The sequence below is a fragment of the Podarcis melisellensis genome, assembly GCF_964234715.1.
Source record: "Podarcis melisellensis genome assembly, chromosome: 9".
Classification (NCBI taxonomy): domain Eukaryota; kingdom Metazoa; phylum Chordata; class Lepidosauria; order Squamata; family Lacertidae; genus Podarcis; species Podarcis melisellensis.
Window position 1 is genome coordinate 43,423,401 of NC_138541.1, and position 125,731 is coordinate 43,549,131.

The window sequence follows — 125,731 nt, forward strand, 5'->3', positions numbered from 1 at the left end:
CCAAACATGAGAAACAATAAATGCAAATACATTTTAATCATGAAGATAAGCATATTGTGCTCAAACACAGCTGGAGAAATTATTCTGACATTTATTGCAAAAGATCTTGACACCTGGTGAGTGGTAATGAAGACGCTATGAATTTGAAGCTCGTTAGTCATTGTACTTAACTCTACTAATTTCCCCATTTTGAAGCAAAGCCAGAAAATGCAGCCATACTCCTGTCATGCAGCTGTATAGTAGACTCTGTGTCTAATGCTAGTGCAGATGTTACATCCTGTTGAACCTCAAAATGGGTTTCTAGTCTAACTTATAACATGTGTATATAATATATTCTTTTCATGTTGAAGTAATGAAACATAACTGTCTTATAAATTGTCTCTTTGGTTTTCCTTTGGTACTAACTGCACCAAAAGATTTTTAAATGGCAGACGTCTTTGCTATGAGAATCCATGGAGACAAAGAGGCAATAACTCAAGGCTAAACAACTTTCTTTCCACGGAGTGGGTTCCAATTTCATTCCCTGTCGCCTCCTGTTATAGTATATCACCTAGCAAGGTGACCTCTTCCTGTGAACCTGGAGGGCCACTGTGAGTCATTGTCCCAGTTTGCTCAACTTCTTAAGCATGGTGACTTGGACAAAACATAGTTTCACTTTCCACAAAATGTGCCTTGTCATTATATATACAGAACATCATGGTTTAAAGCAAACAACAGTTAAGCATGCCAGCTTCATAAACCCTGGTTTGAATTCTGATGAAAGTTTCCTTTAGAAACACAAGAACAGCTTGCTGGATGAGGCCAGTGGTCCACCTATTCCAGCCCTGTTCTCACTGTTGCCAACCAGATGCTTATGGGAAACCTGGAAGCAGGATCCATGTTCAACAACCATCTCCCCTCCTGCACTTTCTAGCAGCCGGTATTCAGAATCTTATTGCCTCCAATAGTGAAGACAGTTTTAAACAATGACCTCTCATTTATACCTAATGCTGCTCCAGAATTCATTGAAAGAAAAATTGAACTGAAAAGTTCTCTCCCAGCTGCATGGGAGGAGATGGGGTTAGGGAGTGCATAAAGTCAAGATTCAGTGGCTCATTCCTGCTTGTTTACATGGTACTAAACCATTGGTTGTGCATCATGTGGTGTGAATTTGGCCAGGGTGGACAGCACTGGTCTAGATGTGCCACTGGCCTTTGAGCCCTTCCAGAAAGCCTTTTTATTATTGCGCATTCATGATGATTTGTGTTCATGATGGCATAGGGCTGGTTATACACAACCCCACTTTCAATGCTCTTTGCGCCCGCAAATGTTTCAGGACAGATGTACTTCTTCGTTTCCTATCAGTGTGCAGCCCATAGCTTCCTGCTTAAATCTTGTGACTTTTCATAGCACAAGAGTTCAGGTGAGTGGGTGTTGTCCCACTTTTGTTTATTTATTTATAAAAGCATTTCTTTATTGCCATATGAGAGAAAAGAAATATCAGGGCTGTGTACAATGGCAAAACATAAAACACCATCAAAACAACGCAAATGGTTCTGCTAAAGCTGGAGAGTGCCCTTCCAGATGGCAATAATGCCATACCATTGGGGAGGCACTGCAGAACAATCCATAATGCAGAATGATGTGTGAATGGTTCAGTATAAATCCTCCACTGATACACTATTATTGCATCAATGAAATGTTGCAGAATACACTACAAAAACAAAAAACAAAAAACTAGAACCCACACCAGTGTATAGGGAGTCCATCCTTCTGCTTCCAGTCCTTGCTCTCTTTTCAACAAGGATGCCAAGGTAACAGGAGGAAGAGCCGAGCTGCTGCCATCATACAGTGTGCTTGGGAGATGGTATCTCAAGAGTCCACAAGCAGCTGGGCTGATATGTGCAGGTCCCTGAAATATTTAGGGCATTTCTACATGGTGACCATTTCTAACAGGAGCAAAAACCACAATGAGCATATATAACACTACAAATATTGGATTGAATGATCCACTGCAATCTCTTGGAATTCTGGTTCAGTGCATTTCTTCCATGGTCTATTCAGGATAATGCCACCGTTCCTCGTAACCCTACCTGCTTCTGAAGACCGGAGTGGGAATGAAGACAGCTGAAACAATAGTGGCCACATCAATGCCTGGCACCAGTACAGGCAGCATTTGCGACCCTTCCCTGCCCTTCTCCTCTGATGCTTAGCGTAGCCTGAGGCTTATAGTGAGTGAGCCACTATGTATTTCCTGAATGGCATCAGCTACAAACACAAGTTCCTTAATTCACAAAAAGTCCTTTGCTAAAAGTTATGAAAAAGAAAGTTATGAAAAACAAAATAAAATGCAGAATTGGAGTGAAGGCCTTTGATCAGGCTTATTTTTCATTTCTCTAGTATAGAGATGGGGAACCTGTGATCCTCCAGATACTGCTGGCCTATAACTCCCATGCTGGCCATGCTGGTTGAGGCTGATGGCAGCTGGAGTCTCAACAACATCTAGAAGACCACAAGTTCCACACTTGAGAAATGCAGAAGCAATGGAAAATAAGCCTCTTCAAATGCTTGAACTCCAACTTTAGTGGCTAGAAACACAAGCAATGAAAAACAAGTCTCATCCAAGGCTAGCAGTAAAAAATAGAGCCTGTCATGTTGTCTTTTGCATTGCCTAAGTAAAGCTTAGGCAATGAATATCCATAGGATAGTTTATAATACACTATCTTATTTTAGGACACCAGACATTTGCATAATGTTCTGATCAGTATTTATTTGTGCTTTTTGTTTTTAAAACCCACTAGATGTAGCTTGAAATATTTTTTTCTGAGCTAAGGGAAAATAGAAATGTGGAAGGCATCTTGAACTAGGTCACTAGCTGTTTGTTTACTAGTGAGGTGGGTACTGTTAAAAGGTGCCAATGCAAATCCAAATTCACAAGGAAAGTATTCATTGCTTCATATTATCTAAATTCCTGGAACTGCACACTGCCAAATAGCTAGGTCTAGACAGAGAAATCCACGTACACACTAAGACTGGCCAGTCTGGATATAAGCAGAATTTGATCTGACCAAGGAAGTACGTATGCAAGAAAATATGGGCATTTAGACATCTGAAATGAATTGGCACCAGAAAGTTGTACCAATGCAATCGAGATAGGAAATGAAAAGCCTGTGCTTTGAACAACACCATTTCCCCACTAGCAGATATATACTCATATTTGCTGTGCGGCAAGACTCTTCCTCATGGTGAGTTAGATCCGTTGCCAGTGCAGCAAGCATCTGAAAATGGGGACCATGGGACAGGGCCAAGTGTACGAGCCCTTCTTTTTTGGCTGGGTGACAACTGGGGAAGACAGAGAGGCAGACTTAGAATGTAACTCTGTATACCTTTATTAGGGTTTAGAAAGTTGGGGCTTGGTTAATGCTTAGAAATAAATGTGAGAGCACTGGGCTGCACCCAGTTATGTTCTACTCAGAGTAGAGCGATTGAAATTAATGGATCCAAGTTAGTCATGTCCATAAGTTTTAATGGGTCTGTTAGCATGACGCAACTCACAGTTTGGCATTAATAACAACAGGTGGTTGAAATTAATGGACTTAACTTAGTCATGTTCATTAATTTCAGTCGGTCTACTATGAGTAAAGCCTAGTTGACTATCACCCAATAAGGTTATTGCTTACTAGCCTATCAGGCCATTCACATACATAAGACAACAATAACGACAAAACAGGAACATACGGAATGCATTAAGTCATGTTAAAATGTGATTAAAAATTATATCATTACAAATAGTTGGCATGTATTAGCATATATTATCATCCAAGATGGTAAGCATCTTCTCCTTTCCTAAAGCCAATTTTACAAATTTCAGTGTCCTTGATGTCAGGCGGTAATCTGTTCTGGCAAACAGGAATAAGAATTTTGCTTAACAGAGAGTTATTACTAATCCTAACAATAAGGGGTTCAAGGCAACAGATCCAAATACAAAGCGCATTCTAATAAAAAGTGTATCAGAACCTTTAGGGCATCCGGCAGGACAACGTTTAGCCACCCCATACTGAGCAGTTTCATGTCCCATAACCTCCATCAACTGTAAAGAATTCAATCTGTATTTGTTTAAAAATTAGGGGTGAATATTTCGGTTCCTCTCTGTTTCTCATTTTACTTATCCTAAGTTTGGTTCTCCACATTTCCACACCAGTTTCCAATTTTCTTTTTTAAAGTCCCCATGAAACTTCAACCAGATCTCTGGATGCTTGCAAAATACTCAGCTTCCTATCTTTTTCTTAACTTTTAAAAATGTCATCTGTTTCCTCCTTAGTACTCCTTTTCAGTGATGCATTTCCTCTTCCCTGACATTTAACTCATAGGTACAGTACTAGATTTTTGTTTAGAGGCTTGCTTTATTCTTAGTGATCACTAGGTGGAGACATATGTCTGCATACAAACATATTGCAAGAGAAACCTACTGTAATTTCTTCTTTTGATAAACTTGTTGAATATATTAAGGCAGATTTACTAAGAGTATGCACTGGGTACAATATCCATCTCATATTTGTATCTGTAGCAGTGGGAAGCAAACTGATCTGTTTTGGATCCACTCTGTGTCTTCCCCATTTCCCATTCCTAAAACAGATCTGCTAGATTGAATGCTCTGTCTCTTCCCTATTGACTATAATAGTGAATCTAAAAAAATGTATCTAACCTTTTTCCTTTGCACAGAAGTGTATGAAATTTGCAGGTTAAGGAGCCCCTAAGTCTGCCAAACTGCAGGAAGACCCACCCAGGAGTTTTCATACAGGGAACCTTTTAGGTCTTTATGTGTGTTTTAAGAAAACTACATATAACTTTTAAATTTTATCTCAGAATTGGATGCAATTTGCAGGCATGGTTGCCCCTTCTGAATGGATGAAATCTGCTAGCTTTAAGAATGATAAGTGCTGTAGTTCCTCTTTACTCTTTGCAGGAAGAGCATTAGATCACTTAACTTTCCCCACTAGTGTTTTGCTGGCAATCAGTCTGAAACTAGTGAAATGAGAGAGGAACCCCATGTAAATGGGTAATAATATGCTGTCAATGAGCAAATTAACTGGGAGCTAAGTTAAGGGACAAGCAAGTTTAGATGGTGGGGAAAGTACCAGGCCTAGAGAGCAAACCTTTCTCTATATTTACTCATAATGATCCACTGTCATGCTGTGATGAGATTCTGAGCCACTAGAGGGAATAAGAGGCACGTGGACCGAGCCAAGAACTGGAAGCTGGTCCTTGCAGAAATCAACTCCAGAGCCTTAATAGGTCACCCTGGGAGGAAGAGGAGGGCAGGACAGGAAGGTGTCACCATGACATGCTGGTGGGACTCGCCTCTCTTTCTCACTGGCACCGAGGGAGACAGGTGAGGGGAGAAAGAAAGAAATCAAAATCAGGATGGGGGAGAGAGGAGATTTTTTTCTCCTTTTGATGGGAAGCTGGTTGTGGGGAGATGCTTGTCTGGAGTGGCTGGGTGCAGAAGATATTGTGACCCTTTTGTAGGTTTGGAAGCTGAGGAATAAAGAACACACTGTGGTCCTGTGAAAGGAAACAGAGGCATTGGGAGGGAATATGTTGTGGTCCTGGAGAAGGAAACAGAAGAGGGAAACTGATACAGGGAGATGGGGGTTGGTGACTGGAGTAATCGGGGAGCGGGAAACAGGGCATGAAATTTCAAACCAGCAAACTGGGAGAAAAAAATAAATGGAAATGTGTAATAAGCAACAAATAAGCAAATATGTGCAGTAGGAGAAGATGGGTGGGAACGGCTGGAAGAGAAGTCTGCACAAACCTAATGAAAAATAAATTGAATATAAGAATAATCAAAGCAGATATTGTTTGTTGGAAAACAAAAAAAAGATTAGAATAATAATTTTAAAAATCATACAAAAAGCCCTAGAACTGAACTGAGGGAGATGGAAAGTGGAATGGCTCTATAATGAGCTCTACTAAAAACCTGCAAACTTCTCTATTCAAATCAGTGTAGCTGGAGTGCCCTGGAAAATAATCTACTGTGATCAAAACCTAGATCTGTCCATCAAATTGAATAATCCACCCCTCCACCTGCTAACCTCTCAAGCTCAGGGCATTTCCCTACTCAGATTGGTTTTACCTTTGCAAATGAAATGAAGTGGCCAGTTTATTTTAAATGCTGAAATGCAGCTATTGGGGGGCACTTGAGTCCACAGAGCAGCTCAGGATTTTGAGAGTCTCTGATCCAACTCAGAATACTTTATTGACAGTGTGATTCAGCTTTAATATGTGAAAACCTCACCTGAACCATCCCTGTTTGCCTCATATTTTGGGCTGCAAACAGAGTTGATGCACATGTCTAATATCTTAGAGTGCTCAGGACCACACAAACCTAAGGTGACCTTGATACTGTATGGCACATGTTTATTCATTACACCGGAAAGGTCAGTATTGTCCTCTCACCACCGGCTACCCATGGCTCACTCTAGGACAATTTGTTAAGATGGAGAGCACCTAACAGATGCAATCAATTCAAAACTATTTACAAATTTACTTAATATTTGGCAGTATTATTTACAGTGAAATGTTTCTGGTGACAGGGTATATGAGGGTTGTTTGTTATATGTATTTTTAGAAACCGAAAAAGAAAGTTAAGAAGTGAGGGGGGGGGGAGTAATTCACCACAGTCATCAGTGAAATAACACATTTCTTTGCAGGGGTTAATTTAATCCAGTTCATTTACATTTATGAATATTCAGGACTGCTTGTGTAACTATCTTGGGAAATATTTACATCCCATTCAGCAAGGGCAGAGGACAGGGCAGTCACAGACTTCCTGTGCCCTCTTCGAAATGTTCATTCGTCACCAATGTTCTCTTTTAGTTACCGTTTTTCTTCTGAACATTCATACTCTGCATCCCTCAGAACAGAATGCAGCCTGCTTACCATCACGGCCAGATACAAGTGCTTTGAAATGTTAGGCCAATCAATCATCCTGAGAGGCTTTTTATCCCAGCTATTCATTTATGGCATTGCATTCACATCTGCAAAAGGATGGCCACGAACATAGCACGTTGCGAGAAGAACAGGTGGGTGTGCTAGCAATGAAAGACGATTTAGACTTCATTATTTGATTAGCAGGCAAGCGCAAGACACTTCTCAGATAATATTCAGGTGTAGAGGTAATGAAAATTAATGGGACTAGAAATAGGTCACATCCTTCAGCCGATGCATTCACTCACATCATGCTTAACTGTCCCCGATTCATTCGCAGGGCCCTTTATTTTGGGGAATAGACGTGGATGTCTTGCCTTGAAGTTATTGGCATTGCCGTCTTCTAAATTCAGGGCTTGCTAATGTGGGAGCTTCTGGGGCCTGTGTGCCCACCAGTACTTTCTGTGGCGACTGTGAAAGGTCTAATTAAATCCCCCTTAGAAGTTCACACTGCACGAGAGACTGTTTGCTATTCCTGTTGCTGTTTGCAGTGGGTTGGCCTCCTCTACATGCTGTCACAGCAGCCATTTTGTGAATGGCACCCATGGCAACCTCTCAAATTTCCAAATGTGCTCCCTGACTCCCCCAAAATCTGGCATCTGCCTTGCCTTAAGCATCTGGTTGGCCCCTGTGAGAACAGGATTCTGAACTAGAGGGACCTTTGTTAAAATCCAGCAGGGCTCTTCTTATGTTCTTCACCTCGTAAACTCAGACGCCCGCTTGGCAAACACTACATTGGGGGCAGAGAATTCTATGGAGAAACTGCAGCCCCTTTCTTTTATTTTTTGGCTGTTATAAAACCTGGTGCATCTTAATTTCTTTTAGAACCTGCCCCTTCCTCAATAATAGAGCACTGCAGTGGGGCATAGCAGTTGGAGTGTTGGACTGAGATGAGGGAAAACAAGGTTCAAATCCCCACTTGGCTCCGAAGCTCATGGGCCAAGACCTGAGGTCTGCCAGTTATCTTCTCAGCCTAAGTTACCTCACAGGGTATTTTCTTCTTATTTTGTGAGGATAAAGTAGGGATTAAGAGAACAATGTATTGCCACCTTGAGCTCACTGGAAGAAAGATGGGATATAAATGTGGTAAACTGCTTTTTGGGGAACTGCCCCGAGGGGTTTGTTTTTGTTTTTTTCAACAATCCAGCAGTGCATAATTTTGTATTAATAATAAAAAAATGTCACAGATAAGAGTAAACTTCCACCCAGCTCGATGATGTCATCAGGAAGGGACAGCTCTGTTTGCGGTCGGTTGCAGAAGTCTGTCCCACTTCTGTCAAAAGCGGCCGATAAACCTGCTGCTAGCTCAACAGAACCAGGTCCTGCAAGTTAAAAGCAAGCCCCCAAAGGTCTCAAATCCCTCAGGTGCTCATAAAATGCCAGGAGGAGTACAGCAAGGGGAGCCTGAGGACAGTTTGAAGTAGGCGCTGTAAAAGAAACATTGCTGGAATGGAGAGAACGAACTGCGACATCACAGCCACGCTTCCCTCCCCAGGCCACACTGGAAACAGTCAAGTCTGCAGAAGCGGCGCAGTTTGATTCCCAGCCATCTGAAATGTGGATTAGGCCTTTCAACAGTCGGAGAAGCCTGCATTTTACATGCAAAACCAGAATTGCCATGTGAGTACAGGAATCTATTCTGCGAGGGGGGCTCAGGCTGATTAAATATATTGTGAATAACACAAAGCTCAGTATACTCTAAAGTGGTCAAAGCCTTCACAGACCGTTTTGTGATTTATGAAGGGGTTTAGCTGAACCTCTGCCATGAATGTTGCTTGGGACCTGTCAGTAGTGCAGCTTAGATAATTGTAGACCCCGGATTTAATTGTTTGCTCTGTGTGTGTGTTTGTGTACATTAGATGGCAATGTGAATTAAACACAAATCGACTTTTATCTTCTTTCCCCGCCTCCCTTTACAACTGCTTCTATTTTCTTGGGAAGGTAGAGAAAAACAAAACAAATTTGCCTAACTCTGATTTATATGTATCTACTCAGTTTTGTATTTTGATTGATTAAGTGTACTTATATGCCACTTTTTGCACCATGAACATCAAAATACAGAAGCAATGGAAAATACAAATATACAGAATACAGAACATGTCAGTAAATCCAGAAATGACAAAAACCTACAGTTTGGCCAGTGCAGAATAAATGTAATATTACAAACAACAACAGCAACAACCCGGGCTTAAGTAAATAAATGCAAAACCAAACAAATTTTAAACTCACTTAAATCTTAGCACTATTACGAGCACACTAAATTAAGTTTGCTTCTGCTTCCCAGATGCTGAACATATTGGGAAAAAGCACCAGTTATTGTAGAAAAGGATAATATATATTTTAAGTAAAAATAATAAAATTAGCATCTATAAAAATGTGCATTCCTGGCCAGCTACTGCTGACTATTATTTTTTGTTTTTGTTTTTTTTTAAAAAAACAATAATGGAGTGGAGAAGAATGTTGCAGCTGCCAGAGTCAGCCCCTTTGGGCCAGCCTGGCATTCCCATGCAAGCCTAAGTGCTGACGCTGGGTCTGTGGGTTGGATTACTGTAACGCTTGCTGTGTGGGGCTTCCCTTGAGGTTGAACTGGAAGCTGGTGCAGAAAGCTGCAGTGAGGTTACTCTGCGGGGTCTCCAGTTGCATACATATTACACTACTCTTCTAAACGGGCTGCAGTGGCTGCCAGTAAGCTCTGAGGCCGATGCCAAGGTTTTTGGTTTTAACCTACAAAAACACTGGATGATTTTACTTCTGAGCTAATATGCTTTGGAGATTCAAACTGCCAGTGTACTTGGGATTGCCATCTAGAATTCTGTTAAGCATTCCTTCATGGGGAATAATATCTGTATACCTGGCCAGTTTCATCAGCTGGGGCTGATGAGAGTTGGCAGTCTGACAACAGTTTGAGGACCACAGGATTTCCATTTGCTGCTCTAGTTAAGTGGATTTTCCAATGTTGCACTACCATTTTGTCTTCTTTCTTTAATCAACGTTTTTAATTTCTGAAGGGTTTTATACTGGAACATTCTATTGCTACCTATTTTTTCCCAGTCCTCTGTGTGCCTACTCAGAACACGGCCCTTTGAATATAATTATATTGGGCTGTGTCAGATAAGTAGTTTGTTATTGTTGCTATAGTGGCATGCTAATACTTTAAAATTAAAATAAATACACTTTCAAATGAACAAAAAGGGGTGGTAAAAAAGATTGTTAATAAAGATCTGTCTAAAGATGGATGCTACAGTCTCTGATTAAAAGGACTGGATCATATTACACATTTCGCAGAACCAGGAGGATTAGTTTGTAATGCAGTAGGAACTTGAGTGCTGGCTCTTGAATAGGACAGAATAAGTCAGAGTCCTTAGAAATCCATATTCCAAGGAAATGGTGTTGTAGTCACTCTTGAATGTCCAAGGGATTTTGCTTGCTGACACCAAGTTGATGTTTGTCCAGCACTAGAATTACAAATGTCTCCTGTTTTATTTAAAGGGACATTCCCTTTTCTACACATTTTCACATCTGTACTGCTCTCTTTTTCCAGCACAGGAACTTCATATTTTATGAACATTAACCCAGACTTCAGAAAACTAAAACTTCTACAGCTCCAGCATCATTTCCTCCCCTTTCTTCCTCTTTGGTCTTACTGTTAAGGTTGCTTTGGCAATTATAGCACTCTATTACAAGGCCAATCCTTTGTCAAAGGTGACTGTGGCTAACTTGGAATGGGTTTGCTTTCCAAAGTTGTCTCCATAGGTAAAAGCAGCCCTGGGTCTGCACTGCATGTAGCCAACTTGGAACCGAAATGCTGTAGTTTTCCAGATGCATATCTTCTGAAGGGAAGGACTCTTTGCATGTACTTGAAGGCACTTTGTCCATTTAAAAAGCAAAACAAGAGTTGATTCCCTTCAGAGGGGGAAGGTATTCTGTACATTCTCAGATGCACTCTGCTCTTAGTGAAAATTAAAATCAAATGTAAGGTGATTTGCTATAGAACAGCAAGGAAAGACCCCCCCAACTTTCTGTAGAAATGTGTTGGCGCAACCTCCTGCTAACACTTCTTTCCCCTGCCAGTTCTTAAAAGCAGACCAGAGAAAGAGTGTAAATAGTTTGCCTACAATCTCTAGTTTGATAAATGAGTGTTTCAGCTCATATCTGCAGTTCTCTGGCTTCCTTCCTGAGTCAGTGTCCCTTGGCTGAGCTGTAAGCGTGCTTAGAGGAAATGCCCCTCTCGACACTTGGGGAAGCTTCACACATAAAGTCCCCCCACCCCCATGCCAGGGGAAAATACTGTCCGCTATCATGTGTGAAAATTGCGTGACTCTGTTTTGCCACGTGAACACACATGTTCCAGAAGATTAAACGTGCTTAGTTGCAGTAAAATGGATGCTTACTCAGACAATTTTTACATACAGAAGTCTACAGAGATATAAGGAAGGTTTTTTCCCCTCCACTGAGGCTGTGATCCTAAGCATGGTTACTATGTTAGTTGGAGCCTGTGTCCAGGAAAGCATGCAAAAGCCTAATACTGCAATGCTAAACACACATATAGGGTAGTAAGTCCCACTGAACAGGTAAATCTTATTATTTTAAATCATTTATGAATTGCATTAAAAACCTATATATAAATCAATTACATATATCAAACAGTTAAAACTATTGCATATCTAAAAATCATTTTTAAAAGGAAAACAAAATCTCATTAAACCATTAAAAAAGACCAATGATAATTATGCATAGGAATGCTCTGCACAGATCTCTCTGTGTGGCAAAATATGTCATAACTTAAATAATGGCCTTTGTGGACTAACTATAAATTGTGAAGGAAAAAAATAGAATACCATGTTTATTCAGTAACCATGCTCATTGGGTGCTCATTAATGGCACAGTGTCTGCCTGGAGGGAGTTCTCGAGTGGTGCCATGCCCACAGGGCTCTGTCCTGTCCTGTTCAACATTCTTATAAATGACAAAGGTAGACAAAGGTACAGAGAAGATGCTTATCAAATTTGCAGATGACACAAAGCCAGGAGGGACAGGTAAACACCATAGAACACAGAATCAAGATTTGAAATGCTCTCCATTGGCCAGAACACTGGGCCAGAACTAACAAGATGAAATTCAGCAGAGGTACATGTAAAGCCTTCATTTAAGTACCAATATATCAAGGGCACAAGGATAGGATGAGGGAGACCTGGCTTGGCAGCAGCACACATTTTAAAAGGATCTAGTTGATCACAGGCTGAACGTGAGCCAGCAATGCGCTGCAAGTGCTAATAAGTGCAATCTTAAGATGCCTTAACCAAGTGTCCAGTTCACAGGAAATAATAGCTCAGATCGATTCTGCACTCGTCAGGCAGCATCTGGAGCACCTGGCCACCAAAATGTGGCCCTCCAGACTTTTCTATCAGGCCCTTGAGACTTTTCCCCCAGGCAACAAACCCTCCTGAGCCATACCTTTCACCAGTGCTGGTATGCTGTTGGGTGTTTTGGACTGGCTGCGATGTGTCCTTGAGCTCTGATAATGTTTCTTGCTTGCCTGGATGAAGGATTGAGAGCTGGCTGTGAAGATACTAGCCTACTGCACACATGTAAAAACTGCATTCATTGCCCTGACCACTTTGACCTTTGGCCTGGCCCATCACTGACATGAGGTCCCTGAAAGCAAATATGGCCAAAAAAGGCTGCCCATCCCGTCCTAGAAAAATATGAAGCAAGTCTGAGAACACACACGCTGGTCCCCTCCATCACCTTCCCCATTGTCAGTGTAGACAATACTGACCTAGATGGGCAAATGATCTGATCTGGTTTATGGCAGCTTATTGTGTTTTTTCCACCAGCTGAAGGTAGACAGAAATAAGGATGTTCTTCAGGTGCAAATCAATGAGATTTGGTTCCAAGGTTAAGTAGTAACTGGTATAATTTTTTTCTAGGAGCTCTAGTTCTGAGACTCAAAACAAGCTGCCATGTTGATGAGCCTTTGCTTTAGTTTGAAAATGACTGCTGTTGTATGTTTAAGGTTTCAGCAAGCCTTGCTGCTGTTCATTTCCCCTTCATTCAGGTTTTTATCTTGTTTTCAAGGTTTGGCAGAGAACTTGATAAAAGCTGCCATAATATTTAATCCAACACAAACAGTGATTTGCCTAAGACTGTTCAGACAATCATCTTGTTCAAATGATTGATCGTTATGGCATATTTCTTTAGGAAAAGGTGCCTTGCGAAGGCTCCGTGAGGCCCTTTGCTCTTTAGCTTTCTGTGTATATGCCTTGCTTTTGCTCAATCAACTGAAAATAGAAGGATGTCCACAGGGTTTTGTGGACATGGTTCCAGACAGAAATCACAGTGCCGGTAGCAGAGGGACATAGACCTCCTCCCACTCCCCCCTACTCAAGAACATCAGAAGTGATCTGCTGGATTAGACCCATCTAATCCAACTTCCTATTCTCACAGTGGCCAACCAGATGCATGATGGGATGACCACAAGCAGACAACAAGCACAACAACACTTTCCCCACTTGTGATTTCCAGCAACTGGAATTCAGGGGCATACTCCCTCTGACAGTAGAGGTAAGACCATAGCCATCATAACAATTTGGTAGGTGGCGCTGTGGGTTAAACCACTGAGCCTAGGGCTTGCCGATCAGAAGGTTGCGGTTCGAATCCCCGCGGCGGGGTGAGCTCCCGTTGCTCGGTCCCTGCTCCTGCCAACCTAGCAGTTCGAAAGCACGTCAAAGTGCAAGTAGATAAATAGGTACTGCTCTGGCAGGAAGGTAAACGGCGTTTCTGTGTGCTGCTCTGGTTCGCCACATGACCCGAAAGCTGTACGCCGGCTGCCTCGGCCAGTAAAGCGAGATGAGCGCTGCAACCCCAGAGTCGCCACGACTGGACCTAATGGTCAGGGGTCCCTTTCTTTACCTTTACCTTTTATCATCCATGAATGCTTCTACTTGGCCCCTCTGCTAATGGTCTCAGAGGATGCTACTTGAGGAGACCTTAGGGTGGCCAGATGCAGAAGACAAGAGGGCTCGTGCGCCCTTCATGAAGAGAGAATTTCAGAAGCTGTAGCTTTCGTGGTGAGCTGCACCTGCTACAATTCCTTCTTCTGCATGAAAGATGCCGGAACCACATCCCCTTTTGTATCTGGCCTGAAGGGAGTTCTAGTTGGTTCCTCTGCTGCCTGCCTGCCTGCCACCAGTCCAACTGGGCCAGGAAGTACCCCTGGTTAATGCGGCTAGTACAAAAGATTGAAACTTCCCAAGTGGGAGTGGTGGCCTGCCATGTTCACCTAGTGCTGCCTTTGGTAACGTTTTAAGTTCCAGGCAATATCTGTTCTGTTCTTCCTTGCTTTTAATGGAATCTGATGGATTTTATTATAATTGGCTCCCTTTCGGCTTGACTGTTTATATGGATTTGTAGTTATTGGCTCATTATTACTGGTCACACAAACGCAACCACACCCTGTTTTTAGTGTTTTATACCTTTTAATATTATAAGATTTTGTTAGCTGCCCCGATTAATATATGAAAGGTGGCATATACATTCATTGAATCAGCTTATGTCCACCTCAGTGTCTTGGACTATGGCTCTCATCAGCCCCAACCAGCATAGTTTTCCTCCACTATTTTTGCATTATTTTCTACATTTGTATCTCACCCTTTCTCCCAGGTGACAAGTACACATGGGGAGTCAATGGAGCATTTCATCCCCTTGCTACTCAGGTGCTGTCTAGGCTCACATTAGCTTAGCTTCAAGAATAGGTGTATATCAGGTGTATACCTTTAAATAAGAGGTATTGAGTGTTGCTTTAACTCCAGTCATCGTATCCTGTGAAATATAAGAAGAATTTTAAGGAGCTCCCAACAACACAATTCATTAAAACCCACTGTGTAAGATGTGGTTTTGAATGTTTCCCTGATTGTGTTAGTTTTATCTTTACTGTTCAGCTATTGTTTTAGTGTATTCTGTCTCCGATTAAGCCTTTCAATATCTTTACTAGTAGTGAAATTTCTTTCACTGTTTATTATTTCCGCCCCATCAACCCATCTGCTTATTTTAGCTACTTGTTCCTTCCTCTTTTCTGGCTTCTGCATGGAACTCACCAAGGTCAGAGATTTACATTTCAGCTTTGTTTGTACAGTATAAGAATGCAGGCAAAGGCTTTTAATTCATTTCTTCTTTATGGGTTTGCTGTAGCGTTTGAAGGCTTTAGGGGAAAGGACTGTTTCCTTCCTTGAGGTCTGTTTTGATGCAAGAGTGAGAGATACTTCCTTAAGTCAAGCATTTCACTTGACTGAACAATCAGTGTTTAATATTAATTGGAACCTTAGTTTAATTAGCACTGGGCTAATTCATTTCACTGTTCAGCATACCCCCAAAAGGCAATCACTGTTGCTGAGTCACAAACTTGAATACTTTCAACAGTGGTACTCCTCTGTCTCCATCATGCAGATGTTTCTAGCTGCCACCTTCCCAATTTTATTGTGCATTTTCTTTTATTGATGTGAAAACTTTTCATAGTCTGTTCCTCTTCTGCCCCAGCCACGCATTGTGTTAGTTGTTAGTGGTCATTATGTTTAGAACTGCTTTAATTTTCCCTCTGTCAGTCTATCAGCAATGGCCGCTCACCCATCTCAGGTGGGCCATGGTTACCGACCTTCATCCTATTTGCCATCCCCAGCAGCAGAAGCCCACATGTTTGCCAGCCATTAGCAAGTACCAAGCAGTATTCCTGCCAGAAGTAAATGGGCCAATCAGAGGCCCTGCTGGAGGGGCAGTGCCTTGCCACCTGGCTGAGCGTTGGCTGTGGGCCATGCCCAGGAAGGCCAGCAACTGACCAGGCCTTACTCTCTGTTATCATGTATTGTTCCTAGTTGTTCCTGGGAATAATTCCTCTTCTTGCCCAAATGCTTCTCCTGGGGTTGTTGGCTGGCCTGACCTTGCATTTTCTGTTCATCTCATCCATCCTATCTCGTTCCCTTCAGTCCAATTCAGTTTTCTTTTCACTTGCAACTGAGGATCCATCCACACTTCCATTCGTCCCGTGATGTCAAGTGATTTCAAGTCATGGGTCTGAGCAGTTTTTGTATTTTTCACCACTGTCCCCAGGAAAGCCCTCTGTTTACTGCTGAATTGGAAAAAAAAGTCAATCTGGTTTTCTGTGGATTGATGTTTGTTCAGATTCATAAGTAAGCAATGGGTTTTCCCGGGGAAAGTGGTGGGACCAAACACCTCTTGGATCTGTGACTTGAAATCACAGGACAAACCCAAGTGTGGTTGGGCCTTAAGTGTTTGATCTCCTGAATTTACTAGTTGTTGGATCTTCAAGTGGTGTTATCAATGAAGATTGATTTATAGGAAATGTTTATTATATGGAGGGATATAGGACAGAATTGCAGCCTATTGTTTATTGAAAATGGAGCAGTGGTCCCACTTTGGAGAACCAGGAAACTGCATTTTCTCTTATATTCATGGGAACTACTACTGAATACATGGTTAGAAACTGAATGGTTAGAAATTATTATACAAAAAAGGAAATTGAATGAAAAGCAATTTAAATGGAGTAGGTCATGACTGAGACTAGTCTAATGAGTTCCGTGGGATTAAGTCATGGGATTTGTGTGTGTAATATTTAAGTCTTCTTCAAGCATTCAGAACAAATGCCTGGAGAAGATATCAGGATCACACACACAAGCCCTGTCCCCAGCGTAACAGGAGACCATGTGTTGAGTATAAAGGCTTGAAGGGCACTTCTAAGAATTTTCAGCCGAGTGCATTAGAGGTCCCCACATGATCCAGAACATGACAGTATCAGAGTTTGCAATTGTGTGGAGACTTTTAAGCTCAGCTAAGCTATTGGGGTATGCTCAATGTGAGATCTGGGTGGCACATGGGGGCAAACTGATACTCCCACCCCACCTAATACACATTTTCTCCTCCATGTAATGCTTGAACACCTTAAGAAAATATCTGCATTTGGGGGAGGGGTGCCTTTGATTTGCATGTGTTTTTGTTGTTGTTTTGCTGAAATCCATTCTCTGGGGGCAAGTTGTGTGAAGCTAGATGTCAGGAGACTACTCTGTGCACTATGAATGGAGTCTATAGAGATTGCATGTTCAGTCTGGCATAGATTCTGACTCCTAGACAGACAGCCGATGTGGGCACACCCTTAGTGTATGGCTGAATAGCGGTAAGTGGGAGGAAGAAATTGATGTGCCAGTTATTCCTTTAGGAGGAAAAGAAACCTCCGCTCCTTCACAAAAGGGAGGAGGTGTTCTGGAATGTTATTTTATTTTAATATAATTGTTTAGCTAGGATAGAATATCGCTTTGTCATATAAATTCACTTCCACCCCTCTAATTGGTAGGTTGTCCAGAAAAATCTTTTGGTGGGGGGAGGAGGGGCGTGGAAGGGGAATAACAACAAGAGAAAAATAATAATCATTGTGTTGAACATTTTTTCAAGGATGCTGTTAAGGATAAATTATGGGCTGGAACAAAAACAAGGATATTTGCGAGGCTTCACCACCATAATCTCTTGAATATAATTCCATTTGGGCAAGGTTGAAGAGTGAAAACATCTCTTTGCTTTGGAACGTAGGCCAACTTGCTTCAATTAACAGAGCCTAAAGAAACCTCACCCATTACTCCTTTGTCCCCTATGACTTCCGTCTGAAATTCTTGTGCTCAGTACATTATTTCCAGAATCTGATGCAAAGGGAGTCACACTTTGCGCTTTGTTTCTTGTGGCCTGTTTTTCTCTTCCCGTCATGGGATGACCTTTAAAGTAAGCGTACTTACTTTTGTTGGTGTACAATGTGGTGTGTTCGGCTGCTGATTTTGCATGTAGAAAAACTGACCGCAGGTCAGGAGCATAGTTTTGCAATGACGTAAATAGCTCTTTGGTACTGAAAATGCCTTTCGAATGATGGAGAGGTGAGTCATTCTGCATCTTGGGCCATTTGTAATTGCTTTGAGTAGCTGCTGCTAGTTGCTCTCAGTTGGAAATACTGATCTACAGTGGCTGCTTCCATAGTAGGCATTTGGGAGCCATTGTAACTTCTGCCCCATCTCTGAGCCCAGCAGGACTTTATAGAGTGGTAGGGCTCCTTCTACATCCACAGTTGTGTTGTGTATGGCATTCAGGTGGAGCCCTTCTCTCTAACCTTCTTTGGCTTTGAGATTGGACCTACACATTGACATAGCCAGAACTGCTCTCGTTTAGGTAACTTCTGGATTCGTCTTCGTTCTTCACAAGCAAGGATGGAAATGTCTAGTCTGCTGCAAGGTCTGCTGTAGGTGCCTAGCTTCAAAACTCTTCAGATATGTAAATACCGTACTGGAACAGTTCATAATTTGATACATATTGTGAATAGTTTGTGCAGGACATTTTGTGTGTTTTAGGGGAGGCATATCCCTGAATATGTTTAATTCTTTTAGCAACCACAGCTGTTCATATCTGAAAAAATAGGCACGCAACATCCTCAAAGCTAAAAGAGATCCCCCTCCCCCGCAACATGCAACAATTTTGGTGATCTTGTGTTTGCAAGGTCAATGTTTCAGCAAAAAATATCTCTCAACTCAGCTATACAGTTGCAAATAAAACGTTTTAAGTGTGTTGTAAGGTGCATTATACAAATGTGACACTAGATGAGCTATGGCAAATTCAATATATTTTTTTTCAAAAAAATAATAATTAAAAAGCATTTTCACAATTTGTTTTAAATGTATCTAGATCCCAACTCCATTGTTTTCGACAGAGATCAGCCAGAAGTAGCCACAATTTCTGGCTCTTCTCCACCTTGAAATTTCTGGAGGAAATTTTCCCCTTCAATATTCTGCTTGTGCAGTTAGTGGGGGGAATGCATGTAAAGCATGGGGGAGGAAGGAGTGGTAAAAAATTTTTGGCCACTCTGATTGGCTTCCATGGCAATGAGTAAAGCCTGCATGCTCAGGTGGAAAGATTGTTTCATGATTGTAGGATTGTCACTGATCCTAAAAGCATCACGCATGAGCAAAAGCCTAACAATAGAACTCTTAAAATTAGAACACACAAACAGTGACATTGAACAGGGTGACACTTCAGCTATTTTTGGTCTTTTGCATTTTGAAAGATAAGCAGACCTGGAGCTATTATGCCTTTGGAGTCTTATAACTAGAATAAGGCCTGCCTGCTCTGTTTATTATACAGCTTTAGAGCATGAATGTTTACTGGAATGGCTATTTATTTATTTGAACTTTGAGTTGGATGTCATGCAGATAATAAAATGAAAGCAATAGACAAATAATTCACAAATTAATTCACCAACAGTTTTTCTTTTATAGTGTTTTGGAGAATAAGAGAGCTTCCTGAAAGATGTTTGAAATACTTATTATTACATTTACCAGGCTGGTCCAAATGGTTGAAAGAATAGGTACAGAATTCAATGTATTAACAAATGTTTTGATGATGAATCAATATTTGATATTGTTGACCCTGCTTTTTTAGAAACAAGACTTGCATTCTTCTTCTCTCTGCATGGTGGCTATTAATTTACAGCTGAACTATACACTTTTCTCAGATAGCTTTGTCTGCTTTTGTAGACACCTTCAATAGACACAGCTTTAATTAAAGTTGTAAAGACTGTTTAAAAAATATATCCAATGGAGAGTTTGTCATCAGAAACGAATAATAGTTGGTGTTTGTGCAGTGAAGCTTTTCTTCTTCTTCTTCTTCTTCTTCTTCTTCTTCTTCTTCTTCTTCTTCTTCTTCTTCTTCTTCTTCTTCTTCTTCTTCTTCCAGAAAGAATAGCGTGCATGTGCCTGTTTTAAAAATGCCTACCCTTATTTGTTGAGAAGCGGAAGGTCAGAGTTCAACAAATTTAATTGTCAAAGATTTAACACTCAGGTTTGAGAACAGTGAGAAATATATGCAGAGGTCATAATTCAAAGTGCATGGCCCAGTCTCAATGTAAAATGAGATCAAGATGCAAGAGAGAGAGAGAAAATGGTACCACATTCTGGGCTTCTGTTTCTGGAAGGCAGTGACATAATATTGGCAATAAAAAAGGAAAGTTAATTCACACCCCTCCTCCTAATCCAGCCATAGAAACTGGACAAACACAATTGACAACATAAGACTGATATGATAGATGGAGCACATAAATTAATAGGTGTTAGCAGAACAAGATGAGACTAAGCAATGAAACCGAGGGAGAAGCAGATGAGGTAAACAACAGGGAACAGAGGGGGTGTGAGAAGGAGTTCTTTTTGAGGAATTAGCTGCATTTGTGGGCAACTATGGCTGGTAGGCATTCGTTTTTAAGACTGTTGCTAGAAGTGTGTTACAGGTCTTGTTAACGTTGGTGTACACACACACACACACACACACCCCTTTTGTCCCACCGTCATCTATGGTGAAGAAAGGTTTTTAAGCTGTTTTTGAAACGCTACAAAGTCCTGTTAATCAAAGCTGGCAGTGGGATGAGTCAAGGTTGCCATATTTTGAAGAGCAAAAGAGAGGACACATTTGCCAACTTCTACTTTTAACTGTGGATTGCTATGACAACTCTACCCATTAAAAAGAGGACGTGTCCTGGAAAAAGAGGACATACGGCAACTGCAGGCAACAATGTCTCTATCATACCATTTCTGACAAAGGCAATTATCTGTCTCTAGCTCAAGCTGCATGATAGTCAACAGAAGAGGGATACCTTAGGATAGGCACAGAGTTGTACAGAGAAGATTGGGACGGGTGTTTGATGCATATATCTAGCAAGGCTTCTGAGTTATGTCTCTCCTTGACCAGTAGTAATAAGCTGGGAATACATGCAAGCCTTTGATATTCCTGGCATAGGGTTGTATCCAGTGGGGTCATTCAACTGATGTTAAGGCTTCTGTCACCAAATAGAGGAGGGAGTCATTTTCAGGGATTCCTCCTCCTTCCTCTCCCTGTATCTGCTCCAGATGGCTGGGAGACCATCTTCCAGAGCAGATTTAGCAGGGCACAGTGAGGGGCTGAAAGGGGAGGAGAAATCACTGACAATTGCTTCCTTCTGCAATCGGCTGGTGGAAGACTTACTGTCAGCTGAGTAGCACAGTTAGTTCAACCCCTAGTTTTCTTGATCATGCACCATGCCTCTCTTTCTTTTCAGCCAATTTAAACAGGAGACTTTTAGCTATGTCTTTTCAGCTACAGCGCTGTGCCCGCTTGAGTAAGTCTCATTGGGTCAGTGGAACTTGGTTCCGAATAAACTTGCAAAGGATTTCAATGTGAGACATCCAAATAATTAGTATCCAAAAGCAAGTTTTTGCAATCCTTGATTGCTTCATGTACTGCTTGTGGAAAAAATAAATAATTTAAAAAAAAACTTTTGATGGGAAGTATCTGACATAGGGGCTAAACTCAGTCAAGTAAATCTTCCTTGTGTAGAATAAAAATTGTCACTGTCCTTTTAATTTCACTACTGTAATCACACAGTGCCATCAGCTTTGCTGAGGTGCCTGGAAAGCTAGATGAGAATCAATGGCAGCACCATCTATCAACATGAAGTCTAAATCAATGTAGTTTTGGAGCATGGTACTCATAGTTCCAAATAGCAATGTCACTGGCTGGAAGGGTTTGCGTGGGCATTTTTGCTTGTTCTTAAATAACTGTGTAGTGACATACTTGTTTCCATCTTATTTTTCCTGGCTAAGAACTAGTTCACATGACTATTTCTGTGGTAGAAGGCACACCTCACCATGACTACGGTTCACAGAATCGTACAATTTGATTAATGTAACCTTTGGGGCTTTGGATGTGCTTCCAGAACGGCAGCTTCCCATGCTGAATAAATGCATAAATAAATAAATTCACATTGAGAAGAATTTCATATGCACTTTATTATATGGCATGGGAGGATGCCGTTCAAAGGAAAGTTGGAAGTCCCACTGGGTTCAGGCATGTCTAATGTAGCTTTCCGATTTGCTGACCACAGATTTCCCCCTCCCAACATCTACAGCAACAATGGGGCAAATCCCTCCGGTCTTTGGTTTTAAAAACTTAGCTGTGTGGCCTACAATCAACATGTATAGAGCCATTCCTAAGACTAGGAAGTATGTATAGTAGAAGATGTCTCAGAATATAAGAAAAGTAAACTTCTTTTAGAAAAATTCGCTGGTTGTTTTGTGAATCTACGCCCGTGAAGCTTCTATTATCAGTTAAAGAGAAAGTGTTTTGGGTAGAACTGGCATCAAGTACGTTCTTGCAATATATATATATACATATATATACATATTCTTACACATTGTATTTTTTGAGATTTGTGCCAGAAATGCCTATCACAGGCTTTCTGAAATATTAAAATTAGATTGCCTTTGCATTAGGCACTCAAAGGCACCTCCAAGCACCTCTCACACAATTTGTGCCATATGTGAAAGTTGTGGGTTTTTAAAACTGGATTTTATTTAATGTAAGAAATCACATAAACAAAAAATAATAACATATACGGAAATGAAATTGAGATAGTTGTTAATATTGATAGTGCACAGACGAGAAATTGAAACTGCGAGGGATATCATGCAGTTTTTACATTTGAACTAAAGGATGATTTAATGAAAAGCCAATTCCAGCCTCACATCTGAAAATGTTCTAATTCCCAGTTTGTATCATAGATTAAAAGGTCTTCATTCTTAATGGATATGTCAGAGCTTTACTCAAAGGAGAGAGATCTTGGCAGGTCATGACAATAATGTTATTATGAGTGCTGGAATATGAGACACACAGTTTGATGATATGCTGATGAAGGGTTCTAAGACATTCTTGGTAGTTAAACATAGCATGGGGTTGGAAGGAAAGAGTCCAGTTTATTAGAGTAATAACTTGCAATTGCCCCATGTTGGCACAGAAATGAGACTATCATACATTAATATATATGATCATCTTGGTCTTGTAATACTTTTCAACCAAAGAAACACTCTTTCATTTCAGCCTGGTTGATTCTAAAGGTATTTTCTCCAGATGATTGTTGGGCTTCAGCCCACATCAGTCCCAACCAGCATGGCCAATGGTTGGGGATTGGTTCATTTTTGCAATCTGGAGAAGTGCAGATTTCACAGGATGTCTGTCTGTGTTTCAGTTGACATATTGTTCTGGTAAGTACAAATTAGGTAGGTTCGCCTTTTTCTCCTTGTTGGCAGTTATACTCCAACGACATCTGGAGGGCCTGAAGTGCCTCACTCCTGTCATACAAGGTACATTTTCATACCAAGGGCTCACCCACACTTACCTTTTGCCCCACATTTTTTAGACACAGGTCCACGCTTTAAAGCTCTGTGTCTGGCTGGTTTAATTTCTTTGCTCTTCCGCTTTCCCCAGGACACCCTGCTCTTTAATGCTGAATTGGAACGCATTGCAATTTTTGTGGATTGTTGTCGGCTCTGATTCAATCGGTAGAGCCTGGGACTCTTAATCTCAGGGTCGTGGGTTTGAGCCCCACATTAGGCAAAAGATTCCTGTATTGCAGGGGGTTGGACTAGATGACCCTTGTGGTCTCTTCCAACTCTATAAGATCTATAAGTGGTAATGAGCGGGCTTTTGTGGGGAAAGTGTCAGGGCAACCCCCCCAACCCCCCCCCCAAGAAAAACAACATTATGACAGAGTGCTTTAAAGAGCAGACCTGTGCCTAGAAATGCAAAAAGAAAGAAAGAAAGAAAGAAAGAAAGAAGGAAAGAAAGAAAGAAAGAAAGAAAGAAAGAAAGAAAGAAAGAAAGAAAGAAAGAAAGAAAGTCTGGATAAGTCCTGAGAATAGTAAATCTTGCTTGCCCCTCTCTAAAGCAACTCTTTCCCTTTTTATTTTCTGAATGTCTTTTATATGCCCAAGCAGACTGTTTCCATACCGCATTTAGGCAGCTGCCTCAGCAAGCAGGTTATGAGCTAGATCTGCTTGACCCAGTTGCCATCTTCTCAATGACCCCTAACGGAATTGGAGTCTACTTATCGTGGTTCTGATCCTGCAAGGGCCTGTATCCTAGCTAGGCATGGCATTAACAGTGAACGTTGCTGCTGTTCAATCTTGTTTTTAACCAGGAAGGCCAGAGGTTCAATCATCTGTAACATGTAGCCACTGACATAAAAGACAAAAACTGAGGTTGATAAGATAAAAATGGCCAAGCTGCACGAGAAAGTGGTGACTTTTCCCAACATAAACATTTCTGTAGCCAACACAGCACTTCTGGGGTTTTCTTTGTAAAATGTTCCACATCTCCTTAATCATCCCGAGACAGAAAAGACAGGGAAGATACAGAAGGCCTTTGTTTCCATTTAACAAATTACTATTGCCCTGTAATATATTTTTTTTAAAGGACCCTCCTTCTTTATTTGCAGCATCCTCTTTCCACAGATATGTCTTGGATATACATGGCATCGTGACAGTTCCTTTCTCCGTATGCAGCTGAGGAAGAGAAATATTAAATGCTTTGCCAATGTTTACTTGATATAGGTACTTTGGACATATCCTGTGTAGATAATGAATGATAAGGTAACATCCGCCATTGTTAAGGAATTTACTTCACAATGTGCTGATGGCAACGGTGACAGCCAGTCCCATAGACTCTATGATTTTAAAAAGTCTTGCTCAGTTACTTGGACTGGGTTGCCTTTCCATTCCTAAGTATACATTCCATTTCTCCTATGTGTGCTTTAGTCTTCAATTTATTGCTCAAGCCCAGGGGCTGTCAGCTGGTGCCTGAACTGGCTGGTTTCTGGCACAGTACCTGCATGAAATGGTTCTTCTCCTATGAGTCAATCAAACTCTGAGGTAGCTTTGACCAAGAGTTGGTGAGTAGCCCAAGGACGCCCAGCAAGCAATGAGTATGAAAGGGGATTTGATGCTGAATCTTCTCTTATTCCAATGTTCTAACCAATGCACCACAGTAATTAAGGCCAGGTTATGTTAGAATCTGAAAATTCTACATTGTTAATGCCAGCCACTGCCTTTGTGGGAGGCATTTAAAAAGCCTAGAGACAGGAGTTGGTTTAAGTAGGCATTTTTGTAATCCATTCTTAGATTGAAATACGTTTAAAATAAAAATAAAAATAATGAAGTATATGTGCTGTTTTCACTCTCCATAATTTCAGTTTTTAAAAGTACATCAACATTGTATTTAAGTTCGGGGTGTGGCTGCAAATATAGGAGTGTTCCATGACAGCGGGAAAGGGATTGATAGAGCTATCACCCACTGTGGTGACAAATAGGTACATGCAAGTATATTTCTTCAATCTTGAGATACCTGGATAGAAACCAGAGAAAGTGTGTGTGTGTGTGTGTGTGTGTGTGTGTGTGTGTGTGTGTGTAAGGGATCATTGCAGGTCAGATATTTATGGGCTTTTTGTTCTTTTCTTTTTTCTGATTTAATTTAAGTCATAAGATTAAGAGATAGGGGTGGGTCCAGTAGCACTTTCTCTCCTAACCACAGTTTTTGGGGAGCCCATCAAATTCATTTCAGTGTTGTCTGTAATGTGCTATTTTCCCTCGAAGTGTTGTCACTGAGGCCAGTTTGACTGTGACAGGTTTTTAAATTTAGTAACTGTGCTTGCTTGCTAAGAAAATGTCCATTTCCGAAAATGCCAGGAAAGAAGCAGCAGAAGCCTCTTTCACACCTTTTAAAAAAACTGCACAGGTGTGACGTAGGAAACCAAGACTGGTCGCTGCGCCTCTCACTGAATTTGATGTGCCTGCATGCATATAACTTGTACATGTGTAGGTTCTGTACACACAATTAGTAACTTCAAAATGCAGACTCCCCTCCTGAATGGAGAGAACCTCTGTGCATTCCATGCATAGGTTCTGTTTTCACATTTGGATCATATGCACTGAGATTGTTAGTGGGCTGTTGTTGTTTAGTCGTTTAGTCGTGTCTGACTCTTTGTGACCCCATGGACCAGAGCATGCCAGGCACTCCTGCCTTCCTCTGCCTCCTGCAGTTTGGTCAAACTCATGCTGGTAGCTTTGAGAACACTGTCCAGTCATCTCTGTCGTCCCCTTCTCCTTGTGCCCTCAATCTTTCCCAGCATCAGGGTCTTTTCCAGGGAGTCTCCTCTTCTCATGAGGTGGCCAAAGTATTGGAGCCTCAGCTTCACGATCTGTCCTTCCAGTGAGTATTCAGGGCTGATTTCCTTCAGAATGGATAGGTTTGATCTTCTTGCAATCCATGAGACTCTCAAGAGTCTCCTCCAGCACCATAATTCAAAAGCATCAATTCTTCGGCGATCAGCCTTCTTTATGATCCAGCTCTCACTTCCAAACATCACTACTGGGAGAACCATAGTTTTAGCTATACGGACCTTTGCTGGCAAGGGCAGCAACAAAACTCCGTTCTGTCCTCTAGCCACCTGCTTTTGAAGGTGTGGGAATGGGGAAATGAAAGCACCAGGGGCCACTCTGGACATTCCCGTTTCCTGTTCATCTATAATGATTTGTGTTCACGATGGCACGATATGCAATCCTATTTTTCATACTTGTTTGCACCTGCAAAGTTTTGGGGTGGTCCTATTGCTTCGTTTCCCATCTGTATGTGTCACTCCAACAGGTGAAGCTCGTCAGGTAGGAACCTTGAGGAAGTCCTTTTCGGTAGTTGGGCTCCATTTTACGGAACTGATTTCATCACACGATAAAGCTTTCTAAAGCTTTTGAAGGCCATGCTTAGAACGTTTTTAGAGCTTTTGGTCTCCTTCCATGCCACAGAGCTGATTATACAGGGGAATCTCCAACAAGAGAATAGGCATTTTCTGTGGTGGCTCGTTGATTGTCGAATGGTCTTCCCAGAGAGGCTTGTCTGGTGCCATCATGACATGAATTTAGATGCAAGGCAAAAACATTTCTCTTTACCCAGGCCTATGGCTATTAAATACAGTGGTACCTCGGGTTACAGATGCTTCAGGTTACAGACGCTTCAGGTTAGAGACTCCGCTAACCCAGAGTGGTACCTCGGGTTAAAAACTTTGCTTCAGGATGAGAACAGAAATTGTGCGGTGCGGCAGCAGCAGGAGGCCCCATTAGCTAAAGTGGTGCTTCAGGTTAAGAACAGTTTCAGGTTAAGAATGGACCTCCAGAACGAATTAAGTTCTTAACCTGAGGTACCGCTGTAATCTGTGGCCTGTAAAAGTATGGGGGAGAGAACTGTTATTAGGACGACTATTTTATGACCAGGCTGTCTATCAGTATGCTTTTCATTATGTAGAAGATGTTTTTATTATGTTTTTATCACCGATGTTCTGTAATGTGTTTTTAATGTTGTACACTGCCCTGGGATCTTTTGATAAAGGGCCCTGTTCCACTCCTCCCCCATCCCCTTTAGGCACAAAAAATGGCTTGTGTGTCGGCAGGATCCTGCACAAGTGGGGAGGTGCCTGTAATTGTTTTATGGTTGATGTTTAATCTGTTTTATGCTTTGTGTCAATGTGGTTTGTTACATGTGGACCACTTTGAGGTCACTGATGAGACAGCGGTATGCAAAAGCTCTCAAGGAAGAAGGTATTTGTGTCTTGTCTGTATGGCTGGCCATCTTTAGCCAGGTAAGGGCAAGAAGAAACATTGTTTGAGTGGAACTTAGAAGGAACACAGAGCCGTCTTATAGTTACAGCCCAGCTGGTGATGGTGCCAATTGGTGTATTGATTGCTCTCTCTGTAACAAGAGCTTTTGCCTCCGTAGCTTGTTGTTGGTTTTTATCTTTTAATAGACTGGATGCTTTGATGCATAGATATCAATCCTTTTACTCGTTATTGGCAAGAAGAACACTTTCTGAGCCTTATGCTGGCATGTCTGTTCCTAAATATTTTCTATATATAGCCTTTCAAACATTTCTCTGTAGTAGGCAGATTTGTTCTGTGTCCTTTAAAGAGCAGACCATTATTCACACTCCCAACACATCTCTCACATCTGCCCAATTGTATGCATGCTGAACATTGCCTGCAGTGTTTCAGGCAGCATTCTGGCCATCTGTGTCCCATTGCTTCAGCAACTTTCTTCCAAGTGCTGTCATTAATAATTTCTTCTATCTGGTTTCATTTTATATCTGGAACAGACATGTTTGTGTAGCTCTTGTTTTCCACCCACATTATTTATTTATTTATTTATTTATCCATCCATCCATTCATCCATTCAATTAAAACATTTTTACTCTGTTCTTCTGCCGAAAAAGCTCCCAGGGGGCTATGCAGAAGCTCAGTACAAGCAAGACATCCTTGCCCACAGGTTTACAATCTAAAAGACACAGCACAAAAGGAAAGAGGGCTGAGGAGGGAAGAGGAAAACGAGTAATCTCAGGCACAATTCCTTAAAGCTACTTATGAGTTGTTCTTATAATGGCCAGCCAGAATGGAAACAAGACACCCCTTTCTGTTCTCCATCCAGGCCAGCAAGAGGCATTATCAGAGTTCAAGGACAAATTCTGGACAGGCAAAAACATTTGTGGAAGGTGCCAAGCAGGGAAGGGGGTGGCCAAGGGGAGGGTGTGTGTCTAGTGAGGAGTTGTGGCTTGGGGAGAATCCTGAGGACCAGGTGGAGATATTAGAGGGCTGAACTTGGTTTCTGTGCAGGGGTGGGGCAGAGACCAATAAAACAAGAAAATGACCATGGAATCCTATACTATTAGGGCAGCTAAAAAAAAGAAAAAGAAAGCAATTATAAAGTGATTTGAATTAGAGTAGACTTTTTTAAATGAAGAATTATGCAATACAGTGGTTCCTCAGGTTACAGACGCTTCAGGTTACAGAAGCTTCAGGTTACAGACTCTGCTAACCCAGAAATAGTACCTTGGGTTAAGAACTTTGCTTCAGGATGAGAACAGAAATCGTGCAGCGGCCATGGGAGGCCCCATTAGCTAAAGTGGTACCTCGGGTTAAGAACAGTTTCAGGTTAAGAATGAATTAAGTTCTTAACCTGAGGTACCACTGTATAAGGAAAATTCACACATATTTTCCGTAACATTTAAAAGAAAGGATTAGAAGAGAAAACAAACAAAACAAGTGTGTTAATGCAAAATTTTGGCAAATACACAGTAAGAGCTAGCATAATCGAAAAATAGACAGGTTGTGGCTTACTAAATACCAATGGAGTGGCCTCTGTCAAGTCTTGTGTCACATTTATTGAGTTTTAAGGCCAGCAGGTTGACCTGTGATTAACGAATAATGATTTACTGCCTTAAAGAGATCTGGGGCAGTTCAAAACATGTACCTTTATTAACATGCAAACAAATAGTGTCTGCCTATAGTCATCCGTTATCCTTGGATCGATATGAGGAACCTCTAGTATCCATGAAATGGTGGTGTGGTCCCCAAATTCTCCGAATACTGTAATGTAATTGTTGTAACTCAGCATTGTTGAAAAATGCAGCAAGGGACAGCCCCACTGTGCAGATTAGCTGATGAGCAGTGATGTACCTCACAAGGAAGACTTCTCCACTGCAAACATAAATACAACAGCATGCAAATATGCAGTCTGGGTTATGCAGCAAAGCAGGGATCTTGAATTAGGGACTCTGGTGTCATCACTGTTTTTGAGTTTTTGTGCTGACTCAAAAGTTTTGCCCCTCTCTAATCTCCAGTCAAAGAAACAAAACTCTTATTGTACCATCTTTTGGTAAAGGTAAAGGTACCCCTTACCATTAGGTCCAGTCGCGGATGACTCTGGGGTTGCGGTGTTCATCTCGCTTTACTGGCGGAGGGAGCCGGCGTACATCTTTCAGGTCATGTGGCCAGCATGACTGCTTCTGGTGAACCAGAGCAGCGCACAGAAAGGCTGTTTACCTTCCTGCCAGAACAGTACCTATTTATCTACTTGCACTTTGACGTGTTTTCGAACTGCTAGGTGGGCAGGAGCTGGGACTGAACAACGGGAGCTCACCCCGTCGCGGTGAGCTTTTGTCTCTCTGGACTTTTGGTTTAGTACAAAATCTATAGATTTAACCAATGAAAAAACATTCACAACATCTTGTGTGGCTTTTAAACCTTTCAGAAGTGCAATTTGTAACAGTGTCTATTAACCATAATTTGCAGTATGTTTTGCTAATAATAGCATCCCACTCCCGGGGGCACTTGATGACATAGTAGCCTTAAAGCCATCGATTTAATGTCCACTCTATATTGCAATAGCTCACATTAATACTGTTTAGGAACCAGCGGCCCATAATGAGTAAGTGATCCTTGAGCATTCAGAGTGTTGGCCGTCCTTGACATTCTGACAGTCCAAGACATAGTGTGAAAGTGCAGATGGAGTTGTCTGCATTGGCCCCCTTAGACTTAATTTATTTCAAATAGCAGAAAAATAACAAACAGTGCCAAAATCTGAGAGCCTCATTTCATATACAATTGGGAAAAATCGCAAATGAGAAAGGAGTGCCTTAGACACCAGCCACAATGAGGAATGTGTGAATGTATGTTCCATAAGCCACATATTTTCTTTATAACCTTTTCCCTCAAAGCAGAGCAATAGTTTTCCAGGAAATTGTGAGACTGATTTTTTTATTTATTAAAAAACCCCTTTAATTTGTCATCTTGCTTGAAATATTAGTAGGAATGGCTAAAAAGGATTGGGGACTAAAGGGGATTAGAAATAAAACATTTTGGGTGGTACCCTTCCTCTCAAAATAATTACCACAAGCCCAGTCCATCTCACCTTGAAACCAACTGGAGTTCTGCCATGGCTTTACCAGCAAAAGCATCCAGCATTATGGAAATGAAGCAAAAGTATAAACTAAACCTTTATTAGTAAAGGGAAATGCATTGAACGTAACAGTAATTAAATGCTGAAGAAATACTTAGCTACAGAGATTTTGGCATTGAAATATTTGCCAGACTTTGGACCAATGAAATAAGTTTGTAATGTATAAAATTGATCACCCAATATTTCTGCCTGTTAAAAATATTTTTATGTTTTATTTTTGCTGACTAAACTCATTAAGTGAATCCCAGCTAACATAAAATTTATAGCAACCTATTTGTATCACATTACCACGTGGGATGTATAAAGTCAACCAAAAGGAAGTATCAGAATTCCAAAAGGAGAACAAAGTTATTCAGCACAAAACATCATTCAGTATTGCTCTAGTTTCATATTTGCTTTGTTCATGTTCAGCAGGCATAATTCTCTCCACAGGCTGAGGCTCCATGTTACAGGACTGTCATGCATCTTGTATGCTTTTATTTAGTGATGACGATTGGTAAAATTTAAAACAATTTGCAGTCAGAAGAAAAGGATTGGTCCTAAAAATACCTTAGGTGAGGTGCCAACGGCCAGGGTAAAGAAGTAGGTCTTCAGCCTATGATTAAAAACAGTATAGAGAGTGCCAGACACACCTCTGTTGGGAGGGAGTTCCACAGCTTGGGGACTGCAATAAAGGATGCAATAGAGTGGGTCACCCCACTCCTCGCACTTCTGAGGGTGATGCCCCCCCTATCATCCCGTGGGCATGTCAACCGCTGCATTAAGTGGCTTCCTAGCCAGTTATTGGGTGTACATCTCCCTCTTGCTAAGCAGACCTTGCTTCCTTTTTGGAAAGTTTTAATGTTTTTATATGATTGTAAACCACTGTGATATATTTTTATGATACAGTGGTATATAAATATTTTTTTATATACAAATAAATGTAGCCCTGACATGTCCACTCTGTTTCTCCAGAATCCCTCCTATTCAACAGACACCCTCACCTCTGTTTGCTAAAGCATTTCATTACTTTTTGGCTTTGTTTGCATTCAGTATCAGACCTGCTGAAGGACAGTTTGTCTGCCAGACACTTGGAACTCCTGGCTGGATGCCCATCTTTACATCCCATCATCCTATGTTTTTGCTCAGTGAAAGCCCTATTGTTACCTGGGAATGGCTAATTCTATTACAGTGGTACCTCGGGTTAAGTACTTAATTCGTTCCGGAGGTCCATACTTAACCTGAAACTGTTCTTAACCTGAAGCACCACTTTAGCTAATGGGGCCTCCTGCTGCTGCTGCGCTGCTGGAGCACAATTTCTGTTCTCATCCTGAAGCAAAGTTCTTAACCTGAAGCACTATTTCTGGGTTAGCGGAGTCTGTAACCTGAAGCATATGTAACCTGAAGCGTATGTAACCTGAGGTACCACTGTATGTCCTTGCACTTCTTGGTGGACGTCCTACCACGTGGCCAGGGAACACCTTATATCAAAAATACCACTGAGGTTCCCCTCTGCCCAACTTTGTTTCTTTCCTCAGCAGATGAAGAAAATGAGATACCGGTAATCTAAAAGATCTCTTCTGCTCTGCTTGCTAGACAGTAAATAATACTTTTCTCTTTGGCGTGGGTATGGCATCCTGGAAAGGAGTTGAATGAGAGCATTGCCATTTAAAAAAAGCAGCCAGAAGTAGGTTTATATCAGAGGCTTTCAACATTTTTGAGTCCACCTGGGAAGCTTGTAGTCAGGGCTACTGCAACAAACAGCTGCACAAGCCTTTGGGAGGCAGAGAGCCGAGAAGGCGTCAGAGGAGGGAGGGAGGGAAAGAGCGACAGAGGCCAGTGTTGCTCACGGCACCCCTGACCATCATTCAAGGCACCAAGGGGTACCACGGCACACTGGTTGAAAACCACTGGTTTATATAATTTTATAATAAGGACAAGGTGGATGTTATTCATTTAGCTCCTCACTCAGGACCAGTGAAATGTGGAGGCCATCCAAAATGCTTTATCATGGTTGATGTTCCATGGCAGGACATACCATTTGTGTTATATTTACCACCGCATGAGTCAGCTCAATCATTTCATCAGTGATCACCACCCCATCAACAGTTTTTGCTAACTATTGAATTCTTTTGGAATGTGATATTCTCTCATTTCTCACAAGTTAAAAAACTGAATTAAAGTACTTTATTATTGGCCAGTCATTTGCTGCTCACAGGAGACCATGCAGAACAGCAGAATTAGTAAGAAAGCCATTGATTACTTTTTCTTTTTAAAAAAACGTTAAAGCCCTTCTATGATTTCTGCTGTTTTAAGTTCTCTTCCTGACTTTTTATTTATATTGGCAGGCGGGTAACTCAGCAAAATCAGTTGTTATGCAACGTAACAAAACCTTTGTCATTTAGCACTTTACTAAGCAATTCATCTTTGCTTAGGAACTTCAGGCTTCTGAATATATTCATATTTAGAGTTTGGCTAGGAAGGAACGTGATGTGGAGCAGAGCAAACTTTAATTATTCACTTGTATAGGAATCAGTGCAAGCTCATGCATTATTTAATCTTAATGACACCCTTGACAAATGACACCCTTTAGCACTGTTTGGCCTGACTTCAGAGGAGTTAAGTAGCTGAGGCTTCCATTATCTTTAGCACCTTGTATTGTATTTCCTGTTCTGTGCTAATGCCTTGTTATTCTCGGATAAAATGACCACCTGAAGCTCCAAACCAAGTAGTTTGCCTTCAGGCAAAATGCGGCACTCACGCTATATCCATATAGTGATCACATTTTCATCCTATGTCTGCTCTTTAGATTTTTCATTGCCTGCACAATTATGGCACAGGATCACTATTTTGAAAGTGCAGCATAGCTTTTGCTAATATCCTTTGAAAAAGTCGCAGGAATATCCCTTCCTCTCAATTTCTGAACCAAAGCTGTTAATGCAGGTAACCAATCAACCAATGGGACCTTGGAGGATGTAGATTAGAACCTCATAAAGCCAAGGAATCAGTGGTTTGTGTGTGTGTGTGGTGAGGATGGAATTATTTTCAAATACTGATTTGAACCAGCCAGCCCAAACTTTCCTATAGCAGGTGTGAGGAACCTTTGGCGTTCCAGATATTGCTGAACTGCAACTCATTGGCCATGCTTGGGAGGACTGATGGGAGTTGTAGTTCAGCAGCATCTAGATGGCCAAAGGTTTCCCAAAGGCTTCTAGATTGGACTGGATTTTACAGCTCACCCATGGACACAACTGGACCTGAATTTCAATATTCAGAGCCTGGCTTACACAGAAAGTCATAGAATTTACACTGAATAGCATTGTGTATTCAAATATTTTACAAATCTTCTCTGTATAAACAAGCAACTGCCTTTAGAAAACAAAACATTCTGATAGATCCTTTGGGCTTTTATTTGCAACAGTTTCTGTTTAATAAGTTGGTTCTTCTAGATGGCAAATTGAAGAGCATTTGAGCAGAACAGAATACCATCAGGGTTGTTCAGCATTAGTTTCTGCAAAATGAAACGTGTGATAGTGATCCTAGCTGTTGTATTATTTTTAGAAAGCTGCCTGTTGATAGCATATTCTGTAAAAATGACCTTTGAAGATGACTTTCCCCTCCTTAAGATAAGGTTTTAAAGAGTTTTCTCCCTTTCAAAGCAGATGCTCTTGCTTTTTTGATAGCCCTGTATGCTACTTTTCAAAGAGAAGTCTGAATGGGCACTGTCTGTTTTGTTTTTTCCCATCATTATTGAAAACATCACAGTTTTGAAAATTAAATGCTCCATTCAGTCACTCTTACAACTGCCAGATCTCTGTTTGCCTGGTAAAATCCCTGTTTCAGCTTCAGTTATGGCAGTACTGAAGCATTTTAAAGCATGTCAAAATAAGCATTTTAAATAAAATAGTAAATGAAAATGAATAATGGAGCAAACAGTTAACACCCTTCAAACAATGCATTAAATGTTTCTTCTTCTTAACCTTTACTTTTCAGTTACCCTTAAGGGGAGAAAATCAGTTGCCTTGTTCTCTGCTGTGGAAATCTCATACCCATGTACCCTCTCCCACCAAACCCCTTCCCCCCCTTTTTATTTATTCTGATTCTACTTACCTTAACTGTATGATACTGCACTACAAAGTGCTACGATGTGTTGCTAATATCCCCACTTTTATTGTTTTTTATTCATTGTATTGTGAAGCGGGGGAAAACCCAATAAAACATTGATAAAAGTTAGAGACAGGGTAAGAAATCCAAATGGATGAATCATGTGAGTTTTAAGTAATCTAGTCATTTAACTCCAATCTTTCTGCCAAGGTTGGCATGCTTCCCTTTTAACCTCATAGCAACCTGTGAGATAGTTTAGGCTTAGAGACAGCGACTAGTCTGTCAAGTGATTAAGATTTGAAGCCTGGGTTCCTTAATCCCAAACCCAGTACTCTATACACTGCATCACTTTGGATTCCAACTTAAATTACCGGTATATAGGCACCACTTTTCTCACAAATAGCCATGTGTAGTCAACCTATCTGGGCAGAACAAGTGCAGAGCATAGAGGATAGATGTAAATATGGAGTTTGGGATTAATTGAGCACCCCTTTTAATTGATCGTCAGTTTTCAGATCAAGAAATCCAAGACAATTCTTGACTAAATAATTCAGCCCTACTAATGAGCTTTCCTAGCACTGGTTCACATGTCATTCTAAGCCAAAACATGGCTCAGCATGAACACACAAATGTACAGACTCCAGGAGAGGAGATTGTGACTGTTTTGCTTCCCCCCAGTTGCTCTGCTGCTGTTCTGAGCTATGGTTTGACTTAGTGTGTAATCTGAAACTGGGCTCATAGTTCAGCTCTCTGCGTCTTGACCTGTAAGCAAGATTTGTTCTATGGTTTATGGCTTGTGGTTTGTCCAGGAGAGCTGAATCATGAGTCTGGGTTTGAACAACATGCTAAGCCAAACCAACCAGCGCAGTTCAGTTGCAGGAGGACCAAGAAAGACTCAAAGACGCCCCGGTTTTGAATTCGGATCCCCCACACTTGATCATTCATGCCAAACCATGACATGGTCTACTGTGGCATGTGAACCAGGCCATTATGTGGAATGGAAGTGCACAAGAATGATTAGTGGTTGCTGCATAAACGGTATGTATTCTGTTACTACTATGAAGTGCAGCTCCCCAGACCTCTCTGAATGGCAGTTGTGCAAAGTCTAGTGAAAGTTATAGCTAGGCTAACTGTGTATGAACTTAACTGGGAGTAAATCCTGCTGAGTAAATATGCATAGGATTGTGCTGCCAGAGCCCAGTGAACCATCAGGAATCTAACATGGCTGTTGATGCTGCAATTTGGTCCATGGCAAGAGTTAAAGATAGTCTTGGAGCCAAAGTTCATAGTCAAGCATGCAATTCCCTAACGTAATGTGTGGAACCACCCTGTGCATCATTATAATTTATGCTCTTTCTCCACCCAGCCTTCTGCAAACCATTTGGAAGATAACCAAAATGTCGGCTTTTTATATAGAAAATACTGTTGCAAGAAAACATTTACGTGATTGCACAGAATATATTTTGTTTCCACACATTGAAACATTGCTGCCGGTTAACACAAATCCGTGTCATTGTAGCTGCTGACAAATATGCTTTCCTTGGTTTAAACTACAGAACTCTCTCTATAGAGACACTTATCAATAGCAAAATTAATCACAACAAGAGATTTCAGTGCATGTTGTGGCTTGCTGTGCTAATGTAGTTTACTTGTTTCAGGCAGGTAGCTTCCTTATAGCTGTTTTTATTTTCAGATTCACATCTTAAACATGTTACCCTTGTCCAGCCTTCTGGATTTCTTCTAAAGTGTATTGGTACATTGCCAAGTGATGCTGCATGAAATTAATAAAATATGTCCAGATCTTTGTCTTAGTGAGCCAAAATCTAACTCAAACCATTTGCCCTTGTAATAATAATATACAGATGCATGATAGGATTGGGAAATGCTTCCTTGTGATAACTTTGGCCCTTGTCCTGTGAGCTACCGAGAATCTCAAGAGTCATTCAGCATCTCAGGCTCTTTACCAGACTCCTCCAAGCTGGTGCCCTCCAGATGTTTTGCACTAATCTCCTATCAGCTTTGCAGCTCGATGTATATTTGAGAGTACTCCTTATTTATGTAGTGGCCTGTCTCCTTCAAAGGATGCTGTAGCAGAAGATTCATCAGCATCACATGCCATCCCTCTGCTTCCACTCTGTTTTCCAGCCAAGACTAGGACTGGGAGAGCAGATGAAGGTGATGAATGGGCAGCAATAGTCTTGTGTCTGGTCACTTGGCCACATTCTTCCAGCTTTCTGAGCTTCTATCTTATATAGTGGCTAGGAAATCTCTGTAAATATCAAGGTCACGCTCACAAGTGCACATGCCATGCACCTGTAATGTGCAGTGACTTGGGAGCAAGGCCTCATCCACTCCCAGTTTAGGAGGTGAGCTTCCACTCAGATCATGTGCCCAGAGGATGAGAGTGAAGCCATGCAAGGCTCAAAATTGGAGCGAGGGTCTATGCATGTAAGAGCAAGCTCCCCAATTTAAACCATCCCCTGCAAAGTGTGGCCAGGAGCAGGTGGGGGGCATGACAGTGGAGGAGAGGCAGTGGGCATGACATCCCTCTTGTCTTCCAAGGGATTGCAACTGCATGGAGAAGAGTGCTTGAAGGAGGTTGTATTGAGAAAACAATCCACATTCAAGTTACAGGACAGCATGGAGGGAACCTTCCCCTCTTTTCTGACAGCTTCTTAGCTACTGTTTTAGATGTCTACTAGGGAAGCTTCTGTGGCTAAGAAGGAGATAGGGGTGTGTGTATTTCATTAAAGCCCAGTTCCCTTTCCCCCTGACATTGTTTTGAATAATTTGTTTTTTGAAGTGCAGAGGAAACTTCACCAAAGGGGCAGAAATTTGGCAAAGGATCTGTCCAACTGAGAAATATCTTATGTTAGCTTTTCCCGACACATATTCCCACACTGTCCTGTTCCGATTGTCTGAGAGGAGCTTGCTTACCGTATTTTTCGCTCTATAAGACGCACCAGACCATAAGACGCACCTAGTTTTTGGAGGAGGAAAACAAGAAAAAAAATATTCTGAATCCCAGAAGCCAGAACAGCAAGAGGGATTGCTGTGCAGCGAAAGCAGCGATCCCTCTTGCTGTTCTGGCTTCTGAGATAGCTGCGCAGCCTGCATTCGCTCCATAAGATGCACACACATTTCCCCTCACTTTTTAGGAGGGAAAAAGTGAGTCTTATAGAGCAAAAAATACGGTAAGTCCCTTTCTGCTCTGGAGATAGAAGGTGGACAGGACTGCCCAGCAATCTTCTTATTTTCCAGCTGCCTTTTCTGACCTTGGGCATTTGAAATGAAATGCAGCATTTAGAAGCCATAAAACACTTAATCACAATCCAATCCAAGAAAAACATGACATAATAACAACAATAGTAGAAATAAAGCAGCAACTCTGATTCGGATTCCATGAAAGCAGTTCCCCAGAGAGGTCTACTGCTCGCCTTCCAGAAACAATGTAAGCTCCACCACCACCACCACCTCTTTAATGGAGATAGGCCTTTAAAAATTTCTGTCTGTTGTGAATTGGTAATTGGGCATTTTGTTAACCTACACCTTTTGTGCATGGGGTGGGGGAAGCATGTTGGCTGCATAGCGTGTGATAGTAAGGGATCTTAATAATACAAAATACTGCTCTGTTACGTTGATGAACAGAGACTTGTAGCTCTTTTGCCTTATCATCAACATCTGCACAGTGATGACTAAACAAAGATTGACTCGAAAACAGTTTGCAAATAGTGTTCAAGTTTATGGCGAGAAGCCATAGGCCAAAGTAAACATACTATATTCACATGCAACATTACTGAACGAGGGGGGAATAAGGGGAATAAATCATGACTCCAGTGTACTCCAATGTTTTTCTTCCTCTCTCTTAAAACTAGTCCAGGGAGCTGATTGGCAGGAGATTCAGGAGAGAAACAAGGAAATGCTTTTTCACACAGCGTTTAGTAACCTATAGTGTCACAAGACATTGTGATGTCCGCCACCTTCGATGGCTTGCAAAGAGTATTGGGCCAAGTCATGGAGGGCTGGGCTATCCATGACTACTCTTCATGTATAGTAATGGTGATGTTCAGAAGCAGCATCGTTCCAAATACCTGTTGCTGGGAATCAGGAGTGGGACAGCGCCAATGCATTCATGGCCTCCTTGCGGGATTCCCATGGGCATTTGGTTAACAACAGTTGAGAAATAGGATGCTGGACTACATGGGCCTTTGGACTGTTTCAGCAGAGCTCTTCTTATGTTCCAACAACCAGTATAGGCATCGGCGTACATAAATATTTGTAAAACACTTTTCGAGTTGCATCATGACAGGAGGTCTGTTTCTTGATGTTTACTTGCCTTCATATAGCTTTCAAACATTACATGTCTTGCTTAGATTTAAAAGAGCATTGGTCCAACTGTTTCAACCTCTTTGCATATTATTTCTTCTTGCAGATTTGGGGTTTGGCGTGAGCACTTAGCTCTGCTCAGGGTCAGCCCTGCTATTAGACAGTGAGGTAGCTCTCTCAAGGCAGCTGATTTGGGGTGTTTGTTTGTTTAATATAATGAAAGGGCATAACATTATTAGTTATACAATATTTTTTATTACATTTTCACTTCCAGGGACGGGGAGTTTCCTGCCTCAGGTGCAAAAAACAAATAGGTTTGCCTTGTCTCCTATTACCATGATTTAAGGGTAGTGGTGTGGTGGCAACAGGGATGTCAAATACTGCTCCAGCCCCGGCAGATAAATGTCTTCATCTGGCCCTGGGTCCACTGATCTTTTGTTAATCAGTCTAGCCATGGCAGTAAGATATAGAGAGACATAAAATAAATTATGAGATATGATTATGATATAGTACCAGTGTATATTATTAATATTTTTTTCTGCTGTTGATATGACATGATGGTCAAAATAACAACAAACAAACAAACAAACAAACAATAAAGATTACAGTATAGAGCTGTGCAAGTTTCTAGTCCCCAGTAGTGAAAATGAAGATTGTATCTCCAGAATCCCGAGGGCATCTGGGCAGATTTCGTATTGGCTAGTGCACTGAGCTTCCTGTCTGAAGATTTCTCTGACCAGGGAGCCTAGTCCCTATCCTTATATTCTGTAAGTTCTACTCCTTCCTCTCTACTTCTCTAGTGATGTGGGGTTCATTTTCCTTGTGCAGCAGAAACTGTGTTACTAGAATGATTTTTTTCCCCATTATGTGATTTATATTGCATAAAATATTGCTTCTTAAACTGCATACTGCAAAGGGCATTTTGTGTGACAAAAGAGGTACTGTTGCCTATTCTTCTCTGGCAGGAGGGCTCCTGTGTTTTTAATGGCAGCCTGACATTGCTTCACCTGACATTGCTTAGCAGACAAAGCATTTCTCATAATGTTATTGCCATGCCAGGGAAAAGTTCCCTTGTTAAATAAATGCTCACCTGTTGGCCTACTGTCAAAAACACAGGAGTAGGAGGAGAAAATTGACAGAGAAGCAGTTACAAAGTCGACTGGTAGTAATAAGCAGAAGTCCATTTTTCTACTCTATCAAAGCTGGCTGTTGGATGCCAACCACTTGTTTTCTTGTTAGAAATGCTCACTGCATGATTTTCTTTCTTTTCTTTTCTTCTTTTAAAATACGTTTCCTAAACAGTTATTACTGTTAAGGGACTGGTGTTTGGCAAAGCTCTACTCTTAAAGTTGGCCTTACTACCTCTCTTGCTGCTGGAAATTTCTGTGATCCAATAAAGCAGAAGAGCAGCCTTCTGTACAGTTGTCTGGATGCCCTTCAAACTGTCAGAGCTAATAATGGCAGAAATGAACATAAAAATGGAGAAAAGCTCATTCCATAGAATTGCCAACTTTTCTCTGGCAAGGCTCCTATGCCTTTTAAGAGAACCAGAACTGCCTCAATAGATGTTGCAACCCTCTGTGTCCATAACTAGCAATTCAAGAATGAGAAGCTCTTGGAAGCTTCCGGAGAGTATGTGGAGCTTCTGAAGACTTGCCAGAAGGTCTTTAAGGATCTTTACAAGCCCTTAAGAATTGAAAAATGTCCCTGCTATGTTATCTACATCATTTTAAGTAACAGCTGCTGAAATACAAGCTTGTAAATAAAAGTGATAGATCGTTTTTGCTGAAATCATCTCAAACATTAACTGAGCTTTAACTGTTAGCTTCTTTTGTGGTTATGGGCCAGTACAAGAAAGTGTCACATTTATACTCATCATGTAATATATTAATGCATCTATTTCTTGAATTTAGAATCATATGAATGTTGTCAGTGTTTTTTTTTTGAAGCAAAGCTAATTCATTCTACAGATGTCAAACATCTTGTGTAGGGCGACAAGCAGCAGCAGCAGTTCACACGCTTAGATGTTCTGTAGGAACAATTTACTGTTCAGAGCCAGTTTTTAATTGTGCTGAAAACATCAGTGGACAGTCCAAAAATACTTGACACTCTCCCATTTTCTGCTATGTTTTAAGAGGGTGTGTAGATGACATAAGAGAGTACGTCGATGGGATCAAGATGTTGATTTTTTGCATCCAATCTTTTACTGGACATTCTGAAAGGAGCCAAACTTGGCTCTTCAGATTGAGCCTGTCTTAGATAGAACAAATACCTAGGTTAGGTTTCTGTTTTTTACTGTTTTCTACGTCCTTTTAAATGTGCTTGTGGGAGGGGGACCTTATTGTTTTGCTGTTTTTGTTTTGACTATTTATTCGGGTTTTCGTCTTGTGTTTCTATCTTGTGAACTGCCCTGAGATCTTTGGATGAAGGCAGGGGGGCGGAGGTATATAAACCTAATAAATAAATGATAATAAATAAATCTGGTTGCAAAGCATTCAGGTTAACAACAACAACAACAACAATTTATTTATACCCCGCCCATCTAGCTGAGTTTCCCCAGCAAGTGTTACTGTGGTTGAAGCTCATGGTTTGGTGTAAGCTGGCATTGTCCCAACACTTGACATCTGCCCCGCCTCCTTTCAAAGATCAGGGGAGGCGCAGTCATTTGGATGGTTGATTGCCATGGGACTGGGCAAGCCAGTGGGCACACTTCTGAGCAGACTATGTTTGCCAAGTCTGTTTCAGCCAGTGCAGTTATCTTTGTCCTTGGCGATAGAGACTGAGCCGCTGACTGATCTAGCTCAAGGCACCTCCCTTTCTTGTAATTACATGTTCACACTTTTCATCTTCAGATCTGCTCTGTGCTTACCCATATTTCTGTTTTCAGGTAATGCCTCTCTCCTATTCTTCCACTAGAACTTTTACTTGACCCCTTATAGACCATTTTTTTTCTTAGCCTTCATTCTTCCTCTTAATTCTTTTATTTTTCCTGTGCATTGCACAGTCCATTGTTCCATATTATATTCCATGCTTCCTCGTTCCTTCTTTCATATTCCTTTGCCCGTATTACCAGATTTGTTCAAAAAAAATGATCCCCTGGTGGTATTTGATCACCACTGGCAGCTATCTCTGCTGTGTCACTGCCGCCTCTGTGCTGATGCTTATCCCACAGATAGTCATACAATTATACAGAGATTATTAATATAATCACCATGGCAACTGGCAAACTTACGAGAAGAGCCATTCAAAAGGATTCCAATTCTCCCCAATTCTCCCCAATTCTTCATTTGAATTAAATGCTGAATTATGCCAGTTAAAAGATTGACAGCAACTTACAAACCTAATAAGCTGAAACAAAAGGAAAATCTAAATTAAAAAACCTCTTTATACTGATTGATATCTATTCTGTGTTGAAGCCTCCAAAAATAAATAAAATAGTGCCAAATCTAACAGCATCATAAGTTTTGCCTTTCTGTGCATATGTTAGGGTTTTTTTTGGTTTTTTTTTTAAAGACTTCATAGAAATGCAGCTGATTAGCTAGAAAATGACTTCCTGGTTGTAAAATGCAATAATATGACATGGTGTTGAACATCAATATAAAACAAGCGGCTGCTCCATTTTAGGCTAGCAGATAATTTGGATTTAGTTTATTGGTTAGTGTGTGCTGCAAAAATAAAATAAAATAAAGAACGCCCCCTGACCAAACCACATAAATGGATTTCCTAAAATATACAAGGGGGGTGGGGGAATATTTTAAGTCCCATTAAAATAACTGGGAGTTTTGCTCTTGACTTCAGCGGGTTATGGATGGCACCCTATATCAGAACCTGTCAGTCTCAGCTGGACCTCTCTGACCTTTTCTGCAGCGTGCAAGTAATGAGATTGCCCTTTCCCTTCCTGACACAGTTGCATCGCTTGACTCGAGGAGCTAAGCATTTTCAACATGTCCGTATTCTCCAGAGGTGTCATTTTCTGATTAAAACAAATCAAAAAGCTTCAGACTTGGCATGGCAGTAGTAAAAATCCTTTCCAGATGTTTCATTTTAATTTTTTTAAAAAAATAATGGCAACGTATATTTTCCCTCAGTCACAATAATTTTCTTTTTCTTTTCATCATCCGTTTCCTACACATGAAGAAGACTGAAAGCAAAGTGGCTCTGCAGTCAAGCCAAACGATCATTATTCACAGAAGGTATGTATTCCCCCCCATGTCTCTTGTCTCTCTTGATCCTTTGCTACTCTACTTCTGTTTCGTATCATTATTTATAACCTTCTAGCTAAAGTTCAAGGATGCAATCCAACCCCCTGTGCTTGCAGGCAGTAGGATACACAATGGCTTCCACAAGGTCCTGTGAAAACCCCTCATCAGCTTCCTCCATACATGATGCAACTTGGCTGGGCCATCCGGTTGTGGACAACCAAAGTCCCTCCTGTACCTTTCCATTTAACACACCTTGCCGTCCTGCCCCCCCCCCCAAGGCCTCTGGGTGTCGCTCTACTCTTGACTTTGCTAGAAGTAGCCTGTGTGGGGTCCTGAGGAAAGGCGAGCTACTTAATGCTGATGATAAGACATGGGAGGTCCTCTGATGGAACAGGCCATGACGAGTAAAGTGCTTGGAAGAGCAGCAGCATGTTCAAGGCAGCTGATGAGAGATGGACACATTATTGTTGGGTCCTTAGGAGCCCCTCTGTTCCTGGCAAGAGCGGGGTGCACCAAAAAGAAACAGCCGGCAAATAAGCACACATTATGAACTTGTCCTGTTGATTTCAGTGGGTCCCCTATGAGTATGACTAAGGCTGCCATCCTAAACCCTCTTACCTAGTAGAAAGGCCTAAAAAGTCAATGGAATATGGTTAGGATGCTCTGTAAGTCTGGATGCAATCCATAGTTTTAAACTCATATAAAGGCCCAAATTCTTGCTTCCACCTTACCTTTAACATTGGTCAAGGTATCTCAGTCTAGGAAAATTGCCTTTTTATCTCAGAATGATCTCTTTGTATTGTCCGATAAAAGTGTTCCACATTCCTAGGAACCCATTCCATCTTTTCTATCCTGGGCATTGACCCACCTCACAGGTAATGCTGTGTTTAACCAGGGATTAGTGCACATAATCAAATATGTGGGTTCCTGCCGTGATAATTGCAGCTGCCACACTGTTCAGGGCTAAACCATTATTTGACTTAGTACTACGTCCAAACTCAGGCTGGTGGCTTATCTTGCTCCAGATTAGGGATAGACGAGTTTGTAAAGTATGGTTTCTTTCCGTTTCTCATTGTTTCATTCTTAAATTCAGTTTTCCACATTTCCGTAGCAGTTTGCAATTTTATTTTAATTTTTTAAAAAACTCATCAGAATTTGCTAGCATTTTAATGAGAATTTCTCTTAGCATATACATTGCTGATAAATATACACATTTCTGCCAGCATTTTCCTATTATATAATGCATTTTTGTACACTTTGTTCACTTACATGTGTACTTTTAGGTCCACTTTATATGCTTTTGTATTACTATTTTATTGTTTAATGTTGCCTTTGGTTTAATTATATTGTATTGTACACTGCTTAGATATTTTAAAAATATTAAGGAGTTTATAAATGCTTCAAATTTAATAGAAAAAAATCTTCTGTCCAGGAACTTGTGTGTTTGCTAGTTCATGCTAAGCCATGATTTGGCTTAGTACTATGCGTGGTCATTCAATCAGTTAACCTTTTCCTTATGATTTCCCAGATGTTTAATGCATTGCTGTGTGACAGCTAACATTGTTATTATCTTTAATCTTCATTTAAATGTTAAGTTTCAGTAATACAACCTAATTTAAGGGAAGTTTTAAATGACTTAGTTGATTAGAGAATATACTCCTGCCAAGTATAAAATGTTTCCTAAAATTTCTGATTTTCATGGAACCAATAAAGACATTTCACAGAAGATCCTGTTAATTTATTTGTTGTCAATTTTGAGAGCAACAGAATATTGCAAAACACATTGCACAATGGAATTGTCCAAGGCAATGAACATTTGATCTGTAGCCAGTCTTGACGCAGCCAGTGTGACAGCATATATGCGTCAGAGTGACCTTACTTGCACATTCCAGTTCAGAAAAATAGCAAGAAACACAAAGACACTTTGATGCATTTTAGATAAACAAATGCCATCACATTTTCAGCAAAAAATGTATATAATACAGTTGACCCTGACCATTTCTGAAGTTCGAGGATACCAGGTTTTAATGGTTCCAGGCACAATGCCATCAACCATAAACTTCAGAAATGCCCTCTTTTGTAATACTGAATTCAATTTCTTTTGTACAGTTTCTTTTACCATATTTTTTAACCGAAACCATGTGCTCAACTAGTGAATACAATGCATTTTGTTCTCAAACTTGTATCAGCATCAATAGTTCTTCCTCTCTCTCTCTCTCTCTCTCCCCCCCCGCAAAAGTCTGCACTCATAGGCAGTTGGCAATTTTCAATGCAATTCTAAATTGTGCTTTTAACTTTAAATAACAAATATTGAGGTAATTTGGCAGTTAAAATATTTACCCTGGATTTGACTGATTCTGCGTTGCATACTTGCATATTGTTTAAGTTGTAAATTTTCCACATATGCTGAGTTGAACCACCTGAGCCAGAGTTTCTATGTCATCCTCTCCACTCTTCACCCCCAACGTAACATGTTTGTGCAGACTCCATGGGCCACCACAACCCCAATCCAGCTCATTCTACTCCTGCATAAAACTGGCATGAGATCGGAGATGAACTGTGTGTCCTTGTCACTGTCTCCATCCTCCTCCATGAATTGGAGAGTGAACTTTTGAAGTGGGGGCACCTCCACAAGAACAGGAGATTCCCTGCTTCAGAGAGGGTTGGTAACCAGTTTGTGGAGGACTATGGGAGTCGTGCTCATTCTTGCTCTCTCCACTCATGTGTTGGTTTTGCATGCAAATAGGATACAGTGACTTTAGTATAAGGTATGTTGTCCAAGTTACTTGACTATATTTTATTGGCAGTGTGACTTAAGATTATGATTATAGTATATATTACAATATATATATGTATATAGTATATAAATCGCTATTGTAGTATATACTCAGCTATTTCATTTCCCATGTCTGCACTGCAAAATGGGTAAGGATTTGCATTGTGGGTACCAGAACGAAAGCCCATTGAAGTCAGTTAATAGACAATGTCCTCATTTGTCAGGCTTCAGGCAATCAGCTTTCTCCCCACTTTGGCAGTAGATGAGCAGAACAAAGGACAAGGAGTCTTCTTACCACTTAGAAACTTTAATGACCACAGCGAGAGAACAAATAATCCCTTCCTAGGGATGGCAGTGTTCCCAATTAAGGGTTCCACCCACTTCCTCCCTAGTCACCCATGTCACTACCACGTCTTGTAACCTGATCTCGTAACCACTGTGCTTCATGTGCTCCCACCCTATCAGCTCTTCTTGACCTTGGGCTGAGCAGATGGATGCTTTCCAGAGACTGTGAATCTGTTAACTCTATCTCTTCTAGTGTTTCTTCTGCTAACTGTTCCCAATCCAGAATTTCCCAGCTTCTGCCTTCTGAACTATGTCCCTCTGCAAACCACTGTTCCATATCTATACTGTCCTCCTGCTCCTGGGAAGATTCAGGATCCTGATCAGGGGGAGGGGGAGGCTCCCACCATTCCTCCTCAGTGCAGCCCTCCTCAGCACGGCCCCTGACATCATGGGATGATACTCTAGTGCAACACAGCAGCAAAATGAGCCCATACATTACACTAAACCATACATCTTATGTGCATTATGTACAAACCTAGCCACTGTGCTGCTTTATAGAGTAGTTGTGCTTGAGATCCAAGTGTGAAGGATTGGCAAATTCATTTTTCTAACAGATTGCTCATAAAACTATAACATTTATTGTACTGTTCTAGCAATGCATTTCTTCATCAAATGCCATATTGTGCTGGTCCAGGGGGGAGGTTACCGTGGGGCGAGGTCCAGGACCTGAGTTGAGGGTCGGCAGACAGTCCTCCTCGGACGAAGCGGGGTCCACAGCGGAAAGCCGGGCAAGGACAGGAACTCTGGGGGAAACAGGACTGGATGCTGGCCGAAACAGCTCATCAACGACGTTGCTTCCACAACCTGGGACCGGGCTGACTGGCCTTTATCTTCTCTGAGGCCAGGGGCGCTCCCGGCCCCCAGGAGACCCACCTCTCCTGGCCTTAAGGCGAGCACTCCTCCTGGGAGAAACCAGTTCCCTTTGCCTCTCTGCCCTGAGCCTCTGCAGTTCAGGAGAGGCTGAAGGGTTACTGGGCCCAGGGGGAGACTCACCTGTAGGCACTGAGTCCTCAACCACCTCTGGAGCCAGAGTGGATTCACCTGGTGCCTGCTCCTGAGGATCCGGCACAGGTGCAGGCGCTTCAGAATCAAGGCCCTGCCCCAGTTCAGCCGGCCCTGGAGGCGGGGACTCCTGTGCAGGCTGGGATTCCTCCGGTTCAGCCTCTGAATCGGATTCCCAGGCCATCACACATATCAAGATTACATTAATGACTCGACAGACACATGTAACAGGCAGTGAAGTGGGTACATATGAATCTGGATGGGTTAAAGTATAGCAGATACAGGATGGAAATGCAGGTTGATTTTTCCTCTTTGGGGACCCCAGTTAGCAGGCGAACACATATTGAACTCTTCCCACCTGGCTCCTTTCTTCCTAGAGCAAACATGTAGTTTAATTTTTTGAATGCCACTCTTTTTGAGGGCGATTCAATCACAAACCAACCAATTCAGACTGTGCATTCCAATATAAAGATTTTGTAGAATGAACTTCCCAAGCAAACTAATATAACTACCCAATTTTTGGCATGGATGTAGCAATGCTCCTCATTTATTAAAGAGTATTTGAAGTAGTTCATAGCATCTCTAGTGTGTGGAAAGAAGAGACCACAATATAGAAAACAGAATGGATATCATTAGAATTGTGGCAAAACTCTGGTTTCTTCTCCTGTCAGAAATGTCAACCGTGAAACTGTTTAAAAAAGAGAATAATCCTGCTGATGAGGCGCTCAACACCAAAGCTCTATTTGTTTGCAGAATAAAGGGTATCTTTGAATTGTTTCTTCACATGCTTTTCTAACTTTCCATCCATTCTTAGAATAACACCAGATCAATATGCATCCAGTGCCCTTGATTGTGCCTCAAAAGGCACAAGCTATTGAAAAGCTTTCCATTTGGCCCAATGTTGGATAAATTATCCTGAAGAAAATTGTAGAACCTTTTCCAGTAATGCTATTAATGCAAGGCATGCCATCAGCAATATATCTCGGTACTTAATAATACATTATAGGATTTGTTTAAAAAGGGGGGGATAATGGATGAACAATCTTTTTAACTACTGAAAAAAGTATTCCTGATATTTGTTTTGTACTTTCTTCAATTTTTCCTCTCAAAGAAAAGTTAAATTGGTGTTTTTTTTTGGGGGGGGGGAGAAAGACTGTCTTTTCTGTGTAGCATTTTAAGAAAAGGGATAGATGCAGAATATCATTTTACTCTTTTTGGAATGTTAAATAACAGCTGATCCTTCTAAAATAGTTATGCTAAAATAGCCTAAGAAACAGTGCTTTGGATGAAATGGGATGGGAGACATGAAGTATAATAGAAATAAAACATTCCGGCTGCAGTCCTATACAGCAACTGTACCTGGTAGTAATTCTATTGAACTTAGTGGGGCTTGTCATTAACTTAAGCAAAAAAGGCAGATTTCCAATTATATGTAGGCATCTCATCAGCCTTTCCTTGTGTGTGTCTTGTGTGTCTTGTTTGACCATTGTCAATAAACACTGAATAAGATACAGTGGTCTGGTCTAGCAGAAATTTTAGGTTCTCTGAAGCAAGTGACTTCTGTTATGCTGATAACTTTTGTTGACAATGTACACTTTTTCTTGGGTTGCTGTATAATTTCTCTATCATTTTTGCTAAAAGCTAACCACCAGACTTTATAGGATAATTATTAGTTGGCAGTTTGCTAAAGTACATATGAGATGCCAGCACACTGACTCCAGCAACAAGTAATAAAACTAATGTTATTTTAACAACGGCAGTAAGTGCAGCGCTATGCCGTTTTGACACCATATCCTCAGGGCATCAGCTTATCTAGCAAAACCATCAGATAACACTTTGTTTTATCAAGGAAGGTGCAGGCTTAAAGCGAGGTGTAGGCAAATGAATGGTCTGTCTGTTACAACAACACTTAGAGGAAAGCAGTCATTATTATTATTTTATCAACTAGTTTGAATTAATATATTAAACTACTTTTCTTCTTGGTCTTGAGGTGGTGAAAACACTGTTTAGAAAGTATACCATTTCAACCATTTGTATGAGTCATTTACTTCAGGGCTTATTCACACAAAAGGCGAACCCAAGAGCTGGTAAACACAAGAAACTCAATGTGGAAATGCCCCTATGAAATAACTTCCTGGTGGTGGGTGAGCCCATTGGGCCATCTTTTTAAAAATATGTATCACACTTACTAAGTAGTTGCTATAATCAACAGCAACAGCCAGTACTGATCATACTCACTAGATTGATTTCAATTCCAAATATGGGATAAATAAGTGAATGTAATGAACGTCTGTTTTCATCTTTGGTGTTTTTCTCCAATATCTCTAGTGGGAAAGGGCAGGTTATCCAGGACCAAGAGCAACAACTCCCTAACAATACTCCTCTTAGTGGCAACTGGTGAGGGACTATGAATAAGAGTATAAGAAGCTCTGTTGGATCTGGCCAATGGCCCATCTCGTCCAGCATCCTGTTCTCACTGTGGCAAACCAGGTATCTATGGGATATAATACTTTCTGTGTGAAGTATTATGCTAAGCCAAGGACAGGGAACCACAGCCCGCCGGATATCCATGGAGACAACGTTTCTACATAGAATTCTACAATTCTATGATTCTATGCGACATTTTGAAGGCACAAGCAATGCATACATTGGCCTTGAAGTGATCCCTGGGTTTCATAGCTTCAGATCATTCATACATTGCAGTTTTAGTGGATACATATTACAAATTTTGCATCTACCCACAATGTAATATTGCATTTAATACAGTATATACCACAAAACATGCTGTAGGGAAAGGGACACATTCAGTTGCCAAGAATTGTCTGTAATCTGAAGGAATCTTAGTGCCAATATTACATTTCAGCAGTTTCTCTCCTCTCCCCCTCCACATCTTCCTTCCCCCTCCTGTAAATTCATTTTAATATTTTCTAGACTATTATAGCTACATCATGGCATTGTTCTTTGAATAGCACTTGCACTTAACTATGTGTATATGTTGTGAATTTGTAATGTCTCCCTAATTTGACAGTCATTAATATCCTTTTATTTGAACAGTCATTAGTTTACCTCTGCTTTTGTGAGCGGAGCACACAATAAGCTAGCGTTTGGATTTATATGCTCTTTTACTTCTCCCCATCTCTGAACAGCTTGCTCACACACACACACAAAAACACTGACAAATCACAGCAGGGCAGGGTTGTGAGTCAGTAGGAAGGGTGAAAATATTGGACAATGCAGTGGTCCACGCCTATGGGAGCTGTTGCAGTGAGGAGATAATAAGGGCGGAAATGGGTCAAGGAGCATGGGATGGTCATGACTTCTGTCCTGGAAGAGGAAGGAAGAAACAAGGGAGAGTGCAGTTTGACAGAGGAGGGGGAATGAGAACTGGGCAAGCCACATGTGACCAGTCCCCATTCCTCCTAACCGGAGAAAGACAATGAAATTGCTTCAAAAGTGCCTGGGGCCTGGGAAAATGTAGAAAAGAAAAGAGAAACAAATAAGAGGGGGACTCAGTACAGAAAAAGGGAAGAAAATGAGACTACAGTACAGTGAAGGGAATCCTCTGGATAATCGATAATTTACTCATTATTTGTTCAAAAAGAAAATTATCCAGTTCTTCAGTAAAAAAAAGGCGCCCAGCCCACAAATCATTTAAAAAAGGAAGAGACACTCCCTGCTCTCAGGCTTACAATATAAAAATACATGACACCAAAGGAGAATGGATTGGGAGGGAGGAGGAAATAAGCAAGGTACAAGTTCTTAAGTGCAAATCATTCTAGTGACCAACTAAGTTGGACAATAAAAAGTCACCCACATTGCTGATCTCGCAGGTGTGCTGAGAGAGTGGCCCTGCATCCCTTTTATCCTGTGCTACAGCCTGATACAGTGACTGATCCCACGTGAAAGTTGATGGAGGAAGGAGTGTGGTTTCTATCAAAGCTACTGGTACCGCCACATCCGTCCCTCCCTTCTTCTGATACAGCCTGCTGTAATTGCAGGACTTTTTTGAGCCAGAACTCACCAGAACTCAGTTCCTGCACCTCTCAGGTGGGCTCCATTGCCATTATAAGAGAACAAGGGAGGTGTTCATGGTGAGTTCCGGCACCTCTTTTTCTAGAAAGAACAGCACTGTGTAATTCGATAAATAAGATTGCTTTGGACCCATTAAAAACAATCCAGGTGGTATGTCTCCCTCAGAGGCCACTTGCAAAATACAGCCCTCTGCCTCTCACCCACCTCCCCCTGCCGCCTCCTTTGCCCAACAAAGAGCAGCGATTGGAAACTACTACAATACTAGCATTTCAAGCTAGTAACACTTATGGATAGCTAAGTCAGCACGGACAAAGGTCTATGAATATGTTAGAGTTGCAGTGTTGCAAAACTAGTGTTATTCATCTTCGGTTGTTTTCTTCTGCAACATACTCCCTAATTTGTAGTACAGAAGGAAACAGAAAGCTAAGGAGTCTATACTCAGAGTTTGTCTCAGACACTGGAAGAGTGAGTCATATGCAACTAAGTCTTGCAGGAAAAGTCTTGACACATCAGACTGGGATCGGAAAATAAATATTTGATTACAAACCCCTGCGATATTATTTTTTTTAAAAGAAAAACCTGAGTAATGTTAAAGGTCAGAAGTTAATGTTTGTTTTTTCCGGGTAAAAACGTTGAGACATGTTCTGTGAATAACAGAGCTTTAGATTGCATCAAATTATAGTTTCAATGCACTACAGAGATTTATGAAAAGTTTTGCAAAGTGTCACTAGCCTGAAAGTGTTTGAAGAGAAAGGCAGACAGAGTGAAGGCCGCACTCAATAACATACAATTATATTAGATAGGTAACTCGCCCTTGAGTGCTGCCTCTTGTCTTCTGCTGTCTTGCCTACATCAAACAGCTAGTTACCTCTAGAAACTCATAAACAATTATAATGAACACAATTCCTTTTTGTGACTGCATGCCCAGGCACATGAGGCCCTTAGCACGGTGAGGGGCCAACCATAGAAATAAAACGTGGGACATTTTGAATTGGGTTGAAAATCAGCCACAGCTTTATTGATTGCAGGTGTAAGTAAGACGCTTTTGGCAAAGACATTGGGTATGTATCCATCATAAAACAGCCCGATTGCTGCTTGATAAGCAAGTGGGGGGTTGACCCAGGGTTTGGGGGGTCGTCCCTGACATTCCCCAGGTGATGCAATCCCACCGGAGCCACCATTGTGAAGGGTTCTATGGCCCATCAGCTCCCACAAGGACTACCGGACAGAGACATCCCTGCCTGGAATCCTTTAACAGAATGTCAGCTAAGGCTCCAACCTAATGCCTTATCTGCCAAAGTTGTGACTTTTCCCCCCCATGAAAGCAGTGTTATGTATAAAGATGTATTTGTCTCTGCCTTGTACGCTTAAATTCAAGTCATTCCGATTACTAAACATGTTTGTGAAGCATGCTAACTTTGCTAGCCAATCTGTGTGGGCTAAATAATTTGCAACTCAAGCTTTTAGTTCAAAAGTAATGCATGTAATCCTTCTCTTAACTCAAATAGTCTCTGCAGCACATGGCCCCAGAGGCAACGATTATCTGTGTGAGGTGGAGGTTGTCACAGTCAATTTCTGAACTAAGATATCAAACAATAATTGGAATATATAAAAAAATAATAAAAAATTGTCCAGCAGCACCTTAGAGACCAACTAAGTTTGTTCTTGGTATAAGCTTTTGTGTGCATGCACACTTCTTCAGGTATTTGAAGAAGTGTGCATGCACACAAAAGCTTATACCATTAAGTTTTTTAAATTTTAAAATATATTTTGACTGTGTCTGACCAACACGGCTACCTGCCTGAATCTAAAACACTAATTGGCTTTGAGAATCAAAAGAGAGCTATCATTTTGTCATCCCTTTTACTGTATTAGATAAGCACTTCATGGAATACTTCAGCTAGCTCTAGCCAAAGGCAGCACCTGTGCATCAGGTGAGCTGTAATAGTCACTCAAAACAAATCCCTGTATGAGCACCTTGTGGTGAACTGTTGCCGTATCTTCCGCTAGCCACCAGAGAGTAGTGTGGTTACAAATGTCAACACTGCATTATACTTGTTGTTGACACCCATCTATCTCATAAGACAATGGAGCGCGCTTCTGGGGGTTGAAGTTGAACTGCAGCATTAGGAGCACTGAAGTGACCTCCCCGGGGCTGCCAAGACAAGACCCTTCTCTTGGCCTCACTGATGTGGTCCAAAGAAAAGCGAGAGCAATACGTGTGGCACCAGCTTGGCTGCAGGAGTTGCCGGAAGGAGGCATACAAGGCTGGCAAAAGAAAAAAGTTGTCAGAGGTATTCATCATGCCAGTTAAGGATTACATTCAATATTTTTTTAAAAAATATAATTTTTATTAACAGGCCAATCAAATCACATTAGTTCCAAATTATACAGTCAGATTTTTAAATTTTTGTTGGGGGTACCCATACTTCAAGCTCCGAACAGGGGTCCAAGCATCACTTATATTGCTGCTTTAATTAGACAGTTCTATCTAGTTCTGTCCAGATAGTCTCTTTGTTACTTTCCTCATCTTCTTGTTGTTATCATATATTCCTTTTTTTGCGATCTCTGATAATCTTCACAAGCGGGTTGAAAACAAACATCCTCTGTGTGGGTTTTACACTCTCCAAAAATCATATCACATAGGGACAGATGCCATTTCCACACCTCCGTAAAGAACTTTCCCTCAGCCTGTCCGTTGATTTTCCCAGGCTTGCCAAGCATATCTCAGAGGGCTCTGCCAGGTTAGATCACATTCCGATCACCATTCACATTCCGATGATCCTGGTCCTCCTCCCCCCGTCCTTCTTAGGCAAGCCTGTCTTGGCGAGACTCCATTTAAAACTACGTCACAAAACTTTACTCTATTCTCCAATGTTTACCAATCCTCTCTTTGATCAATAATTCACTCCACACAGTTCTTGAATTCCTGCTTGTGATTAATAAATTGCAACAATTCTTCTCTCTGGGGTGGAGGGTTATTAATACTCACATAAGGCAAAAAAAAAAAAATTTTTTTCCTACACCCCCTTTCCGTTTCACTCCAAACATACCAGTCTCTTAATGGTGATTCATCACTTGATTGTGCTCACAGAGATCCATTAATCAGCAGTCTTTACTCCCGATCTTCACTTGATGTATGTGCTTTAGCTTCTTTCCAATTATATATTTTGAGCTAAAGCGAACCAGTGCGCTGATTGGAGACAGCGTCAGGAAGAGCCAACTTCACCCAAGGGCTTGTGCCAAATGTCCGCACCCCCTTCTTTCGAATCCGGGGGTGAATTATGGACACCGCTGGCAAGGCAGTCCCCCCATCTCCTTGGGGGGGCCGGGAAGGCTGCATACTTCCCATAGCAGCCTCTTAATTACCTCGTGTGGATCGGAGAGATGTTATTGTTGGCCATCTTCCAATGCGCCACCTGGTGGCCCCCCGGATTACATTCAATAATTATTTTGGGTTTACTGATAAACCTAGCAACCCACTTGCACAGGCTTCATAACCTGCTTCTGGATCACAAGCCACTGGCTGGGAAATGCTGATTCAGTGGACAAACCTTTGTAGCCTCCTGTATTGTGGAGGCTACCTGTCTAATTCAGACCCCTGGAAGTACACCTTTGAGAATTTTGTTGATGGAGATGAGTGCAGTAGAATAACCAAGTAGGATACCCAAAGAGGGCCCCTTTCTCTCTACTTCAGAGGTGGTGGACTTTTGTGGCTCCACTGGGCAGATCCTTTTCTGGATCAGCCTCAAGGACCAAATTTCAAAGGTGGATGGGACCACCCTCCTGTCAATCATCTAACAACACAATGAAATCGGGTGAGTGGTGCTTGGAATCCACAAAGTCATGGTTTGGGGGAAATGGCCCCCACTCCTCCATACTCATTTCTAAAAGTTTGGTGACTTAATTTGGTGACTTAAGACTGTCCTTTGTAAAAACTAGCATGGCCTGCCCATCTATGTGTTTAATAATTCTATGTTGAATTATGAATGTTACAAGGCCCAGGCAAAAATTGGGACAGAAATAAGGCTTATAAACACCCAGATAGAGCAAAATGTGGCTAGCAGACAGGAGTTTCATATATTAAGTGGTTTGGGTACAATATTCAATGTATTGAATGTCTGTGAAACAACCCGTCGTATCATAGCCTACAACAACTTGTCAAAGCCCAATTTGTTCTGTAGATGCCTTGTTGCTACACAGCTTGGACTCTTTTGCATGTCTAAACACTGCCGTCCTAGCAAGCTGAGATCTGAACTTGTCTCTGTTAAACATCTGTGCTTGAATTACCAGTGTTGTGTTCCTTTGACCTGGTTCATTTGAACTGCGCTGGAAGTAAGCATTGCAACCACTAAATCTAACTTCAGGGTGTGAACTGTTGCTGGGTGATGATAGCATATTGGATAATGAGCTCTCCAAGGGGCCATGAGAGCACCGGAGATCCCATGTTCTCAAAGGAAAAAAACAAAACCCAAACTCTTCAAATCAGATTGGAAGGGAAAACAGAGAGCAGGGTGCACATTGTGTTTTTGGGCAGCTGTTTTTGTTTCTAATGACTCAGTGTGTATCAAAATGATCAGTTCAGAACTGTCAGGATAGTTCCCCAGTTCCTGGTTCAAAGGTACTACTCAGTCCACATGTAATGGGAGAAGGAGTGAGGCAGAATAGCCTGCCTTCTGGGATGGGAGCCATGCTGTTTTCATCTCTTCACCCCTTGCTTTCATCAGCTGTCCTAACCACTTGCTTTTTATCTTTAGCTGTGTACAGCTTTGAAGCACACAGAGGTCACTTTTTCACAGTGCTCTTCTGTACATAGTGGCTCACAGTTTGCACACCTTTGTGCAATAACCTCATCTAAAGCAGCAGCTACTACCCATGTTGTCTGTGGGCATGCTTTCAAACCAGTGTTTTTGCCATAGACACTATCATCTATCTATCTATCTATCATCTCTCTCTCTCTCTCTCTCTCTCTCTCTCTCTCTCTCTCTCTCTCTCTCTCTCTCTACCTATTATCTACACACCCACCCACAGGAGATGAGCTGAGAAAGCCCTCTCTGTGTACACATGTATTCAGCAAGTGCACGAGAAGTGCATTTTGGGACCTGATCAGATTATAACCGTTTCAGCAGAATGCACTTTAGAAAGACAGATAGTGTAAGACAGAGATGACATCATGTATACAGCACCTCCAGAAGGAGCCAGCACCCAGCATTGAATGCACATTATCATGCAGCGTGTACACGCCCTAGGTCTTTTCCTTTGCTGATCTCACTGTCCCCCCCCCATTCTCAGTCCAAGGAAGTTCTTCTCAACAGACACCCCCACCTGTTCCTCCACCCACCATTCTGTCATGCTCCCCTGATGCCATTCATCCTCCCATTCATTATTTCTTTTACGTTGAGGTTATCATTATTTCCTGTTTGATGCCATTCCTAATGGATTGCTCTATGGGGAGGAGGATAGAGGAGGAGGAGGAGGAGGTAGATCTTATTTTCATAATGAACGCATGCTAATAAGACTTAGGATGTAGGGGAGAAGGGTCACTCTGGGATTTATTCAACAGCATTTGTAACCCTGGCATTGATCCCAGAGCACCAGCAGCAAACTGAATAAAATAAACATCGGATTGCTGAATGGGGCTTTCTGAGGAAATTCACATGTGTTTCTGTGTTCCATAGTAAATATTTATGGATCTGTTCTTAGTTAATATTATTGACTCAGACTTAGGAGGAAAAAGGAGACTCAACCCGCACAAAAATTCAGAAGCTTTCCTAAACTATTAGATTATCCCATCTAATGCTCAATAATATCACTTCCCTGTGTATATATTTCTGGAGAAACACCAAGGAGTGTTTGATGTGCTTTCATTAATCCTTGTACATATAATATTACTCATATAAGAAGGGAATACAATTTAACTAACGCCATATTGTAGTCAAACGTCAGACTTAAAAAAGCAAACAAATGGACCCAACCCTGTAGGGCCTTGGCCAATCATCTTTTGCTGGAGACTTGCAACAAAGGATTGGCTGCTGAAGCCATATATTAATTTCCCACACACGCACAGACACCCTTGATCTTTGTCCCATTTTCTGTCTACTTATAAGGAGTCCATTGGACAAGCCACCCTCGCAGGATGCTAACTGTGTGAAGGGGAGAAGTGGGGTGGCAGTCACCAGCCTCACCACCCACAGATTGGAGGTGGTGGTGGGGTCTGAAACAGGGAGCCTGCTCTATGTAGGATCCCCACATAGTTAAGAAACCTGTATGATCAGGTGTAGAACATTGCAGAACAGCTTCTCTGCATCAGGATCCCCCCCCACTGTGTGACTATGTAGGGTGTGGTGATTCAGGCAGGGCAGACACAGTCCCAGCAGACCCAGAACCCGCATGTGGTTCTAGTTGCATCTGAAGGGAGCACCGTGTAGGGAAGTTTTAAATGTTTGATTGTGTTTTTAATATTTTGTTGTGAGCTGCCCACAGTGGCTGGGACTACCCCATATAAATATATATAAATAATAAAAGTATGAATAATAAATATAAATAAAGTATACATAATAAGTACAAATAATAAAAGTATTAGTATTATCTTTATAGCTGCCTATTTTGTTTCCAGGCTTGGTTTAAATGTGCTGGTATTGGCCTTCAAAGTTGCAAGTCAGGGGTGGGAAACCTGTATCCCTCCAGATGTTGCTTGACTACAGCTTCCATCATACCTGACCATTGGACAAAGTAGCTGAGGCTGATGGGAGTTTTAGGCCCCAGTGTCAGAAGGGCTGCAGGTTCCCCAGTCCTGCTTTAAGTGGCTTTGGTGCTCAGAGGTCTGCACTGGTGGCCAATCTGCTACTGGTTCGAATTTTGCTTGCTATTAGTATGTAAAGCCCTTAACAACTTGGGAGCAGTTTACCTATGAGATTGCCTTACCCAGTACTTTTCTTCTAGAAAAACAGGTGCCCTTGAGTACCCCCAGAAGAAAATAAGCACTGGCCTTACCCCATATGTGCCCATTCGACTGCTTTAATTGGTTGAATGGGCACATAATACCCAAACCGCATCTGTAAGAGCTCAAGTGTTTAGTGTGGCAGCGCCAACACTGCTTACCTATTGATATCAGGCAAGGACATTCTTAATTAGACAAGCCTACGCAGATGTTTAGAAAGTTTGTATGAGTTTTAATCTGTTTTAGTCTAATCTATTGCAGTTTCAATCTTATGCATGCTTTAAATTAAATTAAGGCTGTAATTGTTTTAGTGATATTTTTTATGATTTTAGCTTTTTTTTGTAAACTGTTTTGAAGCCCCCCCTACCCCCGTGGAATTTTATGAAATAAAATCTGTCAGTCAATCTGGAGGAGACATGTGAGGATCTTGGCTTTCACACGGAGGGGTGATTATGGATGGAAATCTTCTTGTAGTTATTTGGAATATTGAAGAGAAGGAGAGACAGCTGTCTCTTCCTCCATGTCAGGGACTGGCTAGATGAGGAAGAACGGTGGGAGGCTACAGCGGGGAAACTCCCCCCCCCCTGCCCAGGGAAGCATCAGAGTGGGAAACCCCAGAGTCAGGAGAATGGTGGTAGGATGCTGGAGAAAGGTCAGAGGATGAAGGGGGTGCAGATGGGTTGGAGGCTCAGCAAGCAACAAACCTGTGAAACCGAGGCAGCTGTGAGACTGAGGCAGCCGAGGAGGAGTAGGAGACTGAGGCTGTGAGATTCCCAACCACCTGCCAGTTCCACTGTTTCCTTCTCCCTTCCTTCTCTGTCCCCAAGAATGAGGAGGGTGTTACCTGTAGCAGAACAAAAGGCATAGAGAGCCTCTCCTCAAAGGAGTTTGAGACGTTGAGAAGGCAGCTACCTGGGAAGGAGCCTTGGGAGGAAGTGGGAGGCTCAGATCCTCAGTTCTGGCAACTGCCATACCAGGCTAGTCCTGCCTGTGGAGTTCACTGTTGTGTTTTGTCTCTCTGAATAAAGAATCAACCTTCCTGCTCTTCTCTGAGTTCATGGGCTAAACTGCAGCTGAACTAGCCCTGCCACTCCAACATTCAGAATAGTTTGTAAGGCAGGACAGAGAATGACATCTCAGTTTGCCTTGTCCTGTGGTCTTAAGAAGCAGCAGCAGCCTAAGTGATGCCCCCAACCACACACCAAGTCAACCTTCTTAACAGAAGTATCTCAAAAGCATTAGTTTTTTGTTTGATCCAGCAGCACCTTCCTTTGCTAGGGGTTAGCTAGGTAGCCAGGTGAAAAAGAGGATGTGGCTCTGCATCTTCCTGCAGAAGAGCTACAGCTTGTCAGTCTCTCCCCTCTCCCCCAAAACCCCACCATTCTAAATTAGCTGATGAGGTTTCAGCCTGCATTGGCTCTCCTATTTCCGGGGGTAGCTGTTTGAGAATTCCCCAGTCATTTGTATTCAATGCCAAGACACCAGTGGAAAGGCAACCCTGCCTCCAGACATGGAGCTTTTATAATAGTAAATTTAGGGAAAGGTGGCAAGCCCGCTGCTGTCAGTACTGCTTCTCCTAGACCCAAGTGTGTGTGTGTGTGTGTGTGTGTTTGCGGGGGGAGCTCAGAAAATCTAACTCATTGAGACAAATCTGACCAACTGTGCAATCTCCCAGATGTAATGAGTCATCACGCAGAAGTTAAAGCCTAAATTGTTCTAAAAATCTGCAAATCCTTATGTGACAGAAATAGCCTCTGCCTTCTGGGAGTTCCATTCTCCCTGCATGCAGTGACAGGCCTCAGACATCCACTACTGGGGGGCGGCGAGAGGGGAAGGTTCAGCGATGAATGGTAACTGACGGTAGCTGAATAAGGTGAAGAGGGAAGCACACTTCCTCATTTTGACAAGCATAGAAATCATGATCTCATAAATGGCCAAGCTTTGCCTTTCCCAAGTCATTTTTTCACATTATTGCTCTCCCCAATTGTACTATGAAACTGTTTTCCTGATTATAATGCTAGTGCTTCTATCCTTGATCCTAATGTTCCTTTAACACTGTATATTACCTGTTGCATTATGGATCTGTGGCTTTTTAAATTGAAAAATGTCACATTAACTTTTAAATGGCGTGAAAGAACTATATGCTGGAAGACCGCCACAAATTTTATCATGGAAATTGCATCAGAAAACTCCCATTATTTTCTGGTTTAAAAAGGTTGCAAAAGAATGGTTGTTTTTTAAAAAAACAATTAGCCTGGAAATTAGTGCTAAACATCCACTACATTCCATTAGTTTTATGCTGTGTGAAAGATCACATGAAATGTGGAAATTATCAAGTAAGGAAATGTTGGGTAAACAGAATAAAGTATTCTCTGAATGCAGCCATATACCAAAAGGGCACTGCATCTAAGAAGCTTCTTTCTAGGGCCTGCCAGCTGCACAGTGGGAACTTGATCTTTATGAAATTGCATATTTGTTAAAGTGTAAACCACTTAGAGGGATTTTACAATCCTGAGGTATATAAATGTTGACAAGTAAATTATATATTGAGAACTACATTCTCTCCAGGCAGATACATTAAAATGTGAACATTTTGGTCTTCTTACAGTCTATGTAAAGATCCAAGTTATGCATTGTGTTTTCATTTGGTATTTTAATGTTGTGAAAAGCCCAGTGATCTTCAGAAGAAGGGTGGTATACAAATAAATAATAAATAATAAACTGTTTGCATACCAAGAAGGCATTGGCAGGTGTGGGTTTATGTACACGTGTGTGTGTGTGTGTGTTTAATGCATGCAAACACAGCAACCTTTCCAGAAGGGATATATCTTTGTAACATCGGTGACTATTTTGCATAGGGGTTCCATTCCTGACCCCTGTGTACATCGGTGGAGTGTGCATAAGCCCACCCAATTCTGCTCCTGCCCCTTTTCAGACACCTTACATGCACCAATCGAACACATGTAAAATGTTCGCTGTGGTGAGCATCTCTCATGTGATTTATGTGTGTCTAAGTAATCTCACTCTTTTATGGCAAACAATTAATAAAATCAAGCAAGCAAGCACAGAAACAAACAAACAAATAAAATGATTTTATATCTTCTCCCTTCCCCCTTTTGAAATTTAAACTTTGCTTTCCACAAATAAGAAATCCCACTGTGATTTTTACAGGAATTAAACTGAAAAGTAGGAGAGTTTGGTCTAGGCCTCCCTTGCATTGTAGTCAGTTCACTCCTCTCAATCCCCATCTGAAAGCAATTGAATAATTGCATAATGGGTTTAGGCTTTCAGCCGCTGAAATAATGCCATTATGAGTAACAGACGGAATGTCCAGGACGAGAGGACAACTTCTAACCCTACTGAAACGTCCACATTTCTTTGACTCCAAAATCCAAGTTGAAAATCCAAGTGCATGAACATGTTGAAAGAAGATCAAGTAAGGTAGAAAAAAATGTCATGAATGAGAGAGGCTGTTGCAAAATATTAGCAATCCTTTATGTCATTTTGAAATTCTCTTTGTCTTATCTCACAATCAGTGCACTTTGAACACTCTAAGCAAAGTTTAGGCAAGCACTGTTTTCTTGAAAACACTACATGTTAGGGCCACTGCTTCTCGGTGCTATTTTTCTCAGAAAAGAGGTGCGAGAACTCACCATTAAAACCTCCCTTGTTCTTACAATGGCAATGCCACCCACCTGAGAGGTGCCAGAACTGAGTTCCGGTGAATTCCAGCTGAAGAAAAGCCCTGCTACAGTACTTCTATTTTTTTCCACCAATACCCTTCTGTCAGGGAACTGCCATCGGAGCCAGGAGTGGAGGGAAGGCTCTCCAGCGATGCCGGAGAAGGGCCCAGCAGGGGGAGAGGGAACTCATCCACTGAGGAAGGAATTCAGTGTGACACCAGGAAGAAAGGGGAGCAGGGGAGGGATTCGGAGAGATGTCTCCAGGACTCTTCTGCAGAAACTAGCGGGGAGAGCACAGGTCCTCCGCTGCCCACACCCACCCTGCGCAGAAGACTTCCACGCAGGGAGGCTAGGCGGAGACTTGGCGTCAAATAACTTTTATGCTGGAAGAAGTTCAGGAAACGCCCACTGACGGATTCTGCCAGTGACTGACACAGCCGCGGAGTAAGGGCTGTGCAGCCAGGGAAAGGTTTAACCAGGCAACTTTGCCAAGAGTAGAGGCAACTTACGCACGAGCAACCCCAATTCCCATTACACCTTCAGTCACTATATATGGTCATATATATGTCATATTTCAGTGAACAAAGGGCTGCTGTAACAACCGTGTGTGACATAGCTACAGATTTTATAAAAGCAGCAGATCAGGTACAATGCTTCAGAAACTCGCATAACATCTGAGTAGACAGTTGGGGCACAGAGGAGCAAAGGATAATGTGTCTGTTCCTGGATCCTTGAAACATCAAGGACAATGTCAAGCCGAAGAGGTAGTACATATGCCAGCAGGAGGATCACTCGTAGAGGTTCTACTGGAGGGAGGAGCAGAAGATGCAAGTCAGGTGCAGAAATGCCAATTAAAAAAAGGAAAGGTAAATTTCAACTTTGACACGCAATTACAATCCATTAGGTGGGGATCTTAAACTTGCCAATCTTTTGAATAGTATCCAACACCAATTTAATTTAATTGAGTGTTGTGCAGTATATTTCAAAGAACCATACTTTAATGTTTAATCATTGGATTTTGTTTTTATGTTGCAGGGTATGTCCGCGTCTGTGCAGTATACTATTACTGGAAAGGAAGAAAATGATTTCCAGTGATTCCCTTTCCATTGCTTAGAAATTCCATCTTCTGCATTGGTGAATCACAGTGACATCTCCCATAACGTGGAAACCCATCAGATAAGTCATCAATGAGCCAAGGAATGACCACAGGATTCAGGAGTGCTCCTATTACAGGATCAGTGCTAGGCCTGTCAGTAAACTCATGAACAAAAACCGTTGTCTTTGGTGTCATCCTAAATATTCCATCACTTTGATCTCTGATGTTTCATTCCACTTTTTTGTTTTTGTTTTAATGGATCTATTAAAAACGATGGTGAGATTTGCTGAAAAGGAAAAGCAGAGTAATCAAATTGTGCAAGCCGTCTAAGCAAGCAAGATTAGACGACCACAAATTTACATTCCCCATATGCATCACTTTGGAGGCAAAACGGGAGGTGAAACACATGCAATTATTTCCTGACCTCATAAGAAAGAGTACAGTCTAAAGACCTGCACACGTTTTGCTTGATGCTCATATAAATCACATTGGATGTGATTCAAGGGATAAACACCGGTGTGATGGACAGAAAGGGGGTGGAATGGAAGCCCTTCCATGTAGGACAACTATGTCAAACAAAAAGTTGGAGGTCCAACACCCGTCTGGATGCCCAGATTTTTTTTAATCAAAACATCACCAAGTTTGAGGAGAAGTGACCAGAACTAGGATCAGCGCTTATCTTTTTAAAATATTGCCTGCTGTCCAAGTCAAATGTGCCCCCCTACTATGTGTTGCCTCTCAAAATCTATTCCCCAGAGCCACTGCTGCTCCCCTAAGTGTCTCAACCCTGCCCTACACAAGCCTCTAAAATCCAAAAGTGTAGTTCGAATACTGACTGTTGTGATGTGGACCCTGCAGATCCTATTTCTACGCCTTGTCCTGATATTTATTAACTTATTCAAGTTATTTATTGGTTGCTTTTGGGACACATTTATTGATGCACACATTTCTGCAGTGTTTCACCCTAATACGATGCATTTTATATGTTACTTTCCCTAATACGTGCATTGTAATGCACACACTACTCCTACATGCAAATTTGGGTAGACATATTTTGGTTGAAAAATTGCATCTAGAGAAGCACAAATGCTTAAGAAGAGCTGCTTTTTGGTTAATGTATCATTTTGGAAAGTGCAAAGTAATGAGGCTTGCATTAAGTTTTCTCTCCCATCCATATTACCAAATAAAGTACAGTATTTAAAGGATGGGAAATAAACATCACCCCCTAAAACTGGTGTCCATAAACATGTTTTTTTTAAAAAAAATAAAATGGGTGAGGGTACAATATTTTAGATTTGTCATTAAAGATTGTTTTCATTTCTCTGTTTTCAAACCTTTCACCCAAACATGCATCTGGGGATACATTTATTAACCTTTTACCATATATTTGCATGGTGGTAGTGCTCCTATTGTGACCACCACCCCCAACCGCCCTGAGGTTCATCTGTTACTCCGTTTTATGCAACAAGTTATAAGACCTTTTGATTTGCCCGGGCCTATTTAAAGTTTTTAGCCAACTCCCCCCCCCCCGCTGCCCTCCATTCCTCAGTTATTTTTTTACTGTCGGTGCCATTATTATTTCTGATTGCTCCTGTCTGGTTTTATTTCATTTCTTACATTATTTGGGAAATGGCTTTAAATTGGGGCGCATATTTGAAAACCATGCGTATGTAAATGTTTGAGGTGCAACCCTGCTTGCCTGCCTGCCCTTTCCTTTGCCCTGCCTTGAGATGAGCATACTGTTACACGGCAGTAAGGGTCACACACTGCGTTTCATCACAAAGGAGGGCATGACATCACAAGCCTTTGTGAGGTGCTGCGCTTGGCTTAATAAATGGACAGAGACGCCCCCAGCAAATCACCAGCTCTGAAAGGCCCATCAAGGACAGGTGGTGCTCCAGCTGCCAAGAGCTCAGAAGGACAAGATCACCATCAGAATGGCCAGATTCAGACGCAGCCGGAGCCGGAGCCTAACTCGCCGACGGAGGCGAAAGGCCAGCCAAGCGAGTGGATCTGGAAGGAGGCGGGGAAGGCGACGTGGGAGGAGGAGAGGTAAGAAAAAATCCCAAAACCCTACACCATATCCACTTAGGACATTTAACATTATCACTATATACCACAGGTTACATTAAATAACTGGTGCTTATGTTTATTTCCAGGAAGGGGGAAAGGTCGTCGCAGAAGAGGGAGAGGAAGAAGACACTAAATGACTCCCTTTCCTGTGTCCTCTGCCCTTGATTCCGGGTCATTCACCTCAGCAAAGCCTCCAGTGAAAAACAAAGTCAAACGAAACCACCCCTTGAAACAAAAACCAAAAAAACGGAAGAATGTCCAAGAACCAGGGAGCCTGAAACAATTTGAAACTTGCCACCTGTCAATAAATGCTGACATTTCATTTTTGAGTCCGTGCTTTTTGTGGGGAAAGTTTTACGCAGCAAAGCAAAATTGTTGATGTTACAGTAATGTTCTTGGGCAACTCAGGTTTTTCCATCCTGGGTGATCTTAAAGCTGTCAGCTTGGCTCCCAGTACACATTTCAAATTCCAGTGGTATAAATGAGAAAGAGGGTGGGAGGTTTATGTTGTCGGTTTCTTATTTACAAATATAATAGCACTTGCAAATAACTCAAAAGCATTATCAACATCAGTTACTTACCCCTCAGGGCACACATTCACGGTATAAGGTGTACAGAAAACTGAAGTAACAACAAGCCAAGCCCAAAGGTGATGGGCAATGTGAATAATTTTGGCAAACAAAGTGATCGGTGCCAGATTCTGCACAACAGAAGAGAGTTGCAAAGTCATTTATTTTGATTTCAATAAATTCTCAAATTTATTAATATACAGGACCCTTACAAACCTTTCAAAGTTTGCATGAGTTTTAGTGGTATGAATTAATGTTCTTAGCTCTATTCATTTAGAGAACATGTGCTACTCAGATGACAAAGGCTCATAATAGAACCAATTTTACAAAAGGATCCTTGGTAGTGCCTAACTGAAAAGACGCTGGGAACAAATGGAACAAGCTGAGGTTTTGGATGGGTTAGTGTGGTATGATGGGGCAAATTGACCCAAGATAATACCACAACATCTTGTGATTATTACCTTTAAAATATTAGATAAATGGAGGCATAGTCTCATTCCTGGTTTTTCATTATTAAGCTTAACCAAATATTACATAGCATTCAGAACCAACCCATGGGCTTAAAAATGGAGAAGGTGTGTTAATTAGTGTAGCTTCACTAATTCATGTATAGTTAAGACAATATTTAAAAGACCAACAACATCCCAAATGTAAATAATCTTGGAAGCAATCATTTCCCAATCAGTTAAACAATTCCACACATTCATCTACTTTGAGAAATCAGCTTTGTCTAATAAAAATGGCCAAACATGGCACCCCGCATTCTTTTCATATGTGGCTGTTATGTAAGTGATAACATACTCATGAGTGATACATACTCATGGTGCCAGTAGGATTTCCTTTGCTGATGGAAAATCTACCTCAAGTGAAGCTTAAAAATGTTTGAACCTTCAGGCTAGAACATAAGTCTTGTGAATATTCTGGGACTCAAATCTCAAGCTTCAGTATTACAATGCCATGGATTATTCCTTATGTTTGCTGAAAAGGAAAGAATAGAGTTTGAGACTACCTATTTCAATTAAAGTGAAAATTGATGCTCTTAGCCACTATCCTACAGCAGACTGCAGGATACAGATATCTTAGCAAGTAAAGCATTAAAGCAAGGATGAGGAACATGTGGCCCTCCGTACATATATTTTTGGACCACAACTCCCATCTCTGACCACTCGTCATGTTAGCTGGAGCAGTTGGGAGTTAGAGCCGAATAGCATCTCTACATTAAATAAACACCTCTCCAAGGCTCCAGACAGGGTTGTTCCCAGTCCTACCTTGAGATTCTAGGGATTAGATAATTTGGTTGCAAAGTGTGTGATCTACAATTGAGCTGAGGTCCTTCCCCCAAGAGATTGCCTTGGCTCATTTTTTAATCCTCCAAAGCATGGATTGGAGGGTTGCCTTAACTACCCATAAGAAGACACCCTAGAATATATATGAATAAAAACATTTCTGAGCTACAAGTCTGTTCCATGTTAGTCCTAAGGTACTCACATGTAAAACTGTATTATATTAGAGCAATGTAGATGGAATTTGTAACATTACAAAATGTAACAGGTATGGTAACTTTTAAACTGAGTTCCACAAGTAAAGTTTATGAACATCTATTTTTTGTGTTGGCAAAGTTTTCTTTCTACACAAATGGTCAGATCAGAGAGAGGTCTTCTGCTCGCAACATATATTCATCAATCACTGCATGCTTTTTGATGATTGGTCAATACATCTCATACTTTTAAATTAAAACATTTTGTTCCCAAATCAGTGACCATAATTTGGGTGTATGCAGAGGTTTTAGTGGGCAACTGTAGAAAATAAGGATGAATTAGTCTGTCAATGTTGGTTCCTCTCCATTGCTTATTTTTCCAGTTCTAAGTTCCATTCTCCACATGTCCGCATCAGTTTGTGAATGTTTCTTAAACCACTCTCATAAAAATCCACCAGCATTTTAGAGAAAATGTCTCCTAATATGCACACATGTATATGCACTTTTCTTTAATGGACACTTTTTTGCAATGCCCCTTAGTATAATTCAGTTTTACATGTTATTTTCAATTAGTATATGGATTTTCAATTAGTATATGGATATATGGAGTTTTTTGGCTGAAGAACTGCATTGCAAAATTTGGAGAAGTGATCATTTCAAAATATGCTTGTGCTTTGGTTCATACATTGTGAAGTGTTTGTTTGATAAGTCCACTTTCAAATGAGAACAGCATTGAATTTCTCTTTCATCCCTAGAAAGCAGCATGTAATAAGGCATGCAGATCCTTTTGGGGATCAAGGAATGGGATCAAGGACAGGTGAGTGAATGCTGAAACTGCCTTGCTGGATAAATTGGCCATATATACAAACCTGGTTATTGGCTGGCTGCATGCAAAGGTCATCCATTGTATTACATCACAGTTGGGTAACGTGTCATTGGCCATTGTCTTCTGGCTATAAAAAAGCCAGTGATGGCCAGCTCAAGCCTTAAGCTCTCAAAGGCCCATCAAGAGCAGGTGGTGCTCCAGCTGCAAAGAGCTTGAAAGACAAAAGACACCATCTGAAATGGCAAGATTCAGACGCAGCCGGAGCAGAAGCCTCAGTCGCCGGCGCCGTCGGCGGCGACATGGTGGTAAAGGTGGAAAGAAACGTGGACGGCGACGTGGCAGGAGAGGGAAAGGTAGGGAGCTGTTAAGTACCCATTTGGAAAAAAATGTAATGGCTGTGTGATAATGGCTGCTTTGTACCATAACTGAGGCATAGGAAGTGACAGTGTCCTTGTTTTCTGTGTCTGTCTAGGTAAAAAGGGAGGTCACAGGAGGAGGAGGAGACGACACAAGAAGGACTAAATAAAAGTCCCTCTTCATCGTCTCTGGCATCCCCTGATTCCCCACACTGCTTGCCTCTGGAGCACCTGCGAAACAGAACAAAAAAGACACAAACCTTCTCAGAAACACCCAGGATGACTTCCCCACCATCAAGGAGGCTGAAACAATTTGAACAAACCACCTGTCAATAAAACATTGGACATTTTATTTGCCTCTTTGCTTCATTCATTAGGGCATACCGTGGGAAGGAATAGGGAAGGTAACAAAAATAAGAGATGTTGCTCTACCTGTTTTAAAATGTGATCTTCAGAACAGAGGTCCAGTGGGGCAGTAGGTCGGCAATGCTCCCGAATACTGAATAAACAGGGTTGTATCCTAAGGCCACAGTTCTACACCTACTTGGCAGTAAGCTCCCATTGAACACTGGAATGTGACTACTGATTGGACACACACACAGGATCAGCTTCTTTAATACTTTAATACCTCAAGGTATGGGCAAACTCACAACTGTCAAAACTTTGCTACACTCCCCCCCCCAAAAAAAATATCAGTAATAGAATGCAGGTAATACTTTTAAACTTTAGCACTGCCAATACCCTATGGAGCACAGGAGAGGTCACCACAGCAGTTGAGATTGATGTGGGTGGAATCTACACATAAAAGAACACTGAAAAAATGCCTTTTTAAAAAAGCTTTAAAAAATAACATTGAATGTGCCATAGCTCACTGTCACAATCTAGTCACATTTGTATATTGTATTTTTACAACACACTTAAAGCATTTAATTAGCAGCTGTATAGCTGAGTCTATGGACTGTTGACTGGTAGGGCTGAGCTATGGCATAGAGAGGTTCCATTTGTATCCTGCATTCTGAAATGGAGTGATCTCAAGTTATTGAAGGAAGAGGCAGCAAGATAGAAAAAGGAAATCACAATCTCGGAGGAAGGACACATTGCTAATGAACAGCCAGAAGAACATGGAAATCTCACCGAAAAAGAAAGTTCAGTTTTATTTTCATCATTGTCTTTGGATTTTGTCACTGGTGTATTTTAAGGTGGTGGTGACGGTGGGAAATGAAAGCACAAAACCTGGGTGGCACTAGAACAAATGGGCTCATATTATTTGGGGGACCATCTTGTCCATCAGTTGCTTCAGACATCTTGTAAAGACATGTTTTTTACCCAAGCTTTCCCTGACCCATAAGATCAGACAGTCTTCATTTCTCCAAGTTCCCCTAAATTCTTTTACAGTAGTACCTCGGGCTACATACGCTTCAGGTTACAGACTCCGCTAACCCAGAAATAGTGCTTCAGGTTAAGAACTTTGCTTCAGGATGAGAACAGGATGGCACAGCAGCAGTGGGAGGCCCCATTTGCTAAAGTGGTGCTTCAGGTTAAGAACAGTTTCAGGTTAAGTACGGACCTCCGGAACAAATTAAGTACTTACCTGAGGTACCACTGTATATGCTTCTAGGCCACTGTTTTACTGGTTTTTGTGTTGTAATTTTGTTTTAATGACATTGTTTTAATGCTGTAGACATTTTTATTTTTTATTTTTAAAAATGTGGATTGTAAATTCTTTTAAATATGAGAGACAATTCACATTAGTAAGCCCCCTTAGATAAAGAAATTCACTTTACTGAGGTTTCTGGAGTTTTCGTACACTATGAATTAAAATTGGTAAATATATCTGGTATCTGGCTACACTGTTTTCATAAAACTGTAACTCCAATTTCTTACTGTGTTAAAACATTTTTATCCTGCTTTCTAACAAGATACCCCAAGCATAATATTTTAGCTGAACACCCACTGCATTGGGATAAGACATTGTATGAATTTTTCTGCTGTTTTGTGTAGCAAAAGCCATTACAAAGCAAGACACACATAAAACAAAATACAATTAAAACTGGGTATTGGGTGAAATAAATATTTGCTCCCCTGAAGAAATTAACTTGTCATTCCCACAAACCTCTCTCTAGGTGCAACTCTAAAGGAAAAACATCAGGAAAGTCAAGAAGAAATTTTGTGTTGGGAAAGAAAGTGTATAGGACAATAAATGTTTTGGAATATTTTTTGGAGATTTAATAACTAATGGCACAAGGGCGAAACAAGCTACCTTTTCAGAAATGCTAAGGTGACCTGTCCCCTAATAAAAAAATATACAGGTACCCCATTGATCTGTCACCTGAGAGATTTAAATATTTGGACAAGGCTGTTCATAAGTCCTCATAAATTGGGCAAACAAGTAAATAGTTGGGTAAATCTTCAGGCACATATGCCCGCATGGGCAGACACTCTCTTCAGGGGGAATCTGGCAATCAATGAATCCCCCTTTTTCTAATACTGGCACATAAAAGACAGATAAATTTTACTCCATGGTTTCGCACATAGTTTTCATATAAAATTTGTGCTGTATTCTGCCACCCATGGGATGGCATTTTAAACAAAATCTCAACATTATTTTTATATCACCACCTTAGTATACAATTCACATAAATTCACTTTAAACAGAAAAATGTGGAGTTTTCCCACCTATAAATGTTTCAACTACCTTTTGTATTAATATCCTTTGAAAACTCCAAAATACAGGTGGAAAATTCCCTATTTTATGTCAGCTATTAAAGTAAGTTATTTGTTCTTTCTATGATTTTCCTGGTGGCAGACAAAAACATAAGGAAGGGGCAATATGAGGATTTCAAACCTTTGTGGGTTTTAATATAACATTTAGGATTTTTCCTAGAGGTTTTTGTGAAATCTGCTGAGTTAATGATTCTTAAGTCAATGATAGTGCTACTGTAATTTCCCTTATATGGTCAATCATGTGGACAGAATACAGATCTCCATATAAGGGAACGCCCATTGTATTTCATCACAACTGATACATCATCAGCCTTTGTTAGACTTGGTCACTAGTTTCCAGGGGAGGGGCGTGGACAGCCAAGTGGTGCCACTACAGTTCACAACCTCTGAAAGGCCCATCAAGGCGGGTGGTGCTCCAGTTGCTAAGAGCTCAAAGGGGAAGCACAGTAACAGACATGGCAAAATTCAGACCAATCAGGAGCATGACCCGTTGCCACCGCAGAAAGCCGCAAAAGAGACGTCATGGAGGTGGATCTGGAGGAAAAAGGAGACAGCCTGGGAAAACAAAGAGAGGTGAAGAAAACTTAAACTAGAGGGGCGCTACAGTTTTGTAACAAATGTGGCAGGTGGCAGCCTCCACTCCTAAAAATGTGATTTACTTCTGAAGGAGCATTCAGGTTATTAAGCGTATTAAGTATTGATGGTGTTTTCTATCTCTTTTCCAGGTCACAGGTCCCATGGTCTCAAGAGGCAGAGGAAGAGGAGACATGACTAAATTCCCTCTTCATGGTCTTCTCTGTTCTTGATCTGAAAAGCTGACCTTTCTAAAACTTCCACCAAACATGAAATTGAAGCAAATTTTCCATCAAGAGACCCAGGATGTCTTCCCAGGAATCAAGGAACAGAAAAACATTTGAGCAAGGCTGCCTGTCAATAAATGCTAGCATTTAATTCCTGTTTCATGTCTCATTCAACTGTAGGAGGGTGATGGCTTGATCGAAAGATATTTACACAACTTTACACAACTGTTGGTTTTTGACATTCACACTAATAGGTCAACATTCAGTTATCACTTCACGTGCAATAAAAATGCTCATGTTCTCTTGTATGTTCTGCTCACGTAGAAATATATCTACCATATGACAGTATACTGCAACTTAAGCATTAGTGACCATGATGCACCATATATTATACACTGCAACTTATCTGGGGACTATCTGACAATAAATAAATTAGTGAATGTGACAAGTATCAGAGGATTTTGGGATGAACTTTCTTTCCTTTTCAGTATTGACTGTTCACAATCTATAAAACAGCACCTTTTCTCCATTGCTTGCTTTCCCTAGCAGTCTCTAAGGAATATGAACATTCCTTTTGGGTGAATCTCAGAACACTGAGACGTTACTAGGATAACCAACTGCCACTGGCTATTTCCCAGCAAAAGAAGAGAGAAACCTTACACGGCAATTCCCATCTCAAAGCCACATTTCTGATCCTTTTGGGTCTTACCTTTCAAAAATTTGCATTACAATAATTCACAAACGCCCACCTCCCAACAAATTATAAAACATACCATTCCTCTTGTAAATCAAACCAGCCAATTGGTCCATTTCTGTTAATTGAAGAAATTTCCATAGCCTTTCCCATCCAGCTGGAACCAGAGACTCTTTCCACTTCTTGAGGCCAAACTACTCTGGCTGCGATCAGCAGGATCTTAACCAAAGACTCTTGTTCTTCAGATACTTCTGCCTTGATTCAGTTGGAAATAATCAACATAGTAACTCTCACTTTAATTGTGCGTGAGTACTTTTATTCCTTCTATAAATTTGTAGTACAGTGTCAGTTCAGGCCATCTGAATTAAATTACAGGCACTAATTGGGTTACATACTTTAAAACTTTTGCAACTGTCTTCTCCAACTGTTAACAAAGCAAGTTATATTCTGTGACACCATTTTAATTACTGAAATGAAGTGCAGATGGCCTGGGCTTCAGTAGTGGCTGGTAGGTGGTGTACAAGTCTGGAGGAACCAGAAGCTCCAGTCACCACCAGCCCACCAGCTCCATCATCGATTATTAGTGGTTACAATTAGGGTTGGAGGAGAAATTTGATTTGTATCACATGTAAAGGTGAATTTACCCAATTCACGGTTTCTGGAACAATCTGAGAACAGAAACACAGCCATCGTTCCAAAATGGCACTCCTCTGAATTTATCAATGCACTTCTCAAATGATGCATACAGATATACATTTGATGGAGTAAAGTGAGCATAAAAATGGATTGGTGAAAATTACGTGCAAAAATACATTATATTAGGGGAAACTGTATACAAAAATGTATATATTAGGAGCAGCTCACACTAAAATGCTGATGGAGTCCAGACTCCAGAAGCAATGGAGGAAAGCTTTCATGTATCCAACAGAGGACAAAAAGAACACTATTGAGATACATACAGTCTGGAGACTATTGAGATACATACAGTCTATGGACTTGGTTACATCAACATGGGTAATAGTAGACCAAATGTGCAAATGACTAACTGGGCATTCTAATTAAAAAGTGATGCTAGAAGGATCAGATTAGGTAAGGAAACCAAGTGAGGCATGTGGCATTCATTGAGAGGCTTCAGTGTCACAAACAACAAGGAAAATTAAGGCTGGCCACTAGCATACATGTATGTAAATCCAGGTTGAGAGGTATCTGTGGCCCTTCAGATGTGAACATGAACTCCCATAAGGCCCAGTCAGCATAGCCAGTGGTTGGTGCTGATGGGAGGTGGAGTCCAACTACGTCTGGAGAACCAGAAGTTCCCCATGCCTAATGTAAAGAAATGATCAAGCTGCAGATTTGTATATGTCAAAAAGGAACATCGCTCATTTCTGAAGTCAGGATTTGTTTCTGCTCTAAAATTATCTGGGTACATTTTATTTACACAAGTCTATGGCAAGTTTTGAACTCGGAGTGCTTTGTGCTTTTCAAAAGGTCTGGGTTATTTTCAAACAGACAGTTTGTACAGATTAAAATGAATTTATCAGCCCAATAAATTATGAATAAATCACCGCTCCCTCGCAATAACCAACAATACCAGCTTGTCATCTCTTGGTATAAATGAAAAAAATCCAGAATATTGAAGGCAGAGGGAGAAAAGGAACGTTTTGTTTTTTTAAAATGCTTAACAATAAAAAGTAGAAAACTGTGTCCTGTTTTTGAAAGGATATCCCTTGTGCTGACAGTCTTCCATGGCTTGATCTTGCTGGTGTCAAGTCAAGAGAGAGGCAGACAGGCCAAAGAAAACTCTGCCGAGATTGTATTTTAAGCAGGTCACCAAGTTTTTTGATTAAAAGAAAAGCTGTGAAACTCATCCAGATGAGATACCGAATCTTTGTTTATGTTCCACAAAGATAAAACTAAAATCTAACTCTCAGCAATAAGAAAAAACCAGGAAGGTAAAAACTTCTTTATATATTTTTTTAAAAAGTTTTTTTGTGACAGCTCCCCCCCCCCTTATTTTCTTTTTTGACAGTTGCCTGTGGAAAGCTGACGGAAGTGATCCTAACCTTGAGGTAAACTCCCTGGGCAGGGTAGGATTGCTTTTAAAGCCTCTTGTCCTTTTGGGGCACCATGCTGCCAGTGAGGTAATAACCATGTGCCCGTGGGAGGTCTGGACTCTGCTTGCCTAAGGAGGAACATGAAATGGTACTGGAGGGCCTGGGGGGAAGGTTAAGCCAGAATTCTGGGCTCTCTCAGGGTTCAGCCCGACACCTGATAGTGGTGGAACATTTTGCTACTAAAATAAGTGGTATTAGTAAAAACTGGATTCAAAGGAAGTCCCAGACAACTGCTGTGCCCTTCCCATAGGAGACACAGCCCCTAGGGGCCATGGAGGCTTTGGCCCCCATTTTATTATGGGGGTCAGGCTCATGCAAAGTTGATGGGCATTCCCATTCAAATGGTGTGTGTGTGCATTGTGTCATGTGATCAATTATGCAGGGCTGGTCTTACCTGGACACACCCCCCCGAATTATTTTATTCAATATTGCAACTGTGCTCCTTACTCTCTATTCCCACTGGCGAAATAAATAATCACATCCTGACCAGCTCTGCAGCCAGTTATAACACACCTTGAAAAGTATATAATGGCATCTTCCCTATTGACTTTGGGGCATCTCTTAAAGACTTTTATGCCCCTAGGCCTATGCAGCTGCTTTAAGTTAATGCTTAGCCAATCATTTTAGTGATTATTATGTATTGTTCTTACGATGTTGCATGTCTTACATTATATCTTGCTGTGTACTGCCTTACTGTTTTATATGAATTAGTGTTATAGACACATTTTTAAAAAACAAGCAAGCAAGCAAGCAAATTCCTTGGCCCAGGAAGTGTGCAGGGTTAGCTGTTGACATTTTCTGAGGCAAAGGACAAGATGGTGTTCCCTCCCCTCCCATGTACAGAAGTCAATTCAACAGGTAGTTGACTCTTAGGGCTTGTCCGCACCAGAACAAAATGTGGACCCCCCTCCCCAGTCCAATGATGTCTAGGACCTTTCCCAGTTTATATGTGTGATTTTCCAAATTTGAAATTTCCAACCATGGGGGGGGGGCACATTTAAATGGGAGTAAATCCAGGGTAATGCTCAGATGGGAAGGGGCCTCATGTGGACCTGACTACGTAAATGGGGAAACAAGCCACAATCACACATTTGTGCCAAGCCATGGTTTGTCTTAGTGTGATGTATAAGCCAGGCCAAAGTTTCTGTAACATGAGTGGCGGTCCCCAAAAACTGCTTTACATTTTCTTAGATTTCAATGATCATTGCAGGTCCAAATTCACCGATCAGTTTAGAGATAATGCCAAACACAGCTGGGAATAATTCTCTGCACAATTGGCTTCAGATGAACTCCAAACAGGAGGACTGCAAGCAAGCAGTCTTGTGGGTAACACTCTGTCTACCAGGAAACTATAATTTTATGAGAGGAAGCAGTTTCCTTTTGGCTTAGCGTCAAATGACTTGTTCCATTCAAGATGCTAATGATGCCACTTCCAAGGAAGAGTGTCGCCCGCCTGCCCTCCACCACAACACACCCATTCCTAAAAATTCCAGTACTAAGGACACTTCAATTGATCTAAGATACGTAAGCCACACATACGGCACACAAAGGGCAAATCTGAGACTTCTGTGGGGCCTAGTGCAAACAAGAAGGAGCTTCCCAGTGTAGACATCTAGGCTGCTAGAAACCTGTGGCACCTATCACCTGGAAGGCTGGGCAGGCTCTTGCCTCCTTTGGTCTGGAGTTATGTGAGGGCGGGGTGTGTGTGTGTACAGAGGCTAATATGGTGGTGTGGCTGATTGTTTGCTGCCTGGCAAGTTGCCAGTGGGAAGTGATGTCTGTGTCTGTGGGTGGTCCGCCTGAGCAGAGCATTCAGCTTGGGGAAGAGCTGTGAAAGGTACAAAGGAGCTTATGGGAGCTCCCATGGATCCTCACTTGTCAGTGCAATTGACAAGATGAGAGATAAGGAGACTGTGAGCCCAGTAGGAGCATACTTAAGGAGCGTATCTCCCTAAGAGCACCTCTGAATAAACATCTCTGCAAGTCTCCCTCTGCTTTATGTTAAATGATATGCTGATTGCTTCTGTATACTTGCCAACCGTTATGGAAAAATATTTGGCAGGGCACCTGAGATTGGAATTATGTGTAAGATTTTCTAGCATTCACATTGGCCTAGTTCTCTGGTAAGGTCAGGCAGCATGCTTGGAGCTCAGGTGACTGCACACCACACACACAGTCACACTGTACATATCAAACGTGTGAGGGGGCAATGAGAACAACCCTAATTGAGACAGCACCACTTGTTTTTCTCTTCAACCTCCATAGATTGGAGGGTGATTGAAGGTTTGTTCACACATTACTCTGAACACAAGCACAAGCTGTCTCTTCACAGGTAGAAGTGTTTGTGTGGAAAAGTGTACACTTGTTGATTTGTACAGCTCAGCTACTACCTACAGAGACTGTACCCTGATTGAATGCTACATGTGAGTAACTGTATGAGTGTACAGATCTACAACTTGTTTACACAGACGCCTTGATTGTACTCTTATGGAATGTAACATGTGAACACCCTTTATGTGAAGCAGGGAGCCTCCTGTAGGCACCTCTTTGAATCTTTTTCCAGAGAGATTTTACCTGGGAATGGCCACTTTCTTGCACTCTTATTTTATAGCCCTGTTCAAGCATGAAACCCCTGTGCAGTTTCAATTGTGTGCAGGAGAGACTGAGAGTGCATTCTCTGGCCCCTCCCTTTCTGTTGGATCCACCTGGTCCCACCTCTCGCCTCCTTAGCTCTCTATACAATTTATATCATGCTGGATACTGAAATGGCTTTTACTCTTGGGTGAATAAACTTTAGGGATTTCGAAGCCATTATTTACTGATTCGTTTCCACAGCCTTGCCTGCCAAGTTAAAAAAAATATGAACAGAACTACAAGGAAAGAGCATTGTTGAATTGCAATTATTAGGTTATGGTGGTTTGGGCTGGTCAGCATCTTCATAAAAAGAAGCTATGGGCAATTAAACAATTGCAAGACACAGCTGCAACATACGACTTTTAAAAAGGAGAGAGCTCTGCCTCAGATTCAGGAAGTCAGGCAGGCAGCTCAGAGAACTAAAGCCTAAATAGTAAAACATATATTGCCTATACAGATTATGTACAAAAACATTACAGAGATATCCATGATGTACAAACTCTGATAAGAAAATCAGCCTAGAAAAAGGTTGTACAAAACGAAAATGAAAATGCATGGAGAAGATTTATTGCTCTTTTGCAAATGGGTAGCTGATCACTTTCCCCATTTCTTTTGTAGGATTTCATTAGATGCCAAATGTCCTCTGCAACCTCAGCAGTTGACATCAAATGCCATATGAAGCCTTGGGATCTATCTATGAAACTGCATGTGCCGATCTGCATCAGTGTTCGCCCTGCTCTTTCCCGGTACAGTACAGAACAAGTACTTCTTGCTCAGGAAGAATTTGTGTAGCACATTCTCTCTTGAACAAGATTATGATGCTATTACCCTGTTTATAAGCAGGGTTGATAGCTAGCAAATTAAGATACTTGAATCATCAGTAGGAAAGCTACAGTATTGGGCAGCTATGTGCTCAAATGCGCATATTCACTGTGATCCAACCATATGGATAGCTATAAGGATTCATTGTGCAGAATTCCTGACTCCAGAAAAGCTTGTCCAGCAACCACAGCCTGGGTGTGCACAACAGGCAGATTACTGGCAATAACACAAACCATATATTCAGAGAGAAGATTGGATTAAAGTTATTTTCCTCCACCCAAACAATGGATTTATGTTTCCAATAACCTGCCTTGCACCGCTAGACATCACTGCTGCTCAGGCATACGGTTGTAGTAGGACCAGTATCCATTTTTCTGTTAAATAAAGCAGGCCCAAATTCCAGTAACTTCAAGTAATAAATGGATACAGTCATTCTACATGTCTTATCTGGCCAGCTAAGTGGTGAACAGATGATCATGAGACAGTAAGTCTAGAAATTATGACTTTTTAGTTCAATCAATAAAATATTCACTTTGACAGAGACCTGTTTTGATTTAATAAATGATTGCTGTGAGGCTATATATACTAGATATTTTGATGATGATGATGATACAGGGGGAATGTGACATAGTGTGTGGAGAACACTAGATTGGAATGCTCCATACACAGTTCGGCAAGGCTTTCAAAAGAGATTTATTTAAATTAAAAATTAAATTCTGTTGGCATGCCTTCAGATATTAGACAACATTTGAATGTACTTGGCTTCCATGTCAGTGCACTATACTAGGCGGTCTTATTCTGCATATTCTATTCTGCACATTAAAACCAAGACAGATATTGTTAAAAAGTATTTCAGCAGTTGTTTTTAATAGAAGTTCTTCCAGTCATTTTAGAAAGCAGCACACAGAAAGAGAAAGTTGTCATTCCTATTTTTCCTATTATTATTATTATTATTATTAAAACCATTATCTTTGCAATCCATGAGTGAAGATTAAGCAGCGAGAGGACTGACCCTGATCTTCACTGTATGTTCGTTGCTTAAAGGACATTGGCAGGAAATGGTCAGCCTGAGGACACAATGAAAGGAAACAAACGCAGCAGAAAAAGTTTCACTGATAACATGTGATCGGAGCTGGTGAGCAGCTTCAGCCGGTCATCCAGCTATTCAGGCCAAAGTCTCAAAAGCACAGTGCTGACTCCAACAAGAATGTGTCAGAAAAGCATGTGCAGGACTGGTGAATGACACCTGACACACGGCAGGTGGGCGGGGAGGGAGGGAAAATGCTTTTTGCAAATTACCATATTGTGCAATGCACTTCTTGTTTAATCAGTCAACATCCATTTGAGAATGCTTCTTTTGGAATGAATTGAAAGGTGGCCATGTGTCAACAGTAATAATATATGCTCTGTGAAAGATGGAATCATAGATATAGTGGGTGCTCAGCAAAAACAACCATTCATTCCATCTATTTGTATCTTAGCAGTTGAAAATACACTATGCTAGGAATCAGCTGCTTGCTTGAAGATATCCATACAGACTTTTCACCCTGTATAGGGTGTCCAGTTCTTGTAAGGCTTGCTGAGCCAATCGGAAGAGGTATTAGAATAGAACAAGCAATATTCTCTGTAGCATGCTCAGCCTGGGTCCTTTTCTACAGTAGAGGCCTCACAAAGAGAGCGGGGAGGGGGAGAGAGAGAAAGGAAGAGAGCACACGATTGTATAGGGATTTCCAGACTAAGCATGAGGAAAGTAAGTGGCTTTCTGGATGTTCTTTGACTTCCATCAGGCCTAGCCATCAGCCAATGGTCAGAGATGATGGAAATTGCAGTTCAAAAACATCGGAAAGGCCACACCCCTGATGTCCGACTTGTGGTTCAACAGACAGAATTGCGCCACCACCTATGATCTACTCGCTTGAGAAATGTAAGTCCCATATTTCTACTGGTGGTATTTTCTTAGCATAAGCAGAAGAGACCAACATTAGTTTAAAGTATTTATACCCCTCTCTTTAGCTGAAGAGACCCCTACAAACATCAGTCATGGTCTAAGAGTGCCTAAAAGACTCACACTAGATCCCAGGGAAAGCACTGAAAAGCATTCGTGACTTGTATAATTACTATACAGTCATTCCTCGGGTTGCGAACGTGATCCGTGCAGGAGGCAGCCTGAAGCAGCCTGAAGCGCTGCGTCTGCACACACGCATGATGCGATTTGGTGCTTCTGCACATGCACATTATGTCATTTTGTGTTTCTGCGCATGTTCCAGTACTTCCGGGTTCGGCGCAGTCTGCAACCTGAAAACGTGCAACCCGAAGCGTTCTTAACCCGAGGTATGACTGTATAAAGAGCCATGTCAGGATATATGTACACAAATCAGGGAGCCAAAAAAAAAAAAAAAGACTTTAAACAATGGGAACCAAAGAAGCTAAACAACAGCACGAATCTTCAATTTTTTCATAACAGACAGGGCCTATAAGGGGTATGGAAAGGGACCTGTGTTACAATTTTTATCTGGCACAGATAAATGATGCTTTGCTAATGGGTATCTGGTTCGCCACTGAGACTAATAGGATGCTCAATGAAATGGATCCGACATCTGATCCAGCTTCCTATTCTTAGGCATGTTCACACATTACATTCAACTGGGTTAGGGGAGAAATTCAATTCACATTTAAAGGTGAACTTACTAATTTGCATTTTACAAAACAACACACAAACTGAAAGACGCAAAAAATTGTGCTGCTCTGAAGTTTGCAATGCACTTCTCCAGCTAAGTATTATTTACCAAAAAAAATCATACAGTGTGGCTGTAGATTCATATATTAGTGAAAATAACACACAAACCCCCATTGTATTATGGGGAAATGCGTTTCAAAAATGTATATATCAGGATAAATTCCATACGAGAATGTGTAAGGAGATTTGCACTAAAATGCTGATGAACAAAGCTTTAAAAAATGGATTGCAAATTAATGTGGAGAACCTCAGATTGGAAAAATGAGAAACTGCGAGAAGGCAAAATTGACTCCAACATATTCACTCAATCCTCAATCAACATATTCACTCAATCCTCAATCAAATTAACAAGTGTAATAATAATAATAATAATAATAATAATAATAATAATATTTATACCCCGCCCAGCCACTCTGGGCAGCTTACAGCTTACACATAAAAACATAGTAAAATGTCAAACTTTAAAAACTTCCCAATACACCGCTGCCTTCAGATGCCTTCTAAAAGTTGCACAGTTCTTTATCTCCTTGATATCTAATGGGAGGGCGTTCTACAGGGAGGGTGCCACTACTGAGAAGGCCCTCTGCCTAGTGTAAACTCTTTCAAACACCTTCACATGTGCAAAGACACTCTGTGTTCAGAGTAATGTGTGAAGAAGCAATTTAAGAGACATTACATGAGTGAAAAATACCTTTTACATGTGGAAGAGCACTTTGGGGTCCAACAAATAGTTTTTTTCTTCTCATTGAGAGGGAGGGCGTCCAGTAATGATGTGAAATCACTACATATTATTCTTTTGAAGAGCTCTAACTTTTTCTGTTGTTTTTTTCCCACCTTTCAAAATGCTGCCAGGGATAACATGCTTTCTAGTTAATACGTAATAAAAAGTACAATGCCTTTCATATAATCATCCAGGAAAAACAGGATTTGGGTCAGTTAATTTCAAACAGGCTTCAGTGGCCTTTCCAGCTGGCAATGACACCAGCATCAAAACGCCTAGCAGAGCTATCACTCTTCAGATGTGATGGTATGATCAAATTATGAAGGAATGAGAGGAGAAGTCAATACTTTATTGCATCCTTGTCATGGTTTGAAAGCTGGATTCGCACCAAAATGATTTCCGTATCTTGATCACAGTTCTGGCGCTGCTCTTTTTGACTGCCAAACACTCAGGACTCCTCTGTCCTAAAATGTTGGCATCATGGAAGGCTGAGCTTCCCTTTCAAATATAAACTTAATGGGGCTTAGCCATCATCCTACATTGGGGGTACTACAAAGCAATGGGCAGTAGCTAGGATCCTCCCAAATTGAAGTAATGAATCTGGTCACTGCATTAGTGGATCTAAAATCTACCTTTCCCTATGTGGTTGTGGTTGGTGTGTGTGTGTTTATTTGAAAGAACCCTGCATTTGCAAAACGCCACCTAAATATATTATGAGTAAAGAGTTTTGCAAAATTTTGGCAAGGTCTGAAGCGTTAAAAGGGAAATCTGGCTTTGGAATTGTGTAGCACAGGGGTAGATAATAAAGCACAGGGCTCCAACTACTCCCATCAACCCCAGTCAGCATGGCCAGCAGCTAGGAATGCTGGGAGCTGGAGTCTACCAACATCTGCAGCACAGCTACCTTTGGCTTAGCAAAAGAAAAAGAAGGAAACAATACAAAAAGCAACGGAAATACTTCATTTTGGCTGTCAGACTTCGCAAGGAGGAGCGGATTTCCAAAACCGAGTCGACATTGGCGTTATAAAATTGGAGATGAAGCTCAAAGTTTATGTTCTAAGTGTGATAACTCTCAACATATCGAAAGCCAGTTGCTTCTGCTTGGAGGACAGCATGGGAGACTATAGCCGTCCATATAAGGGCACCTCACATCTCCTGGCAACCACGTTGTTAAGGACAGATTACTTTTGTACAGTATGAAATTATGAACGGAGAAAGAGTGAGAAAGCATATTTTTAAAAGGCAATTATAAATGAACAGAGGGCAGTGCTGTCATGTTGCACTTTCGTTGTGTACATTGCTTTTTTAGGCTGGGGAGTGCTTCTGACATTACAAAGTGAAATAACAAATTCCCTCTTTTATTGTTTATTGAAAAGAGTCTTGCCTTTCTTTCCCCCTCTGGAACAAAACTCCCACGTTCCTTCAGACACTAACAAGGACACCATGGGCGTAGCTAGGATTTTTGTTATGGGGGCAGGCCTTTTGTTGGGGGGGCAGAACCTCAATTAGCTATGTATTTTTATTGATTTTTATTGATTTAGGGGGACAGCTGCCCCTCTCTGCCCCCCTCGCGGCTATGTCCATGAAGGACACTTCATTGACCCACTTGTGGATGGGTTCTAGCTCAGTGGCAGAGCATCGATTTGCATGCTAGAAGGTCCTAGGGAAGAGAGGGTGCCCTGCACCACCTTTATATTTTAAAGAAGAACCAGGAGGTTCAATTCCTACTATATCCAGGTAGGACTGGGAATATCCCCATCCTGAATCCTGAAGATTCGGTGCCAGTCCATGTGGACAATACTGAACTAGATTCACCAGTGGGCCTGACTCAGTTTAATGCAGTTTCCTATGTTCCCATGTTTCCTCTCAAAAGGATTTCTAGGAGACACTCAACTGTGTTGAAAGATGGGCTTAGTCATCTAGGACATGTTTCATAGGCCTCTAAACAGTCCATCTGTGTTTATTGAAAGTTTGTTGGGTGGGCAAGCTGCCTCTTCATGTTGAGGCAAACTCCTCGGCTTTCAACCCAGTATTCCCATTTACTCCGAAACCTACAAGTTACAACTGAATAACTGGCTACTTTTCGATGAAGAATGAAGGGAAAGAGTTTCCAGGCCGAGTGTGACTTCGCCAGCCCAGCTTCCTTCTGGAATATTCGTTTTCCGTAAGGAATGAAGTGCCGTGGCACTGAAATTCATTCTTTCTCTCCCCCCTCTGTTGTAATTTTGGCTTTTTAAAAATAATGCAGAAAATAATATACATTTCAAGGGAGTTAACCTTTGGTCCTCACCCTTTTTCTGCCAAGTTGACCAACCATTGGTAGTTTAGTTGGACTGACTTATGTGGAAAAAGAATGAAAAAGCTTTGAATTCCAAGCTTTGAGGCACTCAAACACTGATTTATCAGTACTTCATGTACTGGATGAAGCCATACTGGACAAGGTGAATGAGGAAATAAGTAGAGATGGGTGAACTCCGTTTCTTACAGTATTGACTTTGTCAGTATGAGCTTTTTTAGAACATGTCGTGTGTGTGCACCTTTTCATCTTGCCGGCTTGCCTCTCTTCCCAAAACAACCATATCCAGGAACAAAAACCACATCGAACATTTGTATGAAATAGACAGAAGTGAGTCAAACAGAGTAGACATTTGCCAAAGAAAAGGCTTTAGTTGGGTGGTCTGGACATGTCAATAACAGCAATCAGTGAATGTTCCACTGAGAAGAATATTAAAGAAATTCAGCAAGCGCACTTACTGGCATTGTAGTTCATATTTCATTTCACAACAATCAGTGAGATTATCGGTGAGGTTAAGGGGTTTAAACTTTTGCACATATGCCTACAAAGCAAGCTGGCTTTGGGTGCCGATTGGCTGTATGCCAACTGCACATGCGCAGAATTGCATTCTGCTTTCTTTGCTGATGAAGAAACCTTGTAATTAAAAACATTCACAGCATTGTTACAAATGAGTGCTAGAAATAGTTATGAGCATACTTCACTTGCACTGCAATTGAATATACCCACGCACCAGGAATAAGCCCTATTGAATTTAACAGGACTCCTGATTAATATGTAGGATTTCTGTGTTAATACTTAAATTAGATGTTCATCTTACAAGACCCAGAGTCTTATAAGTTTAAGCTACAAGTTCAACGAACAATAGGTTGAATCCAGTGCAGACCTTTTGTAAGTGGATTCCCACGTAAGTGGGAATGCAGTTTTTGCTGATTCTCCTTCCTGAGATCTCTTCCTTCCCCTCCCATGCTATTCCACAGAATCCCTGAGCTAGAGCAGAGGGCTGCAGAGAGAAATGGCATAGGAAACTCCCGTCTCCGCCTGCCCATCCTTCCATGAGTAGATCTATGGTCCTTCAGTAGATCTAGCCCAAGTGCGTTTGAAATAAATCATCTAGTATGATAGACAATCCATGGAGGTCAAAATGCATTGCATTTCTTTCTCTTCTCAAATTGCCTATTTTCTGGTTTTACATCTGAAATTCAGATTTTCCTTTAATTCTTTAAGTTATAGCCACTGTCTCAGATCTTATGGGGTATGAGATCTTACTCAGCCCTTAGTGGAATAGAAGCAGACATTGACTTTATAACTTTTTACAAATGTTTAAAATCCCATTGTCTTCCATACAATTTCCCCAGAACTAGTCAATTTCAAAGAAAGAGGAAGAGACATCATCTTCCTATGAGCAAAGGTTTGGATCAGAGGACTTCCTCTTAATTTCTGACTATTGTCCTCATATTTCATTCCTTTTTGTCACGAAAACAACATCTTCCTAGACCCTTCTTTAGACAGAAAGGAAACATGTTGGAAACATTATTAATGTGACCTAACATAAACTCCTTATTTAAACAGAAAATCCAAATAAGATTTTACCATAGGGGAGAATTTTCTGATTTAATGTGTTTTTACAAGCACTTGAGAGGAAGAAAAAATAAAAATGATCAAGTAAACAAGATAAAAAGGCTGAGCTTTGGGACATTATCTAAAGGCAGCAAGCAGAGTAGAAGAAATTATCAGAATTATGTTTTCTTTCTTTACTGGGGGGAGGGGGAATGCAGGGAAAATGAAAATGAAAAAGCACAACCCAGTAAAACATACAGCCAGAATGAAGGGACTTGAAAGCAAAAGAAAATGAGATACAAAAATATATAATTATGTTCCTTATGGTAAAATTAGGGTAGCATATGTAGTACCGTACTACTACAGCCTCCCTTCACTCAAAACGGATGCTATCTCAAGCAGTTTACAGTAAATAGGCCAGTTATAGATTAGGGCTAATTCAAATCAGAATCCCCAAAATTATCTGTGTTATGGAGAAGTTAAACAAATGGCATATATATTTGTGTATGTATGCATTAAAAGCTGTGTCTACTGTAGATTCTGCTTAACAGTTTTCCAGCACCTTGCACCAGGAGTCGCAGGATTCTCCTGCCCCATGTGGTTTTTTTTTAATTGTACAGGTCAGTCAAAATATAGTTAAACATAATTAATAAAAAAGGGGAGCAGATAATGTATACTGTAAATAGTTTATTAAGCATGCAATCGGTCATTATTGCACAACACCTTCATTCTCATGATTTGCAAATCATAGCACTTGGCTGTTAATGATACTTGTGGAATAGATTTATTTATATTATAGAACGTGATCCTGTTGAGATGTCCATTCTATAATGTTTATGGATTACTTCTGCAAATATAATCATATACACGAAAAGTGTAATATATATTGGAGGGATTTTTTTTTTAGAAGTGCCAATCCCAAAGAGTCCATAGGAGATGCTGTCTCATGCATGTTGGCAAGGTGACAAGCCACACATGTGTGGAAATGACTAATTAGCTAGGGGACATGGGAATCTGATATTGCTCCCATTGGTAGAGACATGTCATGGAAAGGCCTGGATGTTCTTAATTACAGAGGAAATTGCACCACCTGCCTGCCCCAGTGGTCAAGGGTCATGGAAAACTGAAGAGAGTTCCTCAGGTACACCTTTATTTCACACATTGGTGGCAGTCCCTTCAAAAAGAATGAAAAGACCCAAATCTTGAAGCATCTGTTGTTTAAATTCTCACTTCTAAATAAACCAGTCAGTCCAAAGAGTGCTTGCTGTATTGCTTTACATGGCAGAGGAAGTACACTGCTCAGCCGGAATGATTTTTGCTTTTGCATTTTTGTTGCCATGGTGGGAAGGAAGAGGCAGATACCAATAAATGGGATTTAAACAGGCAGCAGTAAATGGGATTCAACAGGCTTCATTGAAGGGACACAGCATATATCAGGGGTCAGCAAACTTTTTCAGCAGTGGGCCAGTCCACTGTCCCTCAGACCTTGTGGGGGCCTCAACTATATTTTTGGGGAAAAAATAATGAACGAATTCCTATGCCCCACAAATAACCCAGAGATGCATTTTAAATAAAATGACACATTCTACTCATGTAAAAACACACTGATTCCTGGACCATCCATGGCCCGGATGTAGAAGGCGATCGGGCCGGATCTGGCCCCCAGGCCTTAGTTTGCCTACCCATGGCATATATGCATGGGCGTATGAGCATGAGCACATTGTTCTCACACTGACACTGATTCACAAAGCTTGACCTTCTCTTAATAAGAACACTGCAGTGAAAACTGCTTATTCAAGTATGTGATCCATGCTATCTCTATTCATTGAAGCTGAGTCCAGATTAAGACCCCAGTCCTGTACTTTACTTAGCTGGGAACAGTGCTGTTAAACTAAACAAAATTTGAATGAGATCGCACTGTCAGTCCGTTGAACTTGGTTCCCACTGAAATGAGTGGGACGAGCTATTCATGCCTTAAGTCCCATTGGTTTCAGTATAAACTGGGTTCCACTAAGAGGCTGCAGGCCTAACCCTATTTACATGTAACCTAGCCACAATGGCTATGTTCTGCCTCTACTGTCAGAGGCAACTTGCCACTGAATTGCAGTTGCTGGGAACCACAGGAAGAGGGAATGCTATTGCAGTCAGGTTCTGCTTGTGATAGCTATGTGAACAGTGTGGGGGGCTAGACGGAACCTATTCTATTTTTTTTACCATTCCAATCACTTCTGGAGCAGATCTGGAAATCATTGGGGATTGAGGGTGTGTGTGTGCTTGAAGAGAGAAAGCCTTCCACTCAAAGAGCCACTGCTCTTGTTGTGCTTTCTTTATCCAAGGTCAGACAACCTGCTTGGAAACCTGAGCTTCCCTGCATTTATCTGACTCCTGCACATGTCAGCTTTATTTACATGTGTTATGGTTATAGCTGCCAAGCAGTGTAATTTTAATCATCCTTTACACTTGACAGAGAGCAGAAACATTATTCAAATATTCAGATAGAATATCATTTCATATAAATAAATGGCCTACGGATTCAGGAGGAATATATAGCTAACATATCCTAGAATGTAACAACAACAAAAAAAAGCTGTGTGTTTATTTTGAATTCTTGATCTTGATCTCTGGCTTTAGCCATTGCTTTTGGGGGAAAAGCACCATAATATTACCGTACCTATCAAAAGTTTCAGTGCAAAGTGATGTTACAGAAAATGCAACTATATTGGCCACCTTCAGGCCACGGGAAAAGTGAAATGCTAATTATTTGACCTTTCCTTTAACAAAACAGAAAGGGTCAAACTATGTGATCAATATACTTCTTTCTCTTCAAGCTTCTCTCTCCTGCAATATTACTTAATAGTGTATTCATTTCACAATTATATTTCCCCCTCTAGGGTAAAAATTAGGAATAAGTCTGAACTACACACCATTTTCAGGGAACATTTTTTTTTTTATAAAATTTTTATTGAGTTTTCACATTTTTTATAGACAAACACACACACAAATACAAAACAAAACATATATAATTTCATCCCTTACTTTCTTTACCCTCTTTCCTTGACTTCCCCACACTTCCCCTTCCCACATCCCAATTTCATTAATTAACTCAGCAAGTTATTTCCTCTTCTCTCTAATATATTATTATTATCTGTTCTTAATATTTAACACTTTTTATTAGGCTCAATTTTACTTATCCAATTTTTACACATTAGCTCCTTTCTCTAAGGTCGACCTAAATTCTCTCCCACGAATTCCTTCCTTTTTATGTTAAACAAAAACATATCCATAGTAAAAATTTATGATTTATGATTTTTGAATTTGGATATGTTTTTTCAGGGAACATTTTATTCAGAGTTAACAAACTGTTGTTGCTGTTTTAGTTTTTGTTGTGATCATTTCTTTGTCATCATCGTCTTCATCTTCTTATGCCTCACCCTTCCTCTCACGAGAGACCAGGATGACTAACCATGAAAATCAGCTTTAAAAATGAAAGTGGAAAATGCTGTCCCCACTTTTTTGGATAATTTTTATTATGGCTGTAGAAACAGACCTATTCCTTTAAAGGTATACTGGTGTTTCAAGCTCTTTTAAACAGTTTCATTTGCTGTTGGTGAACTATCTCACAGTCAGAAATGATTGGTTGGCATAGTGATGTCTCCTAGATCGGTCCAAAAGCCTTGAATAGTTCAGACCACACTTATGACTAATCCAATAAGGATTGTCCTCATTCGCAGTTGTCCGTTTGCCCTCAGGGATGTGCCTAAATGTTGGGGAAACAATGGCACTAAATAGGCTTTAAAAAGTTTGTTATTGAGGCAATAGGGGAAATTGTCAGTTATCTTTTCTCCCTGACATAAAAAGTATCCTAAACAGATTCAGAAGGGTAGAGTACTGACATAAATTCGTAATTAAATACCAGAATCTATATTCAGAAAAAAAACAAAAAATAGAGTTCTGAAGGTAGCATAATCTTAACAACACTTACATAAATATATGTTTAATCTAAACTGCGTTACTTTTTTCTTAAGTAGCAGTCTGAAACAGCAGCAGACATTTCAATCCACCTGCCACTGTGAGGTTAACAGTGTATTTGGATTTACTAATAGGAAGAGCAGCTTTTCATTTTCTGGATCAAAACCAAATTTTGTGATTCAGCAAAGAAGATTTTCCGCATGAGAAATGAACTAATACCATATATATTGCAATCACTTTCAAGGATACCTATCCTCAATTACACTGCTGCAGAGAAGTACAAACACATGTATGTCTCTCAGAATAAAACAGGAATAGAAATCCATCACATTGCTCTTTATAATCTCACAGAAATGAACATCCCTGCTTGCTTCTACAATAAGTAAAGCACACAAGATTACAGAGATGCATCACAGCATAAAGGGTGATATATTTTATTTCAATGGGTTGGAGTTGTGCCTGCCCAAATGTCTGCCATGGGGCTTTCATAGGCAGCTCTATGTGTGGAACTGTGAGCCAACAATATGTGTAGAATTACACAAAGCGGAGCTTGAATTGAGCTTTGAATTTAGAGTCCCCCAGCCCCATTTCCCTCCCCAACCTGATCATCATGTTGGCACATAATCTACCATGAATCAGGACAGTACAATCTGAGTCTATTCAGATAGGGCATAAGAACCAGGATAGAGCAGGGACCGACAAAGTTGGTAGGAATTGATTGGACCAACAAAACATGTAACACAGATTCAACTCTTTATGCTCCCCCCCCCGCTCTCACACACACACTCATGAAACACACAATATATTCAACCACAGAAACATAAAATAACATTCTAGCTAATAACTTTCCCTATAGCAGGTTTAAACAGGAGTGTCTACAATAACTTGCAGAAGTATTTCTCAGCAAAATTATTTTATTCCATGGCTAGGCACAAATTCAGGAAGAAAATAATAGGCACTTCTGTACTATTCCTTATGAAAATGTGGTTTTTTTTACCCAGTGATGTCATAATCCTATGTGAGTGGGCCTGTGCATCATAGAAACAACTACCTACAGCAAATGGGTGAATGTGTGCAAAATCAGGGTAATTTTTGCAAAGAAATGAAAGAAGGCTTTTATAATGATGGAAGTCATTAGTAATGATGGGGAAGGGGAGCTTCATATGAGATTTGCCCAGGCTCACTCTGGGAAAAGTCTTGTCTCTTTTTAATAAGAACTTGATCCCCTTTTCTTTTTTTAAAAAAGAAAGCAGTGGGTGGCAGAATAATTTCTTTGCCTGAAACAAGTCTTTGCCCCCAAGGTTCTTACGAATTTCTTCACCCCACCGAAGATTGTGGGGGTGTTTCTCGTCACTTCTCACATGCACACACCCAGCTCTGATGAATATGCTGGGAAAGTTTTTATGGAACCTACGACATAGCACAACCTCCAGACCTTGAGCATGTTCGTGGTTTGTGCACCCATTCCAGCTCCACAATATCGTTGTTGAAATGCAGCAGCCAGAAATGTGCATAGTATTTTAAATGTGTTTTTTCACCATAGATTTGTATACAGGCATTTCGATAATGGCAATTTCATTTGCAATCCCTTTCCTAGCGATCCTTAGCTTTTCCACAGCTGCTCCTGCTGCTCCTGCTGCACATAGAGTCTGCATTTCATTGATTTCACTGCCATGACCTCAATATCTCTTTTCTAGTAAGTTGCCGCTAGCTTAGTGGTTTGTTTCCCTTGATGTGCATCACTTTACACTGAAGTAGGGATGAATTTTTGTGAAAATCTCTGTATTGAGCCCATCCACGTATATTTTCTTGTTCCCATCTTGTTCCATGATCATGAGAAAGTTTTTCCTAACAAGTTTTGCTAAGAGGATTATTAATTCTTGCATATCATGGGCATTATAATACTAGAACATAATATCATACACATGTACACTCCATATTTCTTATGGTAACCAGCACATAAAGAAATACATACTACAACAATGGATATAATTGTATAAAGATACTGTATCTATGCTGATAGAATTATGCTGCACAAATATAGTACAGTATAGTACAGTATGGGGCTTGACTCTTTTCTATGCGTTGTCTATATAATAACCCACCCTGGGACCGTGTAAATAGGTAAATAATAACTATTATTATTATTATTTTACCCGTTTTTGCATCTTAAATAGTCAGACCAGCAAAACTAGCAATGCACAATTAGCTTGGATATACTGTAAGTGAAAATTCAACACAAGAGGCTGTCTGATGTGAGCAAAGCTTGATTGGGTCAGAAGCATCAAATTCTGCCTTTTAGGGTTTCCATTCTGCACCACATCTGCTATTTTGTTGCCTTATCACCCATTTGGGATAGAACCTTTCAAAGTTCTTTGCAATTTATTTTCATTGCCCTGAATAAATTTGGAATCATCTGAAAACTTGGCCACCTCACTGCTCTGCTCTTATAATCTACTAGTGTTGGTACACAAAGCTAGGAAGGGAAGTACTAGATATGAGCAGTCGAGAGGAGTAGAGGTTGGATGGCCACCTGTCATGGATGCTTTAGCTGAGATTCCTGCATTGCAGGGGGTTGGACTAGATGAACCTTGGGTCTCTTCCAACTTCCAACCATTCTATGAGTAAGCAGTATGAGGCCTGAGCTACGTATTATTTCTAGGAGACAATTGACGAAACAAGCTAGAGAAAACTTGCTGCCATTGTATTTTTTAAGACAACTGTTTGGTGTGAGGCAAGGCAGCCAGGGACTTGGTCCTCTGGTGTAGAGAGGAAGAGTCCTGCTTGCTTAATGGGAAGGAGGAGGCAGGTTGAAGTTGAACTGTGGGTCTGATCCCAGGCAGCAGAGACCTTTGTCCATCCTGCGAGGATGACCAAGCTTCATGTGGTCCAAAGTTGTTCAAAACGAAAACAAAGGGTTGAAGGAAAACAAGGTGGAAAAGAGGACCCCACAACAGAAAACAGTCCACTGGAAAGAGGGGGACTACTTAAGGACTTTCATCATATTGAGGCTGGCAGGCCCTTCTCTTGGATCTTCCTTGAGCTTTGCTTTCGCCAGCTTTGCTATTCCTTCCTGGCCCAGACTTGCAACATTTTCTATGGGAAGGTTAGAGAGAAACGCCTTCCCCTTGGCCATGGCTTGAGCCTTCCGGACTCTCATCCACTCAACTTTTCCTTCTTCTGCTCCTGTTCCTGCTCCTTCCTCTGCAGTGATTTCTGGTGTTTCCCCTTCTGCTCCAGTAGCTGATTCTGGTGTCTTGCTAATTCTTCTTCTGTCAGGGGAAAGAGAAGATCCATCAAAGAAAGAGATACTCACCATTGCGGACGTCACATCCACACCACATATTGAAAGCACATTCACCACACATTTAAAGCACATAGCTCCCCGCTCGCCCAATAACTCTGTAATATCCCCTCACAGAGCTTTAATTCCAAGCTCCCTTACCAAATTATGGCTCTCGGGATTCTTTGGGGGACGCCGAGTGCTTTAAATGTGTGGTGAATTTTGCTTTCAGTGTATCGTGTGGGTGAGAGCACTTCCTCTTTCTCCCCTGGGCCTCCCCCTTCCCTCTGCCCCATGCAAGGCTTCTTGGAAGAAAGGTAAAGGTAAAGGGACCCCTGACCATTAGGTCCAATCGTGACCGACTCTGGGGTTGCAGCGCTCATCTCGCTCTATTGGCCAAGGGAGCCGGCTTTATTGGTCATGTGGCCAGCATGACTAAGCCGCTTCTGAAGAACCAGAGCAGCACACGGAAACGTCGTTTACCTTCCCGCCAGAGCGGTACCTATTTATCTACTTGCACTTTAACGTGCTTTCAAACTGCTAAGTTGGCAGGAGCAGGGACCGAGCAACGGGAGCTCACCCTGTCATGGGGATTCGAACTGCCGACATTCTGATCGGCAAGTCCTAGGCTCTGTGATTTAACCCACAGCGCCACCCACGTCCCTTCTCGGAAGAATGGATGGCACAAATACTAAACTCACACAAGAAGGCACAACTTACGCAAGCTTCAGACAGCAGTTGCTCAGTAATCTCAAGAGCAGCTTTATGAAAAAAATCTTCAATCTCAAACACATCCTTTCTGCTGTCAGAAAGCAGCCCTCCTCAAAATACCAAAAGCAGAGGGAAAATAATGCCTCCCCACCCCTCGGCTCGTCAGGTCAGGCAGCCATTTTCCAGGCAGATCCTCCTCATAAGTGTCCTAGGCAGGGGAAGTGGGTGGACAGAGCAGGTGGACAAGCTCTTGCCCCCTCCCCTGGTTCTTTCCAAAGGCAGACTCTCCCCCTGCCTCTCCCCTGCAGCATCTCCTTATAAGGGTCTCATACAGTGGGGTGGATTGGGAAGAGAAGGGGTCAAAACTCAGCCCTGAGGGTTTCAAAACATAGGCTCTCCTTTGGAACCTTGGCTTTGGCATGAGCATGGAGAGCAGGGCTTTGCCAAGATGCCCCTGCTCTTTGGGAGAACAGGGAGCTTATCTACGCTTGTATCAGATCCTGGATTTAGCACTGACATGCTGATTCATTAGCTCAGCACTCACTAACAATGCTGCTGCCTGAGCAGAAATCTCTCTTTCTCTTTCCCTCTCTCTCTCTCTGGAGGTTGAACCACATGAGATGTGGCCAGTTACTTAGTTTTTGAGGGGCATCTTACATATATACAGGGCTTTTTCCCCTGCTGGAATTCACCAGAACTCAGTTCCAGCACCTCTCATGTGGGCACCATTGCCCTTCTAAGAGAACAAGGGAGGTGTTAATGGTGTGCACCTCTTTCTCTAGAAAAATAGCACTGCATATCTAGTGAGTAGAACGTACACACTGTTACTTGTAGAACGTACACACTGTTACTTCTAGAGTGCAGCATGAGTGTTCTGAATTTTCTGTGGATAGATAGGCTGGGAGGATGCGGCTGCTGAGGTACTTTAATCTACAGCACAGTAAAACATACACATACATGCACCAACCTTCCCCACTGTTTCTCTAAAATATATTTTAAAATCCTTTCTATTATTTTATATATATAAAAGCATCTTTCAATTTAAATGAGTAATCTAGCCCATTTAAATCTCATAACCTTATAATACTGGAAAGCCTTTTGCCGAGTCACCAACAATGTACAGACACAAAGCTTCCTCAATTAATAATTTAATAAGCAACTTAATTTGTTTCATAAAAAAACCCAATTTGTTTTTAAAAATTCCAGAGAAGGATAATTTAATCATTTAACAACTGCTCCCATGAACCTATTTCTTTACTCTTGTTCTTCCTACATTAACAGCAAATAATGATTTTAGGGCACAATCCCATACACATTTTCCTGAGAGTCAGCCCCACTGAACTCAGCAGAACTTTTTTCTGAATAGACATGTATAGGATGGTGTTGTTAGAATCTTAAGTGCTATTTGTACATAATGTTCAAACCATAATGTTATCTTATTACCTAGGTTGCAAAGCATTGTCTTTGTTTGATTTGGCTTTGTGACATCATTATGTAGTCAAATCTGATTGGCCACAGGGTGGTGGTATCATAATGCCTGTGTGACCCAGTTGACTGGGATTGCTTCAGAAAGAAGCGCATGTTTATTTGGTTATGCTTAGTTACATGAGTGTGAATGCAATCCTATGCACGCTTATCAGTTGCTTTTTACTTCTGAGTGGGTTATTAGGTGCATCCTTACTTGAGAGTAAGCCCCACTGGACTCAGTGGGAATTTCATCTGAGTAAACATGTATTGGATTGGGCTGCATGACTGCAATCCTACATATGCTGACCCTGGAATCAGCCCCATTGAATTCAGTGAGACTTATTTTACCATAAACATGCATAGCCGCAAGATGAGATATCTACATTTCTGCAGGAAATGTTAAATATTCCACTCAGTGGATTATATAATATATTATGCAGCAAGAGGAAAATCAAGGATCAATAATACCATTTCCCACAGATTTATAAGGATTTAAAAGTAATAGCTCTTTTAGAGCTGGACTGGACAAACAGCTCAAAGGGAAAGGTTACCAGTTATTAGAAACCTCATATTGATTCTGCGCAAGTTTTGATATGTGCTGTTATGAATAATGTATATGTTACTATAGCTGAGAGCCACATCTTCTCATAAGTGAAAATAAATACACTTGTGAAATATGTTTAAAACATGGACATACTCAAGTCTAAGTGAAGCCTCAGTGGCATGAAATGCCAAAGGCATCCAACAAAACATTTTGTTTCAGGCAACAGCACAGAATCATAGAAGAGTTGGAAGGGACCTCAAGGATCATCAAGTCCAACCCCCTTCGATGCCGGAATCTTTTGCCCAACGTGGGACTTGAACCTTCATGCTCTACTGACCGAGCAATCTGAGCTAAACTGGACGGAAAGTTCAGCTATACAAACCCAAGAGATGAATAGAAAATGGGAGGGGAAAAGCTTGGAAAGGTTCTTGTGCAAAGAGTGTGTGTGTGGAGTCAACAAGAAGGCAAGTCCAGCTTTGCTAAATGGCCACATCTTTTACAGTACCCTTCTCCAACCAACTGAGTTAACCATATAACCAAATACTCCTCAATGTTCATGTATTAAATCCTGAAGTATTGGATAGTGCTTTTTGAAATTTAATTCTAATGCAATATGAATTTGGATTCTATTATTTTAACCCCTCCCTCAAACTTCTGGTTTTTGAACTAGGTCTTAGTACTATGTGGAGTGTTTTTGCATTCACCGTGGAATTATTGCTGGCTTGAGACATACCGGTACTTATAAGGGGAATTTACACAGTTCCATTGGTTGCAATGTCACTTCTTTTAAAAATTTGTAAAAGGTATGAGCAGAATTTCTAAATAGATCTTCTGGCATGAAAATAAAAAAACCTTATTTGTAAACTGTGAAATAAATTGTGAAAGGTACTTAAAAGGCTTTCTGTTTCAATCCTGTATATACACTGTGCATAATGGAAAATCAAGATTAAAGACAATCCATTATGTCATTAAATGTTATCCAATACCCTCAAGCACCTTGTGTGAGTAGTCTCAGTTCAGAAAAACATTTTAAAACCAATATATAAACCCCTCACAAATACTTTGCAATGGAAACTCTGACAGATTGCCATGTCCTCACCAATGAACTTTTCTCTGTGTACCACATACTAGTTACACCCATTGGCTGGAGCCATTACTGGCTTATTGCTGAAATTTCAGGCTGATTGAAGAAGGTGCCAATCATAACAGAATGGAGTGAAGGGGGAACACAGGAGGAAGGACTGCATTTGTAACAATGGCCCATGTGTATATGAAACATTCAGAGAACAACACGAGAGCTTAAATCTCTTTGAAATCAATGGGAATGAAATCTATCCTCCGCACATAGTCAACATTTCAGTTAAACCTAGCATACATTTCAAAGGCAGGCACACTCGTCTTTGACTTCCTTTACACATAACCATGCATCTGCAGATAGATTCATATATTCCTTACATGAACTCCTCTTTGCACAGTGTGATGTTTTACAAAATGCTCGATGTTATCAGGAATGAATGACAAATCCAAAATATTTTGCCTTCAACCATTTTGCAAATGCTCCTATACTGCCTATACTTGGCAGTGGCTGGCATTTCCTATATCTCAAATATGGTACTACAAAATTGTTTTTATATGTCCTTTAGGTTAGTGCTTTTAGCTGACTTTGTTTGCCTGCTCATCTTCACCACAGCTCAGCAAATTAGGGGTCACTTGATTGTGAGAAGACAGTGCAAAAGATGACAGAGGTGAAGTTTGAACAAAACTGCATATCCAACATTGTATATACTGGAAGACATGTTGGAAAACCAGAGTGTTGCCAGAATCCATGGTGAAGTGAGATGCAAATCCTCATTTTCACATGATGCATTAGGGGAATTTGAATGTGTGTTTCTTGTAGCCTTCCTTGCTTACATGGCTGGCACACTTTTATTCCTCCACTTTTCCGTTTAAGCACATTTCATAATGTTTAACGGAGCCATTAAACCAAACATACAGAACGATATATCAGAGATCAAAGAGAGTGAAACCGAAGTGAACTGCATGTTCATGAGTTTACTGACAAACAGGCAGGTCTAGCATTGCTGCTGTAATAGGCCGGCTCCTGGATCTTGAAGTCTTCCCTCAGCTCATTGGTGGCTCCTTTGAAGGACTTCCTTATCATGGAAGATGTTTGGTGGTGAGTCACTGGTGCCAAACATGGATTTTCTGAACAGGACAGTTGGGGAAGCACTAGAAATTACTTTTTCCCTCCTTTCCAGTAGTAGTATGTGGCACAGACCCGTACGTAACCTGTCAAAAACAAAATAAAAACCCATTGCTCTTGTTTTTAAAAGCTTTTTATTGAGTTTTACAATTTAACAATCAACCAAACAACATAATGTGACAATTATCATAAAGGAGGGGGGGAACCCTCCCCGTAACTTCCCTCAGCTTCCCCTTCTGGTTCTTTAAATATTTACTACTTCTGCTTAAATTGTTATCTTTTGTGATCTTATACCTAAATGCTCTTTTCAAAAAACAACCCATTACTCTTGTGAAGCCTAGTTCTTTCATATGGAGAGAATAACCTACTTTTAGCCTCCAACCATGTGGATGATTTGACAAACCTTAGATGCCCAGCCATAATAGTATAAAACATAGTAAATGTTACATTTACCTTTCTTCTTCTTTAGTGGAGCATCATAGAGAACCCTGCACCTTTTGTTCCTTCTGCTTGGAGGAACTCTTCGTTGAGTCTCCTTGCAAGAAGAAGATGAGCTTCTGCATCTTGACATCTTACTCGTTCTTTCAAGATTCCAGGAGCACAGGCATTATCTCTTGGCTTGTACAGCCGAGATAATTGCTCTGGTGTTTTGTGAGTTTCTGAAGCAATTGTGCCTGAGCTCCTCCTTTTATAACATCTGTAACAATATCACATAGTGACCCTTTGTCTGCTGAAATGTAACCATATATAGTAACTGCCAGGTAGTCATGGGGAAACAGTTGTAACTAGCTTTATTTTGTAGTTTTTCAATGAAACAGCATTTCATCAATTTTTGTTTCAACAGTTCAAAGTCCAGTAATTATTAAATAGGGCAAAGATCAGTATGTGGAATTAGGATGGCAAACTAAAATTTTAAATTTTGACAGATGGTGCTGGAGAGTTTGTATTTAAGAGGCAAATACATTATTTTTCAAGGACAAAGATACTTGTGAGTCTATCAGCATCGGATTTCTTGAATGGTCAATTGAAAGGCAAATTCAAAAAGAGTGTTGTGAATATGGTCATTCTAGTAAGGCTTTCGACACTGTAAATCATGATGCCCTGTGGACTGTCTACTTTATTTACTAAAATGTATTCCATATTCCGTTCTATAAATTCCATACAAAACATGCTCATTCATACTGAAAACAGTGGCAGTGCTGTTTATAATGTTATGTAGTTGCAGAACCGATATCTGTGGCAATAGGCTGCAACAATAAATGACTTCCCTTGTTATGAAAATCCATTCCCCTCCCACCCTTTCTCAGTGATCGAGATTATTTTTGAAATTGGGACTAGAGGTTAAACTACCTGGGATTTATTTTAGGCTATATGTTAAAAATCTGCTTTGGGAATTCCTGAAATACTGGAAATCAATATAAATGATGATGCTACAACTGAAATACATTTTCATTTTTGAAACACTACTTGATTTTTGAAACATTTCATAATTCTATTATTTCATAAAATTCATTTTAGAAACCCTCAACGTTGTTACAATGTATATACTCTTGCCTGAGAGTAAGCCCCACTGAATTCAGTAGAACTTCTAAGTACACATGTGTCGCATGGCATTTCTGGACTGCAATCTTAGACACATGTAGAGAACTATAGAGTGCAATCCTCCTAAGCATGTTACTTGGAAGTAATTCCCAATGAATTCAGTGTGACTTACCCTCCTGTACGTGGGTTTAGGTTTGCAGTCTGTCCCCCAAACTACTATTTCTTCACATGTACATGTATTCTATTATACACCCCCCCCTCCTTAACTTGGGGATGTGTATTCCCGTCCAAATAGCCTTTCTTCTTCAAAACACTTAGGAGTGATCTCAGACGACTTCCTAATAAAACAAAGGGGGCAACCATTCTCCACCTTCTTCATCCCACTCTTCAGGAATACTAACATTGTTTTGTTAAATTCCAGACTGCGATCAAACTTGGTTAAAGCAAAACTCATATTAAGAAGAACTTAAGAAGTGCTATGCGGAATCAGACCAGAGATCAGTCTAGCATTCTGTCCCCAGTGGGCAGTCAGATGCCTACGGAAAGCTCATGAGCACAATGGCACCATCCCACTCATGTTCTCCAGAAATTGGCATTTAGGAGGACACTGTCTCTGATACTGCAAGGCGTGTATAACCATAATGACTAGAAGCCATTGTTAGCCTTATCCTCCATGACTTGGTCACTAATCTCCTTTCAAAGCCACCCACATTGGTGGTCATCACCATCTTGTAGTAGAAAATTCCATATTTAAACGGTGTGTTGTGCAAAGAAGTGTTTCCTTTTGTCCATCTTGAATTTCCCACCCTTCGGTTTAAGTGAACAACACCCAGTTTCTAATCTGAGATGGGGGGAATCTCTCTGTCCAGTTTCTCCACACACCATGCGTAATTTTATTATCCTGTCTCCCCATTCCTTGCCCATATTTATAAACTCAGAAACCCCAGAAACAGTAGTCTTTCCTCATGGAAAAAATTGATCCAGCACCCTTTTCTGCACCTTTCTCAACATCCCTTTGGATAGTCCCACCCGCATCTCACAATAGTATGGTTCATAAGAAGACAAAAAGAAGCCCAAGTGCCATTCAAATGGTTTATTGAGTGCAGTGCATGCTTCCAGCAGCCTGGTGCTTCATCCTGGTTTCTGGCACAGTCTTTTTCCTTCGTTTGCAGCAGTTGCCTCACTACAGAAGGTGACCCAGGCTAGACTGCAGCTGAGGCTCTCCGGTAATGGGACTGGTGTCTGCCTGTAGACAGAAAGAGGGAAAATAGAAATAAATGTGGGCAAAGGGATCGAACAACGCTCCAGATTATCTTTATTTCTCCCCATAAAAGACTTGTGCCACCACACCACCAGTTCATTTGATTTCATAATGATGATATTGTTGCTCCTTAAGTAGTGCCAGCTCAAGAATTGTGGGACTTGCTATGGCTTACAATGTGTCCAATAGAAAACATCAGCAAATGATATGCTGTGGGTTGGATCACATGACCATTCACCAGCTAATGAAGAAGAGATCTATGTGGGTCTCATATTCTTACATATGGACTCCCCTGTCCTGTCACATGGTGCCAGGTCTGGAACGGAGCACCTCTTGTTTCCTCCTCGGATGATTAATCCTTAGAGGTTTAGCAAGTCGTATAAAATACCTTTGGAACGTTACATTGTGAGTGGTTTTTACACGGAGGATATTTTAAGGTTCAGTAGAGGCGTGATGGGTGCAGGGAGAGAAACTTCATGGCGGTCAAAAGCCTGTTCTTGGCAAAACTTAAGCCCTATTTGGGTATTCAGTCTCCTCGCATGTAAGAAGACATGTGAGGACAAGTGGTGTGTGTTTGTGTGTGTGTGTGTGTGTTTGTAACCCTCAAAGAAGAGGGAAGCCTCTCTATTCATGGAGCCACCCCACACAATTTAAAACTCTGAGTGTGCAGTAGGGAAGCTTGGATGCTCAAATAGAATTTAATTTGTAAGAAAACTGGCATCCTTTCCAAGTGTTTCTAATGGATACTTTTCATTCATATATATATCAATGACCTGTCATAACTAAAGTAGCTGGTTAATTTCAAAGGAGAGAAATTCAACTAACTTAGCTGAATTTGTTCTTTTTATTATATAGTGTTTTGTGCATAACTTGTAAGAAAAGGGTCTCTAAGGTGAATTTTTTTGGGGGGGATGTCGGCATCAGATGAATAAAACAAATAAGTGACATGCTTCTGAGAAATAATTGTGTTTAATGCAAAGTGGCCTAATTGCTTCCTCACTCTCAATGCTACCTCTGGAGATTTTTAACCCTCAATGTTAATCTTACTGGATGCTTCAGAAACCCCCAGTTTAGTAATGTTTTAAAAACCTGCTCTCATCCGCCTCGGGAGTCTTCGAGCAACCAGTTTCCTGCTACGCTGTTGTCTCCTAAGGCGAATCATTCTTCGCCTATTTCTGCTATGCTGTTGCCGCGACATCATGTCTTTTCAGGTTTTCAGCCTCAGGCAGAGCTGCGAATTCAGTTGGTCATCCTCTGTTATGGTGGTTGATGTCACTCTGGCCAAGCAAATGAAATTAATTTCAACAGGCCCTTGGGTGGTTGGTCATTCTGCCTTTACAGTATTACTATAATGAATCACAATATATCGCAATTTGATCATTGACATGTTCCAGGTAAAATACAGGTAATGGAATCAAGAACTCCCAATTAACTGCTGTGCTGTAAAGATTGCCTTATAATTTGATATCAGTGATATCCATCGCAGGATTCAGCACCATTTTCCATCATGTACAAAAATATAATCCAAACTACCTGACACAGCAGGAAATGGGGGTTGTTTAATGCTTGCTCACTGCATCATTGTTCTGATATTCATTTTATTTCTATTTGAAGCATTTATAAACCACTTATTAATAAGAAAAATATCTAAGCAGTGATATAAATTACCTATACAAACTGTTATTTACAGGGGCGGGGGAGGCACAGAGGAAGCTGTTTTGCCTTGAAAACAAATGATTACATTCAACTAAAGTAAACCCACTGAATTTAATAAACCTGTCAGTAATGTCGCTTAACATCAGTAGGTCTACTCTGAGTAGGACTAGCACTGAATGCCAATCAAACAAAATGGCAGGACAGCTGATCATAGCTTTCTCAGTGTCTGTTTTGACCCTCAGATATCTTTTAAAGATATTTGATACTTAAAGCGAGATGTTATTTGATGGAGCTTACCTGGACACCAGGTACTGCACAAATGATAGTTGTGTGAGCATCCTGGTGACTGGTTATGCAGGAAACCAGTGACATCACAAATGATGTACATTGTGACTTCGGTAATCCAGATACAAACCAATTCTCCTAAGAGTGATTTTTTAAAAAAATTACATTAACTTTTTTTTTTGCGTGGGTGAAATGTGCTGTTATAACTGAGTTATTTTAGCGTTTCTAGACTGTATCCTCTAGCTCTCTCACAACACCCCAAGGGCAGTTCAGGAAATAAAAAAAGAAATTATGTATGTATGTATGTATGTATGTATGTATGTATTATTTAATTTCTACACCACCCTATACCCAAAGGTCTCAGGGTGGTTCACATAAAATATCAAATACATAAAATTAAAACAAAACCTACAACACAATAAAAAACCCCAAAAGAGCCAGCATTTTTAAAAAGGGTATAGGATGTAAATCAAGTCAGACAAAGGCCTGGTTGAAAAGGAACATTTTTGCCCGGTGCCAAAGGTGTATAGTGAAGGCGCCAGGCAAACTTCCCTGGGGAGAGCATTCCACAGGTGGGGAGCCACTGCAGAGAAGGCCTGTTCTTGTGTTTCCACCCTTCTGACCTCTTGTGGAATGTAAACTGCCACAATGAAACAAGGCTTTAACAATTTAGGTGACAACCCACAACTGCACATAAAAACCCAACTATGTAAAGATACCCTAAATGACAGCTGTGGAAGGTAAATACCAAAATCTAAATTCCTTCAGTCAGCATTGACTGCTTTTCTAATGGCTGTCACAATGGGAGGAAAACAGAGAGATGGAATATGAAGCCAGTGAAACCACTTTCCAGAGCATGGGTGTCACACCAAAAAAGAGATTGTCTTCTCCTCTGTAGCAGGTAGGACTCGGGGCAACATCTCCCCTGCAGATGGAGGAAATGAAATAAAGATATGGAAGAAGGCATCCTTAAAAATCCAGGAGCATAGCGAACCTGTGGCCATTCAGATGTTGTTGGACTCCCCTCATGCTGAACCTTTAGCGGTGTTGCATGGGGCTGTTGGGAGCTGGGATCCAGCAGCATCAGAACGGCCAAAGGTTTCTAATCTCTAGCCTATTCTTATAAGTAGCCTGTGTGATTGAGCCAAAAGTACAAATAATATTTTCCCCATAGTGCTCTTTTGCTGGAAGGCAAGCTTCTGAATTGCCTTTGAAGGCTACCCAGTGTTCTTTTTTTAAAAGGGGGTACTCAAGGGTACACAGTACCGGCACCTGAGGCCATCCCATATAGTAGTACATATACAAGCTTAGCTAAGCATGAATAGCCGAGGCCAATTCCCTACTGGAGAACAACAGGAGCAGTTGACTCACCATCCTAAACTAAGAAGAGGCATCCCTAGCTGCTGCTACCACCTTAGAATTCAGCAGCAAAGCAGGAACCAGGAGAATCCCAAAATGGCATACCTTGTCCCTTATGCAGAGGGTAAACCCCATCCAGTACAGTTAATACCAACAGCTTTCCAGATCTAGACTGCCCTAGCATCTTAACCTCCATCTTGTCTAGATTAAACTTCAGCTACTGTGGATTAAACTTCAGCTATATCTAGCCTACAACAAGGCATTCATTCAAGGCATGGACACACCTCACAGCCCTCTAGATTTGTTGAAAATGAAAATAGGCCTTGTACCATCACCGTATTGATGATACCACACTCCAAAGTGATGGCTGGTATTTTCCAGTAGTAGGGTCAAGTGGGTGAGAGAGCAGGAAGGGAAGAGGCTAACATATTGGAGGATTTTCTGGTAAACTACTGACAGACGATATAAAAGGAAGGAGGTATGTAAACACCTCCCCCCCCCCAAATAATAATGAAGGATTCTTGGTGGGAAAAGCCAGCTTTCTGTGGTTGGCTCCAACTCATTTCTCTCCCCCCCCCCCCACTTCCTGTTAACAATTCAGTTCAGGTCTGTATGTCAAAGCTTCTAGTAATGTCACATCCCCAAGGTGCTGATGTAAGAGATCAGGCCTGCTCTTCTTTGCTTCTGACCTTTGCAGTCCAAACAGGTGAGGTGTTTCATCCAAGCCAGGAGGATTATAAAGAATACGTAGTCTACACAGCTGGCTTATATTGTGAAACAGCATATTCTCTTGGGCCAGGGGATGATTTTGCTGTAAGCACTTGGCTGTAAGCTTGAAGTTGTTCCATATAGCAATAGCAGCAAACCAGGAGTTCAGGAAGTTGTTTTCTAAGCATGATTTAGAACTCCTCCAGATGACCTGTTTTATTAAGAATTCGTCCTGATTTGCTTGCTCAAAGCTAACGCTGTGGCAAGTCTTTGAAACAAAATCCTGATTGGTTTGTGGGGCAGTCATGTGCCCAGAACACTGCACCACCAACCACCCCATCACACAAATAATAACTGGACAAAACAGGCTTTGACACAATCAACAACTCTCAAACTCAGAGTTCCTAAACTTTTTATTAAGTTCCTTTTTCTGAGCTTCTCCCACTCACGATATCCACTTATGGCAACCTAGCAATTCACCCACCAACTTCATTGAGGGGTTGTCACCTATCCCCAGTTAAGAAATCACATGAGAAACCACAGGAATGAAATTTTAGCATTTTATTGACAGGTGGCATTGTTCAAATTGTTGCAGGCTCCTTGAATCTCAGGAAGTTATCCTGGGTATTCTCATGAAAGATTGTTGTGTTCATTTTGTTAGACAAAGGTTTTGGTGAGTCAGATGGTTGAAATCAAGGGCACAGAACACCATGAAGATGAAAAGAGTTTAGTGTCTTCTTCTTCGCACCTTCTTGCGACCACGACCTTTACCAGAAAAGAACAAACACCACCACCAGTTATTAAATGTAACCAAGTTGAGCTGTAGTAAATAGTGATAAAATACATTTACTTCCTACCAAATATGTTTGAAGGGTCACAGCCCAAGAGCATAATCTGTCATATGGCATAGAAGTCTTAAATTTAAGCATCTTACCTTTCCTTTTGCCCTGGCGTCTTTTTCGTCTCTTTCCAGAGCCACCCGCATGGCTGGCCTTTTGCCTCATTTGACGGAAGCGGGTCAGGCTCCGGCTCCGGCTGCGTTTGATTCGGGCCATTTGATGTTTCTTTCTTCTCTCAAGCTCTTAGCAGTGGTGGCATAACCTGCACTTGGGAGCCTGAGGTTCAGGGTGGCGGGCTTTGCCTTTTTATAAGCAGCCTCAAAGCCACAACAAATGATGACTCTGCTTAACTCGTCTGTGATGAAATACAGTGGGCAGGCCTCAATTTGCTCATTTAAAATAATTAACTCAGCTTCCCAAGCTGGAGAAGAACCTCTAAAGCCAATACTGTACAATGGCAATGATATCAAAGGGTGGAAGGGGAAAACATCCCATAAAATCCAGGGTCAAGCAACTAACCACAAAAGTGTCATGGAAAAACACAACAGACCAGAAAGTGATTTTGAATAACTTCAAAATCAAGTAGCAAGAGGGTCACAATTAGAGCCCAAAGAGCTTCCTGAGAAGGAAGGTGTTAACACTCCGGTAAAAGACCTTCAGAGAGGGACTAAGGTCAGACGCCCTAAGCGGAGTCACCGAGAAGGATGCTTCCCTGGTCCAAGGATACATGCTTCAGATATGAGTAGAACAGACAAGAGAGTGTGCACGCATTATATTAATGAGCCGGTGGACTTATGTAGGAGGAGGTCCTAAAGCACAGAAGGCTTCAAAGGCCATAACCAGCATTTGAAATTGAGCCCAGAAGCAAAGCATAAGCCAGTGAAGGGGAGTCACATCTTCCCAAGGTCCAACGCCAGGTAACAATCTGTCCACCTTTTCTGAATCACCTGAAATTTCCCAGTGTTCTTCAAGGACTGAGTGAATCCAGACATGAAGTCACCAAGGCATATGATATACTTGGAGGGAAGGTAACACCCCACATTATATCCCAATACTATTTTTCAAATCCAGCAGAAAAGAGTTTTCACCTTTTATAAATGATGGCTTTGTGAAATATAGAATATGAGTTTGCTTCTCCTCGTGGAATGAATTTTGCTAGGCTTCTTAGCTGGCTTACTAACATAAGTAGCTTTCTTCAGAAAACATTACTTGTCTCACAGCTTATGTCAAAAGCTAATGGCTGGCGGTGCTCCTATAAATAGTGCACATGTAGAGCCTTCCATGATTTTACAAGAAGCTCATCCAATGCCATTATGCAAAGAAGGATGAACTGGTGATATTTGTTGAACTAAAACTGGAGATGAACTTTAAGGGCATAGGGTGATAGGAATCGGTCTAAATTCCCCCCCCCCCTCCTAGTAGGGTGTGTGCACACAGAGTACACTAGCTTCCCTTCACACACCCACACACCCCATGCATGGCATGATTACCACGATTAATATTCTGTGCAGAAATGTGTGGTGAAATGTTTTTTATCAGTTATGCCGGTGAAGTCTGCAAAGAATGGGCCTGCGCTGTGAATTTTCACTGCTTGTAGTTAGTACTCATTTGTATTCAAAGCGAGACACCCTACCTTAAAATGCTTACTTGAGTTGCAATTAAAAATGAGACATATTTTGCCCTGCTGATAAGCACATTTTCCCATTCATCAGACTAGGCTGCTGCTGGTGCATATTCAGAACCCGAGTACTTAAACTTCTGTGGTTGCTTTCCTGTTAGCTGAATTTTAGTCCAAGGGGGTCCACTAACAGTGATTCCCACAAACTCCACTGGGCAGCGATATGAGGGATTAGGTGGTCCTTGAGGGATCCTGGACCCCAATTCTCAAGGCCTTGTAAGTTAATACAAGAACCTTGAACCTGGCTGTGTGTGTTGGCATCGCCAGGCAATTAGAGCAGGTGTAACTCACATTTTCTGGTTATGCCCTAAAATAAAAATATTTTGGAAAAAGGTGATTATCTTTCAGCCAGAGAGCCAGATCCAAAAGTGGCCAACCCTCTGTAGATCACACTGGGCAGTCAGTTATCTGAGATCATATGATTTCAGGCACAGGAAAGGTAAAGCTGCAGCTGTAAAGAAACATTTGCAGAGTGTGCTCTTTGCATTTGGCAGCTTTCTCTGCTGTGCTATTTTCAGGAGGGATCAGATCAGAAGGATCGGGAGCTCCTGCATCTGGTCCCTGCCAAAAGCAGCATGGTGGGTTAAGGTGCCAGATTCAAGAAGTGCCAAAGGTACAGCCGTGGATGCAAATGAACCATTGGGAGTGCTCCTGACTACCCAGGACACAGAAGAAGAACAAGTGGAAGTTTGCCAAAAGCAGTGGCCCAAGGTAAGTCGTCAAATTCAAACAGTGCAAAATTCTAGCTGCGGCTGAATTTGTCATTATTTGCACATGTAGCTTTATCAGTCTTGCACCTGACATCTTATAGATATCAGGTGTTGGTCAGGTGAGCGTGGCTTGGCCTACCACAGACATCGAAGAAATGAACGGTTAGAGGCTTCCATTGGATTTCTCAGTGATCTTGTTTGGAAGTATGAAAGATAAAACCTTGAGGAATGACCAAGAAATTATTGTTTATTATCAGCTGCAACAACCAGTGTTAGTAATAACTGGATGAAAAAGGGAAACACAAAATGTTTCAATGGTTACTAAGCACATGGGTTATATTCAGCATAATAAAACACTGGTTTTGTTATGATATGGAAGAACATACTAATTTTTTGAAGAACTGAATTTCTTGTGTTCTGGAAAGTGAAACTTCATGCTAGAATGCCAAGCTTACGAGGTGTTGGGTGCAATTTAAGTACAATAAGATGGGTGTTTGGGATGAGAGAATGAATGCATGAGGTAAGGCGATGAACCAATTAATAATAATAATAATAATAATAATAATAATAATAATACATGCTGAAGTTTGTCATTAGATGCTGAATTGTGTTATATGTTTGTTTTAAAGTTAGTGTATTAGCCTGTCCCATATATGGTGATTTCTTAAGACACAGAGGTTGCCATATCAACGCTATGAGCTCATAACCACCAGATCCTCCTATAAGTAAAAGGGCAGCAGGTAGCATCATTTCACAAATTCAAGTACCATCTTCGGAGACAGATTGTGCTGGCTTCACGGAATGACATGCTCCTCTTGATCCTCTACTAGACTTTTAACATCACCAAAACCCCAGAAAAATGACGCGATGTGGCTGTAGGCCTCCCTATCGCAGAAGACGTAAAAGAGGGGGGTTGGCAGGTCAGAGAGGAGGAAGAAGGGGAAAGAAAGGGAGACGAGGTAAAGCAATGATCCTCACAGCATTGTTAACAAATGACCAAAAAAAGAGAGCAGCAATCCTTTGTGGTCTAGGGAAACCTGCATTAGAATGAGGGCAGAGTGGCCAGTTTTGGGTCCCGTCAATGCCTTGCTTGAGTGCATGATGTAGATGTTTAAAAAGAAGTGTTTGCTGGTGGGGGGAGAAACTCAAACAATATTTTGCACTTTTGTTTCCGCAGTGTCAGTAGCGCACACAGTGTACTACTACAGGAAAGTCAGATAGAGCTCCGAAGCCCTTCCTTTCTACCATCCAGCATTTCCAGAAATGTCAGGCAACATCACCAAGATTTCTGCCTCATGAATGAACCACAGTTCCAACAAAGCCAGGCCGACTGATGTTCTGAGATGCTGATGCCCTCCAAAGAGGAGCAGTGTGTCATTAAACCTGAAGCTGCAACATCTTTCCTGACTGGCCTGGTTCCTTTGCCCTTCTTGATGAGTCTTTTCTTGGTGGTGGGGGGCACAGAGGGGAACTGGAAAGAGTGTGAATTTCAAAACGACTAATCCTTGGGGAAAGGGTCTGCTGTGGTTTTTCATATAGCCTCCCAAAATTCAATGTCGGTGTTTATGGTAGCTGGTTAAAATTTACTCAGAGCAGACCTATTGAAATTAATGGATCTGCTCTGAGTATAACTACCATTGAATGCAACTCTATGTATTAATATTTTAATAAGATCTCTATCTTTGTAATCGCAACTGGTATACATGATGGCTTGTCTAAACTATTAAATTTGAGAAGGGTCAGCTCAGTATGAGAAAACAGAAGGAACACATGGCATCTTCTCTTTTACCTGTATATTATTTAATTATGAACAATAGGAATAACTCTTAGTGCTGAAAATATGACTGAATGTGACACTGGGCACCTAACAAGCAACTCCCCCCCCCCCGCCGTAGCCTCTGAGGTCCATTGTTGGTGACCAAATGCCTCAAGAAAATGCCCTAGTGCTGTGATTTCATTAAGCTATTGTGTGACACAATGGGAGGTCGTCTGACGCTGACCTGAGTGAGGGTCAAAATGACCATAATTTTTCTGCTGAAAATAATCACCTTCAGTAGGCAACTTTGGTAGACATTCTCCACAAGAAAAATGTGGAGGGTTGGGGGGTTAGTAAATGGACTACACCATAGATTTGTAGTCCCCTGTGCTGCTCTTCTGAAACAGATGCAGCTAGTTTTGCACAAAATATTTAAAATGTGCTTAAAGTCACAACTGGTTTGATCCTCGGCCCTTTCTTAGTATTGTTTCCATGCTGCTTTATTGTTGTAATACAAATTAATCTATTATCGTTGCACTTTGTTTGCAGAGCAATGAAATGCTTTCTCAGTCTGTGCTGACAATACTGGTCTACATAGACCAATACCTAAGGTACTGCTGTGGCGGAAAGGTAAACGTGTTTCCATGCGCTCTGGTTTCTGTCACTGTGTTCCATTGCACCAGAAGTGGTTTAGTCATGCTGGCCACATGACCCAGAAAGCTCTCTGTGGACAAATGCTGGCACCCTCGGCCTGAAAGGGAGATGAGCACTGCAACCCCATAGTTGCCTTTGACTGGACTTAACCATCCAGGGGTCCTTTACCCTTTTCCCTTTACATAGACCAATGTCTGACTTTGGTTTTAGGCACTTTTCTATGCTTATGGATTCAGGAGGGAGAAATGCACTTCATTGCCTGCCTTTTCAGTGACCAGTTTTATTTTGTATGGGTTTGGCTATAAATATTCACTGGTTTTTCCCCCCCACAGCCCAAGGGCAAGTCTGCGGTGCAGCCGCAGAGTTCGAGAAAGCTCAGCGTTCTCTTGTACCATTAATAGTCCCGAGTACTTTAGACGCAACCTAAAAATAAATCCATACAGATCTCAAAATGTTACAGATACTACATTTGTCAGTGAGAGAGGAGAGGATTAAAGGTTTTAAAAAAGCACCATCATTTCAGATGAATTCAGATTTCCCCCAAACCAGTCATCATTTCAAGATGTTATTTTGGGGGATATCCGTGTGCTCAGCATCACAATCACATCAAAGTCAAGTGTGAATTGAAATAGAGCTCACTTGAATATACTGTATTGGCCTACAGCCAGAATCAGTGGATTCTCCCTAGCATTACAACTACAGAATAAAGGATAACTCCAATGCAATCTTAGATCAGCACTGTGACAGACGCTTCAAATACCTTCCTAGGAGTCTTCATTCTTTTTATTTACTCTCCACTATGAGATATAGCCAGGACAGGGTCTATCCTTGTTCCTTTGTAACCTCACAATGACCTTTGTTACATTTGGCTGCTTTATACAGTGCTACCCAATGACCTTCATGGGATCTGGAGCTTTGTCTCCTAGATCCATTCCATTCTGTCATTGCCTCTCAGTGCATAGATCTCATTAATGCAGTTGCATCCACCCCCCCACCACAAATGCTGCACTGAATAATTCTATGCATGAATCACGAACCTGCCTTCAAGCTGTTAAGTTCAAATGTAGTCTATTACAAATCTTGCCTGGTGCCACCAAGGACATTTAATGTATAATAATAATAACAATAATAACAACAACAATAATAATAGAGGTAAAGGACCCCTGGACAGTTAAGTCCAGTCAAAGGTGACTATGGGGTGTGGCGCTCATCTAGCTTTCAGGCCGAGGGAGCAGGTGTTTGTCCACAGACAAGTTTCTGGGTCATGTGGCCAGCATGACTAAACCGCTTCTGGTGCAACAGAACACCATGATGGAAGCCAGAGTGCACAGAAACGCCGTTCACCTTCCTGCCACAGTGGTACGTATTTATCCCCACATTTCATGTACTATCAACTAGCTTGGAAAAGAGGAGACTAAGAGATAAGATAGCCATCTTCAAATATCTAAAGGGCTGTCACATGGAAGATGGAGGAAGCTTGTTTTCTCCTGCTCCAGAGGGTAGGGTTTGATCCAACTCAAGTTACAAGATAGGAGAAAGTGGCCAAATATCCAGGAAGAACTTTCTGATAGTAAGAGCTGTTTGACAGTGGAATGGACTCCTTCAGGTAGTTCTGGACTCTCCTTCCTTTCAGGTTTTTAAGCAGAGGTTGGATGGCCACTTGTCATGGATTCTTTAGTTGAGAATCCCTCATTGCAGGGGGTTGGACTAGATGACGCTCAGGATCCCTTCCAACTCTACTAATTCTATTATTCTATGTTACACAAGGAATTGGATAGCCGTAATGTGCCCTGTATGCAAAGTCTGGCCTCTTCTTTGAATTGAACTACACTGAAATAGAAATACAGCAATGTATCCGACCATATAAACATCCCAACAAAGAGCTTCTCAAGAAACGTTTATACAACAGGGAGTGTAGGCAGTTACCAGTCACTTAGGGGAGAAATAGCAGGCTTTTGTCTGAAAATCACCACCTATGCAGCTTAGACATAACAGGGAAGGGTCATATTAAACAGGTGGAAGGAGATAATTGTAGGCTTGGTAGGTAAGCTAAGCAGCCGTCAACAAATCTTCCATAGTTCTATAACACAAACAGCTAAGCTGTCAGAAGGCCAAGTCATAAGCAGTCGGGTTTCTATTTCATGGAGGGGATGGATGGAGAACAGGCAAGGGTCAAGTTCTATGAAGCAGCCATCAAAGATCAGAATGACCAGCAACCAGTAGTGTAATCCAAGGCAGACAGGAGGTCAGGTTTCAAAGGCAGCAACACAGTTGAACAACAATGAGAGTGACTTAGAGCAAAATATGTGTGACAAATCCAACTGAGGACAGGCCAGAGAACGTTCTACAACCCAATCCTTAGTGATGATGCTGAGTAGTGACCAGGAAATCTTTCTTCTCCACCATCATTGCATCTGCTGAGTGATGGCCCATGGAGCATTTATGAATGATGAAGAGCCTTTCACAGCAGGACAACTCTGAAAAGCCTGCTGTGATTAGTTTTCAATGCACTTTGCATTTGCCCCTGTCCAGTTGTGGACAGTGCTGGCTTAAAATATCTTACGTTATCTTTTGCTCCCCCTTATCAGTTTTTTATGGGTGACTTTCAGCTTGTTCAGCCTGAGGATGTGGACAGGATTCTTGGGATGGCTGTGGCTGATCATGTGCTTGCTTGAACATTGCTGTTCCTTGCTGATTATGTACCCATCCCACAGAGCAGGTACAAAAGGATAACATGGTCAATGGTATCAAAAGTCTCCAAGAAATCAGGATGCATAAGCATGGTCACACATTCCCTATCCTGCTCTCAGTACAGGTCAACCAACATGGTGACCAAGGCTGATTCACTGCCAAAAATCTACTTGATTTTTGCGAATGTTCTCAAACACCTGTGAACCTTCTTGTGCTAAGCTAACAGGGATTGTGTGTAACATTTTATTTTTGGTGAATAACGACTGGCTTGTAAGTCTCCTTTTCTTAAGCCTGAATCCTATAAAAAAATCACAACTCATTTCATACTGTTACTTTCAAAATGACCATTAGGTATTTTTATGTACATATTCCAAATAGTAACCACATGTATAAAAATGATCAGGGATATGTGTCTTTTGACATTGCTTGTTATGAAGGGTTTTTTTTTAGTTCTTTCCACTTTTTCCTACTGATTTACTTTCATTTTCAGATTATCCCTATCCCCTCCCTTTCCCTCTCAGTTACTGGAAATGATAATTTCCCTCTCCTTAACGTGATGAATTATTTCTATGCATGCCTGAAACCTGAAGTCCTAACTCATGAAAATCAATATGTTAGAACCTCAAAGTATGGCTGTTTCTTCTTAAGATTACTGATGAACACAGAGAAATTATTTTCCGCATATCATCTACTGTAAATATTTCAAAACACCATTCATCCCAATAATTGCAATGCAAAAAACCCCAACCATTAGTAAAATTAGAGAATGTATACCTGAAATCCAATTTCTTGTTTTGACCTGAAAAAAATACGCACTGCTTAGCATTTCACTATGTGTCTAAGAACTCACTGAAAAGTCTACAGGAAGGTCTAAGAAGAGCAAGTCTGAACGGGAAGGGGTGCTGTTGCTGTGCTGGCAATTTCTGTTGCTCACTAGGGGTCGCAGGATGTCAAAAAATCAATCAGCCAGAATGAAGCTGCCAAACCCAATACATGAACCATTTGCGAACTCAAGAATGCTTCCTCAATAAAGCACATGCATTGAGACAACAACTCTCATAAATATTACACCCATTCATTCATGTTTTAATGCCAGCATCTTATTATGAAAAGGAAAGACCACACTCCATCATTTCCTCACACTGAAAGTGAACTATAATTCACTTTCGTTGAGAAAAATCAGATGGTCTTTGATGAACTTCTAAGATAGCATGGGAGATGACGAGTAGATGTTGATTATGATTCAGAGGTCTGTGCATAAAAGCTTAGGACTGATTCATGACTCACTACTTTCCTATGTTTATGCATCAGATAAAAAAAGCTACATCAATGAAACCAGAGATTTCAAATAATACTCTTCCATTTACTATTAATTAACTAAAATGCATTCATGGAGTAATTTGCAAAGAAAGTATCGTATTACTTTTCAGAAACCTTCATCAATTTCACACCATATAATTAAAATCAGGCTTATTTGAAAGTGTATAGCTAGCAAAAGGGAAAATATTGGCATCTGGAAACTAAAAAGCAACCACTGAGAGGTATTGAGATGAATCTTTGTTGACTGTTTGCCTATGTGTTTCACTTTTACTAATGTACTTATGAGACAATTCAGGCATTCATAAGTGGTTTAAATGACTGTGTGAGGTGGAGAGAGTTTGCATGAGTGCATTAGCACTGTCCCCTGTCACCTTTCATGAGTTGGAGGACAACTGACTGAAACATGGAGCCCTCTGTACTTGTGGAAGCTCCATGTACACTCTAGAAGTCTGATTTCCTTGGTTTCTTTTCCCTTTATTAAATTAAAACATTCAAAAGTTGCAATACAGCTTTGTCCACAGAATGATCACTCCAATCCTCAATCCCAGATCACTGTCATGTTGGCTTGCTAAGTATCCTCAGTAGGAACCAAGCTACCGATCTGGTTGGCTAGACATTTCCCCAGTTTCTAAAGTGCACTAGGAATCTCTCCAAGTACAGGAGACTTCAAGCAGTTGCCCTCCAAGTCATAGAGACTGATGAGAACCTGACAAGGGATAGAGCTAGCACACTTGTGCCTACTCTCTATCCTCTGTATACTCATTTAAGCCTTAAATGAGCACCTGAATAGGGCTAGTGCTACAATGAAATTAAATATTTTAAATGAGCTTTGTGACAGCAGCTAGGGACTGTTACAGACACAAGGCAGATTGACTGTTATCTGCAGACACAAGGCAGATCGAGACAAAGGGTGAACTATGTGAATAGTGTTTGTTTTTTGCACCATGTCTGTCCTTCTTCCCACCTTGGAACATTTAGGCTACCTAAATGTGTGACCACTGAGTTTTCAACACCATGGTCAGAGGTGCCAAGTTGCCTCCAGGATTGAACTATGTTCAACTCTGTGCCTGGCCTCCTCTGCCCCCTCAACATTGAGAAGGTTCAGCCCCCTTCCATCAAATATTGAGGGGCCAAAGACACCTTGGCCTCCTAGAGTTGGTGCACCTGATCATGGTTTTGTGCTCAACCCAGCCTTGCAAGGACTCCGCATTATCCTTTTCATAAAAAGCAACAATATGATGGAGGCAAAAATCCTCACTTGGTCATTTCCTCAGAGAGCCAACACTGAGAATGTAGGTTGCTGTTCTGCAAAATATGCAGTCAGAAGATAATTAATTAGCCCACATCCCGTCTGCATTGGAATCAAAGGGAACGGAAATACAAAGAATTGCACAAAAGTGCAAGGTGGGAAGAAATGGAAATAATAATAAGAATGTAAGAAGAGCCCTGGTGGATTAGACAAAAGGCCCATCTAGTCCAGCATCCTGTTCTCACAGCAGCCAACTAGATGCCTATGGGAAGCAGGACCTGAGCACAACAGCACTTGCCCCACCTGTTATTACCAGGAACTGGTATTCAGAGCGCTATTGCCTCTGACAGTGGAGGCAGAGCACAGTCATTGATATCCTTATCCTCCATAAAATCCCATAAGGGTGACCTTAGTTAGGTCTTGTGACATGTTACTCATGTGAAGATGGTGTGACACAATTACTGGGAGACAGAGTTCTACTCCTGGCCCTGCCCATCCAGCAGACATTGAGACTGGCTCTGCCTATAGACACATCCATTCACTGGATTGGTTGTCTGAAGAGAAGATGCTTTGATCCCTGCTCCCTCATAGAATCATAGATTTGTAAAGTTTGAAGGGACCACGAAGGGCATTAGCCCTGTAATGGAGGAATCTTTCACCCAACATGAAGCTCAAACCCACGACCTTGAGAGTCTCATGCTATACCTACAGAGCTATCCCGCGGGTCTCAGAAAACCTAGCTATAAAAATTGGTCTAGCACACCAGACAGAACTGTTGTAAAGCCGAAATTCCCATTGCCAGCTAGTGTTCTGTGAGTCGTTAAAACAACCACAAAGGCTAGAACTGAAAATAATGTGAAACTCACCTGTGTTTGATGGAGAAGGACTATAGCTCTGCTTTGCAAACAGTCCAGGTAGGGCTGGGAGAAGTCTGGAATCCTAGGTAGTCACTGCTGGTCAGTATAGATGACACAGAGCTAGGTGGATCACTGGTCTGGTTCAGTATAAGACAGCTCCTAACAGTCCCAGTCAGCATGACCAATAGTCAGGGGTGAGGGGAGTTGCAGTTTAGTAACATCTGGTCTCCATCCGTGCAGAACCAAGAGAACTTTCATTTTGGAAATTTTAAAAAAGCAGCATTGGGAAGAGAAGCAGAGGAAACATATGGGCCCAGAAGCAGGGAACTTCAGAGAGCAGGGAGTGCATGCAAAAATGAAGGGGAAGGAAACACACTCATAGTGTAAGTGTGAGTCCTATCCAAGAGAATGCTGCTAAACTAGACCACGAGTGCTGTATTGGCAGATATATTTTACGACTCCTTCCTACAGATCAGTCCAATTATCCTCCAATTTATCCATGGTGTTTAGACTGAGAATAAACACATCGCAAGTTGTTGGTCGGGGAGAGAACATATGACACTTTCATGTGCTCACCACAATGACTCACAGCACTTAGAAGCAGCATCCTTAGCACCTCTTTAGACCCAAGAGTAGAATTATTTCTGACATTCTCATCATGATGCATTTAGCTTCTGCCAACTGTGTAGGATTTGGGCTTTCACATTAGATTCTAATCTTCCTTTGGTGATGAGATGATGTCCCTTCCATTTCTGTCTGGTAAAGAGCTGCCAGCAACTCATGCCATTCACTGTGATAAAAACAGTATCCATGGATACATGAGTTGACTTTGAGCTGGATGGATCGGACATGAAGCAAGGTTTTTCCTCCTCTAAACGCTAACAAGTAAAGACAGGAATTTTAAAAATAATGATGCACTTCCATAAAGAATATATTTTTCTGCCATATGGACAAGATAAATAAAGAACATTTTTTTGTCACAAAATGACAAAATCCGCACATTGGAATTATGCCCTTTGGTGCAAATTCTCAGCTGTAAATGCTAAATACTTTGAGAGATGCATGGCTGTGGCACTTATGGCGGTAGTAACAACCAGTAGCTGCTGAAGGAGTGTGTGGGTTGCATTGCTCTCCTGTCTTCCCAACACTTTGCACTGCTGTTGCTTTCTGGAAGAGGAGGGGCAAGGCAGTGGGCAGCTTGGCAGTGGGCAGGGTTGGCTGCAGCAGCGTTGGACTGGATCTGCTGAGCTCCCTGCTGCCTTGCTCTTCCTGCTCCTGGTCAGCAAGAGCGTGGTGTGGTGTTGGGAAGCCAGGAGAGCAATGCAGCCCCACTCATGGCACCCTGCTGGCCACTACTGGTAACAAACGGCAGAATGGATTCTAATTGGGTCTAGTCCGAAGGTCTGTCTAGTCCACCATGCATTTATAAGATGATTCGGTCAAGTGCCTTTGGAAAAGTCATATGCAGACCATGAAAGCAAAAACCTCCCTTGCTGCATGGGAGCATTTACCTCATCTATTATACATTTTGAGAAGTTGTTTGTTCACTGTGCATTTGGAAACCTCTTTTGATATCTTAACCAAATTTTGCATGCTAGTTCCTGATATCAAGGAGCAGAGTCTCTCTCTCTCTCTCTCTCTCTCTCTCTCTCTCTCTCTCTCTCTCTCTCTCTCTCTCGTGTGTGTGTCTATGTTTAGACACCATTTTGAATCAAGATGGGAGGCTAAAACTTTCCAAACTGCACTGATTTTTTTTGATTTCTCAAGCAATGCTGAGGACAAGGCTGCTTGCATTCTTCTATTAGAACAGCACACATTTCACACCGATTATTTCCAGAAACATTATAGTCTTCTTGATTCCTGCAAAAGAGTCCTGAATCTCTGTCAGTCCCAGGAGACCTGATGCTGACAGCCCACACCCCCTCTTCAAACTTCGCACCACACGTATTCATAGAAACAGCCTCGGGGAATCCATCCTGTCAATGTTATTCAACATAAATAAGGCTTGAAGAATGTCTCCTAGTAAAGCAATGCAATATTCTGCTTGCTATAAATCAATGATTCTTAAACTTTTTTGAGTCATGGACTCCTGTGAGACTTCGATGAAAGCAATGGACCCTCCTTCCCCTCGCCTCAATGCACATAAAACACATAACACACAAAATTTTGCCAATAATTTATTGTTATTATTGCATTGGGGAAAATATATGTCCATCCATGGACTTTGTAGGAGTCTGTGGACCACAGGTTAAGAACCCTTGCTATAAATCAATATTTTTTATGAGAAATATTGTCTTGAGATCTTTTGATGAAGAGGAGTATAAATATATAACAACAATAACAACAACAACTGTTGTAATCTGTCTGTCTTGAGAGACAATGGAGTGCACTTCTAGGGGAGAAGTCAAAACACTGCATTGCAGCACCTAAGTAACCTCCCTGGGGCACAAGCCTGGGCAGTGTATAGGGAGGTCCTGGCTGCCCAGATGACAAGACGCCCCTCTTGGCCTCACTGATGTGGTCCAAAGGAAAGCAGAGCAACACGTTTGGCACCAGCTTGCCTGCAGAAGTTGCCAGAAAGAGGCATACAAGGCACCATCCAACCGTTTTAGGGATTCCACACACAATTTGTGTAGGGTTTACTCCTCAGCCTTTTCATCTTCCAAAGATATCCCTCAAGGCAATGGAGGTTTAGGATCGGAGTTTTCCTTCTCTGAAATGGGCTACCTTCCCAGGTTGATGAGCCCCATATAGCCCTCACTTCCCTCTACAGCACGTGCAGAAACCAACTTCTTGACCATTGGATCCACTATTGGTTTCATCCACTCAATTCGCTACAGCCTGTCTTCTCATGCAGGGGCAGTCCCTAGCTCACTGAGGATTTGGGACCCATCGGCTACCCTCACCTAGTTTAGCCGACCAGTCAAAGCCATTTCCTGGGGTATGGCTGCTGTCACTAATGCTGGCAGCTTCTAGGAGTCACAGGGAGAGCTGAGTATATAATAACTCTCCGTTTCTTATTTCTGAAGCATCTGTTCCCAGCCCATTCATGGAAACTGGTGCTATTTATAATAGCTTAATTATGGCAGTAAAACATAATTCCATGGGCTTCAGGGGGAATAAAAGATCTCAAAGTAGCACTTCAGAATATCGTATTTTGTGACACATTATTTTTTTATTTACATCTCGCCTTTCTGCAAGATGGTACCCAAGGAAGCATTTTATTGATTTGGGTGTGCATGCTAATGCAAGGACTTTTGTGTGACTGCATACATTGACAGGCCAATGGCAAATGTCAGAGCAATGTCACATAGCATGATGCGATGTTGGCATTGCTATGGCATTATGCTAAATTCACCAGCAGACACATTGGCACAAATATTTCAGATTAGATTATCAGAGATGAACATATTACCCAGTAATAACTTGTTTGTGAATTGTAGTGACAACCCTCTTCTAAAGTACTGCTTTGACTAGGGCTGTAAAAGCAGGCAATGGAAATAACTTCACTGTCACAGACATATTGTAGTTTGGGTCTATGAGAGAAATAGCTGAGATAACCCCAGAGTCCACATTCTACCCACCCCAATAGCTGGGGGCGGGGGGGGGGAGGTTCATGGAAATATTAGTCTTCTGCCCACTGGCATTAATATGGATGTTGTTGTTTTCTTCTTAAGTATAGTCAATATCTCTAATCCAGGGTTCCACTGGGTAATTATGCACTGAAACCATCATGCTTTCAGTTGAACTTCTAAGGCTCCTTCTTCAGAGAGCATCCTCCTTCCATTAGCAGACAAGTTGCTTCCCAAACTCAGGGGAACTTAATGGGTGGTCTTCAATGCAACAAGAAGAATAGTGGTGTGACAAAAAAGGAAAGAAAAGAAAATGAGAAACCAAAACAGGGAAAGGATGCTTTGAAAGTGCCTCTATGTGCAAGACATCCCTGGGTCCCTATGGAAGGCTGATGACCAGAGCATACCTCACTTTATTTGGAAAGTTCACTTATGATCTCTCCCACTCAATAAATTCTATTAATGGGGACTTAACTTTGGGTTTATTTGTGTTCTTAATGGTAAGAAAAAGCAAAAAAATGGAAGGCGTGTTAGTGATCAAGTTACTGTGTTTAAAACTAGCCACTGTTGTTAAACTCTTTTAATCCATTTAGCAAATATTTAGTTTTGAAGATTGGATGCTGTCCTTGGTTCAATCTGGCAGTCAGGCTCCTCTTTGTAAGGCAGAAGACACAAATGAAGCCAATATCCTTCAACAGAGATCAGGGGTTTATGCACCCTGTTTATTAACTAGAAGATGGCAAAATCTTGGTAGGAAGTAATGTGAATGTATAATTAACAGCATGATCTGACCTCTTTAACTTTGAATGAGGCTTCCCCAATTAAATTTTCCTGGCCCTCATTTTAAATAGCTATTCACAGCTGTGGACATTTGATTTATTCCCTGATGAGAGGCAGGGATGCTGACCAGCACTAGAAAACAACCGTTTTTAATTTAGATGTCTGTGCTAGATTCTAACCATTGCATCTTTTTAATCATACATTTTAGTGATCATTTTTCTTTGCCTTTGCATTATTAAAAAAGTCTATTAAAGGATTGCAAGAGAGACTATCTGCGCATGGGAACAATATTTCACATTTGTTTATATTGTTTCAGACAAGGCATAAAATTTTCATGGGGACCAGAGGAACTGTTGGGTGCCCAACTCCCATATACCCTCAGCTGGAAGTAGGAAGCCTAAGGGCACATCTGCGTCTTCTGGTGCGGCTGCTTCATCCCAGCAGGGAGCGGGAGACAGTGTGGTGCATGAGAAATTGTAGCAGCACCAGCGGGAACCTAAGGAGTGCAGCACACAGGCATTACAGTGGTATCTTGGTTTAAGAACAGCTTAGTTTATGAACAACTTGGATTAAGAGTGCTGCAAGCCCAGAAGTAGGCGTTTGGGTTTGTGAACTTTGCCTTGGAAGCAGAACATGTTCCGCTTAGTGTTGAGTGTGTTCCATTTGTAAATTGAGTCCCCCACTGCTATGGAAAAGCACACCTTGGTTTAAGAACGCTTTGGTTTAAGAACGGACTTCCGGAATGGATTAAGTTCATACACCAAGGTACCACTGCATTCCTTTACTTCTCCAAGGTTTACAGTGATAATGCATGTACCGCTGTTGCTTTTATCTGCATTGCTAACAAAGTGGTCAATGATGGCACCAATGCAGATTTAGGAACGGATTCAGTATAGTATGGGCTGGTATCGTTACCTGAACTTCTTGTCATTTCTTACCATTTTGTGTCCCTTTAGGAACCAGCCATTTGCCAATCTGGTGACCTCCAGATGTGTTGGACAACAGCTCCCATCAACCTCAGCTGGCAGGGCCATGCTGGCTGTGGCTGATGGGAGTTGTAGTCCGTAACATCTGGAAACAACCAGGTTGGTGAAGGAAGGTTGGTCTTTCTTTGTCCCTTGTCACCCAGGAGTGCTTTGTTCTTTGCACATGCTTCGGTTTCAGCTGTTCTATGCATTGAAAGCACGTGGCTTCTCCTGAAGAATCCTGGGAACTGTAGTTTGTTCAGGGTGCCAGGAACTGTAGCTCTGTGAGGTCCCGAGAATTCTTTGAAGTTTATGTAATGTTTTAAATGTGCTTTAAATGTATGATGTGAGTGTGGTATTTCTCTTTGGAATTAGTACGGTAGTGGCTGGATCCAGACTCTAGATGTAATATTATACACACCGAATAGACGGTACCTATGAGCTCTTGCTTGGTACCTGGGTCTGTTACATGATGAACTAGCCAGAGTTTCTTTCTCCAAAGGGAGGGAGGTCTTGGTGAAACAAGAGGCTGGTTAATAAATATAAAATCAGATTCATGTATTTTTTTATGGGGGGGGGGTTATAAACAAGAATGGAACGCAGGTGGTGCTGCGGGTCAAACCACAGAGCCTAGGGCTTGCTGATCAGAAGGTCGGTGGTTTGAATCCCCGCAATGGAGTGAGCTCCCATTGCTCGGTCCCAGTTCCTGCCAACCTCGCAGTTCGAAAGCACGTCAAAGTGCAAGTAGATAAATAGGTACCGCTCCGGCGGGAAGGTAAACGGTGTTTCCGTGCGCTGCTCTGGTTTGCCAGAAGCGGCTTCGTCATGCTGGCCACATGACCCGGAAGCTGTACGCCAGCTCCCTCAGTCAATAAAGTGAGATGGGCGCCACAACCCCAGAGTCGGCCATGACTGGACCTAGTGGTCAGGGGTCCCTTTGCCTTTACCTATAAACAAGAATAATGTTATACAAACAAGTATACCAAATTTTCTCATGTCATTTGCATATCACAAAAATAGCATAATAAATGTGGAAAAATACCTACAACATAAGTTTCATTATTACAGGTCAATTTTTTTTAAAATGTAGAGGGCTCGGATTGCATAGAAAGCAGGAGGTGACAAAGGCAGAAATGAGAGGGACTGAAAGATGTATATCCATGCAAAGCCATGAAAGGAATATCCCAGGAAGGCTCAAGCTACCACTTTCACACTGAGAAAGCCATAAAAGCAAATGCTAATTGGGACAGGTGAGGTGTGAACTGCTCAAGCTAACCTCTGGTATTTTCTTGGACAAATCAGGGCAAAATTGGCCTTGTAAACAGAGGACTGAAAGGACTGGGTGTGAATCTGAGCACACGTGAGGAAGATATTGCACCCTTCCTCCAATTAAGCATTATAAAAGTTCAATTCCTAAAACACCTATGGCTAAGTTCAGTTTTGTCAGGTTAGAGGCAACTGTAACACAAAGTAAGACAACGGATCAAAAAATAAGCTGCTGAACTGGAGGATTCACAGGCATATTTTTTAAAGTTCCAGGTGGACATCAGTTTTAAAGGTAGGATTCTTCTGCTTCTTTTAAGTCTTAAGAAGGACAATATGGACTGTGTTCCTGCTACCTAGTTGCTCAACCCCCACGAACATCCCCATCAGTGAGCGGGCAGGAACTGCGCCTGTCTGCATGTTGCACACTCAAAAGGCCAGGAAGACAATGCCTTGTACCCAAACAGACCACTGATCCATCTGGCTCAGTATTCTCTACATGGACTGGCTGTGTTATTCAGAGTTTCAGCAGGGGGTATTCCCAATCCTGCTTGGAGATACTGGGGACTGAACCAGAGACCTTATGCATGCCAAGCAGGTATGGGCGTAGCCAAGGAGGGACAGCTGCCCCCCCCATCAATAAAAATACATAGCTAACTGAGGTTCTGCACACACACACCCAACAAAAGTCCCGTCCCACCCAGAAAAATCCTGGCTACTCCCATGAGAGCAGGCGTTCTCCCACCAAGCTATTGGGAGTCTGCCATCTTGGGAGTGGAGTTGGAAAAGGGACAGAGACTGGACTTGCTCCTTGTGAAAATCCAAAGCAATGGCTTTGGTGTCCCCTCCCAGAGCAGCAGGATCTATTGGAGTGGTGAAATGGACTGTTAATAATCCTGTGAGCCTTTCATTTTATGCTCAGCCTATGGATCTGTTTTTTTAATCTCTTCAGTGCTGGGGGAAGAAGGCTACAGAGAAAGAAAATGAAATATTTGATGCATACCACAAATTATCTCTTTGATTGCATTGGGGATTTTTTTTATTCCACCCCCACATATTCAGCAGCAGTGCAAACATTTAGATGATGATGTAAATGTAATGAAGATGGGTTTCCCCCTCTTGTTGCCAGGTTGTTGTTGTTTTTCAAGGGGGGGGGTGTCCTTCCAGTTATGCAGCCTGTCTCACTGTCTTTGTGTCTGTTACTTGGAAATGGCTGTAGGACAGACTTTGGATGTCTGTGCTGACAGATGGATCCTCAGCATTATATAGAGCAGGTTGGTAGTAGACATTTATGTGTGAAGCAAGAAATAATAATTAAAAAAAACAACCCTCCTTGTCAGTATAGCAGCCTGCACTGAATCATGGGATTGCTCTGCTTTTCATGTAGTATTTACTAAGAAATGGAAACTGGGTGTGCAGATTTCATTTGTTTGTTTAAGGCATAAGAATAATATTATTCTACACTCCTTGTACAGGCGATTCTTCCTTGACTTAGTTGGGCAGCCTTTCCATTGTAGGCCAGCGCTGTTGACCTGCTTCTGTATAGCAGCTAGAGCTGTGTCTGAGTCTTTATCTTTGTTAGGGTTCTTCAAGGCCAGCTGTCCTCAAGTCCGCTGCCAGCCAGCACCGCTCTGCTGCCACTGGAGAAGCTGAGGTCAGGGGCAGATTGCCGTCTGGAGGCTAAGGGGTGACGTCAGTGAGTAACTTGCTGGGATGGTTAATCTCCTGCTGGAAGGATAGAGTTTAATAATGAACTTACTAGGGAAACCAGCACACACTTGAGACTGCATGCTGCCTGCTTTCCTTGGAGGAGCGTGACTGGGACTAGCCAGTAATCAATACCCTCCTTGCCTGCATGTATAGTTCCAATATATGTATTTTATAGATCCAGGACAAGATCTGTTGTACACTTGTGATCTGCAGCAACTGAAAAACCAGCTACTCATTCTGAGGTAGGTATGCTTCTGCGTAGAGCTAATGATGGAAAATGGGATTTTGTGGTCAGGATTGCCTTCATTTCAGAACTAAGCGAGTAACAGGCGAGATATCTCTCCGTGGGTGCCAGATTAATCCCTCCCTTGTTTTCACAAACATCCGAAGGAGTAAGCCTTGGGAGTGCATCTTCATATTTTTATGTTTGGTGTTATATTATGTTTTTATGTGTGTTGGAAGCTGCCCAGGGTGGCTGGGGAGACCCAGCTGGATGGGCAGGGCATAAATAATAAAATTATTATAACTATTATTATTAGATAAGGCATTCCACTTGATACGGAAAGTATCACTAGAAGCTCTTGGATAACAGCGGATTTCTGATACCTCTCTGATTCTAGTCTGGGAAGTTCTGTAGACATTTGTGAAAATAAAAAAAGCCCACAGATACTGTGGTGAAACAGTAGAGTGCATGCTTTGTACACAGGTTAAATCTCCCATGTCTCCAAGTAAGGCTGGGAATGTTCCCTTGCTAAACACTGGAGAGCTTCTGTGGTTTAACTTGATACATGTAACGCAGTTTCCTTTGCTCCCAACGTATCAAAACTGGCAGCTGAATCACTTTAAGGAAGGTTTCAGCCAATTTTGGGTAAATGCTATCTAAGTGAAGACTAGCTATGGGACAAATCACGAGGCTTCTTAGGTTGTGCACCATAAACTGAAGTGCACCAATGTGGTGGACCTTTTCTTTCCTGTTTTTCTGCCTTTAGCCACAGAAGTAATTCCTACGAGGGCAAGACAATCTTTAAAAAATATGCATGTTTTGGAGGCAAAAGGCCATTCTGTGAGCAAGCTCAGCTAAGGAGGGCAATGGAAGGGTTTTCCAATAAGGGCAGCATGTGAGTGGCAGGCCTGCATGTTCTACTCTCCTATTTACAAACCAAGGCTG

The 125,731-nt window shown here is 41.4% G+C and overlaps 1 protein-coding gene and 6 long non-coding RNA genes across 38 annotated transcripts; 3 read left to right on the top strand and 4 right to left on the bottom strand.

The window, feature by feature from the left end:
* The first annotated feature begins 6,857 nt into the window (after positions 1-6,857).
* LOC309378215 (uncharacterized protein) lies at positions 6,858-109,145 on the top strand. 31 transcript variants are annotated; one of them, XM_081926263.1, is made up of 8 exons: positions 6,858-7,067; positions 43,196-43,248; positions 74,680-74,719; positions 78,017-78,144; positions 79,265-79,355; positions 80,008-80,144; positions 107,555-108,705; positions 108,924-109,145. In XM_081926263.1, the coding sequence occupies exons 1-5, from the start codon at positions 7,005-7,007 to the stop codon at positions 79,344-79,346; spliced, it is 366 nt and encodes a 121-aa protein (XP_081782389.1). In that variant the 5' UTR covers positions 6,858-7,004; the 3' UTR covers positions 79,347-79,355; positions 80,008-80,144; positions 107,555-108,705; positions 108,924-109,145. The 31 variants fall into 31 exon arrangements, 9 of the variants coding, with proteins under 9 accessions (XP_081782389.1, XP_081782386.1, XP_081782387.1 ...); XM_081926260.1 differs by having other exon boundaries at positions 6,863-7,067; positions 43,193-43,248; XM_081926261.1 differs by lacking the exons at positions 107,555-108,705; positions 108,924-109,145 and adding exons at positions 91,098-91,196; positions 95,725-95,820 and having other exon boundaries at positions 6,863-7,067; positions 43,193-43,248.
* LOC309378259 lies at positions 53,576-62,713 on the bottom strand. Its single transcript, XR_014171963.1, has 3 exons — positions 62,573-62,713; positions 62,006-62,132; positions 53,576-53,680 (listed from the first exon to the last, which is right to left on the bottom strand). It is a non-coding gene; the product is annotated as an uncharacterized lncRNA (long non-coding RNA).
* On the top strand, positions 65,799-68,782 carry LOC309378230. The gene is made up of 2 exons (XR_014171895.1): positions 65,799-68,429; positions 68,549-68,782. It is a non-coding gene; the product is annotated as an uncharacterized lncRNA (long non-coding RNA).
* On the top strand, positions 70,390-72,107 carry LOC309378233. Its single transcript, XR_014171899.1, has 2 exons — positions 70,390-71,729; positions 71,882-72,107. It is a non-coding gene; the product is annotated as an uncharacterized lncRNA (long non-coding RNA).
* LOC309378234 lies at positions 92,184-94,166 on the bottom strand. Its single transcript, XR_014171900.1, has 2 exons — positions 93,504-94,166; positions 92,184-92,772 (listed from the first exon to the last, which is right to left on the bottom strand). It is a non-coding gene; the product is annotated as an uncharacterized lncRNA (long non-coding RNA).
* Positions 97,538-99,794, bottom strand: LOC309378232. The gene is made up of 2 exons (XR_014171898.1): positions 98,162-99,794; positions 97,538-97,794 (listed from the first exon to the last, which is right to left on the bottom strand). It is a non-coding gene; the product is annotated as an uncharacterized lncRNA (long non-coding RNA).
* On the bottom strand, positions 100,329-105,654 carry LOC309378231. Of its 2 annotated transcripts, none has more exons than XR_014171896.1 (4): positions 105,454-105,654; positions 103,824-105,284; positions 101,601-101,788; positions 100,329-100,496 (listed from the first exon to the last, which is right to left on the bottom strand). It is a non-coding gene; the product is annotated as an uncharacterized lncRNA (long non-coding RNA). The 2 variants fall into 2 exon arrangements; XR_014171897.1 differs by having other exon boundaries at positions 101,601-101,857.
* Positions 109,146-125,731: the final 16,586 nt, after the last annotated feature.

Excerpts from the sequence above, each read along its gene's own strand:
- LOC309378215 (XM_081926260.1), top strand. The coding sequence starts at position 7,005 with ATGGCATTGCATTCACATCTGCAAAAGGATGGCCACGAACATAGCACG. Across the intron at positions 7,068-43,192 it reads GCACGTTGCGAGAAGAACAG|AAGACTGAAAGCAAAGTGGC; the intron begins GTGGGTGTGCTA and ends CTACACATGAAG. Across the intron at positions 74,720-78,016 it reads GAAGTGATCCTAACCTTGAG|GATTTCATTAGATGCCAAAT; the intron begins GTAAACTCCCTG and ends TTTCTTTTGTAG.